Below are 144,179 nucleotides of genomic sequence, written 5' to 3' on the forward strand. Positions count from 1 at the left end.
CTCAGTATCAGTCTCGATACTAGCTTCGGTATCGGGACAACCCTAATTTATAGTAATCTGTAAGGAGCTGCATCAATTTGTGTCTTTTTATATCTGTTTGAAGTTCAGCATTAAACGACCTTGTATTCTTTTCTTTTCTCTTCTGGTGTTTTCCTTTTTATCAGCTAAAAGAACTGTACACGTTACTGAATGAGAATTATGTGGAAGATGACGATAACATGTTCCGATTTGATTATTCACCAGAGTTTTTACAGTGGTGAGTATGAAAAGCATCATCCCTTAGGATTTCTTCTATTTGGTGTATTGGAACAAGACGAGAGATTCCTCCCTACTCTATTGGGAAAAGAAAAATTGTTAAAGTGGAGTTCCACCCAAAAGTGGAACTTCCGCTTAATCCAGTCCTCGCCCCCTTACATGCCACATTTGGCATGTCATTTTCTTGGGGGGCGTCGTATCGCCTTTTAGTGGCCCCTGCCTGTAGGCGATCACCTGGGACCCATGACAGGTCCCAGGCGATCGCCTGTCCAATCAGGGAGTGCTGCGCCGTTTCGCAGTGAGTGCCCGGCCGTGAAGCCAAAAGCTGTCACGGCCGGGTGCCCACAGTTGCAGTGGAGGCGCCGGCGGTGAAGGGGGGGGGGCCGTAACGAAGCTCCCAGCGGCACGTCGCTGGACCGTGGAACAGGTGAGTGTATGTTTATTAAAAGCCAGCAGCTACACTTTTTGTAGCTGCTGACTTTTAATAAACATAAAAAAAAGACTGGAACTTCCCTTTAATGTAGACATCCATCTAAAAATTACAATTATTGCATCTATAGACATCCACGATCTAACACTAACCTATCAAACCCTGTAAAGAAAAAAAATCGGTATACATACCTTTTTATGAAGCTGATCCAAACCGATCTCCAGCGGCAGAGGACACAGCTGACAGCGGCTGTGAAGTGATGTCACTCATAGACTTACTATGGGGCTTCCGTTGTCGGTTGCCTCCTCTGCACCCGCCTCCACAGTGAATCTGCAGCTGACAGCTAGGGCTGGGGGAAAAATCTATTTGAATCGTGAATCGAGTTGCAAGGTCAAATCGATTCAGATTTTAAGAAAATCGATTTTTTTTGATTTTTTTTTTTTCCCCCCAGGATTGTGGATGTCTATAGATGCAGGGATTTTAGTTTTAGGATGGACTTTAAAGGGGTTGTAAAGGAGCACACTGCTCGCTCCCAGCATACATACCGGCAGGGATCGGAAAGTTCCAGATGCACACTTGCAATTGTGAGCTTTCCAAATATGTGACCTAAATGCCCACCACCCGTTATTTAGAAGCTCTTAAAGGGCCAGAAGTGAGCGCAGGAAAGGGCTTAACTGAAGCCCCGATGAAGGGGGAGATTTTTCTCATCCCCAAAATGTGTTGGCTTTTCTTCTTTTTTTTTTTTTTTTTTTTTCTATAAACTAATGAATTTGGACTCTCTCAATCTTTGGCCTGGCACTCCTTCCATTAGTTCATGTTTTTTTCCGGTAGCCCTCTAATGTATACACACGGCTCTGAAACCTTACTTTAGGGTCTTTGTGGTGATTTTTGAGTAATGCCGCTGTTTCGTATTTACCATCAAATGTATGACCAGGTTTTGGCTTGTAGTGTTCAATGCTAATATGAGCTTTGCTTGAGTACTTCTGTTATAAAGAACAATTTCAGCCAATACTTCGGAATTTCTGTATACCGGGAAAGCATTGAGCTTGTAGTTTACAAAAAAGATGATCGAACGGGGGTCCCCATATAACCAGAAGACACAGCATTAGAACAGTTGCGATCTCTGTGTGCATATAAAAAATTAAAGTGGAACAAAAGCCGAAGTCTAAATGTATTCTTTAAGCAGAACTGCACATAGAATCGGAGGTTCCACTCCTCCTCCCCTCCTCTGCCATTATTGTATCATTTTTTTTATTACATTTTTTTTTTTTAGAGAGCAGGTACCTAGTTATGACAGGTATCCACTCCCACTAGGTGAGCCAGGTGGAAGTTCAGCCCCGCCGCCTGCAACCTCCTGGGACACATTACAGGTCCCAGGAGGCTGCGGGACCATTGAGAAAGTGCAGCTCATCTCACGCATTCGCATAAGGGAGCTGGCTGTGAGCCAGCAGGAAGTCACAGCTGGTTTTCCACACTCAAGATGGTAGTGTCTGGGGGTCTGAAGACTGGCAAAGAAGCGGCCCAGTGATGAGAGCATAGATCTCTGGGCCGGTGAGTACCAGTTTATTAAAAGTCAGCATCTACAGTATTTGTAGCTGATGACTTGAAAATGGCTGGAGTTCCTCTTTAAAAATGTTCCCGCCCCCTTTTTCCATCTATCCTGCCTAAGCCGATAAAAATATCTACTTGCCTCTTTTTAGTCCGGCCCGGCCGCGTGATCACGCGGCCCGGCGCCGCGTGATCCTGCGGCCCGGCCGCGTGATCCTGCGGCCCGGCCGCGTGATCCTGCGGCCCGGCCGCGTGATCCTGCGGCTCTAGTTCCCCTGTGTCAGTAAGCTGCTGCCTCAGGGGAGAGGACGGAGTGTTGATGAAGGCTGTGCTTTCAGTGATGTCTTGGCGTCTAAAAAAGGCCTACGGGTGTAAATGTTGGGCTTTTTTGAGTGGGAGGTACAAGAGCACACAACTAGACGGCGTATCTTTACTGCGACGGGCAAGCGTACGTTTGTGAATAGGCGTATCTTGCTGATTTACGCATTCTAGGCGTAAATCAGCGTTCACGCCCCTAGCGGCCGGCGGAACTAGATAGCTAAGATACGACGACGCAGGCAGTCGTATCTTAGCTACATTTAAGTGTATCTCAATTTGAGAATACACTTAAATGTACGACGGCTTATATTCAGAATTATGACAGCGTATCTACTGATACGCCGGCGTAAACGTCTCTGAATCTGGCTATCAGTCTTTTCTTCTACTTTAAAGTTTCTTTTTACTTGGACTGTACTTTTAATTTTCATCACATACAATGATCTGTCCATCATTTTTATTCTAATGATGTCTTTTAAAGGGCACTTCGTCCTCCTGGGTGGTTATCCCAGTGGCACTGCGGAGTCAGAGTGTCTTCCAACAAAAAATTAGTGGGCTTTATAAGCGCCGTTCCCGCCACTATCCGTATTTATGACAGGTAAGTGAAACTATCTAAAAGTTTTTTCAATTCAAAGTGCCCAGATTCATCCTTTTTCTGTCCCAGCTTGCTAGAGGTTTGAAGGTAAACTACACTTCTAAACCTTCTTTCCACTAGAAGTATATTAACCACTTCCATACTGGGCACTTAAACCCCTTCCTGACCAGAGGACTTTTTGCGATTCGGCACTGCGTCGCTTTAACTGACAATTGCGCGGTCGTGCGACGTGGCTCGAAAACAAAATTAACGTCCTTTTTTCCCCACAAATAGAGCTTTCTTTTGGTGGTATTTGATCACCTCTGCGGTTTTTATTTTTTGCGCTATAAACAAAAATAGAGCGACAATTTTGAAAAAAAAAAAAATATTTTTACTTGTTGCTATAATAAATAGCTCAATTTTTTTTTTTTACGTTTTTTTTTTTATCCTCAGTCTAGGCCGATACGTATTCTACATATTTTTAGTAAAAAAAAAAAAAAAAATCGCAATAAGCGACTGGTTTGCGCAAAAGTTATAGCGCCTACAAAATAAGGGACAGAATTATTATTATTATTTTTTTTTTTTTACTAGAAATGGCGGCGATCTGCGATTTTTATTGGGACTGCGACGTTATGGCGGACACATCGGACACTTTTGACACGTTTTTGGCGCCATTCACATTTATACTGCAATCAGTGCTATAAATATGCACTAATTACTGTATAAATTTTTTTTTTACTAGAAATGGCGGCGATCTGCGATTTTTATTGGGACTGCAACGTTATGGCGGACACATCGGACACTTTTGACACATTTTTGGCGCCATTCACATTTATACTGCAATCAGTGCTATAAATATGCACTAATTACTGTATACATTTTTTTTTTTACTAGAAATGGCGGCGATCTGCGATTTTTATTGGGACTGCGACGTTATGGCGGACACATCGGACACTTTTGACACATTTTTGGCGCCATTCACATTTATACTGCAATCAGTGCTATAAATATGCACTAATTACTGTATAAATGTGACTGGCAGGGAAGGGGTTAACACTAGGGGGTGAGGAAGGGGTTAAATGTGTATCCTAATTAGTGTTCTAACTGTGGGGGAGGGGGGGTGACTGGGGGGGTGACCGATCTGTGTCTCTATGTACAAGAGACACAGACCCGTCTCCTCTCTCCCCTGACAGCACCGCTGTCTGCGAGAGCCGGGAATGAGAGATGATCTCATATGTAAACATATGAGATCATCTCTCATTGGCCGCACAGATCGCCTAGGAAACGGCCGCTCCGATTGGCCGTTCACGGCGATCTGTGACTGGCTGTGTCCAAGGGACACGGCCAGCACAGCAGTTCCCCGCTGCGCGCTCGGGAGCGCGCGCGGGGAACGCGAAAAGGGGCGGCCGTAAAAACACGGCCTCCCAGAGATTCAGAGCCACCCGGCGGCCGTATATAGTCGTACGGCCGTCGGGAAGTGGTTAAATCTAGTAACAGTCTGGCCATTACCAAATCCCATCTTGCCATATGATATGTCACGGGGCTTAAAATCTGTCGTAAAAGAGGATATAACCAAATTAATGGGATAAGTTCACCGTTACAAAAAAAAAAAAATAGATGTTGCTGGTAAACAAATATGCATTTATTTCTTATTAGCAGCTTGTAAAGCTTTGCACCTGCGACCAGCAGATTGTGGGTGTAATGCCCGGGTCCTGCAGACTTACCTCCGGTATGGGCAGGCAGTTGCACTGACAAGAAGCTCAATGAACTACCTAGAGAGCTCAACGCCGCCCTGGTAGTTCATTGAGAACTACAAGCTGACAGTTGCAAAGTCTGTAGGTACTTGTAGTTTTCACATTAAAGCAGATGTGCCATGAAAAAAAAAAATTTAAAGCCAGCAGCTACAAATACTGCAGCTGCTGACTTATAATATTAGGACACTTACCTGTGCTGGAGTCCAGCGCCGTCCTCAGCAGAGGACGAGCGATCGCTCGTCACTCTGCTGCCCCCCTGCCAGCCTCAGTGAGGGAACCAGGAAGTGAAGCGCTCCGGCTTCACTACCCGGTTCCCTACGGCGCATGCGCGAGTTGCGCTGTGCCTGCTGATTGGCTCCTGCTGTGCTCTGGGAGCCGAGTGTTCCCAGAGCACAACGGGGGGAGGACGGGATGTGACGTTCTGCCCGAGACTATGTGGCCGAAAGTGGGTGCAAATCAGGGCTGGACTGGGACAAAAATTTGGTCCTGGACTGGGACAAAAATTTGGTCCTGGACTTCATCAAGACTGGCCCACTTTGACAGGTCTCTCCCATGGTAGACAGGTATCTGCACCCCCCTCCCCCCTGAAAGGTGTCAAATGTGACACCGGAGGGGGGGGGGGTGCCGATCAGCGGGAGTTCCACTTTAGGGTGGAGCTCCGCTTTAAACGAACACTGTGAATGAATGATGTGGCTGGGCGGGCATGTTTTTTTATTTATTTTTTTAGATTGTGACATTGGTGGGGGGAGAAGACGGGCCACTTGCTGTCAAAACAGGGGATTGAGGGGGGTGTGGGGGCATCTGTAGCATGTTCTACACTGAATATGGTGGCAACATGTTACAAAAGGTGAACTTATCCTTTAAGCCAATTGCAATGTACATGACCATGTTATAAATGTGTGCGTTTCATTTATTTTTTAAATTTACTCAAGTCCCAAATATGCAAAATAGTTTCAGTGACAAATCTAACAAGTATAATAATTATCGGTGCATAAATCTCTTAGCAGCCCCTAGGAAGAGGAAGGACGTTCTGTGAAATATGCATCCCCAGAATCTGTGACAAGGACTTTTCCTTCTATACTTCTATACTATAGGAAGTGCACCATCTAGTGTTTGAAGGAGACAAATACAGTTCATTAACCCCTTCACACCTATGGCTAAAACAAATCGAAAATGCCTAAGCACAATTTTGCTCATAAAACTGTACATATCACTACTTTGTGCATCCAGGTGGATTATACCTTGTTTTTTCTGGACTAATTGGGCTTTCATTTGGTGGTAAATGGTAATGGATATCTTCTAAAAACCTGAATTTTTTTTTATTATTAAAGGAAAACTTGCCCAAAATAGTTAAAAAAAAAATGTAGCTGTGTATTTCTTGCTGTTACCATATTTTTCCATCAAAGAACAACCCAAGATTAAATTCTCCTGAGGATTGCAGCACTACCACATGTGTATGTTATTTGTATGTATCCGTAGTACAGCTCCAATACAATAGTGCCCATTGCGTTTTTTTTTTTTTAAATCCTACCTAAAACACACTGGCCCAGATTCAGTAAGCAATTGCGCCTGCGTAACCATAGTTACGCAGCGCAATTGCTGACTTGCGCCGGCGTAACAAGTTCTCCTGATTCAGAGAACTCGTTACGCCGACTGCAGCCTAAAATCTGTGTGGCATAAGGCTCTTATGCCACGCAGATTTTAGGCTGCATTCTTGTGTTGACCGCTAGGGGGCGCTCCCATTGTGGTCAGCGTATAGTATGCAAATTGCATACTTACGCCGATTCACAATGTTGCGCGGGCCCTGCGTACGCAAGTTACGGAGTTTCCGTACGGCGTCTTTAGCGTAAGGCTGCCCCTTCTAATAGTAGGGGCAGCCAATTATAAAGTATACCCCCCGTTCCCGCGTCGTGAAATTTGAATTTCACGCCGTTTGCGTAAGTGATACGTGAATGGCGCTGGACGCCATTCACGTTCACTTTGAAGCAAATGACGTCCTTGCGACGTCATTTGCCGCAATGCACGTCGGGCAAGTTTCCCGACGGCGCATGCGCTTTACGATCGGCGCGGGAACGCGCCTAATTTAAATGATTCCCGCCCCCGGCGGGATCATTTACATTGCGCGCGCTTACGCCGGGCAATTTTGCCAGCGCGCCCTCGCAATTTACGGAGCTACTGCTCCGTGAATCGAGGGCAGCGCAAAATCGTTGCCCTGCGCCTCCGCAAATAGAGCGCAGATCTCTTTGAATCCGGGCCACTGATACTAAAAAGAATCCTGTAAAAAATATTGACCCTGACCTTGACCTAAACACTAACTAATTTAACTTGATCTATTTTTATTTTTTTATTTTTTTTCGACACATATATTTACAGAGAAAAAAAAAAAGAAACGTGGGCAAGCTTAACAGTGACTAACCACTGTGATAGCCAATCAGAGGCTATCACAGCGATCAGATGACCATGGAATTGGTCTCGAGGCTCTCCGTGAGAGCCCGGTCTTTGCGTTGGGAGTGCGCCATGCAGCATGCTTCCCTCACAAAGGAAGATACACAAAAAAACAGGCCCACAGAAAAAAGCTCAGTCCTGTGGGGCTCTGCACTCCCAAGTCGCAGGATAAGTCGCACAAGTGTGAAAGGGGCCTTACTCTCGCATCTCAGCAAGACTAGTAGCATAGATTTGTATTAATATTTAAGTATGGATCACTTTGCAAACAAAAAGATGGGCTTGTCTGAATGAATAATGTTTACACTGAGCTCTTCCTAATATATTATTTTGTTCTGTTTGCTTGTCCCAGTTTAAAGAAGATGGTAGAGGTTAATTTTCTTTGTGTCCATAAGAAGCTGCGATCGAAACGCGTTGCTCCTGTTCTCATCCGAGAGATCACCAGAAGAGTCAATCTAGAAGGAATTTTCCAAGCTGTGTACACAGCGGGGGTCGTTTTACCAAAGCCCGTGTCTACATGCAGGTATGAGACTGGTATAGAACTGAATTTATTCTTTCTACCATGACCGATTTTAAGCTTTTTTAAGGGAAGTAGGATAAGCTCAAAGTACATTTCAAAGCATTTGCAAAGTGACCGTGTCTTGTTAAGGTTAAAGTGGTTGTAAACTCTGTTACACCACTGGTAGCTACAGGTAAGCCTATAATAAAGCTTATCTGTAGGCAGGGCCGGCGCAACCACCAGGCGGACCAAGCGGCCGCTTGGGGCGGGCAGGTCCGCAGCCTGGGATGGGGCGGAAAGATGACCTTTTTTTTTTTTTTTATTTACTGTCCGGAGTTGCCGCCGCCCTCCGGCGCCCGGTGTCCAGCTCCAGGGCTCGAGTTGCGGGAACGGCGTCTGTAGAGGAGAAGGGAGGGAGAAAAAGTTTCACTGGCACCGCACTGCCCCGCCCCCTCCCCCGGTGAGCTGTTGCAGAAGAACAATAACATCATTAGCATGTGACAAACCGAGTCTCTGCTGCCTGACTAGTAACTCCCCCCAGCAGGAGATCGTGGCCAGCACTAGCTAAACTTCTCTTCTCTTCTCTCCTGCTGAAGGGAGCATGCTGGCTGCTTGTCATTTTTTTTGTGATGGACGCTGATGAGCTGACCAGCCAATCTGCAGGCACTTGATAGGGCTAGGTGCCTGCAGATTGGCTGGTCAGCTCATCAGCGTCCATCACAAAAAAAATTACAAGCAGCCAGCATGCTCCCTTCAGCAGGAGAGAAGAGAAGAGAAGTTTAGCTAGTGCTGGCCACGATCGGGTTTGTCACATGCTAATGATGTTATTGATGTTAGGAAGCAGCATGGATGGAGGGTAAGTCACAGAAATTGTGTGTGTTACTGTGCCCCCCCCCTGCAGACTTTAATTAAACTACTGTTTAAAGGGAAACCTGGCTGAGGTTGACAGGCTGGCATTGTGAAGATGGATGAGGATGACTCTGGGTGGATAGGAGAGTTACATTGTGGAGATCCTCTTCACAATGTAACTCTCATCCCCACAGAGTCATCCTCATCCATCTTCACAATGCAACACAATCCTCTTCATCCCCACCCAGCACCATCCATCCCTCTCTAACGCATCCCCTGCACCATCTATCCCTTTCCACAACACATCCCCACCCACACCCAGCACCACCCACCCCTCTCCACAACGCATCACAACGCATCACCACCCACGCCAAGCACCATCCATCCCACTCCACAATGCATCCCCACCCACCCCTCTCCACAACGCATCCCCACCCACGCCTAGCACCATCCACCCTCTCCACAACACATGGCTGTGGAGGAGGCGGGTACAGAGAGAGGTGGCTGTGGAGGAGTCGGGTACCACCCACCCCTCTCCACAACGCATCACCACCCACGCCAAGCACCATCCATCCCACTCCACAATGCATCCCCACCCACCCCTCTCCACAACGCATCCCCACCCACCCCTCTCCACAACGCATCCCCACCCACGCCTAGCACCATCCACCCTCTCCACAACACATGGCTGTGGAGGAGGCGGGTACAGAGAGAGGTGGCTGTGGAGGAGGGGGGGTACAGAGAGGTGGCTGTGGAGGAGGGGGGGTACAGAGAGGTGGCTGTAGAGGAGGGGGGTACAGAGAGGTGGCTGTGGAGGAGGGGGGGTACAGAGAGGTGGCTGTGGAGGAGGGGGGGTACAGAGAGGTGGCTGTAGAGGAGGGGGGTACAGAGAGGTGGCTGTAGAGGAGGGGGGTACAGAGAGGTGGCTGTAGAGGAGGGGGGTACAGAGAGGTGGCTGTAGAGGAGGGGGGTACAGAGAGGTGGCTGTAGAGGAGGGGGTACAGAGAGGTGGCGGTAGAGGAGGGGGCACAGAGAAGTAGCTTTATAGCCCTCTCTGTACCCCCCCTCCTCCACAACCACCTCTCTGTACCCCCCTCCTCCACAACCACCTCTCTGTACCCCCCTCCTTAAAATGACTAAGATTGTATTTTTTTTTCTTTTTTAATAATTATGAGGTGGCACTGGTGGGCAGTAATGAGGTGGCACTGATGGACACTAATGGGCTGAACTGGTAGGCAGTGATGAGGTTGCACTGACAGGCTGAACTGGTGGACACTAATGAGGTGGCACTGTTGGACACTGATAGGCTGCACTTTACCTCTCCACCCTAAACAATAACCTCCTCCCCAACCTAGATTTTCTGAGATAATGAAAAAAAAAAAAAAATATCGGCCATCGGCCGCCCCAATTTTGAAATATCGGCATCGGTATCGGCCAGAGAAAAACCCATATCGGTCTACCTCTAGTCTGCACTGTAGGGGTGTCTGCATTGTAGGGGTGTCTGTACTGTGGGGGTCTGCACTGTAGGGGTGTCTGTACTGTGGGAGTCTGCACTATAGGGGGGTCTGTACTGTAGGGGTGTCTGTACTGTGGGGGTCTGCACTATAGGGGTGGGGGTCTGCACTGTAGGGGTGTCTGTACTGTGGGAGTCTGCACTATAGGGGGGTCTGTACTGTAGGGGTGTCTGTACTGTGGGGGTCTGCACTATAGGGGTGGGGGTCTGCACTGTAGAGGTGTCTGTACTGTGTCGGGTTGGGGTCTGCACTGTAAGGGTTTCTGTACTGTGGGGGGCTGCACTATAGGGGTGTCTGTACTGTGGGGTATGGGGGTCTGCACTGTAGGGGTGTCTGTACTGTGGGGGTCTGCACTATAGGGGTGGGGGTCTGCACTGTAGGGGTGTCTGTATGTCGGGTGGGGGTCTGCACTGTAAGGGTGTCTGTACTGTGGGGGTCTGCACTATAGGGGTGTCTGTACTGTGGGGGTCTGCACTGTTGGGGGGTCTGAACTGTTGGGGGTGTCTGTGTAATGGGGTCCAGAGGTGCAGGGTGCTATGTAATGTAAAGGGGTCCAGTGGTGTATGGTGCTGTGTAATGTAAAGGGGTCCAGTATGTTTTACATTTAGTAGTATGGTGTATATTATACTAAGAATTTCTGGTGTGGCGTGGTTACAAAAGCACAAATTAGTGTGTTTTTTTATATAAAAAAATTATTGAAAGAAACATTTTTGCAAGGGAGGTGGGTGGCCGTTGGGGGGGGGGGGGGGTGCCAAAATGGAGCTTCGCTTGTGTAGGCAGAAATCCTTGCACCGGCCCTGTCTGTAGGTACTGTGAACATCTCCTAAACTCGCACAGTTTAGAAGATATTCACTATATGTGCTGCTGCCAACGTCATCGGTGCATGCACACTGAAGAAACGGGCCACTGGTGCCGTTTCGTTCAGGGCCCGTGTCGTGACATCACTCCTGCGCACATGCACGGGAGTGACGTCATCTCGGCTCCGGCCAATTACAGCGCAGGAGCCCGGAAGTATGATGGAAAGATGTCGGCCGTGTGAGTGGAGTGCGGGCGGCACTGCAGGGCATCATTCTAAGGTGAGTATTTCATAATGAGCTAGTATGCTAGGCATACTAGATCATTTTGCCTTTGTCCTGCAGGTTTTTTTTCCCCGGAGGTTTACAATCTCTTTAAAGGAAAAGTTCACCTTTAGGAATATGTTACATGTGCCACCCATTTTTAGGGTGAAGGATGTAACATGTTCCCACTGCAGCAGCCACTAACTGATCCCCGCACTCCCTGTGACAGCAGTACGGGAAGAAGTTCCCCGCATAAAACGCGCGGCTGTGCTGGGCTCCGTTCACACGGCCGAACCATTCATTCAGAGTTCTTCTTTTAATGCCCATACACATGCTTCATTGGGCATCTAATATTTCAGTGCTGAGAGTGCCCTCCCAGCACAGTAACCGAGCTGTCAAAGACTAACTAACGGGACCAGCTCTCGATCTTGTGACCACTGTTACAGCCAATCGGTAACCACATCATCGCTGATCCTTCCAACCCCCCGTGAGCTCAAAACTTTTTAATGGGACTTGCGGGACAGTGGGGAAGTTAATATAAAAACCAGAAATGAATAAATGGCAGCCTATTGGATGTTGGACTGGCTTTGTATCAGCGGGGTGTTTAAGTCACTGGACGGATATGTGGAAGCTTCTGGCATTGTCTGGTAATAAGGTACAGCCCCCCCCCCCCCATTTCTGGTTCGGTTTTATAGATTAGCTTGACAAATAGCGGACCTTGGCTTAGTGTAGAGACGTTGTGCACCGAAGAGGGTCTGTGACTGGGATTCTAAACACACTTTTCAAACAAGAGGGAGACTTGGTATGCGTGAGCCACACTATGATCCTCAGAATGGTTTTCTTTGCCGGCCTTATTCAGAGTGATCTGGAATCAGAGAACATTCTGTGTCTGTCCCCTCTAGTGCTTAAAAAGGGCTGTGCCATTCTTCTGTAGGCATAATGGTGTAAGGAAAATAACTTTGTAAATCATGAAACAAATATTTTGTGCACCCAGAATCGCATTCTGTTTGTGTTTTTATAACACTACGCTGGCAATGTTGAATGCCAGTTTAGCTGTCCAGCTCTCCAAAGACCACCCAGGAGAAGGTATCTTTTGAATCTTTGCTATGCCACATGCCAGTTGAAGTTTTCAGTTGAATGGTCTAGGCCAGGGGTCTCCAAACATTCTAAACAAAGGGCCGGTTTATTGTCCTTCAGACTCTTGGAGGGCCGGACTTTGGCCAGCGGGAGTGAACATTTTCCTGGTATTAGGGGGAGGAATAGTGCCCCATTGCTGGTATCATAGGGAGGAATAGTGCCCCATTAGTGGTGTCGGTGGGAGAAATGGTGCTCCATTATCGGTGTCAGATGGCAGAATAGTGTCTCGTATCATTGGGAGGGATAGAGCTCCAAGGGCCGGATAAAGGCAAGCAAAGGGCCGGATCTGGCCCTCGGGCCACAGTTTGGAGACCACTGGTCTAGGCATTTTTTTTTTTTGCTGCTTGGTATCAGTCATGGGAGCTGCCATGTTGGTTTTAAAATGGTAAATCTTTACCCACACAATGTGATCTATGGCTAACAGGCCTGATGGATGCAGGAGGGTTGTGTGCCTCCTTTTCCTTCTGCCCCAGAAAAAAAATAGTAAGTGTTTTGGACATTCATTCCAGCGCTTCTATAGGATCTTTGTAACACTGAACAATATTTTTTCCATATTTTCTTTGAAGCGTAAATCAATGCAAAAAACATGCAGTACATCTCTGTAGTATTTAGTGCATGTACAGGTCTTCTGCAAGCACAGAAAATGCCCATATATCTGCCAGTCCTGTTGTGGGCTGTCCACTCACAGCATATATGTGGATTTTGTAGTGTCAGCCCTGCCCAATTTTTTTTTGCTAAATTACTCAATTCATACCATATCCTTCCCTTCAAAGCCCAGGCAAATATTGACTTGTGAGGGTCCGGTTTAGTAAAACGGGTGCACTCAGATTTTGGTGCAGCTGTGCATAGTATCCAGTCGGCTTCTAATTTGTTTAATAAGCCCAGGTTCACACGGATAGCGGGAATGAAATCGTGCAAGTTCAGCTGAACTCGCACAATTTCATTTCCACATGTCCGTCCCGAATTCGGGGGCAATTTCAGAGACATCTGTGCGGGGTGCTGCACAGATGTCTATACAAATCGCACCCCGAAGTCGCCAAAAGTAGAACAGAAACTACTTTTGGGAATCGGTTCAGTGCCGCAAAGTCTGCGTTGCACCGATCGCTGCAATGTAAACCTAGGCTTAAAGTGAGTGTAAAGTCCCCCCCCCCCCTTTTTTTTTAAATAACAAACATGTCATACCTACCTGCTCTGTGCAGTGATTTTGCACAGAGCAGCCCGTATCCTCCTCTCGGGTCCCTCCCCGGGGCTCCTGGCTCCTCCCTCCTGTTAAACGCCCCCTGCAGCAAGCAGCTTGCTATTTGGGGCACCCGAGCTGAACCGCAGCCCCACCCCTTTTTCTCCTCATTGGCTCACTGACTTTGACAGCAGCAGGGGCCATGGGTGCATTAAGATAAAAAACAACTTCTGCCTATACAGCTGCTTTAAAGGGGTTGTTAGGCTGCATTCACACCTGAGCGTAGCTTATTTGGTCGTTTTTTCCGGCGTTTTGTCGCGCGTATTCATGCTTATTTACGCGTTTGCATACAGCGTCGTCCGACGTTTTTGTACTTCGACGTTTTATATTTTAGCCAATAGGAAAAATTATCATCTTTTCATCACTTGTTGCTATGTTGGTAGATTTTTTTTTATCTTCTGCCTGGGTGAAATGTTCTATTGATTAAAGCGACAAAACGCCCGTAGCAAACGCTTGTTTTCGCGCTAGTCGCTTGAATCGAGCGTTTTCATTACTTTCTATGGGAAATACAAACGCTCAAAAACGCCCAAACCGCCCGATTCGCGCGACAAAAAAGGGTCCGGAACTTGTTTGAGCTTCAGGCGTCAGGCGTTTTGGAGTGGAGATGTGAACCATCTCCATAGAGAATAATGTATTTTTTCCCCTCTAGCATTTTTGAGCGTCGCGCTTCAGGCGACAAAACGCTCAGGTGTGAATGCAGCCTAAAGGTTTGTTTTTTATTTTCTAAATAGGTTACTTTAAACTAGTACATTGTTGGTTCACTTACCTTTTCCTTCGAGTTCCCTTCTAAATGTATTTTTCTTTGTCTGAATTTCTCACTTCCTGTTCCTCCTCAGTAAGCTGTTCTAAATGACTAACCACTGCTCGGATGATGGTGGAAAGCTTACTGAGGAGGAACAGGAAGTAAGAAATTCAAACAAAGAAAAAAAATTTTAGAAGGGAAATGGAAGGAAAAGGTAAGTGAGCCAACAATGCACTAGCTTAAAGGAACCCATTTAGAAAATAAAAGACGAACCTTTACAACCCCTTTAAGCTTTGGCAATAAAACCTGGAAGCTGATTGGTTTGTGTAGAGCTGCACCAGATTTTGCCCTCTCCAGTTTTAGTAAATGACCTCCTATGAGAGAACACAGGAAGTGTGCACAAGAGACCGGACAGCTCTGAATCTCTAAATGTCCACACCACACGATCATGTATAAATAAGATGTGTGTACCATAAATCCTTCTCCTTTTGACATTGTACATACTGCTAAGACCCCTTTCACACTGGGGCTGTGTCTGCATTGGCACTAAAGCGGCGCTCGTGTTAGCGTCGCTTTTCGGCCGCTAGCGGCGTGCTTTTAACCCCAGAAAAGGGGTTAAAAACTCCCATGTTGCGGCACTTCCAAAGCACTGCCTATTCATTGCAATGGGCAGGGTGTTTAGGGATCGTTGTATACAGCGCTCCCAAACTGCCCCAAAGATGCTGCTTGCAGGACTTTTCGTGTCCCGCAAACGCACCGCCCGGGTGTGAAAGGACCCATTGTAATGAATGGAAAGCAGTTTTTAGGCGCTTTACAGGCGCTATTTCTAGCACTAAAACGCCTGAAAGGGGTCTAAATGATTGGACTACTTTAAAGTGGTCTTATGAGCCATGTAATCTCCGCTAAAGAAGTCTTGATGGCCGATGTTCAGACTGTAAATACTGAGCCTTCCCTCTGCCTGAGATCATGTGACCAATGTGTAATTATGTGACTGACACTGGGCATATCCTGTAGTAGTGGTATCCTCAGGAAAAGTAACTCTGGTGGGGTACAAAAGTCAGAATGGGGATAAGACATGCGGTATTTGGAACATAGGGTGGCTTTGCCCAGATTTGGACAACCTATGGGTCTCCAGGTATTGAGGAGCTTACAGGTACTAGCATACCAGGTGTATAAGCAGGAGAATTACAAGCTAGCTTGGACTAACTGCCTTAAAGGGGTTGGAAACCATTATTTGTTAAAAATAAATAAAAAGTCATACTTTCCTCCACTGTGCAGTTAATTTTGAACAGAGTGGGCCCGCTCCTCCTCTTCTGGGGTCCCTCAGCGGTGCTGGTGGCTCCTCCCCACATCGAGTGTCCACATGGAGAAGCGCTGTTCTTGGTGGATACCTGTGCGGGCGCGCTCCCATGTCCCGTATCTGTGTCCATTCACACCAAATGCAGAACTCGGCCCCGCCCCCGTGTCATTGGGTTTAATTGACAGCAGCAGGAGCCAATGGCTGTGCTGCCATCAATCTATCCAATCAGGAGACACCAGCTAGAGATGCTGTGCTCGTTCCAGGACGGAGGGTGACAGAGTTCAGGTAAGTAAAACGGGAGGCTGGGGGGGGGGGGGGGGGGGGCTGCAGCATTACAGAAGGTTTTTCACCTTAATACAAAGAATGCATTAAAGTGAAAAACAATTCCAACCCCTTTAAGACTGAGAACACTGAGCCCCCGTAACAAATGTTCTCTCTTCTTTTCTCAGGTACTGGCACCGCTCCCTAAACCCTAGAAAACTGGTAGAGGTGAAGTTTTCTCACCTTAGCAGAAATATGACGTTACAGAGGACTATGAAGCTGTACAGACTTCCTGATGTAAGATTTATTATTGTCTGTTATGTCAATCTTTACTGTCATTCCATGTCCTAGTGCAGTCCACTGGGTCATTTCTGTATTTCTGCCTATCTTTCTAATGTTAAGGTCTTTAAAGTGGTATTAAAGCTTCCTTCCTTTTTTTTTTTTTATAACAAACAAGTTATACTTGCTTGCTCTGTGCAAGAGTTTTGCACAGAGCACACTCCGATCCTCCTCCTTTTCAGATCCCCTGCCGGTGTTCCTGGATCCTCCCGCTCTAGCAGTGACCCCAGAGAAAACTGCTTGCCCTGGGGGGCACCGCTGCATGTTCACTACCGGAGCCACTGCCCTTTGCCTCCATAAGATGGATAGAGCCGTGCTTTCCCGACATGTGAAGAATAAGGATGAGCTCCGGCGTGTTCGCATAGACCACGTGCAGAGCCCACCAGGAAGTGAGCACGGCGCTGTGCTAATCACAGCCAGGGAGACATTGTCCCGATGCTCGGCTGCAGGGATCGTGAAATGTCTCCCTGGCTGTTATTAGCGCAGCGCCGTGCATACTTCCTGGCGGGCTCTGCACGTGTTCTATGAGAACACGCCGGAGCTCATCCTTAGTGAAGAAACTCACTACCCTTTAGCACAGTGGTCATCAAGCCTGTCCTCAGGGTCCTCTAACAGGCCAGGTTTGCAAGATAACTGAAATACATCACAGGTGATATCATTTGTTGCTGAGTGATTATAGTATTTGTCTGCATCTCCCCAAAGTAATACATAAAACCTGGCCTGTTAGTGGGCCCTGAGGACAGGGTTGCTGACCACTGCTTTAGCAGACACACGGCAGTGCCATTGTTAAGCATGTGGTTTGGTGCAGCACGTAGGGAAGCCAATTGAAATGAATGTAGGTGTGAACCTAGCCTTAAAAGAGAAGTATGGGGTTTCCAGTGGTCCCTCACAGGCTCTGCACTGAGAACCGAGCGATCAAACCCCACTGATGGCTCAGTTCTCTCAGCTACCTGAGCAGAGAGCTGCAGACTGTCAATCAGCAGCTCTCCGCTCTGCCCCCCCTGCGCTCACTGGAGGGCGGCTCACTTAGAGGCTGAGACGGGTATTGGTCCAGGCACCTGGCGGATCCAGACTTTGTCGGCATGACGCGGTGCCTGGACTGATTCCTGTGACGTCGGCGGAGAGCGGACTTCAAACCGCTCTCTGCTGAAAACGGGCCACAGGAGTGCAAAACAAATTGCACTCCTGTGACCCAGAGGAGAAGCCCAGCCAAACGGGCTCAGGAGTAATGTTTTTTCTGTTTTTTTTACTATTTGCCTGGAGATCTGCTGCAGTTCTGCCATATGTGTGTGTTTTTTTGTTTTTTCCCCCCCTAAAAGTAGAAGATTGTAAACCAGTGTATTACATTTAGCTATTCTCTTTAATCCTCATCTCCTCACAAGCTCATAGAAATAATGTGTTTACCCAGCCATACTGTGCGAGTCTAGTCTGGTCATAGTTCCTATGAGGTCAGCATGCTGGAACGCTGGCCCCGGTTATCTATTTAGTGTCATTGTAAACACAGGGCTTTGCCAATAGATTCTCAGCTGATTTGAGCAGTCGGAGAACAAGTGCCAGCCATTAATTACCGCAAGCCGCTCTAATTAGAACATCCCCCAGAGCTCATCCTGGAATCCATGTGTTCTATCCTGCTGATTGCATTGCTCTTATCACCGCTTTGTTTTCTCTCCTCCCTTCTCATCAGGTAACAAAGACCGCCGGGCTACGGCCGATGGAGAGGAAAGACGCCACCATGGTCCAGCACTTATTGAATCACTATTTAAGTCAGTTTAATCTGTCTCCTGTGATGGATGAAGAGGAGGTGGTGCACTGGTTTCTCCCTCAGGATAATATTATAGATACCTATGTTGTAGAAGTGAGTATTCAATTGGGACTTTTATTAAGAAATATATTAAGAGCTAAGCTGTCAGTTATGGGGTCATTAGAAAAAAAATGAACTCCAGGCAAACAGCTAAAATACACAGATGAAATAAAAGGAAGCTGTTTTATTTCTGTCCATTCAGTCCTGAGATTTACACAGCCCTGCCAAGCAGCAGGACAGGAGACGTGATTTCTTATGCTGAAGTCAAGCAAAACTTGGAGGTCTTGTCCCTCCCCTGCCTGTGACTGGACAGTAAAGGCAGAAGCAGCAGCTTAATGAGCAGCGCATTGATTATCAGTGCAGACCCATCGAGAATGCCCACTTCAGACCACCAGGGGTGCCCATTAGGATGGCACTCTGTGCCCATCACTGATGCCTGCCATGAGCGTGGCCATCAGTGCTGCTCATCAGTGCCCATCAGAACTGCCTCAGCAGTGAAGGAGAAAACCTACTTCTTTACAAAGTTTTGTAACCGGAACGAAGAAAAACTATTTTTTTTCTCAATTTCCTGTCTTTTTTTTTCTTTCTTGTAGTGCATAAAATAAAAACCCCAGTAGTGATCAAATACCACCAAAAGAAAGCTCTATTTGTGTGGGGGGAGGGATGTATAAAAATTTCATTTGGGTACAGCGTTGCATGACCGCGCAATTGTTATTCAAAATGCGACAGCCCTGAAGGCTGAAAATTGGCCTGGACAGGAAGGGGGGAAAGTGCCCAGTATTGAAGTAGTTAATTACTGCATGCATTTAAATATTGATTTCCTTCTTTGAATTGAGTTTAAAGGTTCACCCTAAAAACATGTATATAACATTACATTCTGCATACTTCCGACATGTACAGTATGCTGTTTGTTTTTTGCTGTACATACCGTATTATTGCTATTTTCCACCCGGCTTCCGGGTGCTCACTCCCGCGGGAGTAGGCGTTCCTATGCAGAGGCGCAGTGTCATGTGGGACTTCGCCCAGATGGTTGACGTCCTGAGAAAAACTTCCCCTTGGCGGATAAGGCGCGTCACGAGTTTCCGAAAATAGCCGAACTGCGAGTCGGCTCTATACGGTGCCTGCGCAGTCAGCTCTACACGGCTTCTAGTCGGTGCGCAGTAGCCAGTCGGCTACTTTCGGAAACTCCGGAACCTTTTTTTCATCCATCTATTGACAAATGAAAATTGGATGTAAGTGGATAATCCATTGACATCAACATCCATTTTTTGGAACGGATCAAAGTTCTATTTTTCTTAGATTAAAAAAAAAAAAACAGATTGGATGAAAAACTGATGTAAACTGACAAAAGGTCAATTTTTGCATCCGTTTCTGCATTGGTAGTGGAGGTAAAAAAACTGTTGAAAAACTTCATCCATTTTTTCTTTGAAAAAACATGACTAAACGATCAAATGAACGGTCCAGTTGTGTGAAAGAAGCCTAAGGCCTCTTTCACACTGGACGGATCAGTAATGATCTGCCCTGTGAACCTCCCGCTTGCTCAGTGGGGATCGCTCCGCTGATCCCCGCTGAGCCGGCGGATGACAGGGCAGTCCCCGCACACTGTGCAGGGACCGCCCTGTCAGATCTCCGCTCTCCCACATGGGGGGATCGGATGAACACTGAGCGTCTGTCTGTGTTCACCCGATCCGCTCTGCAGACGAATGGAAAAATAGGGTTGTCCTCCGTCTGCAGAATCGGAGGATTGCGGACCCGGATGAGATTGGGTGTCAGCGGATGTTCATCCACTGACACTCGCACGCAATCTCATTGGGATCAATGTATGTCCCTTTTTCATCCGTACACGGATGGATGAAAAAGCGGATATACGGTCCGCCCGTGTGAAAGAGCCCTAACAGCTGTTTACCGAGCTGTACTCGCCAAGCATTTTCGGTAAATACCGCAGAACAGTTTAGTGAATTGACAGTTTCAGGATTGAATGCGGTATTTAGGGAGAATGTGTCTGGACACTTACATACTGCATGCAATCTGAGCCAGTGGCGGGGCGGGGCCTGAACCAGTGACGGGGCGGGGCCTGAGCCTCGCTCTTTGTTTTATGGACACACAGAGCAGGGCTCAGAAACGAGCATGCATCCTGGCTCCACCCACACTTGGTATGGAGGCACTCCACTGGTGGTGCCAGGAGCTGAGAAAAGGGGAGGACTCTGTGCAAAACTATTGCACAGATCAGGTAAATATAACATGTTTGTTATAATTTTACCTAAAATAAAAGAAGCTTGACAATCACTAATACGGGGAATATATTGTGTAGGATGTTTGAGCTTTAGAAGCACTATTATTTGTATTGCAATGTGGTCAATCCTGTGTATGTGACGCTTGTGCTTTGTCTTCTCTCCAGAGTTCAAATGGTGTATTAACAGACTTCCTGAGTTTTTACACATTACCCTCCACAGTGATGCATCACCCGCTGCATAAAACGCTAAAAGCAGCCTATTCCTTCTACAATGTCCACACAGAGACTGCGCTGCTGGACCTCATGAACGATGCACTCATTATCGCCAAATTAGTAAGTATCACCCCATGGATGAGTATTCTCTGTGAGAGGTAACGCATCTTAGCCTAACACTTATTAGACTGTTCATATAGAATACAATGTGGTGGATGCAGGCGTGTTCTGCCCGTCTTTGTGTGAGATATGCCAGCCCTCTTATACCATTTCTACAGTCAAATAGAAGTACACATGGCAACAAAACCATGGCATGTATAGGATGTTCAGCAAAGTAACTCCCATAAGAACCAAAACTCATCACCACATCTAAAATCCTCTCAAACTGCAGCAAACCCCCAACACCCGTGTACACAGGCCATGGTAGATCTGCACAGAACCCACACCTCATTCCGCCTGAAATTGAGAAGGGGGGGGGGGGGGGGCTTTAAAGAAAAATATATATAAAGAAGTGGGTAGCAATCTGGGGACCTCTGGGCCCTTTAATAAAAAATATAATATATATATATATACACAAATTATTATTTATTTATTTTTATTAAAAAAAAATTACAAAAAAGGGGGGTTGCCATCCGGGACCTCTGGGCCCTTTAATAATAATGATAAAAAAAAGAAACCTCTGGGCCCTTTAATAAAAAAAATATATATATATTAAAAAAAAAAAAACATTTATTAAAAAAGGGGGGGGGGGGTTGCCATCCAGGGCCCTGGGGACCTCTGGCCCCTGTAATAAAAACATAAAAAATATATATATATATATATATATATATATATATATAAAAAAATAAACATTTATAACAAATAAAAAAAGGGGGTTTGCCACATGGGGCCCTGGGGACCTTTTGAGCCCTTTAAAAAAAAAAAATCTATATATAAAAAAAGAAATAAAATATAAAAAAATATATTATTTTTTATAAAAAAAAGAGGGGGGTTGCCATCCGGGGCCCTTTAATAATAATAATAATAATTTTATTTATATATATATATATATATATATATATATATATATATATATATATATATATAAAAATATATTTTTTTTATAAAAAAAGGGGGGGTTGTCATCCGGGGCGCTGGGGATCTCCGGACCCCCCGTACCTCTAAAACAAAAATTGGCCCTTTAATAAAAAATAAAATAAAAATATATTGGAAAAATATATATTTTTTTTATAAAAAATAAATAAAAAAAAGGGGGGGGGTTTCCATCCGGGCCCTGGGGACCTCCGGACCTCTAAAAAAAAAAAAAATTGGCCCTTTAATAAAAAATAAAATAAAAATATAATCAATTTTTTATTTTTTTTTATAAAAAATAAATCAAAAAAAGGGGAGTTGCCATATATATTTTTTTTTTAAAGGGGGTTGCCATCCGGGCCCCTTTACAGATGTACTGCCTGTACTCCTCTGATGGCGGCCCTGGATGTGGGCATTACCTGGTCTGCATGTAACGTAATCCTGCCTAGGAGTTGCCACTCATCCAAATTTTGCCAACCAAGGTATTTTGATATTAGCATAACACTTTCCAAGAGTCGGCCCACTGCTTGCACCAGGGCTGAGTGCTTTTCAGTAGAGAATTGCATAGAGAAGCACAGAGACCCAGAGATGACATTCCTGAGTCTAAAATAAGGTCTGCAATGAAAACACAACCGTTTTAATTAAAAAAAAATCATTTTAGGGGGTTTCAAAAGAAGAAGGCAACATGTAAGCAGATTAAGATTTCTTCAGATTTAAACTAAATGAATTCTCTTCCGGTGTTCTGCAGAAAGGATTTGACGTGTTTAATGCTCTGGATCTGATGGAAAACAAAACTTTCTTGGAAAAGCTGAAGTTTGGCATAGGGGATGGAAACTTGCAATATTACCTGTTCAACTGGAGATGCCCAGCTATGGAATCTGAAAAGGTGAGCAGGCTTTGCTGGACCAGAGGACACAAAAGAGGCGGCAATGGTGCAGAATTGTAATTACCAATGCTGAGAACGTCTGTAGGTGGGAGTAATAAGGCAGTGAGCAGATGAGAAAGGTCATGTATTGGGGTTAAACGGATGATAGAATGCTGCAGTGATAGTGGACAGTCCAGAGCTCAGGGCAAGTGAGGCAGATCTGAGGGAAGGTGAAGCACACTCCAGGAACATGTAGAAAAAACAGAGATAGAGGTGCCTTCTAAGTGTAGACTATAACATTTATTAGACGAAGGTATAAACCACTCACATTTAGGTAAGTAAAATCAGACACGTCAGGTAATCATGCAGAGGTGAGTCCCCATGCATGCTGGTCTGGGCAGCGAGCACTGGTCCGAATCGAGCCCCGTTAGTAAACTCACTTTCGTTTATAACATGGGTCTTCAAACTATGGCCCTCCAGTTGTTCAGGAACTACAATTCCCATCATGCCTAGTCATATCTGTGAATGTCAGTGTATTACAATGCCTCATGGGATGTGTAGTTCCGCAACAGCTGGAGGGCCGTAGTTTGAGGATCCCTGGTTTATAATATCGCTCTCGCCATTCCCATATTCTCCCACTAGATGGCGCCCTATATAAGGCATCCATAACCTTGCAGCCATAGCTTGAGAACGGAGAGCATCTGTCCCGTTATCATTGTGCCTGCTCAGAAACGTGTTACGGGCATTTCCGGTGACGTCGCACGCCCGCACCAGCTGTCCACGTGCGTTCCTGCCCTCCATCTTAGTCCCATCTACACACACAGCCGGCTGGCGGCTTCTGTTTAGAAAACGGCAGAACTCGCCTCTGCAGGACTACCTGATGTGCCTGATTTTTCTTACCAAGGCCCCATACACACTATTAGATTTTCTGCAGATTTTCCAAAACCATGTAGTGCATGGGCCGGCCTGATTGCATACAAATTGAAACTCTTAAGGTTTGACCTCATATTATATGGTTTTGGTAAATCTGAAGACAAAAATCTGCAGAAAATCTAATCATGTGTATGGGGTCTAAGTGTGAGCTGTTTATATCTTTTTGTTTAATAAATGTTGTTCAGTCTACACTTAGAAGGCGCCTCCTATCTCTTTTATTTTTTTGCTGGACCAAATCCTGACTTTCTAAGGCAGGCTTTGATTTTTTTTGTACAGTACATTTCTAGGACTCATCCTCCACATTACACAGCCCTCCAATTTATTCTCTAGGGCCTCTGCTTAAAAAATAAATATGTATTTTCTAAGTAATTTTCTAGCAAAAAATAAATAAAAATTACATGGAGAGAAATGGCAGTAGTTAAAGTGGTTGTATACTCTGTACTACCACTTTTCACTACAGGTAAGTCTATAATAAGGCTTACCTGTAGGTGCCTTGCACAGTTTAGTAGATATTCACTGTATCCACATGTGACCGGCTGCTCCCGCATGCATGTGGCTCCAGCCAATCACTGCACCGGAGCCCGCGAACCTGGAAATAACTCTGGGAGATGTCGCTGGCTACGGTGGTTTACGGAGACCACTGAAACTGCTTCGATCTAAGGTATTTCATAATGAGCTAGTATGCCTTTGTCTTGCAGGTTTTTTTTGTTTTTGTTTTTTTACACAACCACTGGTTGTAAACCCTGGTAAAAAAAAAAAAACTGAAGAACAAGGCATAATGAGCTAGTATGCATAGCATACTAGATCATTATGAATTGCTTACCTTAGATCGAAGCCCCCCCACAGCCGTCCTTGTCTCCCCCCTCCTGCCGGCGACATTTATCCTGGGGGTTACTTCCGGGTATCGCGGCTCCGGCGCTGTGATTGGCTCTAGTGCACATGTGCAGATGACATCGGTGCACATACAGGGGATATCTCCTAAACCATGCAGGTTTAGGAGATATCCTGGGTAGCTACAGGTAAGCCTTATTAACCTTCAAAACTTACACATATTAATAGGTTTTGGCACTCTTAGGATGTCTGACAATCTTTATTAAACAATCCCTTAGGCCATAGTCGGATTTCTGCGGCTGAATGTACAGGTGGATAGGCACAGTTGCAGCTGCTGAGCCTGCACAAAGCAGTGACAAGCTGACAGTGTCCCTGGATGTGATCGCAAATTGAGTGATTACCTGCGATTTAGAACAGATGATCGCTCCTGGAAAAAAAGACGTCTCAATTTATCACTAACGGCAGGCTTCATAATTTATATCTGAATGCTGGCTGACAGCTGCAGCCGCTGTCAGCCCGTCACTGCTCATGTAAAGGCTCAGCGGCCACAACTGTCCACATCCAGCTGCAGGAACATCTTTAAATGTGAATGAGGTCTTATTCTAAATGGTCGGATATTCTGACTCTTGTCTCATTGCAGGTGGGCCTGGTGTTACAGTAAACTTCTGCATCCAAGACCTGCCTCCCGCACGCACCGGAGCTGCTCTTCAGGAAGGACAAAGCACAAAACCGCTGGAGCCGAGGGACCCGAAGAGACGAAGATCAAATAAAGACGTCTGAGCAGCCCGACAGGATTGCATTGCAACCACCACAGAATTCATCCAGCGCTGTCGTCATTCTCTCATGGTGCAAATGCATTATTCAAACAATAAACCGAATGAAAAAAAAGACGCAGAACAAATGTAATAAACTGAAGCACACATTCCTTTATAATTTGGAAACATGTTTTTTTTTTTTCTCCCCCTCCCCCCAAGGACATGAGAGATCGTTTGGTTTTAATTCACCACCATTTTTATAGACAGACCTGCGGAATGCATGTGACATCATCTCTTCAGATTTGATACTGTACATTCAGTGAGGCAGCAGAGCCATCAACAAGCCCCTCCCTCCCAACACCCAACCCCCTTCCCAAAAGAAAACAATTCTGCAAATTATGCCGGACGTTTTTTTTCCGAGCATCTGCAAAGGGGACGATTGACTCTTCTCTTGCTTTGCTTTTTGTTCAGCCTGCGGGGGATCAGGTCACCAACTCTGTGCGCCGGGGGACACTTAAGATAATGACAGTGTTATAATCGGCAGAGCGAAAGTTCCTTATGTTTGTGACAGAAGAATAGCTATGGCCGGTTTGTGCGATGTTTATAGTAAATATAAAGAGAAAATTAAAGGTGCGCTTCCAGTGTTGCCTTAAGTCGTATGTTGAAGTATGTGTAGTGCGCAGTGATGATAGGAGCGCCAATAGCGCGGCGCCACATTAGTGTTTACTATTGGCAGCTTATGCAGAGCTGGTGTGTACAAATGACATCACTAGGCAAAAAGGTAACCTCTTGTGCCAATCGGTATGTCTCCCCATTGGTGAGAAGCCTCTCTAATCTTCGCTAATTACCGTAGCGCAGTCAGGATAGATATACAGTTAGAACTATGGGGCTCTTTTACTTTTTTAACTGGTAGTGCTGCAGCAAGGGTTAAAATTAGCGATGCACCGATACCGAGTATTTTCACAAGGACTCATGAAAATGCTTTTAATACCAAAACCGATACTTTGCAGTGCGATTTGTGTCCATACCAAATGAATGAGCACAAATTGCACTGCAAAGAATCGCATGCAATTTAAAGAGGAATGTGATATGATTCCTGTCCGCATTGTATGCGGTTTTCCCACCGCTCCTGTGTGAACCCAGGCTTCTCATAGTGGTTTATTGTATTATTACAGTTACTTGTATAGCGCTGTCAGTTTATGCAGTGCTTTTCACATATATTATACATTCACATCAGCCTCTACCCTCATGAAGCTTACAATCAAAGGTCCCTAACTCATATTCATACGTACACATAATGGGGACAATTTAAAGAAGAGCCAATTAAAGCGGAGTTCCACCAGTTTCTTTTTTTTTTTTGTGTTTTTTTTTTTGTTTGTTTATTAACCACTTAAGGACCGCCTCCTGCAAAAAGACGTCGGCAGAATGTCACGGCTGGGCACAAGCATGTACAGGTACGTCCTCTTTAAGTGCCCAGCCGTGGGGCGCGCGCCCGCAACCCGGTCCAAAGCTCCGTGACCCGCAACCTGATCGCCGCTGGAGTCCCGCGATCGGTCCCCGGAGCTGAAGAACGGGGAGAGGTGAGTGTAAACACAGCTTCCCCGTTCTTCACTGTGGCGATGTCATTGATCGTGTGTTCCCTGTTATAGGGAAACACAATCAATGACGTCACACGTCCAGCCCCGCCCCCCTACAGTTAGAAACACAAATGAGGTCACACTTAACCCCTTCAGCGCCCCCTAGTGGTTAACTCCCAAACTGCAATTGTCATTTTCACAGTAATCGGTGCATTTTTAATGCCTTTTTTGCTGTGAAAATTACAATGGTCCCAAAAATGTGTCAAAATTGTCCGATGTGTCCGCCATAATGTCGCAGTCACGAAAAAAATAGCTGATCGCCGCCATTAGTAGTAAAAAATAAAATTTTAAAAATGCCATAAAACTATCCCCTATTTTGTAGACGCTATAAATTTTGCGCAAACCAATCGATAAACACTTATTGCGATTTTTTTTTTTTACCAAAAATAGGTAGAAGAATATGTATCGGCCTAAACTGAGGAAAAAAATATATATATATATATTATATATTTTTTGGGAGGGATATTTATTATAGCAAAAAGTAAAAAATATTTTTTTTTTTTTAAATTGTTGCTCTATTTTTGTTTATAGCGCAAAAAATTAAAAACGCAGAGGTGATCAAATACCACCAAAAGAAAGCTCTATTTGTGGGGAAAAAAGGACGTCAATTTTGTTTGGGAGCCACTTCGCACGACCGCGCAATTGTCAGTTAAAGCAACGCAGTGCCGAATCGCAAAAACTGGCCTGGCCCCTTACCTGCCTAAAGGTCTGGGTCTTAAGTGGTTAAAAGTCAGCAGTATACAAAAAGAATAGCTACTGACTTTAATAAATTGACAGCTTTGTGGGTGAGCCTGCACTGCGAATGCGCGACTCGCGCTGTACTCTGCTATTGGCCAACCGATCTTCTGGGACCTGTTGTGTCCCAGAAGATCGCTGGCAGGGAGGGGCAGCCTAGGGTGGGAGGAGTCACCTAGGTGGCCCAAAAAAGGAAGTCTCACAAAAAATAAGGTAAACTCCCCCCCCCCCCCCCCCAAATAAATGACATGCAAAATGTGGAATGTAAGGGAGCAAGGAGTGCTTAAAGGGGTTGTAAAGGTTTGTTTTCTAAATAGGTTCCTTTAAGCTAGTGCATTTTTGGTTCACTTATCTTTTCCTTCAATTTCCCTTCTAAATGTTTTTTTACTTTGTTTGAATTTCTCACTTCCTGTTCCTCCTCAGTAAACTTTCCACCATCATCCGAGCGGTGGAAAGTCATTTAGAACAGCTTACTGAACATCTTACTGAGGAGAAACAGGAAGTGAGAAATTCAGATAAAGGAAAAAAAAACATTTAGAAGGGAAATGGAAGGAAAAGGTAAGTGAACCAACAATGCAAAAGCTTAAAGGAACCTATTTAGAAAATAAAAAACAAACCTTTACAACCCCTTTTAAAGCGGAAGTTTCACTTTTGGGTGGAACTCCGCTTTAACCTACCAGCCAGTCTTAAGCCCCATACACACCTAAAGGTACTCGGGTTTCCTCTGACACTCTAAAGCCCCAAACACTATTAGATTTTCTGCAGATTTACCAAAACCATGTAGTGCAAAGGCACGCCTGATTGCATACAAATTTAAACTTAAGGTTTGACCTCATATTAGATGGTTTTGGTAAATCTGAAGACAAAAATCTGCAGAAAATCTAATAGTGTGTATGGGGCTTTAGAGCAGTGTTTCTCAATTCCAGTCCTCAGGCCCCCCCAACAGGTCAGGTTTTCAGGATTTCCATTATTTTGCACAGGTGATTTGATCAGATTCACTGCCTTAGTAATCACCACAGACTTTTCATCTGAGGGAAATCCTGAAAACCTGACCTGTTGGGGGGGCCTGAGGACTGGAATTGAGAAACACTGCTTTAGAGTGTCAGAGGAAACCCGAGTACCTTTAGGTAACCCATGCAGGTACAGGGAGAACATGCAAAGATTTTAGGCTGGGTTCACACAGGAGCGGTGGGGAAACCCGCATTCTATTCGCACAAGAATCGCACCACATTCCTGTTCAAATCGCATGCGATTCTTTGCATGGATGCAAATCACACCATTAAGCATCGGTACTCAGTATCAGCAAGAGCTTGACCAAAGGTGTCGGTACTCACCAGGGGGGAAAAAAAAAAAAAAACTGGTGTTGGTGCATCCCTAGTTAGTCTTATTGTGTCTCTCTTACACAAAGCCGCGGCCCCTCCCCCCCAACACTGCTCTTGCTGTCGGCATCATAGTGCTGTTGATTACAGCAGTATTTGGGGAAGAAGAATGACCATTGGAGAGTCGATCTGCGGTTTTGTGCATGAGAGAGTGGCCGCCTGACTGTCCCAGGTGCTTGCAGTAGTTGAAAAAAAAATAAACGGGGTGCATACAGGTTTTTTTTTATTACTTTTAACTGCTAAAGTGCAGCCAGGGTGAAAGTACACTGTAGTAACATATCTGGGAAACCCTTACCACTGCTCTCTCCCACAAAGCAGCAGACTAGGAGCAAGGCCTCTTTCACACTGGGCGGATCAATAATGATCCGCCCCGTGTACCTCCGCTTGCTGAGCGGGGATCACTCCAGTGATCCCCACTGAGCCGTCGGATGACAGGGCGGTCCCCGCACACTGTGCAGGGACTGCCCTGTCTTTTCTCCACTCTCCCCTATGGGGGGATCGGATGAACACGGACCGTCTATACGTTCACCCGATCCGCCAGACGGATGGAAAAGTAGGTTTTTCCTCCGTCACACTTTGGTGGATCGGAGCGGGTTGGATGTCAGGGGGCATGTCACCGCTGACATCCGCGGCTCCATAGAGGAGCACGGAGCTCCCGTACAGGTCCGCAAAAAAAACTGACAGACGGACCTGTACGGGCGCTCAGTGTGAAAGGGCCCCAAGGGTGCTGTTGATTAGAGCAATGTTCAGTGGAGTCATGCAGGAGAGCCGGGCCGCTGTGTGTGTGTGTGTGTGTGTGTGTGCGCGCGCGCGGTGCAATAAGAATCTTCTATGTGTGGTCAGCACAGGATATTTCATCCCTTGCGGCAGCACTTGGCAGCCCCATATTTACAGTGCATCTGGAAATAATTCACAGCGCTTCACTTTTTCCACATTTTATGTTACAGCCTTATTCCGAAATGTATTCATTATTTTCTCCTTGAAATTCTACAAACAATACCCGGTAATGACAACGTGAAAGAAGTTTGTTTGAAATTTTTGCAAATTTATAAAAAAAAAGATCCCATGTACATAAGTATTCACAGCCTTTGCCATGACACTCAAAATTGAGCTCAGGTGCATCCTGTGCCCACTGATCATCCTTGAGATGTTTCTACAACTTTTATTGGAGTCCACCTGTGGTAAATTCAGTTGATTGGACATGATTTGGAAAGGCACACTCCTGTCTATCTAAAGATCCCACCGTTAACAGTGCATGTCAGAGCACAAGCCATGAAGTCCATAGAATTGGCTGTAAACCTCCAAAACAGGATTGTATGGAGGCACAGATCTGGGGAAGGGTACAGAAAAATGTCTGCAGCATTGTAGGTCCGAATAAGCACAGGGGCCTCCATCATTTGTAAATAGAAGAAGTTTGGAACCACCAGTTCCAAGAGCGGGCTGCCCAGCCAAACTGAGCGATCGGAGGAAAAGGGCCTTAGTTAGGGAGGTGACCAAGAACCCGATGGTCACTCTGACAGAGCTCCAGTGTTTCTCTGTGGTGAGAGGAGAACCTTCCAAAAGAACAACCATCTCTGCAGCACTCCACCAATCAGGCCTGTGTGGTAGAGTGGCCAGACGGAAGACACTCCTCAGTAAAAGGCACGTGACAGCCGGCCTGGAGTTTGCCAAAAGGCACCTGAAGGACTCTCAGAACCCGAGGAACAACATTTTCTGGTCTGATGAAACAAATATTGAACGCTGTGGCCTGAATGGCAAGCGTCATGTCTGGAGGAAACCAGGCACCGCTCATCACCTGGCCAATACCATCCCTACAGTGAAGCATGGTGGTGGTGGCAGCATCATGCTGTGGGGATGTTTTTCAGCAGAAGGAACTGGGTGACTAGTCAGGATTGAGGGAAAGATGAATGTAGCACAGAATGCTGTACAGAGACATCCTTGATGAAAACCTGCACCAGAGCAGACTGGAGCGAAGGTTCATCTTCCAACAGGATACCAACCCTAAGCACACAGCCAAGATAACAAAGGAGTGGCTATGGAACAACTCTGTGAATGTCCTTGAGTGGCCCAGACTTGAACCCAATTGAACATCTCTGGTGGTCCTGCAAAGAAGAATGGGAGAAACTGCCTAAAAACAGGTGTGCCAAGCTTGTAGCATCATACTCGAAAAGATTTGAGTCTGTAATTGGTGCTGAAGGGGCTTCAACAAAGTATGGAGCAAAGGCTGTGAATCAGGGGTCTCAAACTGGCGGCCCTCCAGCTGTTACAAAACTACAAGTCCCATCATGCCTCTGCCTGTGGGAGTCATGCTTATAATGGTCAGCCTTGCAATACCTCGTGGGACTTGTAGTTTTGCAACAGCTGGGGGGGGGCCCAGTTTGAGACCCTTGCTGTGAATACATATGTACATGTTTTTTTTGTTTTTTTTAAATTTGCAAAGATTTCTAACAAACTTTTTTTCACGTTGTCATTATGGGGTATTGTTTGTAGAATTTTGAGGAAAATAATTTAATCCATTTTGGATTAAAGGGGAGTTCCACCCACAATTTTACTTTTTAAATATAAATACCCCTGTAATACACAAGCTTAATGTATTCTAGTAAAGTTAGTCTGTAAACTAAGGTTCGTTTTGTTAGGTTGTTACAGCATTTAGATAGTTTATAATCTAGAAATAGAACGTGGCCATCTTAAGTGTGGGCATCATGAAGCCAGACTGTATGACTTCCTGGATTTCAGCTTTGCATATCTCGCACATGCTCAGTGCACAAGCAATGTAATAGGTTTCAGTCAGGTTTGCAAGGACTACTGGGAAACATGATGCCTATCCCAGAAACCCTTGCAAATAGCCTAGGCTAATAAGGAGGCGGAAGTAATGAAGGACTACAAAATAAAGGTATTTACAGGCAACAAATTAAATAAAAATTGTCCATTCTGAACACTATGAGATTAGAGCATGCAGCACAGACAAACATAAAAAAATGGGTGGAACTCCACTTTAAGGCTGTAACATAAGAAAATGTGGAAAAAGTGAAGCGCTGTGAATACTTTCCAGATGCACTGTATTACTGAATTGGCAGCCTGATTACATTACAATAATCAATAGAGAGGGTTCAGTGGTGTTGAATTAGTGCTCCAGGCAAATGACAATTTATTCACAAGAAAACAAAATATCTTTACTTATGTGTGCATATGTTTTTGGATATGGTTTTTGAAATAAAAAAAAAAAATCTAGACCTGTTGCAGAAAATTAAACATCCGGCTGCTGTGGATCCCAACCAACATTTAGCTATTACATGCAATGCAGCTTCATACAGAATTAGGCTCCATGCACACTGAAGCTGATAAACTGCAGTTTATTGGTGTTTTGGCTTTTTTTTTTTTTAAAGCCCATAAACTGAACTCTGTTAGCCTATGTACACCTGGGCGTTTTTTTAGTGTTAAAGTGGAGGTTTCATCAAAAAAAACTATTTTGCTTTAAACTGTAGCTTACGACTAAAAAAGAAAAATAATTTATTTTTTTTACTCATCTGGAAATGCCTGTTGCTATGCGGTCCCACGAAATCTGCCTTTGAAACCACCTAGGATTCTGACATCATCTCCCTCTAATGCTCCTGGGAAATGTGTGTCATCATTTCCCAGGATGCAGTGCGCTGTCCAATTATCATTCCCCATCCAAGACTTCCAGGAAGTAAGTGCCTGTAGGCTTCACAATGCCTACAAGCAAAATGACAACGGTGTAGATATAGTTTTATAAACTATCTTTTTTGAATATCTATGCGGATTGGCGGCGGATTTTAAAATAGTAAGTGACCGGATTTATATTATAAAAACGCAGGATGAAAGGACATACATTTAAAAAATGCTAATTGTGGTTGGAACTCCGCTTTAATGAGCTTTGGAGTTTACTGGCTTTTTTCTGAACGCCCGAAATTTGCGTTCAAAGTGACGTTTTTCGGCGGGAAAAAAAACGCTCAAAAACGCTGGTGCCAGCGTTTTTTTAACCATTGAAAAAGTAAAAAAAGAAAAAAGCTACACTCAAAAACGCTGATTAAAGCTATTGCAAAAATGCTAAAAAACTTTGAAAGGCTCCTTGAAAAGCTACTGGCGTTTTTTTTATTGTTTTTATCAGCTTCAGTGTGCATGGAGCTTCCCCATCAACAGTTAGAAAGTTACTCAAAACAGAGGGAAGTTGAATTTAAATTATAACCTTTTGTTGAGGTTCAACTTCTGCACACAGTTAAAAAAAAAAAAAAAACACAACCTGACATTAGGGGGAATTTACTAAAACTAGAACAGAGAGAATCTGTCACAACTATGCATAGTAACTAATCAGCTTCTAGCTTCAGTTAAAGTGTTATTAAACCCCGGACCCTGCATTCACCATATCTGGTCTCCACAGAACATGGGAATGCTAATAATTGTAGTAAATATAAACTGATAAATACCTTTTCCTCGTCAGCAGTATATAAGCAGTCTTGTGACTTGTCTGTGACAGTGTCTGGTTAAAGCTTGTAGGAGGAGTTTTCATTCTACTTTGAGTGTCCTATGAAGCTGCAGGACTCCTAACCCTCTGTGCCAATCACATTCGCCCTCCCAAAAAAAAGAAAACTATAAAAAAAAATACATACTAAACTGAGCATGTGCAGGGTGCCCCCCAAGGCTCTATTCTAGCAGGAGATGCATTGGGGACAGTGGGTGAAGGGGAGGATCAGAGAAGACCGGATCAAAAAGCCTTTTTATACAGTGCAGAAGATTAACCTCTTACCACAGTGATATAACAAGCATGCTTTACTGCATATACAGACTAATATTACTGTTGTGGGTTTAGTAACACTTTAAGCTTTGAAAATAAAAGTTAAAATCCGATCGCTTGTCATGCACATTTGCTCCAGTTTCACGAAATCCCCCTCATTATGTCGTTTTCTGGGAGGCTTCAGAACAATCTGAGTGGAGTTCTTTTTTTTTTTTATATAGTCCACGTTTACCTGAATACCACGCAACAGCGCCCACAGCTTCCCTGGAAAAAGAGCAGCAGACTGATTGCAGTAGACAGCATTTTGTCTTAAATTTTTCTCATGAAGTATTATGTTTTTGCAGTTTAAAGTCTAAATGTTTTTGTACCTTAAAGTGGAAATAAAGTTTATTCTTTTTTTTATTTCAACTTGTACCTACAAGTCAGCCTATAAGGCCTACCTGTAGGTACAAGGAATATCTCCTAAACTTGCAGTTTAGGAGATATTCACACTGCATGCAGCTGGTGACGTTACCCGTGCATGTGCTCTTAAGGGATGGCATACCCATGCTGTGCCTTCAGAGCTCCGTGCCGCAGGAGTGACGTCATCGCAGTTGGATGGCCGGAGCCCCAGAACCCAGAAGGAAGACCGGGTGAAGATGGAGGCCCTGTCAGTGGTGACAACATGCTGCTGGAGGGCTTCATTCTAAGGTAAGCATTTCATAATGTGCTAGTATGTGATTTTTTTTATTTTTAAAAGCTGTCGTTTACTACCACTTTAACGCATGCTCTGCCTTAGATTAAGAAAAAATAGGATTTTTTTCCATCATACTTAAAGAAAAAAGGATTTTACAGGCAAGTACATCATGAGACACAGTCAGGCTAATATTCATTACCTGCTGGGACGTCCCAGAGCAATAGCCTTGAGGGGAGGAGACACCCTGCCAAACAGAACACTGCAGCCGAAAGCCAAATCCTCGGCTGCTCGAACATCCACTTGATAAATTTTATGAACGTATGCCCCGAAGACCAGGTAGCAGCCTTACAAATCTGAACCACAGATACCTTATGGTGAAAAGCCCGGGAGGTTCCTACATCCCTGGTAGAATGAGCTCTCACCCTAAAGGGAGGAGCTTTATGTTTCAGACCGTAGGCCTGAATTACTAATTGACGGAACCAATTGGCAATGGAAGCTGCCTGCCCTTTCTTGTGTCCTTTTGGGAAAAAAATTAATAAAAGAGTCTGATCCGCAGATCTAGACAAATAAACCTTGAGTGCCCAGACAACGTCCAAAGAATGCAGTTGTCTCTCTTCCACTGAACGAGGCTGAGAGAAAAATGCAAAATGATGTCCTCATGTAAATGAAAGGCCACCACTACCTTTGGTAAAAGGATGGAACGGGTCGTAACACTTTGTCGTGGTGAAGGATCAAGTACGGTTCCCTGCATGAAAGGGCCGCCAACTCAGACACCCTTCTAGCCGAGGTGTTGGCCATCAGGAAGGCTTGTTTGCGTGACAGCAAGTCTAATGGAATTTCCTTCATAGGTTCAAATGGTTTTCTGTAACACAGACAACACCAAGTTCAAGTCATAGGTGACCTAATGGAAGCAAGCGAGTTGCCCCCTGCATAAAGATTCAGATTAGTGAATGGGAGGCCAAAAGCCTTTGGAAAAATACTGATAGGGCCGAAACTTGACCTCTGATTGTACTCAAAGCCAATTTGATTTCTACAGCTTACTGTAGAAAAGAGAATTCTCCCAAATCACATATTTCTGAGGATGCCATTTTTTGGCTTTACACCAAGCAATACAAGTCTTCCAGACCTTATGATGGATCTTCCTAGTGACAGCTTTTCTAGCATTTACTAGGGTAGACACTACTGGTCCCAAGAGGCTGCAGTCCTTTAACACTCTGGCTTCAATAGCCATGCCGTCAAATTTAGACTGTAAATTGAGGTGGAATATAGGACCTTAAGACAGTAGATCGGGGCGCTGTGAAAGCGTCCATGGCCCGTCCATTGTTAGTCTCACAATCTCCGGAAACCAAGGCCTTCTGGGCCAGGCTGTTGCCACCAGAATGACTGAAACTCCCTCTTTCCGAATCCTGTGCAACAAAAGTGGTAAGAGAGGGATCGGAGGGAAAGCATAAACCAGGGAGTATCGGCTCCATAGAATTATCAGAGCATCTGCTCCGAATGCCAGAGGATCCTTTGTTCGGGACACAAACTTCTGTAATCTGTTGTTGAACCTGGATGCCAGCAGGTTGACCTCTGGCCATTCCCAATGTTGGCAAATTTCCTGGAACACCCCTGGGTGTAGGGACTATTCTCCCGAGCAGATCTGCTGGTGGCTGATATAATTCCGCCTTCCGGTTCTCTACTTCCAGGATATGGACTGCTGATAGGATCGACACATGTCCCTCTGCCCAGACTATTCTGTAGTTCACCTCCTTCAGAGCTGAACGACTCCTGGTACCGTCTTGGTGGTTTTATATGGGCCACTTCGGTGGCATTGTCAGACTGAACACTAATAGGGTAGTCCTGAAAAACTCCACTGTCCAGAACCGTAGGGCCAGTCATACTGCCCATAATTCCAGGACGTTGATGGACAGGATCTGTTCTGTCCTTGACTATTTCCCTTGAGCTATGAGCCCCTCTAGGGTCACTCCCCAGCCTGAGAGACTGGCATCTGTAGGCAGTACTCTCCAAGTTACCGGGAGAACGGATTTTCCCTTTTGCAGGTTCTGATCCTGCAACCACCAGTTTAGGCTTAACCGTGCCTAAGGATATAAGCACATTGGATAATCCAGGGCTTGTCCTCTCCTATTCCAAGCCAACAAGATGTCTTGTTGAGAGGCCTGGAATGGAACTGGGCATAGGACACCACCTCGAAGGAGGATACCATCCTCCCTAGAAGACTCATACAGAGCCAATGGAGGGTTGTCTTGTGCACCCGATTCTTCAGGGCACAGATCCCTGCGGGTGACAATACTCTTGCTTGGACCGTATCTAGGATCAGACTTAAATACTTTAGACTTTGAGCTGGTCTCAAGGTTGACCTTTTGGTATGTATGATCCAGCCTAAGCTTTCCAAAAAAACGCACTGTATATGTTATGCTTTGTTCTAGAGCCTGTAGTGAGTGATCTCTGAGCAGGTCGCCTGGATACCCGAGCACCAAGATCCCTTGGGCCCTTAAAAGACCCAGTACTGGTGCTAAGACCTTTGTGAACACCCCTGGAGCTGTAGCAAGCCGGAAGGGTAGAGCCACAAACCTAAAATTCAGTTTCTCTACTGCAAGTCGCAGGAACCTCTGATGAGGCTGAAAGATAGGTACGTGTAAATACACATCCTTTATATCGATGGAGGCTAAAAAAAAAAAAAAAAGTATTCCATCTGGAATGAGGCTACAACTGAGTGGACAAACTCCATTTCGAAAGGACTGGATGAGTAGATACTGGGTCAGGGATCTTAGGTCAATGGGCCCTGTGACCCCATTTGGTGTTTTACCAGAAAACGGATTCGCTCCTTCAGTTCCAGGAACCTGTTAAATCACTCCTTGATGCGCTAAATGATGCCTGAAGCAAAAAATCTATTCTTTGGAGGATCAAGGGAACCCTGAATCCTCCAAAACCTCTGGGGGAAAATCCCCATAACTCCAGCTTGTAACCGTGGACTATAATGGAGGTGACCCACTCATCCTGAATTATTGTTCTGCAAAGTAAAGCAGCCTTCCCTCAAAAAGGAGGGCTTGGTGCTGGATTTAGAAGAATCTTGGACCCAGGTCCAGGCCCCTGGCTCTAGTGCCCTGTTGGCAGCAAACTGCCTTGGCGCTGAGACATTTGAGGAAGCTGCCCCTGAAGTTTTAAACAAGGGACGCCTGGTGCTTTTTTTTTACAGGAAGTAGAGAACTCTTCCCTCCAGAAATCCTTTTGGATATAGTTGTCCAAATGATCACCAATAAACATTCCCCCTGAAAAGGGAAACCTACCAATAGATTTCCATAAGGAAGCCGAAAGTACAGCCACCCATGCCGTTTCCTCAGAGCCCTGTGCCGTGACCGGCAGGTCATGACATCATCGCGGCTCTGGCCAGTCACAGAGCTGGGGTCCGCAAACCCAGGTGAAGATGGACGCCGTCTCCAGCGATGACATTGCATCACTGGAATGCTTTGTTTTGAGGCAAGTTTCACATAATGTGCTAGTATGTGATGCATACTAGCACATGCTGTCTGCCTTGCTGGTAGGGGGGGGGGGGGGGGACGGTTTAAAGGAAAAGTCACAATATCAGAATAAAAACATTTGTACACCAAGGACATGAAAATTCTGTGTACGAATGGATAGATTATCCCAGTGTCCTAAGAAGGTAATATAGTCATAAATTGGCAGAATCCCCCAAAAGGATGACTAAATCCTTGGCTGGGACAAGGGAACAAAAAAACAAAACAAAACATTTTTGAAAATATATCAAAGGTGAACGTACATGCCTGTACATAAACAGCATTTACAACACACCTGAAATATCACCACAAACGTCAGATCAGATTCTAGCATCAGACCTTCTGTATAAATCTAAAGTGGTAACCTGTAAAGATTTGTTTTCCCCCTTCTAAATTCCGGCTCCCCTATGTACCAATAAAGCATTAATGTACTTCTTTTGCAAAAAATAAAACAATTTCCATTTATTCTACACACGCTTACCTGACTCTCTTCATGAATGTTTAATAACACTGCTCCATTACTTCTGCCTTACTTCCTGGTCAGACTTTAGGTCATGACACAGGAAGAAGTTGACCAGCTGAGAGTAAATGATGCAGGGTGTGTGCTAATGAGATCAGCCGGTCAACTCCTTCCTGTGTCATGACCCAAAGTCTGTCTAGAAAGTAAGGCAGAAGTAATGGAGCAGTGTATTTAAACATTCATGAAAACAGTGAGGCAAGCGTGTGTAGAATAAATGGAAAGCGGTTTTATTTTTGCAAAATAAGTACATTAATGCTATATTGGTACATAGGGGAGGGGGAGTGAACTTAGCATTTAAAAATAAGTTGTATACCTTCCTCTATGATTTACCGTGCGATAAAAGTTGCATTTTATTCTGTAGGGTCTCTAAAAACAAAAAAAAACAAACACAACACATGCATCGAAAATTACATAGAACCCCCAAATATAATAATACACACACACACACACACACATATATATATATATATATATATATATATATATATATATGATTTTACATGTAGGAGAGAAATGTCAGAATTGGCCTGGTAGGCAAGTGGTTAAAGTGATGGTAAAAGTCGATTAAAAAAAACATATATAAATATATGGACACAGACAAGTCCTAATACACAGAATCAGCAATGGAAGATCTTGACCAAGTGTTGAAGGGAAGAATACAATATAAAACAAATTAAAAATGTGGAATTTTTATTATACAAGCCCAATAAAATATCCCATTTACACTCCAGACAACACCAAACAAGACAGTTAAAATACAGATGTGTAGTGATACAGTATACACAGCTCTACCACACTTCTCAGCCAGGTAAAAGGCACACTTGCTTCCTGGTTTAAATTTTATGATTTCTTGGATCACCTCCCTTCTGGGCACTAAGAATGATTTTAAAATCTAGAAGTCAAAACTTATTTTTTTTGTTGTTGTTTTGTTACTGGGGTTAGAGTGGAGGTGGAGGTGGATTAGAACCCCTGTCAGGTTTTTACTGCCATCTGCACCCCTGTTTGGGAGATTTACTCCAATTTGTCCTTATCGTCATCATGTAAAAGTAAAACTCAAAATTTAGGTTGTCACCAAAACGGCATGGGGGGAAATCTACTAATGGGGACACTAGTTCTGTTGACAACCAGGGATTTCCTCACACTTCCTGTTTGGGGTTTGGGACAGGTAGTGAAAAAGATCACCCCAGTGAGACACAGATGGGCAAAAGTTACTAAAATTAAAACAGACAGGGGTCATAACCCTCCATTCTAAAATGAACAGTTTTGCTTTAGAGCCGGTTCACACTGGGGCGACTCAGCCACCTGACAAGTCGCATCCCATTCTATTCAATGGTTCATGTACGACTTTGGGGGCGGCTCGGGGCGACTTGCATTGACTTCTATACAGAAGTCATTTTGCAGGTCGCCTCTGAAGTCTTCTTCAGGACGCCTTGCCGAGTCGCCCCCGAAGTCGTGCCGCCCCAGTGTGAACCGGCTCTTAAAGTTGCACTTCTGTCAAAAAGCAATATTTGTTTTTTTAAACATTAAAAGTTACTTTTAAACATTAAAAGTTGCATGACAAAGTCGTTCCCCATATTTTCCAATGATAACCATTCATATATGCGTGACTTTAAGTTGCAGCGACTTCAAAGTAGTTCATGCACTACTTTAGTCCTTAAAAGATTCAGATAATTCAGAATATCAATGTGCACGTTTATGGCATATTTTGGCCCAGAAGAAAAAGCCTGCTATTGGAACTGCATACAAGAGGGGAAAATCTAAGGCCAGCTTCACACCTATGTATTTTTAGTAATACACCATGCATGCGTTGCCATTCATTTTGAATGACACCCCAGCACACAAAAAGTACACACCTTTGATACAAACACTAGGATTGTGGTGCATTGGCAGCCCATTCAAATAAATGAGCTGCCTTGAGGTAATGTGTGCATATACAGATGTAAAAGAGGAGCCTTATAGTGTCTAAGTTTTAAACCATCTACAGATACCGTAAAACACATTTGCACCAGGGGGTATAGAGAAAATAATTTGCTTATAAAGGAAATAAAAAGGACCTCATGTTAAAACTAAAACATGTTTCAGAAAGCAGATGTCCAAATGAAAACCTAGCATTCCTATGCTATCAGGCATCCGGGAGATCATCCACATTTCAATATGCAATTTAAGGGAGTCTTTTAAACAGAACATTAGCACATTTAGGTGAGGGTGGCTCAGTGACGGTGCCTCCATTAGGGGCGCTCGGGCACCACCCCCTCTGTGCACTATGGATAGATTTACGCATTGCACAAATCTATCCACTGTAGACACCCCCTATTCAGGTGTCCAGCCCCTTTTCGGGTGCCTGAATTACAGCGGCGGGGGTGTTTTTGAAGCACCTGATTAGAGCTATAGGCTCTAATAGACATCAAAAAAGGTCACCTGCAAGCACATTGCTCGCAGTGCACCCAGGTGTATTAGCAAACCAAATGAATATTTGCCAACACAGAACCAACTCTCAGCCAGTCAGGAAGCCCGGATGTAATTCCCGGGCACCCGATTGGCTGAAGGCACAATCGCTCCCATTGGCGCCAAGGAATATAGGAAGAAGACACGCATGGAGTACACGCAGGAGCCATTGCCACGATACTGTCCCACAGCTCGCCACCTGACACTCTACCACGATGGGGTAACTGCCGAGCGGGCGGGCCACAGTGGCTGCATATTATGGGCACAAAGGCTGCAATTGATGGAGCACAGTTGGCTGAATTTGCAAGGTACAGTGGCTACAATTGATGTTTTTGTTTCAGTATTTTTCAGTTAGTTTGCACCCCCCCCCCCCCCATTTTTGAGCACCAGCCACCACTGCTCCCAACATAATTGTGTGTTGGTGCAATGTGATGCCATTCATACTGAATGACACCCTGCCAATTGACATGCGTTTTAGAACACCACATTGCAGTCACACACTACCATATGTTGTAATGCACCTTTTTTGTACATTAGGCAGCCCATGCAAATGAATGGTCGGTCTTAATGCACCACGTTAACTGGCATAATGTGCATGCGCTAATGCAGCATAATAGTCTGAAGACAGATTTGTATAGAGGACCAGGAAAATACGACCCCCCCCCCCCCCCACTTACCATAAAATATATTTTTTCCTGAAGTGTACTGAGGGACACAGGAACATTAGGACTTCTGGAACACTTGGGTTATATTGCCACTTACAGGAGGTTGTAATACTGTCAAAAAAATGTTAAGTCACCTCCGACTGTCACATTTCATGTCTCCTAAACTTGTACCGTTTAGGGGATATTTACTGTATACTGCGCTGATGACATTGGCGCATGAATCGTTGAAGGAACCGCCACCTGTGCAGTTTCTTCAGTGCCCTGTGCTGTGACCGGCGGCTCCTGCGTGCATATGCGGAAGTGAGGTCACGTGGCTCCGACCAGTCACACAGCTGGGGTCCCTCGGACCCGGAAAGGAAAATAGGCCAAGATGGATGCAGCCTCCAGTGGGGACGAGGGCTTCATTTGCAGGTAAGTTTCACATATTGTGCTAGTATGCCATGCATAAGAGTGACGTTCATCTCGGCCTGGCCAATGACAGTATTTTGTCAATCAAGACCGGAAAGCCGGCTGCCCAAAGATGTCAGCGGACGGCGTTCCAGAATTCTAACACTTGACTTCAGTGAGGAGGTCCAAGATGAACAACTAATGTCCTAGATATCTGAATTTTAGAGCAATTACAGCATAAATCATAAAAAAAAAAAGGAGAAGCGGGGAAAAAAAAGCCTTACAGTTGAGGGAAAAAACAAAACAAAAACAAACGGTACTAATCATGAATCCTTTTTAAAAGGAGGGGGTAGGATATTTGGCAACACATGTAAAAGAGCCAGGCATGAGAATATATTAGAACGCACACTGAACATCAGGACTGGAAGAATGAGGAGCCCTTCTAACCAACACACAGAGTGTGAGAACCACACTGCAAACCTGCAGGGATTATAAAATATAGTAATCATCCATCCTACCCTGGAAGAACAGAATCCTCTGCCAAGGAGAAGGAATACTGTTATTAGCACTAAGGAATATACACCCGATAGAGAATAGGAAAGAGGGAGGAATCCAAGAAGACTTCCTCAGAAGACCACAGCTTGATCACATAAGAGGCTTCATCTTTCAGTAATCAGGTCCCACAAAGATCTTCCATTGAGGATACTTCTTTGTTAAGAAGAAAGGAAGGGGCACTACCATGCTGAACCTTTACTGAAAGTAGGGATCATCAGACAGAGGAATCTGAAAGACAAGATCTTTACTCTAGGAAAGTGTAGGTCACGAATGTCAAACAAACACTGTTCAGTGTGGGGAGTATATCATCCAAATCTGTTGCAGAGGGGAGTTCTCATCTTTCCAGAGATGAATATACAGCCTCTAAACCAGGTGTCTGAAACTGGCGGCCCTCCAGCTGTTGCGAAACTACAAGTCTCATCATGCCTCTGCCTGTGGAAGTCATGCTTGTAACTGTCAGCCTCGCAATGCCTCGAAGTCCATTTGAGATCAGATCAAAAACACCAACAGAGGGATGCCCCGACAACTTGGGATCTGCTCTAGAGAAAACAATAGGATACATATGGAAATCTTACCAAGATGGGAGGATCATCCTCACTCTGGCTAGGTTCCAGCCAGTAGCATCGGAGACTTCTTCATTACAAGAGACCAGCTTGGTGCTTTTTCAAATTCCACAACCTCCAACACAGATTGAAACACTGAAAAGAACAGCGACTGCACAAGAGGTCTTGCCAAAAAGGAATTTTCCAACAATTCCACAAACCCCAAATGGGGTGAATGGGAAACAGCCTGCCACAAGGAAAGATCCATAGGAAGTGGAGTTGTTGGCAAGGATTTGAGCAGGAAAGATTGACTCTTGTAGACAATCCTCAGTATTGCAAAAATCCAGGAAGCCGATTCTCTTTGGGGAATGTTTGCAGAGTGTTCCCACAATGGGGATGCCATAAAAAGGCACTAGGGTGGATGTAGGGGTCAGTGCTGACAACAGGACCAGTACTGCTGGACAGCACTAAAGAATAAAATGAAACAGTAAGGACTGTTCCTTGTTGGCCTTGTAGGTCAGGAGAGGGATGAAACAGAGGAGAATTAAGCATCACAAGAGAAGCAATCACCCATGATGGAGAAGGACTCTTCTGCAAGGAGAGGAAGTGGAATATATTTCTAAGGATAGGCCCTTACTAGAGTAGGAAAAGGTCCTCTGGTGGAAAGAAACCCCCTGGGAAAATACACAATGGAGTGCGGTAATACAAAGAGGGTGTGGTAGGAAAGCTAAAGCAGGTGCCCGATTGAAGAGTCTAGAGTGGAAACCAAAATGGGAAGCCAGAGCATCCAAAATTGTGAGAAGGTATGAAGCCAAGACTCTCAGTAGAATGAACAAACAAGTCCCCACTATCACAAGCAGGGGCATATCTTTAATCAGAAAGTTAAGTAGATGTGACAGAGGGCTTCTCACTTCCAGATCTGCAGCTTGCGTGGTATGTAGATTCTGGTTACCTATAATGAAGGTTGGGGCTTCTCAGTATCATCCACATATCCTCTGCATGGAGGCAGGCACATAGTGCGACCTTCAGTAGCATTCCCTGAAAGGACAAGTGAAACAGACATTCCTTATGCATATCCTCAATATCCAGGCACATAAACAGACATCACCCCATGTCAGTTACAGGCTTAGTTGGTTGAAAAAGACCACCACAGCTGAAGCGCAAGGCACCTCACATTTGTTCTGAAATTTCTAAGACACAAGGGTTTGAACTTTAAGTGATATGAGCCACTGTGACATGGTGTCAGAAACCAGCTGAAGCAAAGTCACTCCAGTTACTTCATACTGACCCAAGTCCAACTGTATGTCAATCCAATCCCTAAGAGTAAGAACTCCATCAACCTGTTTATTGATTCATCTTAACAGGCACATAGCCAGACAACTTAACAATAAATGCCCTTTCAAAATTAAAAAGCCAATTCACATTCACGTGCTGTCTCCTGTTTTAAATACAGTATATTGGGAATGTCATTGCAGCCACAAGACCCCTGAAAGACCCTAAGAGCAGTCATCCTCCCACTGAAGGGTAAAGAGTACTGCAGTGTCAAGAACTTATTGTAAGGGCCAGTTCAAACCAGACGCAATTCCATACAGTTTTGTGTGCATTTCTTCTGCACTAAAAATGTATGCACAGCATTTTTCATGCATTCTAATGGCTCTAGTTCACACCATGCAGTCAGTTTCCGGTGCAGAAACTGATCGGAAACTGACTGCATGGTGTGAACCAGAGCCATTGGAATACATGAAAAACACTGTGCATGCATTTTGTGCAGAAAAAAAAAAAAGCACACGGAACTGCGTCTGGTGTGAACTGGCCCTTAATTTGAATTATATGGAATTTGCTTGACTATAGTCCCTACAGCAGTAGAGAGAGGACTCTGAATCAGATGGCATAAGGCACCTCAAACCCACTTACAGATGGAGGCTTAGTAGGGTCAGAATTAGACTGCTGTAAATTGCCTTGATATGCGTTTATAGCCTCTAAAAACAGATTGAATTTGTTGTCGATTTGTTTGCAAATAATGAAGCAAAGTGGATACATAGGGTCTTGTAAACACCATAGAGCCTCATGCAGTAGAACTATAGAGGACATTGGCAGTCTTTTACACTTGGGGGCTTAGATCTAGGTTACATTTGTTGGTACCTTCTGGGGATACAAATAAATTGCCCCTAAAAGCAATAGTGGTGCATAAGCGGAGGTCATCCGTTGCAGCAGAAGTGTCCTCTGTGTGCCTTTGAAAAGACAAGTTGCACCATGTAGGCCCAAAGTGAGGCAAGACTTCACATACTTACCAATCCAAGCAGCTGGTGCTGAGGGTTGCAAGAAGGCCAGAAGTGAATAAACTGCAGCCCGAGAATCAGAACAAGACCAGATGATCAGAAGCAAGAGCAGCAGCAGAAGCCAGGGGGTCACTAAATGGTGGGTGGCATTCCAGGCTTGAACTGCGTGACAGTCCTGTCCGAACCATGGCCATACAACTTAGCAGCCTGGGTGGACTCTTCACTGTTCTTACCCACCTGCTGCAGCTACTGTTAACCTCACAGTAGGGCAGGAGGCACGTCAGGTCTGCACAGAGGGCAAGAGCTGCTCAACTTTTCAAAGTAACAAGCATGTGATGGGTTGCTTGGAAGGCCTTTTGTCCCAACAACCCATCACTCACTTTTTAACATGAGGAGTAGGGCAGCTCACACCCTCTGCCCTGCTGTATATTAAAAGGTAAGATAGTGAACGGTGAGGGAGAGCTGTAATTACAGGGGGGACATGTTTAACAGGTGATGGCATTGGAAGGGAGACTGACGTAGGGGGGTGCTGTGATGGAAAAAGGGGGACTAAGGACACCGAGGTAAATAGGGTTCTGTCATATGAAGGAGGGTACGGAGGACACAGATGTAATGGCTCCAAGTCACAGAACAAATAAGATTCAGACCTCTGCAGGAAGAACTTTTTATGACAAAGACTTCTGAATTTTAATTCAGTATCCTTGCTGTAAGCAAAATGGCATGAGAAGCATGTGCAACACTCCAAGTGGAAGGAGTCGGCACTCGGTTCTCTCTGCCTTAATTGTTAAGGAGTTAAAAAGGTGGTGGAATTTCACAATGGTGCCCAACAGCACCTATTGTGAGGTAGCCTCTGGTGCTCAAGTCCAACTGGCCTTACTCGCTATGCGAGTCCTTAGATACTGCAATACACTAGAGGCTGTGCCATGGCTCTGGATTTGGAGGGTGCTCTACGGTTACTCAACAGTACACAAAGATCTGGGTAGCACAACAATACAGAGCCAAGTCCCCGAAGATCACAATCCAGGTCAGCCCTGTAATTTTCCAGTCTGGCTGGGCGTGGAAACCGCTTCCACAGCCGTTGCGGAGGATACGTCTAAAACAGTTTTGTTTTTTCTTAGCAGAAAGAAAAGGGGCATCAAATTGCCTAGGACATCATGCAAAAAAAAACAAACAAACACATACAACTGAAACATCATGGTTATACAGGGCTGGCTTAATGTTTTTGTTTGCTTCTCAGACACTTGTAGACAGCAGTAATTGACTGATCAAGAATTCCTAACATTCCTGTATTCTTCAGTGAACAAGAAAGAAAATACATTGTGCAAGACCAATGATAGTAAAGTATGGATGTGGAGCCCTGGTTCATCAATAAATATGTTTTTTTTCCTTTCAGTATCTTTTAGTCACAATCCATACACTTTAATTAGGCGTTACAACAAAAAGACTCTCCCTCATTTAAGAACTGTTCTGCATTGTTCCAGGAGCATCAGATTGAAAAAGACATGGATGAGCGAGTTTGGGGTGGAGGAACTTGACTGGCCTGCACACCGTCCTGAACTCAACCCAAGGGGACACCTTTGGGATGAACTGGAGACTGCGAGCCAGGCCATCATCTAACATCAGTGCCTGACCTCACAAATGCACTTCTGGAAGAATGGTCAAACATTCTCATAGACACTCCTAAACCTTGTGGACAGCCTTCCCAGAAGAGTTGAAGCTGTTGTAGCTGCAAAGGCTGGGCCAACTCAATATTGAACCCTACAGACTAATGCTTGCCATACAGTATACGAAAATTCGGCCAGACAGCTCTTTCGTTTTTCAGCCAGTTAATGGCCACAAAATCGATAATCGTTGAGACGTTTTTGAGCTGAAAAAACGAAGGACACATTTGGAAATTTCCTGCCGAACGAACGATAAATCGGAAGGTTAATGTGATTCCCGTCAGAACTTTCTGCACTAGGTATATGTAAAAAAAACTAACCAAATTTTTTTTTTTTTATGTCCACTGAACGATTTATCGGTCATTACATGATGGCACCATCGTTTGCATTCACGACCGTATGTTCGTTTTTCGAAAAGTTTGTTCGGGCGAGTTTTCGTAGAGTGTATGGCCAGCATCAGACTGGGATGCCATTACAGTTCATGTAAAGGCAGGTGTCCCAATACTTTTTATAACCTAGTGTATATGTCTCATTGGAGTGGTTTTCCTCCCCTACAGGTCTTAAGCTGGCCATAGAACAGTGCTTCTCAACTCCTGTCCTCAGGACCCACCAACAGGCCAGATTCGCAGCATTACCTTGGGGAAGGTGCAGACTAGAATACTGCAATTACTGAGTGGCAAATGATATCACCTGTAATGTATTTCAGTTATCTTGCAAACCTGACCCGTCAGTGGGTCCTGAGGACAGGAGTTGAGAACCACTGCCATGGATGGATTGAAGCCGAGCCAGTTCAGCAGGGACTGCCCGAAGTTCTATCCATCTAGGGGCAGGCATTGTGTACCCAAGCTAATCCATTGAATGACTTGGGTATAACCAGCCTGTAAGATTTTACTTGGCTATAGCCACTAGCAGTAATCATTGTGCTATACTGGCTGGGAATGCTCCCTGCCGGCAGAACACGATAGGAGTGGTTCTCCCATCAACAACGACTCACATTTGGAATTGAAACAACGTTGATGGGGGGGGGGGGGATTATGCAAATTTCTTTCTTTCCACCCCTGGTGGAAAGAAAGGATTTTGCATAATCTATGGGCTGCTTTACAGACACACAAAGTGCAAAGTATCTACAAAATAGGAAAAGTGCCCTTTTAGCTCACTTAACTTAACCAAAAACCAAGGAAAAAAAACATTAAGAAATAAGATGTCACATTTGGCTCTGTCACTTGGCTAGCCATAATTGCAAGTGAATCTGGCAGTCTGGTTGAACTCAGGTTTATCGATCAAACTTGGTACATTTAGCCTGCCAACACATGGTTCAAAGGAAGCAGCCAAGACTCAAACTGTCTATGGCCGTTCTCTGAGGTTTTGAATGGCTCAACACTGAGGCTTATTTTAAACACTACATCTCCTTATGTCTGCCTGCCCACATACTTTTTTTTCCACTGTACAAAAAGACCGTAAATGAGGGAATCCAACAAAAAAAACACAGCTTTAGATTTTAGCCTTTAAAACTTGCCTTCAAACAAGGTGGTTGCAAATACTCACTTAAAAAAAAATCCTGCTGTATGTGCCTCCGATTTAATTTTCAAAGACTAAACCCGAGCAACTTCTATTGCCCTGTCCAATGAGAATTGTTCAGGGCCATTGAAAGCACTGAGGAAATGACTGGAAAGGGTGCAGAGCGGGATGAGATTTGACTTTGAAAGCAGGCACCCAGAAAATTAAACTAAAACCCAGGAGGAGCACAGACACACAAAAAAAAAAAAAAAAAAAAATCAAATCTGGCTAAAAGAAGGCACATTGTGGTACCCCTTTCTGCTTTAGCCCAAACTTGACTCAGCCAAATTTACTAACCTGACAGAGGACTGGGGAAGGGGGTCGGGAGGGAGGTTATAACATTGCTCTATGGCTTCCAGAACATCAGTCCCCCTCCGCAGCTGGGTGCTTGGGCTGGGACCCCATTAAACAAAAAAAAAAGTAGAATTTAAAATGTTGCTTGTCTATATACATTCACTATTAGGTTTACACTTTACCTAAAATCTTAAATTGGGATTTAATGAAAACCTGTTAAAAAAAATTAAATAAAAATTTGTACAGTAGGCTGTCACGACAGAATGCCTTTTCAAAACGCAACTAAATTCAAGTGTATTCGAACCGCTGCAGGGATCGGGTGAAGGTATGGGCAGGGATCGGGTGAAGGTATGGGCCAAATTGAAAATGTCCCCCGTGGGTAGGATAAATTTGATCAAAATTATCTTGATGTAAATACTTTTACAACTTCCCCTTAAACATTTTAGGATAATTACCGTATTTATCGGCGTATACCGCGCATTTTTTTGCCCTGAAAATCAGGGCAAAATCGTGGGTGCGTGATATACGCCAATACCCGCTTTCCTGCGCCGAGTTTGAATACTGCGCCGGCATATACCGAGCGCAGTACATTCGTGTAGTCGGCCAGTCTCGGCTTCTCCCGCGCTCACGTCCTGGACGTACAGGACGTGAGCGCGACAGTAGCCGAGCATGCCCGAGTGTACTGCGCTCGGTATATGCCGGCGCAGTATTCAAACTCGGCGCGGGAAAGCGGGAAACGAGCGAGGACGACGCCGCAGAAGGATGCCGGACCCGACGAAGAGGACACCCGAAGCCGCAGACGGACGCCGGCCCCGACGAGGCCGCCGCGCAAGACACCAAAACTGTAAGTACAAAATCCTTTTTTCCACAGGAATTTCTGGCCAACTTTAGGGGTGTGCGCTATACGCGGGAGCGCGCTATACCCCAATAAAATACGGTAACTCCATTTTTAGGTCCCTTATATGGCTGAATCCACTGTACGGGTAAAACTTGAACAGTTACACTGCCCGAAGGAGACAGAACTTGCTCTCCTTAATCCGTGGCTGTACTATCTGGCCTCCCAACTGCAACACATAGCGAGAGTATGGAGTCCGACAGACATTCAGGTACTCAACTTGAAAGATCCGGTAGCACACCTCTTTAAGGCGCCAACGGGGGGGGTCGAGGGCCTGGAAGCGTTGAGTTTTGCTAAATCCAATAAGCGATTCCCCACTTACAATTTGATGCAGAAGGTGTGGAATAAAGTCAGGGAGCTGCAGCAAGTGGAGGGGTTCACTAGATTTAGTCCTATCTGGGGGAACAGGCGCTACTTGGGAGCTGGAAGGTTACAATATGGAACGGAATGGCAGAAGTACAGCATTATACATACGACCCAAATATTTAGAGATGGTAAACTGCGTGCCTTCTCCGCGCTGCAGGCGGAATTTAATCTGCCGGCATTTATGCGGTTTTACCATTTCCAGCTCCAACATGCGGTGAGGGCACAGTCGAATGGGGACGCCTGGATTCTACCCCCATCTTTAACTACATGAAGGAAGTGACCACATTTAAAGGGTTCATATCGGGCAGTTACTCCATGCTCCTCACCAAATTCCTTCCTGACTAACACTGCAGGGATCATATCCAAGTGTGAGAGAGAAATAGGGGCCTTTGAGGAAGACAAGTGGGAGGAGGCACTTGTAGCGGTCCCCTTGAGTTCCCTGAACGTGGCTCAACAACTGTCCCAACTCTATATCCTGTTACGTGTGCATTACAGACACCGGCTAGGCTGGTGAGAATGGGAGTACGGGAGGATCCCTCCTGTACCAGATGCAAGAGGGACCACGGAGACCTGATCCACATGATGTGGAGGTGTCCCAAGTTACACCTTTATTGGAGGGAGGTAGTGGACACAATTAACCATGTATTTCTGGTTCAGCTGGAGACGCACTCAAAGCCATGCTTACTGGGTATCTTAAACACGGTCCAGGGGGAGGAGCCTGCTAGGATAGGGATATCGAGGACGCTCTTCCATGCTCGGAAACATATTCTGAGGCACTGGAAGTCGGAGAAACCCCTTACACTGCGGGAATGGATTAACCAAATGGGTGATACTATTAGACTAGAGAAATACATTTATCAGCACAGAGGGAGTGTGAAGAAATTTGAAAGCATTTGGGAATGCTGGGTGAATGTCCCCAGGTTAGCTCCGGTTGATCTAATCATGGATCGCCTGATATTGTAAGAGGGAGGAGGATAGGGGGCTCAGGGAAGCGGTAGTGGTGCACGTCACCGTCCGGCGGCAGCGTGGACATTGTAATTCCAAATGTGATGGCTAGTTGTATCCCTAAGAGGTGGGCTGCACAGATGGGTATGCTACTTGACATACTATACGAGATGGTCCAGAAGTTAGGTGTCGGCTATGCATTTATGGTTTGCGGTTGTAAGATCAAGTCGTACCTTGACTAGGTGTACTGTACTGCATTTATGTTATTTTTGTATCTTCCTTTGTTTTTTGTTGTTCTTCAATAAAACCCTATTTGATTTAAAAAAATTCAAGTGTATTCCCTCTGCCCAGAAAGTATTACTGGAACATTATCTAAAGTCTTTAAGGCTTCTTGAGCATGTGTGCAACACAATTGGGTTATTTGCCTCTTCTAGAAAACCCAGGTGCTGTGTGTGGGTACATAGACATTAATGGCTGCACACGACTGTCCTTGGATAATCACTGGCACACATGCAAACAAGCGTATAGTGTACAGGTGTTTGCAAAAAATAGACAATTTTAGATTTGTTGCATAAGTCCATAGGCTATGCTCAGGTTTACATATATTCAAGTATAGCCAGGTATTACAAGTGGCTGTACGCAGCTTGTGCACTTTCTGGGCAGGGGAAATGTGGATTTATGATCCCCTTACAGGGTGTGAAGAAAGATTTGAGAACCTGTGCTAGGATCCAAAAGAAAAAAACATCACACACTAATGCAATCTTGCAATCAACTTCATTGCTCATAGAGCAGCTTGCTGAGCTCAACTGTTACGTTTCAACACAAAGAGCTTATTTATCGAGTTACTCCCTATACAAAATATACTTTTTGAGTAACCGCTTTGTGGTGAAACACAGAAGGCACTTAGGTGCGATGCAACAATGCTAGCTGTGAGCAATAATGTTCATCACAAGATAGCATTACAGTGTGCGGCTCTCTTTGGACATGTGGATACGAGCTGCGATAGAGCCGGTACCCGAGGAGAGGGATGTTGGCTGAACATGTGCCTGTGCAGGGCTAAAAGTTTTGAAATAGTCCTGGCAAGATGGAGAGAATTTACTTGTTAAGGTGATCTTGTAAGAGTATCTAACAAGTTGCCATTAAAGACCAAAAGACTTTAAAAAAAAAAAATTAAAAATCCGCTCTTCTCCATACAAAAGCAATCAATTGTGTGTACTGTTCATTGTACTAATAGAAAAAGCATTTACTTGAAAAGACCAAAATACTCTAAAAATGTACAAACTCAATTTTGGACATTAACAAAAAATCCTCTTAAAACCCATAAAACGTCTCAACAGAAGAACTTGTGGTTGAAAAGCAGCACCAAATAAAGTCATCTTTGGAAGATGGATGTCCCTCTTTGACATCCGTACCATGAGGTAAACTCCCAGACTTGCAAGAGAACCCACAGAACTCAGACTGCACTTCACTGGTCTCAAATAATGATAAAAGTCTTTCTCTGTATGAACCAGATTCATGATCTTCCACAGGAACAGACACCTTGCGTACAGGCATGGCAGAGAGGCCCTCCACAGGCATGGCAGAGAGGCCCTCCACAGGCATGGCAGAGAGGCCCTCCACAGGCATGGCAGAGAGGCCCTCCACAGGCATGGCAGAGAGGCCCTCCACAGGCATGGCAGAGAGGTCCACCTGCTTTCTTGCCTTGCGCTCCAATCTTTTCACCTTTCTGTGCAGTTGGCTGGGGGAGCTTTGCAGACTTTGGTCATGTAATCCATCTGAACGGTTTAATAGACAGGCTGTCTCCAACCCCTTAGGTACAGAGTCCATTACTGGTTTAGTCACATGATTAGCATCCAGAGGTTCACAATACAAAGTTTCCGAAACCAAGGAACCATCCAGTTTCATCTTTTTACTTGGATATTCATATACAGGCTCAGGTGAACATTCTTGGATAGGTGTGGCAGATATCCCCAGTGTTAATTCTTGTGAGGTATGAACAGGACGATGGGTGTTCCCATCACATACGGCTACGGTGTCACCGACATGGGTCAGGGACTTTTCAGAATATGGTAGAAAGGCCGGTGTTCCAGGAGGGATGTCAAAGCTGTCCGATGCACAAGCATGGTTTTCCACAATCTGAACTGGACAAAAAACAGAATCCATAGGTTCAGGGCTCTGGATGTTATTCACAAGACAGTTGTCAGCAGCAGCAAGTGGATCCTCAAACTCAGTCCTCTGTACGGTTTCTGGTGTCAGCCTTCCAGATGAAGGTATTTTTTCGTAAACCTGCTGATACTTTTCTGCAATCTCCTTTTCATGCCAATCAACAGTCACAGTCGGCATCAATACAGAACTAAAAACAAAAAAGTCACGGAGAAAGGAAAATGTTGAGAATCAAGGATATCCATGACAACTGCTAAATCATTCAGTGTAACCAATCAGCTCTTGACTCTTCTCTACAAGCTAGGTCCAAATGAGTTAGGACATTGAGAAGGAGTTAAAAAGGAGTTGTAAAGGAAAATGTTTTTTTCCACCTTAATGCATGTATTAAGGTGAAAAAACATCTGATACTGCCTGCCCGAGCCCCCCTTATACTTACCTGACCCCTAAAAAGTCCCGCGCGCGGTGCCACGATCCTCTTTGCTGCTCAGCCTGGCCACTGATTGGCTAGAGCGGATGGATTGAGAGCAGCGCAGCCATTGGCTGGCGCTGCTGTCAATCACATCCAGTGACGCGGCACGCCAAGTGATACAGTGAGCGGCTATGCTGCATCACGGGAGCGCGCCCGCAATAAGTGACCACCATGCGAGCTCTCGCATGACTGTGGTGACTAATTGCGGGGAGGACCAGAGACAGCCGCCGAGGGACCCCAGAAGACATGGATCGGGGCCACTCTGTGCAAAACGAACTGCACAGTGGGGGTAAGCATGACAGGTTTGTTATTTAAAAATGTAAGCCTCATACACACGGTCTGACTTCAAACAAACTTTTCTGTGGATTTTTTGTTTGAAGGGCGTTGCCGTGAACTTGGTATGCATACACACGGCAGGACTTTTTCAGCAAACTTTCCCAAAATCACAGGTATTTTCAGCTTTTTTTGCCTTTTACGGCCACCCTTTGGTCAACTTCTGCTATTGTTGGTTGATTTTAACATTGGTTCCGAGCATATGCGTTTGTACTTTGGACAAAAGTCCGATGGGCTTCTGTACACACGATAGGACTTTGCACCGTAGGACTTTTGTTGCCGAAAAGTTTATCGGTTTGAGAGCAAACTTTTGTCGGATGACGGTCAGATTTTTTGGAAACCTTGCTCATTTTGAAGTTTGTTGTCAAAAAGTCTGACCGTGTGTATGGGGCTTTACATATTTTATTCAGTTGCGCTTCACTAGGCCAGTCAAATAAGATTGATTCACCATATTTGCCCAGGTTCCAATTCCTCATATATCCCTTCTTTAAAAAATGTTAACAAATTTAGGGACCAAGTTAATTTAAACCAATACCACCAGCGCTGCATGGCTAACAATTCCAACAGCTGTATGCAACACACAGGGGTTGATTTACTAAAACTGGAGAGTGCAAAATTTGGTGCAGCTGTGCATAGAAACCAATCAGCTTCCAGGTTTTATTGTCAAAGCTTGTAGTTTGAAGATGAAGTCAGAAGCCGATTGGCTACCATGCACAGCTGCACCAGATTTTGCACTCTCCAGTTTTAGTAAATCAACCCAAATATGTGCTTAATTTATGTAAATGTAACTCATACTATAAGTGTGAGGGAAGTGCATTACGCACAACTCAATATACATGTCCATTTAAGTGCAACAATACGAGTGTCCATTAGCCACCTCAATACTTTCCATTTTTCAGCGCTGTCACACTTTGAATGACAGTTGCGGTCATGCAACACTGTACCCAAATTTATAACCCCCCCCCCCCCCCCAAAAAAAAACGATGCACAAATACTGTGCGACATAAATAAAACGATCGCCAATTTCCTAGGGTCTCTGCTACAAAAAAAAAAAAAAGGATCACAAGTGTATAATGTTTGGAGGGTTATAAGTAATTTTCTAGCAAAAACTACAGATTGAAACTTGTAAAACAAAGTACCAGAAAAAGCCTGGTCAGAAAGTGGTTAAACCATTTCTAATGAAATCATCAAGACAGTACTGTAAATCTTTGGGAACGTTACCTTTTAGCTTCTTGTCTACACACTGACCAGTCCACAAAGTCAAAATCAAACATGGAGATGAGATTATCCACATCTTGATAATTAGGTCCCTGAGAATAGTTTTTGTGTTGCGGACTTACAACATGCTGCATTAAAGAAATAAAGGAAACATGTATAGGAAATATGAAAACAATTCAGCCATGTCTGCTGGAAAAATAATATTCATAAGGACTTGTTACACTTGTGTGTCAAAAGTCAGCCGAGCAATGGCTTTACCAGCCGTGTCCACTCACCTTAAACTTTATATGCCAGCCAGATGCACACAAGTCAAAAATTATGTCCCATATCACATTCAGTGGGCAGTTTCACCATCAAACAGGACCCATTTAAGTCAACGGGGCTGTGTCGCATAGCTGCAGACTTTCAGGGGTTAAGAAAGGTGTCTGGGGGCAACATATCGCCTCCTAGCCGACTGTCAACCACCCTTTAGCCCAGGTTCACACTGACAGCGGAAATGAAATTGTGCAGCTGAACTCACACAATTTCATTCCCGCACGTCAGTCCCAACTTCGTGGGCGATTTCAGAGACATCTGTGCTGGTTGATGTCAATGGAAATCGCACCCTGAAGTCACCAAAAGGAGGACGCCATTTGGTAGGAAAGTGAAGAACAATTAATTTGGATATTACAGAAAGGTAAACCCTGTACAGGACTAGTTTTATGCAAAAGAACATTGTGAAAGGCAAGACCCATAATATTTCTAACTAATCAGTGTCCACTCGTGCACTAAAGCGAGCTCTAGACTGTGCGATTTCCATTCACTCAATTCCCTCATCAACAACACAGTCAGTGTTGGTGGGGGAATCCCTTCCGCGGAGCTATTGTGTTCTCCCGGCAGGGGGAGTTGTTCCTGCTGGGAGAACAAACAGTGATTTTCTCTAGTGGTTATAGCTGATAAAAGAGAAAACCACACAACACAGCACGAGAGATCCAAACAGGGCTGGTTGTACCCAAGTTGGTCAATGCCACCACAAACCAGGTTTTGGACACCACATTATTGGTAGGGCCAAGGATAATGAAGACAATGCAACATGATCCAGGAATTGGGGGCCACTTTAGAGATAACAGATGGCAAGTGAATTTTCTTTATTAAAAAAATAAATAATCGGAAGGCACGCTTAAAAGGCAAACACCTGCAAAAGCCTTTGAACTTGTGGTTGGCTTTGTAATCAGCATCTTCCAGCAGTAGGCCTCACACATCTGTACAATACTTACAGCTTCAAGATCATCGTATTTCTGTAGGCAACATTCACAGTATCCACGCTTCTTCTCCCTCATTATACAATGTGAATTGTTTCCACCATCTTGCCCGTGCCAAGTCTTGTTTAAACTAAAAAATAAATAAATCAAAACTCCATAAATATACCATGTTCAACATAAGGTAGTTGAAAACCTCTGACATGAAATGTGAGCAAAGCATATCCGTCTATAGTGTGTACTTGTCTTAACCCAGAGCACCAAGTGTGTCATTTCTGCGTTGTCCGGTTCCTCTGCTATCAGCATGTGTCACTTCCGACAAGATTTCCTGACACCAAGAGATAAAAAGGGTGACAGGGGAAGGATCTCCAGCACACAATATATAAAGGAAAAAGATCCAGCACACAAATAGTCCCAGATAGAAATAAGCTAAAGAAGTCAGGGTGTGAAGTCCAAAAAGCTGCAATAGTGACAGCTTCTGCTGACATGCTAGAAGACACTCTTATTTTAGTGCATATGGCTCATTATTAGATACATTTGTTGAGGGGACCCATGTTAGTTCTGTTTAGTAGCTTTGTGCATCATGCTGCTACTATCCTTACTCCACGCTCAACGCAGCCCTGCCTACAGCTCAGCTGTCCATAAATACTACCTCCAACATGGCTCCCACTACGGCCTGATGAAGAAGCACACATGCTACGAATGCGTGCCACACCCACCGCCAGCGACGCTAGCTACACCGATCCAATTCCTGCTGAGGATTTCCGAACAACCCTCCTGGAAGAGCCCAAGCATTACAGAGGATCCATCTGTCTCCAAGTTAGAAGGAACGATAGCTACCTGGCCAGCTGCAGCGAGACTCTTATTGACAGATGAGCGCGAGCGACTAAACCTGCACGTTACTATACTATTGCCGAAGTTAAACACTCATCTGCTACACTTGGATAGCACTGCTTCTTCCCTTCAGCTCCAGCACACAGCCTATGATTGACAGCCTCAGTGCTGTTCCTGTACGCTGTGTGAAGGAGTCCCTTCCCTCCAATCAGTGGTCCTTCATGTCCTCCGGGACAATTAAAAAAATAAAAATAAAATTTAGGTAAATAATTCTCTCCATCCTAAGCAGTGTTAGAGACTAACAAAAAAGTAAACTTTTTGTAAAATATTTCTATTTTAGATTAACAGGCATACTAAAGAAAACAAATACATGGTGGGACTGCTACGGGCAGCAATCTATAGCAACCACCTAATTTTAGCCTATTCAGATGAACAAAAGGCACGATTTCTCATTGGAAGGCCTGAGATACTAATCTTTACATGTCATTACTGCCCTAATTTGACATTATCAATATTAGAGATGCACCGAAATTTCGGCCCGCTAAACATATTGGGCAAAAATGGCCTTATCAGCATTTTACGGCTAAGAGAAAGTGGTGCCCATATTGATTTTACCGCGATTTAGCTGCATTTTTACCACCATTTTACTGTGCTTATGGTGTTTTTCATAGGTTACGGGACTCAAAAACCGCATCAAAAACTTAACATGGGGCCTCACAAATCACATCTAGTTTCATCACTCTCTCCTTCAATAGGTTTATTATTTGCTCCAATTTCAGAATTATCCTTCTCTTCATTACAATTAATCCATATGTTTTCTGTTGCAACACTATGGGCCATTGTATTTAATCAGAAGAATCCCTCATCTTTCTCAAAAATTAAAGACAGCATTAATGCCATCAGAAAGAATATTTCATACGATTTGAGATTCCATGCAAAAAAGGGATGTCTGGTTTTCCATTATGAATACTACATTTTCTATTTTCCCCTTCTGGTATTATCCAACACATTTTAAAGATAAGGATCTGTTATAGAACCAAATTCTATGTTAAAATCTTTTGTTTCTACTATATTATATGTCAAAATATATACAGTTTCTATGTATACTGATATTTTGGTATGCTAAAAAGACAGTCATACTTTATGTTGAATACTAAAATGTTTACACATTTCCAGTTTTACAATATCTCTAAATAAACAGCATGTAAAAAAATTTCAGCACTTTTTTGTGCTGAAGATGCCCCCCATAGCTTATACTCGAGTCATCTTTTTGCTCCTGATCTCCTGGATTTTGGGGACCCAGTACCAGCCGGCCCTAGGTCCTCTGGACCCCAATCTTGGCACACATGTAGCCCCACTCTTCCTCTACAAGTGTGCAAAGTTTGTTGTTCAGAAGACCTACGGCCGGGGAGCATCGATGTTTCAAAGCCGGGGCACCCCTTCCATAGACTCCCATGTCAAGTGCCAATAATGGCCGATAAAGTCATATTTATTTAAATTCATGATATTAATAAAAAAAATTGAATACATATATAGCTGTCATTTTCGGCCAAGTGCATCCTGGATTTTTTGTTTTGGCACCAAAAATTCCATTCAGTGCACCTCTAAATGGATATTATATTTATTAGCATACCCTTGCTTTGTGTCTGTAGCTTTATTAGCGGTTGCAGCTTTCTTTTCCACTGACTGGCACAGCTTGGAAGGCGAAGACTGAAAAGATCGGAAGCATGGAAGCACTAGATATAGCGGTCTGTACTGGCTGGAATAGGACATTTTGATTTTTTAATAAGACATCACATACATTTTATAAAAGAAGAAAGTTACACATACTAAATATTATTGCATTTCCTCATCCCAACAACAGTCCTGTCTTACACAGATTGAATTTTATGTTTGCTCAGCAGAAGAGTGAAGTAAGAATGAGGAAAAGTTTGAAGTTGCACGGATATGAACAAATAAAAAATTAGGAATTTGATGGAATAGATATTGATCCTTCAAGATTCAACGTTCTGGTCTCAAAAAAAAAAATCAAAACAGTAAGGGCCTACTTACACTTAATTAACAGAAATAAAATAGAAACACTTAAAAAAAACGCATAATGTTGCCATCATGCACCAAAACATGCTTTGATATGCAAAAGAAACCACATCAACACGCAAAGAAACACTTGTTCTGAATATTTTAGGTAAGCATCTGCCAAACATAATCAAGCGTGAATGGACTATGAGATATTTTATATTATATAGAAAAGGAGGGAGGAGAAGCGGTGGCCATACTGCTGCTGTAAAAATAAAAAAGCACAGAGTGTATGTATACATATTTTACACATACTCCTGAGCTTTGCTGGCTGTGCATCAAAGCATAGATTTTTATGAATGTGCAAACTGTATTGTTCCTAGATCATATAGCAAATGGGCCAATTAGTGTTTCCGAGCTCAGATATTAGCTTTACCACATACCTGACACCCTGAGTGTTCAGGAGTACTTGGTGGGCAATGTGTAAGCACAAAACCTAAAGCAGACCTTGCACTAAAGAGCAATAGGTTCCTAACTAAAGCCCCCCCAAAATCATGGCATAAAAAAAAAAAAGAAAAAAAGAAAAACTCATCTTACTCCTAGCTTCTGCCTGCAGCAAATGCATACATACCGCCATCCTTTTGGTGAGATCCCGAAAAGAATAAAAAATTCCAAATATCCCAAGATGATGCTCCTGGAGTGTGCTCACGATATTTGGTATCCTTACCTCCTAAATCTCACCAGAAAGATTGTGAGGTCACCCTCTGAAGTATGGAAGCTGGGGCAAAAGTCAGGATATTTACATTTTTTTTTATAGGCTTTAAAATTAAAACTTTTATGCAGCTTTTTGTACCGGCAATGGGGGCACCAATTAAAAAAGTAGATCAGACAAGATTGTGTGTAACCTACCAACTGCGGTCTTCCACCTTGATGTAGGGGCTCTTCAATTTCTGTGCTGAAAAAAAAAAAAAAAAATAACACACAGATGTCACCATTTCTTATTTGAATTCCGGGTTGACACCACCCAAATTTATTTATTCTCTTTACTAACCTCTTGGTTTTCGACGTACTGGTTGTTTAACCTGTTATATAAATACAAATATTGAATAAAATACTGAACATATAATGGAAACAAAATAAAAGAAATGTTTCACAGCATACATACACACACGAATTTCAGCATCGCTTCTCGTCAAAAACATAATGCTACCCCGATAAAAAAAAAAAAGCCCACAAATAAGTTTACAGCATACTTAAAATTGTATTTAGACCACCTATAATTTAGTGGTCCATGCTTGAGGGTAAGAGACCTGGTGTGCTGTGGTGTCGGAATATTATCTCAACAACTGTATACATGTCAAACACACTTCAGGTGTTCCATGAGATTTATGGACTTTAAGCACTGCATTTTAATTTTAAATATTCTGTGAATTGTCACCTACAATTTATGGCAGCTGCTGTCCGCAACCTGAGCGCAGTGAAATTAATTTGGTTTATATTTGCATACATTAAAAACATTAAAACAAAATGACATGTAGTTATTTACCACTGGTTTAGAAGCCGCTTCAGGTTGTTTCCCTTGTTGCAACAATCTCTTTTTCTGTTCTATATAAATTTTTGCTTCTGTCAAGAGAAAAAAATGGATGCAAGTGTATAAAAGTTTAGCCCCGATAACGATGTACACCTTTTCTTACAGATACATTTTAAGCATGCTTCTCTGAACACACACGGTCCTACTGCGGGCACCACTCAGCGGCGTCCAACTGCTGCATATTCCATGTTCTCTGATTTTGCAGCTGCTGGACCTGTGCCTATAGGATGCCTGGAAATGCCTGGATTTGACGACAACGGTCAAAAGTGCTCGAGTGCCTTAGTAACACATCTTAAAAACGTTGTAAAACATGGAACGTCATCCTTACATTCATGCCATTTTGTTGTACTTGATATGCTCCGACCTACTTTAATGTTTATTGAACAGGAACATTAAGGAGATATTTCAAGCACCTTAATCCAGGCTTACAGATAGGTAAAAGTGGTTGTAAATGGTATACAACCACTTTAAGAAAGATGCATTAGCAAAACCAGACACCATTGGCCTATTCTAATTTTTAGGCCTCATTCACACCGGGACTTCTGTAAACGCTTCTCTCCTGACAGAAGAAAAGAAGCTTCAAAAAAAAAAAAATAAAAAAAAAAACTTGCCTTGAAGTGTTTGTAAACCCACATTTTTAAGATGTATCTATAGGTAAGCCTATATAACATGGGTGCTCAACCTGTGGCTCTCCAGCTGTTTCAGAACTACAATTCCCATGAGGCATTGCAAGCTACTGACTGTTACAAGCATGACTCCCAAAGGCAGAGGCATGATGGGACTTGAAGTTCTGTAACAGCTGTAGAGCCACAGGTTGAGCACCCATGCTATATAATAAGGCTTGCCCATCGGTAGTGGAAAGATCTCCTGAACGTGCGCCATTTAGATTTCCTGTACACCGTCGATGTCGCCATCAGTGCTGTGGAGAAACTATCCTCTATGCCGTTTCTTCACCTCGTATGTACCGTGACTGACAGCTTCCCGCGCGTATGCACGGTGCTCAGGTCAGTCACAGAGCTCGAGTCTGCGGCCTCGGAAAGAAGAGGGCAGAAGATGGATGTGGCCACCAGCGGGGACACAGCAGGCTTTGTTTGCAGGTAAGTGGCACATAATTGGCTAGTGTGCGAAGCATACTAGCCCATTATACCCTTACTTTGCGGGGGGAACAAAGATGAAATAAAACCGATCAGGGTATACTTCCTCTTTAAGCCAATTTTTTTGCCATTGTGTTTAGGCACGTGCTTTTATATCATTGGGTAAAGTAGTTATTCCTGCGCTACAGTGGAAACTAAGTGTGCAGAGGGTAAAGGTGCGGCAACTACCGTATGGGCCAACCACTACCCACAGTGAGACATGGAAAAAATAAAAAAATAAAAATCAAGAGATGGTATTGTGCTCCAATAGCATAGAATGGTGCAATTGGTAAAATGTATAAAATAACCAAAATAGTATAATTGAATATATGCTAAGATAAGGTGCATCCGAAAGGTGTAATGAATGTGCAAACAGTGTAGAGAAGGTGACTCAGGTGCATAGATATAATCACAACGTAAAGATAATATATGCAGTCGCAGAGGAAATCGCAGGATGGTGTTATGCTCCAATCAAAATGAATGACTGGACATAACTGATATACAACGATGGATGAACAAAACAGTGAACTGAACAAGAGTGCAAATACATACAAATAGGTGACTGTGTAATGTAAGTAAAATCACATCATATGAATGGTGTAAATAGTGCAACTGCGACTCAGTCCAAGAGGTGAAGAAATTGCAAGGAGCAAGTAGAGTGCTGGGTGCAGAAATAGAATCGCAACGTAAAGATAATATATGTTTTATCAGAGGAAATCGCAGGATGGTGTTATGCTCCCATCAACATGAATGACTGAACATAACTGATATACACCAATGATGGATGATGCAACTGCGACTCAGTCCAAGAGGTAATGCAATTTAATCAAAATAAATTGCAAAGTGAAGTGCTGGGTGCTAAATTACATCAGCAGGTGGCAAGGTGACTTGTTGGTGAATCTTTGGTGTATGGTGACACCCGAAAGTGTGCTAGCATATTACCTTGAGACTGCAAGGTAAGCAGCATTAAATAAAACCAATGGAATCACTCGGGGGTAGAGGGGATAAAACTCCTATCCGTCCTTCCAGTAGTGTGGCACCTAGGGGGTTAAGGCTTCCTTCCAGCCTGGGTGGTCAGCAAGGTAAGACAGCTCCAAAGTGTGTCACCAGGCTGTATATCAGTTATGTCCAGTCATTCATTTTGATTGGAGCATAACACCATCCTGTGATTTCCTCTGCGACTGCATATATTATTATCTTTACTTTTATATCATTGGTCATCAATAATATTCTACACACGGGGGCATTTAGAGACAGAAAAAAAAAAACACCTCATACCTGTAAAACAGTGTATGAGTCCTTAAACACCATCAAGTTCGCTTTGTTTTTCGCAGCTCGTGTAGATTTTTAGTTCTGAACAAAATGTATTGCTTACCATCCACATGCAGAATTCGGACTCCCCAGTTCCAGGCATTAGCCAATATGCTGTTTTTTGAAAGAATTTCCTGTTAAAAGTAGCAGAAATTAATGCACACCGTTCATGATTTTAATACAAGTAGTAGCCTGACAGTACATACATGTTGATGAATCTTTTCAGAGAGGTTTACACAAACAGGAGCACCAATATAACATAAAAGTTATAATCACCATACGGCCCCTTTTCACACATGTTGTCCGATCAGGTCTGCCTGTGTTTTTTTTTTCAGTCCGCTGACATCCGCCGCTATCCGATACCATATTTGCCATCTGTCTGGCATCGGATGAAAAACGGAACAGGCGGATCCATTTTCATCCGATCTTCCATAGAGGGGGACAGTGGGTTCCGACAGGTCCGTCTCCACAGTGAGCCGAGACGGAGATCCCTGTTAAGCAGAGTCTGTCAAGTCAGACGTGCCCTGTGTGAAAGGGGCCCAACAGATCGGTGCCACTTTAAGCCTGCAGTGTCATTATTCCAGGTTTACACTCTAGTCAGGTTCTGGCAGAAAGAGCACATCTGACTCCAAAATGTAATATAGCATACAGATACCGCTGCACATTGAATTCAACTCAAACATAACGTGAGTGAAAAACTGGCTTCAGCTCACATACCGGACCAGAGGGCCATGATCGATGGGCTGGGGCCTGAGCTAAAACCAGTTTTTCCATTCACCTTATATTTAAGGTTAAATATCATGTGCGGCGCTATCTACACGATATGAAAAATTATAGGCCTCATGCACACAAATGTACTAAAATACTCGTATAGAAGCTGGACCTTCACGCCGGAAAAAAGGTGTAAAATAATTGTATCAACTAAAATGTTTATTCTAGCCACCAGAATGCATTTAAACATGTTTATAGGCACGTGCTCTGCAAATGCTGGTTTGGGAAGTTTTATTGCTCTAAATAAAATAAAAAAATTAAAACACCATGTGCAAGAGTGCATTGGATAAAATGAAGCTGCATTCAGAAAAAAATAAAATGCTTCTAAAAAAAATCACCATTTGTTTCTGTCTGTGTGCATGAGGCTATATCCTCAACTTAGCTCCAAAGCTGATATGAGATGCCAAGTTGAGCTGCAAATTATTTTTACTACCATTATCTCCCATGCCTTTTCACTGATCAAATGCTGGACAGCCCAGATTGCTGGCCAATTTGCTTAGTTAGAAACAGTCTCCTCCAAATATTAGCTCTAGCTGCCAAGCAGAGCAATGAGGTGTGGGGCATATTGGAATGTTTACAGAAAGACCCTCCTCCAATTTGGTATTTTAAAGTTTCAGAACAAATGCACTCTGAAAGATATTAGCAGAATTGCATCCATCACTGTAGGCTCCACCCACTGCATTGTGTCATTAGACTAAACCAGAGTTTCTCAACTCCAGTCCTCAAGGTGCCCAACAGGTCACGTTTTCAGAATTTCCCTCAGATGAAATGGCTGTGGTAATTACCAAGGCAGTGAAACTGATCAAATCACCTGTGCAAAATAATGGAAATCCTGAAATGACCTGTTGGGGCGCCTTGAAGACTGGAGTTGAGAAACACTGGACTAGACTTTGCCAGGGGCCTTGTATAGGCTTACTAGTTTTCAACCTCTGTAGGAAAGAACAATAAAAGTAACGATTGCTATTAAAGTATAGAGGATGAATGCAATTGTACACTAGACCAGTATTTAAAGCCGAATAAAAACAAAAATGCTGGCAGGCAGGTTTTTACTGCAAAGATGTAAATGCAGTGACCATCAGGAGGATTTAACTCCAGTGCACATGTGCATGAGCTGTAGCATCAAAGGCCAGCCAATCAAGATGGCCAAAGATGCCACACCGTGAAAAAGCGATGACATCTACATTGATGGAACACAGGGTTTGGGGGTGGGGTTCGGTGAGGGGTCCCTTTGATGGCCAAATCTGCTATAACGTGCAAATATGTTGTGTACCCTTTTGGCTAAAGCTCTGAGCATTAAGTGTGAAGCTGAATGCCGATTTAAGCACCGAGGGTTCCCTTTTCTGTATTCTTACATCACACTGCTTTTGTGATCTCAGATATAGGTTTCTCCCCTTTCAACAGGTAATATTAACCTGCATTACAGTGCATTTTCTATTAAAAAAAGGATGCCGAAAGGCTCAATTCACACATATGCAAATTGAATGAATTTTTAAAAATCGCATACAATTCGCACATGTGAGAATCGGACCGGCTTTCAATAGAGCCAGTTCAAACATGTGCGGGTGGCTACAGGGCAGTTTTACAAAGGGTCATGTGTGATTTCAGGTAAAAATTTGCACCTGACCTGGTGAACAGAACCACATTAAACTCTTGCAATGAAACTGCGGCCGCATATGTGTGAACCGGGCCTAACACAAGCCTAAAAATGTAACAGCTGAACCTAAACCCATCAGCCAATGACTAGAGATCACAGGGTGAAACCAGGAAAATGTAGGAAGTAGTAGGGGGCTAACAACAAGCATTTGGAATTAGGAATGCACGTGTCATATATGCTGCCAGACTGTTCTGATCAGGCAACGTATTGAGATTTCCTGACAAGCTAGTCTGCTCCTGCCAATGCTATACATTTTTACTGACCCAATACTGTGAAGGGCTGTCCATACAAATGTGTGGGAGGGAATGAGAAATGCTTCGACAGAAGTTTTCACTCAAGTTCGATTTACAACAGCTTGGCATTTAGTGAAAAATGCCAGGCTGTAGCTGGTGAATAATTTTAATATAATCATAAAAACGGAGCTGTCCTATCTGACTACTTCAGCGCCTAGCATTTCACTTTGTTGATTCATGGACTTCTGTACGTTATACCTGTGGGGAGTAATTTAGGAACTGTTATAAGTGCTGGCAGAGTGAATCTAGAATAGCAATCGTTCAAATAAGTGATAGACTCACCTGTTGCTTAATAACCTTTTTCAGTAAAGACTTTCCACGGCTGACATCATTCTATAAAATCAAATTTTAAAATATACAATATTAAGAAAAGCACCAAGAAAGGGCTCTAGTCTCAAACTTAAATAATTTTCTCAACAAATGGCAGCCAAACAATTAGAATACCATATATCAGGGGTCTCCAAACTTTCTATAGGGCCAGTTTACTGTCCTTCAGACTTTTGGCGGGGCCGAACTGTGGCCATTAAGAGTAGAAAAAGGTTCCAACATCAGTGGGGGAAAATTTATACCACATCTTTGGTGTCATTTGGAGGAAGTGAAGGGGGGGTGGGGGGCTGTTGGCATCAGTGGATGAATTTGTGCCTCAAGGGCAAGGTAAAAGCAAGAAAAGGGCTGCAGTTTGGATATAAAATGTTGTAGATGTTTAGAATTGTGGAAGTTTTACCTTTAGTGGCAATTAAAAAAAAGCAAAACAGGAAATTACTATGACAATAAAGACGTTTTATTGGAGTGCGGCTGTGCAGATTTTCCCTTTTCATTATCATGTGCTGCTACTTCCACATTGAGGAGGGCGCCACTCAGTTCACCACCTGGAGTGGTTTAATCTCTCCCAGAACAGGAAATGGTTATGGATAAATGGCAATGGCCCACAGTAAGATCTCAGCCTTCAATTTACTGTGGCTCAAACAGCCAAGATGATTTTTCAGGTTCTAAAAAATGAGAGTGCGTGTGTTGCGACTTATCAAAATATCTGCATCATACCTTTTCTGGTTTCTTACTGGAGCCTGCTTCCTGGATTCCTCCCCGACGACTTCCTGGCTGAGCTGAACTACTTCCTGCATTCGCCGCAGGCTCAGGACTCGACAGGGAACACGAATACTTTAAAGACTTTGTGCACTTTGCCTCCTTTTTATTAGTAATCAGATATTTTATTTCTTTGCTGAGAAAACCTTCAACAGTCTGAAGAATGAGAGAAGAGGAAAAAAAATAAAAAATGGGGAGGCGTAAAAACCATTTGCTGCCACATACATAAATGTCTAACCCTGACCCCGTTTCTCCACAGACCTTCCATTAAGATTTATTCATAAACCCAGGCCCTGGAGGTTTAAGCAGAACTTCACTCCAATTCTTTTGTTTTTTAATCCTTACGCTGCTAGTATTGGTAAATAGGAAAGTATATCATTTACTGGCTTTAAACCTTCCCCCCCCCCCCCCCATTTCTTCAGTTACTTCCTGGTTTCCAGGCCTAGTTAAATGTCATACATCCCAGAAGTCTTCAGGGAGGAGGGGTTTTCTCAGCTTAGGGAGATGTTGTTCAAAAAATCAAGCAAAGAGACATGCATGCAGGAGTTTGCTCTGAAATGTCGAGAGACTGAGCCAGGTGCTGTTATATGTATCTGGATGGATCCCGACTATATAAGTCAGGATCCTTCTCGAGCCTGGACTGGCTGAGTGACATCAGCCGACAGAGCGGCTGTCAGCAGAAAACCCTTTTACAGGAGTGTAGAATGAAAAATAGCTTTGGGTATACTTCGCCTTTAAATACATGCATGTGCGTATAAATGTGTATAGTTCATTCCCAGTGTTGCCATAGAAGCATGTGTACAGACACGTTCACACGTAAATGACGGCACTCAAACTTTAAAAAATGTTATACGGCTCTGTGCTCATTGCTGTATTACTGATCTTTGTGCAGCCGTGTTCCACAGACAACAATGCATCTAAGGGCTACATTCACATAGATGTAAACATTTTACTGATCTAAAGCCTCGTACACACGGCACGAATGTTGGAAGGGGATTGTCTGTTGACAGACTGTTGCCCTAAAATCTTACCGTTAGTACGCTCCTTTTGACGATTGTTGTCCAACTTTCTGCCAACAAATGTTGGATGAAAGGCTAGTAAATTTCCAGCGGATAAGGGTTGGTTGTCAGATTGTCAGTACACAAGTCCATCACACAAAATTTGAAAGTACAAACACGCATGCTCGGAAACAATGCACACCAAAAACACAAAACTAGCAGAAGGGGCCCAAAGGGTGATGGTCAAGAGCTGAAATTCCTCGTAGTACGTCACTACGTTTGTTGCACTCAAATTGTGTACCGTTAGACAAGATCCAGGCACACACCCTCAAGACAAAAATCTGACGCTCGGTTGGTCAACAATTGGATTGTGTGTACGAGACTTTATTCTGCATGTTTTTCCTACTACAAAAGTTTGTTAATTGATCAGTAAATGCTTGCATAAAACTGTCCTGTTTGTTTTCCTCAAAAAATCTGCATCTGGCACACATGTATACCGTATGTTCTCAAAAGCAGATTTTTGGATTTTGTTACACAAATATGAATGCAGTGCATGTTTATGTGTGAACGCCTCCATTGAAAACAATGCAGCTGCGTTCAGATCTGTAAAAAAAGTGCAGAAACAGTTATTGCCAAAAATAAAATATATCTGCAATGTAAGCAAACTTACCCCGCCTAAGTCTTTAATATCCTTTTCTAACTTTTCAGATACGAGTTTTGAAGTGATATCCAAGTAGAAGACTCTACCAGCCAAAGGTTTATCTGTGGTGCCCTTTTCCAGGGGTTGTTTTACGGCCGGCCGAGCTGGCTTCATTTTCACACCCCTCCCTTGTGTTGCCCCTTCTGTGTAAAGCAATGTACACACATTTACATGAGCAATTTAGCAGACTAGTATTGGAAAAAATAAAAAATAAATTCTACAAAAGTTAGATTACTGCAATAAACATTTACTCCTGCAATATCTACTTTCCAGCAGAATCTACCACTGTACCCCTAATATGATCTCCTCGTATTAAATATCCACTGACTGGGTGACTGCTCCTGCTTTATTCAAGCAAATGCAAGCACAAGGTCCCAAGCACATAGGATATTTAAAACTTCGCTTTTAGAGGCATTTTTTCCCTTCTGCCTCTAAATGCCCCTAAATGTTATGCATCTATGCACACATATGAGTAAAAAAGGTAGAGGGTGCTGAGAGGGGAAAAAAATAAATAAAACATAATGAAAAAAACTCTGCACCAACGCATTAAAGGTGAAGAAAAATTCCAGCATTAAAACGCTTGACGTGCCCAAAATGACTTTAGCGATTGGACATTAATTCAACCCAATAGCTAGAATTAATACTCTGGCCAATGGAACAAATGCACAAACGCCCGACACACCTTAGCCCCTTAAGGACCGCCTCACGCCGATTTACATCGGCAGAATGGCACGGCTGGACACAATCACATACAGGTACGTTGCCCTTTAAGAGCGCAGCCGTGGGTCCCGAGCTCCCTGACCCGATCACTGCCAGTGCCCTGCGATCGGGTCACAGAGCTGAAGAACGGGGAGAGGCAAGTGTAAACAAAACCTTTCCCGTTCTTCCTAGTGCGAGTGTCACCAATCGTCTAGGGAACGACGATCAGTGACGTCACACGACACGCCCCCCACACAGTAGCAATCACTCCCTTGGAAACACTTAAACCAAACCTTCAGCGCCCCCTACAGATTAACCACTTCACTCCCATTTTCACAGTAATCCGTGCACTTTTATAGCAATGATTGCTGTAAACATTATAATGGTCCCAAAATACTGGGAAAAGTGTCTGCCATAATGTCGCATGTTTTTATTATAGTAAAAAAATATTGAATTTTTTTCAAAATTGTCGCTCTATTTTTGTTCATAGCGCAAAAAATAAAACCACAAATACCACCAAAAGAAAGCTCTATTTGTGGGGAAAAAAATAAAGACGCCAATTTTGTTTGGGAGCCATGTCGCACGACCGCGCAATTGTCAGTTAAATCGACGCAGTGCCGAATTGCAAAAAGTGGCCTCTTCCTTTAGCAACAAAATGGTCCGGGGCTTAAGTGTTTAAAGTGTTTGCAAAACTCTGCTTTTGGAGCATTTTTACCACCGATTTTTCCTCCCTGGAGCATAATCATCCAGGGAGGAAAAAAAAAAAATTTGACGTATGCATGGGGCCCACTTTTGAGTGGAACTCCACTTTAATGATATCATTTAAGAAAGTGGTTGTAAACCCTTACAACACACTATACGTTACAGGCAAGCCTATATTATGGCTTACCTGTAGCTACTTTGGATATCTCCTAAACCTGCATGGTTTAGCAGATATCCCCCTGTGTCTGCATGTGCCAAAGTCATCGGCTCATGTGCATGGAAGCAATGGCACGTTTGTGCCATGGCTTCAGTTAGACGTGTTACCGGTGGAACCCGCGCGCATGCATGGGAGTGACGTCTTTGCAGCTCCGGCCAATCACAGCGCCAGAGCCCTCGATACCTGGAAGTCACTCCAGGAGAGATGTCGCCGGCGGAGGGGGGAGAACAAGGACTGCTGCAGGGGCTTTAATCTCAGGCAAGCAATTCATAATGAGCTAGTATTTCATGAATGTCCCCCCCCCCCCCCCCCCCCGAGGGTTTACAACTACTTTAATGCTGCATGAATGTAAATTTAAGCACAAAACTTTACATGTGTACAGCAATAAATACAGTCTATACAAAGGACTAAAATAACCAGTTACACTTACCGGTAGCTGTATTTCTGGTAAGTCTTACAGGACGGCACCCTGAGAGATGACTGGCTTCTCCTGACAGGAAACACAATCAAAAAAGAGGTTAAAAAACCCCGCCCCTTCCCGTGCTCCTCAGTTTGAGATAAAGTATGAACCCACCAGTGCACGGAAAAAACACCACAAAAAAATATAATACAAACCAATAATGTATCACAAGGGTGGGAAGTAGGCCTGCCGTCCTGTAAGACTTACCAGAAATACAGCTACCGGTAAGTGTAACTGGTTATTTCTCTAGTCGTCTTCCAGGACGGCACCCTGAGAGAGAAGCAAGTAGCTTCAGGCCTACCTTAGGGCGGGACCACTGCTTGCAGGACCTTTCTCCCGAAAACCAAGTCCTGAGGTGACAGTAGGTCGACTCTGTAATGCTTCAGGAACGTGTTCTGACTTGACCACGTCGCTGCTTTGCAAATCTGCTCCACCGAAGCTCCGGCCCTTTCTGCCCAGGAGGTTGCTAGAGACCGTGTGGAGTGTGCTCTAATATTAGGAGCTACCTTACAGGCTTGTACATAAGCTAAGGAAATAGCCTGCCTAATCCATCTTGCAATAGAGGCTCTGGACGCCTGAAGGCCTCTTTTCTGTCCCGAAAAACAAATTAAAAGATGAGTAGAACGTCTAAAGGCCGTGACTCTCTCTAAATAAGTTAATAGACATCGTCTAACATCCAGACAATGAAAGGAAGCTTCTCCTTCATTCTGGGGGTTTGAACAAAAAGAAGGGAGGATTACCTCCTGTGACCTGTGGAACTTTGTCACTACCTTAGGAAGGTAAAGGGGGTCCTGACTTAGAACTACCCTGTCCTCAAATAAACGAAAAAATGGCTCTTTAATAGAGAGCGCCTGCATATCACCTATCCTCTTGGCCGTCGTGATTGCCAAGAGGAAGGCGAATTTAAAGGTGAGTAACCTGATGGGGATAGTGTCAATTGGCTCAAACGGAGCTTTGGTAAGTTGATTCAACACTAAAGAAAGATCCCAGGGTGGAACCCTAGAGATATGAACTGGGGACAACCTGTCTCTGGCTATAAGAAACCTTTTGACCAGGGGGTCCAGGGATAGACGTCTATCCAAAAAATACGACAAGGCTGCCACCTGAACCCTTAGAGTCCTTGTGGCTAACCCCTTGTCTACTCCATCTTGGAGAAATTCTAAGATGACTGAGGTCTCCTGCTGGGAAACCTGTCTCGCTGAGCACCAGCGAGAAAAGATGCCCCAGGTCTTGGCATAAATACGTCTAGTGACTACCTTCCTACTGGCTAGAAGTGTGTCAATAACTCTCTCGGAGCAGCCCTTCTCCCTCAGGCTCCGCCTCTCAAGCACCAGGCCGTCAGTTTGAAGAAGCTGGGCTCTGGGTGATAAATCGGACCCTGATGAAGAAGGTCCGCCCGGACAGGGAGAAGTAGGGGAGGCGACACTGACCCTCGCTCTAGAGCGGGAAACCAGGCCCTCTTGGGCCACCAGGGTGTGACGAGAATGAACTTCCCTACTGCTAGATTTACCTTCTGTAGGACTCTCGGAATCAGGCTCAACGGAGGAAAGGCATAGGCTAGCTGAAACCTCCATATCTGTGCCAATGCATCCACCCCCTCCGAGCCGTTTTCTTGGGAGAGAGAGAAGAACCTCTTCACCTTCCGGTTTGCCCTGCGGGCGAAGAGATCTATCTCTGGGTTGCCAAAGTGCTGGCATATTAGACTGAAAATCTCTGCATTTAGTTCCCATTCCCCCTGGAGAATGGGATGGCGACTTAAATAGTCTGCCTCCAGATTGAGGGTCCCTTTCAGGTGTACCGCCGAGAGCGAGATAACTCTCTGCTCGGCCCAGCCCAGGATCTCTAGGGACAAGTCTAGAAGGGTGCGAGATCTGGTGCCGCCCTGATGGTTGAGGAAGGCCACCGCGGTCGCATTGTCGGAAATGATCTGGACCTCCTGGTCCAAGATTCTGTCCTCGAATGCCTTCAGAGCCTCTCCGACCGCTAATAGCTCGCGGTAATTTGAAGAGGCCCCCTTCTGTCGTTGTCCCCAGGTACCCTGGGCACGGAGATCGTACAGATGTGCGCCCCACCCCCATGAGCTGGCGTCCGTGGTAATCCTGACCGGATTGGTCTGGCCCCACGACAGACCTTGCTGTAGGTTCTGTGGGATGAGCCACCAGTCCAGTGAGAGCTTCACTGGTTCTGGGAGACTGACGCTGAGCTCTAGGGATTCCCTTTTTCCGTCCCAGGAGGAAAGAAGGAAAAATTGGAGGGGTCTGGAGTGGAGCTGAGCCCACGGGACTGCTGGAATACAGGAAGTCATTAGACCTAAGACTCTCATGATGTCCCTGAAGGAGGACTCTGCTCTTTCCAACGTTGATCTGACCACTGACATGAGACCCCGGATCTTGTCGTTGGGTAAAAAGAGCTTCCTTTCCAAGGAATCTATCAGAAAACCTAGATAGACTTTTTGCTGTTCTGGAAGGAGAGAGGATTTCTCCCTGTTGATGATCCACCCCAAGGACTCGAGGGTAGTCATTGCAGTGGTCAGATCCGCAAGAAGGAGATCCCGACTTTGATTGTATAGTATCAAGTCGTCGAGATAGGGGACTATCGCTATCCCTTGTAGGTGCAGGAAGGCGATCGCCTCCGCCAGGACCTTGGTAAAGACCCTTGGACTGGAGGCCAGTCCGAAAGGAAGGGCAGCAAATTGCCAATGCTGCACTCCCTGGGCGGAGGCGATCGCGAACCTGAGGAACCTCTGATGCCCCAAGAAAATCGGGACATGGAGGTACGCGTCTCGTAGATCGATGGTGACCATGAAAACCTCCTTCAGTAGGAGCCTCCTGAGGCTGTAAATACTCTCCATACGAAACTTCTTGTGGAGAAGGGAGGTATTCAGGGGCTTTAGATTTATAATTAAACGAAATTTGCCTGAGGGCTTGGGAACCACAAAGATGTGGGAGTACACTCCCAACCCTCTCTGGTACACAGGGACTGGAACTATGACCCCCTGTTGTGCCAATTCTGCGACATTTTGCAGAAGGCCTGCTGATTTGAGAGGGTCCTTGGGTAAATGAGTCAAAATAAAGTTGGGAGGGGGAGGCTGACGGAACTCTAGTCTGTACCCCTCTCTTACAATCTGGAGAATATGGGGACTTTGAGTAATACTCTCCCACCTGGGAAGGAACTGGGAGAGTCTTCCCCCGACCTTCACGTCATTTGGCGTCTTTGTCGCTGGGTTTGGGATTGGAAAAGAGGATACCTCCCTTTTGCTTTTCCTTCCCAGCACCCCAACGTCTGTTGTAAGGGGGCTTCTTTTCTGAGGGACGGTTCTTACCTCCAAATCCACCCTGGGGGCCTCGAAAAAATCTTTTCTTGTTTTGTCTAGGCTTGGTAGGGAAACGTACCCCTTTTTCTGAGGATCTGGTCAGGGCCTGGTCCAGGCCTGAACCGAAGAGCAGGGAGCCCTCGAAGGGAAGACCACAAAGGCGGTTTTTAGACGCCAGGTCCCCGTTCCACATTTTGACCCACACTGCCCTTCTGGCAGAATTGAGGAGGGCTCCCGTCTTTGCGGTAGAACGGACTGTTTCTACAGAGGCGTCCGCTAGATAGGCTACTGCGCTCCCTATGAGCTGAAGGGATTCTAATATTTCCTTAGAATCTGACCCCTGGGACACATGTTCCAGCAATTTTGAGATCCAGGAATTAGCATTCCTAGCAACACAGGCCGAAGCCAAGGCGGGGCTCAAGGCAGCCGCGTTAGCTTCCCAGGCCCTACGCAAGGAGGTCTCTGCCCGCCGATCCATAGGATCCCTCAAATTGCCTGTGTCCTCGAAGGAGAGGTCCGACTGCTTGGAAACTTGCGCGAGTGGAGCGTCTAATCTAGGAACTTTGAAAAATCTTGATTCCTCCTCCTCCTTAAAGGGGCAACGTCTTTTCCAGGTCTTGTACCTTAAAAGCTTTTTCTCTGGCTCTGCCCATTCCCTAAGGATGATATCCTTCAGGGACTGGTGTACCGGAATTGCTTTGGCCTGAGGTTTAAGCAGGCCCTGGTATAACCTATCCTGTGTAGAAATTATTTCCGCAGGCTGAGGAATCTCCTCAGAGGCGTACACTGCCTCTAGGAGGCCTTCCATATCGTCAGCAGCAAAGACATATCTGCCTGCCCTAGCATCCTCGCCTTCTTCCTCTGCCTGGCCAACAGAGCCATCCTCCTGAGGAGGAATCTCTGAGTCCTCAGAGTCCGACACTAAGGAACCGTGGGATTCCTGACGGACTCTAAAAACCTGTGAAGAGGAACTCTCTTGCGAGGAGGGCCCTGCGATAGGGGGTTCAGGTTCTTTGCTCTTTAAAGACCCCTTGAATTCTTTGAGTGTAGAGAGCATCTCAGATTGGACCTCTAGAAACCCTTTAAGAATTTCAGAGGTCTCCTTCCCTGCTAATTTAACAATGCATTTGGCACAAAAGGGTTTGGAATAATCTGAGGGTAGCTTGCCACTACAGTAGCCACATTTTTTGGAGCGACTAGTGTCCTTAGCCGATCGACTAGCACCCCCCTGGGCAACACATTCCTCCCCTAAGGAAAAAGGAAGAGTACACAGGCATGTTTGTAATAACTAAGGAACAATTACAAAGTCCCAGCCCATCATACCTGTAATCAGGAGCACTCACCCCCTGTGGCCTCCTCCGCAGCCAGGGCCATAGCAGACCGAACCTCTCGCTCCATCGCGTGAGGATGAAGGCGCCGCTCTCTCTTGGCTGCTGCCGTGTGTACACGGGTGTCTCCGGTGCTGTGGGGAAGCCGAGACTGGCGTGCTGGTGCTGGAGCGCGCCATCTTTCACTTGAGCCGACCCGGAAGTGACACGCGTACGCGTGACGTCATCGCCCTGCGCCGCCGGCTCTGAGGGACGCCGGATTTGGCGCCGAATTTCGAAAAAACGGCAATGATGCCTCCAGGACGGCCCAGTTACAGCCCCAGCCGCACAGAAAGACCCCCATCACCGGAGAGAGCGTGACCCTCAAACCTCCAAGGTAAGGGGAAAGCTCAGGGAGAGAGTGGATTCGCCCCTGGAGCTCCAGGATAGCCACCTATCCCCAGGAGACTCCAGTACTCAGGGGGGTTTCTTCATCTCACATGGTGAGGCCCTCCTGAGCATAAAAGGGACCCCCTAGGAAGGAAAACAATTTGCCAAACCCAAAGGCTACCCAGTGCCTGCGGTTTAGTTCCCAGGGGGAGACCACCAGCCCCAGGCCTTAGGTCAGGAAAAAAATAAACGTTTCGCTGTGGGGAAACACAATCAAGAACTGAGGAGCACGGGAAGGGGCGGGGTTTTTTAACCTCTTTTTTGATTGTGTTTCCTGTCAGGAGAAGCCAGTCATCTCTCAGGGTGCCGTCCTGGAAGACGACTAGAGAAAGCAAAGTTTTCTTCTTTTGAATCACAGCTCCAGATTATGGATCTCTGAGCAGCTGTGTATATGAGCCCATAGAAGCAATCTACAAATGGAAGTCAGGAAAATAACGATCAGGGCACTTGCAGTTTTATAGAAAGTATTCTCTCAATCCCTAGATGAACACATTTTGTCTGCTTTTTACAATTCTATGCTGGTAGAGCTGTAAATTTGTAAAAAGTAAATTATAGTGTAGCGTATACTTAATTTAAAGCGGAGCTCCACCCAAGAAATGAAACTCAGGGGATACCTAGTTTTGAGGGGTGGGTGATCCGAGAGGAAGTTCTCCTGTCCCCCTCCCTGCAGTCTTCTGGGCCATGTCACAGAAGACTGCCGGTCCATTCAGGCACAGTGGGCACTTGGCTGTGAAGCTGCAAGCCGTCACAGCCGGGTGCCCACCATTGAAAGGATGGCACCGGGGAGAGAACACTAGAAGGGATAGGTTGGAGTCCGTTTATTAAAAGTCAGCAGCTACCATTTTTGTAGGCGCAAACTTTTAATAATTATTATTCCTGTAAGGTACATTGTACAATTTATTTTAGACTAACCATCAGCTAAGGAGTACAAGGGTGTACCAGATTGGATGCAAATTGAGAATATCGTTTAGGTTTGTTCTCATAGACTGTACAATTTCTGTAATTTTCTCTAGAAAGGGGCATTTTTCCAACATGTAATTCCACTTACTGCTTCGCTGCATCTTGGGTTGCAAATTCACATTATTTGTTTTCGGTGCTGCAGGGGATAACTGTATAAAATAGGAAAAAAAACTAATGTAGCGATTCACAATTTATGTGTACACAGACATTTTACATAACCTTTTTCAAAAAAACTACAACTGCCTGAACACAGCGATCCCCCACAATGTAAGCTGAGCATGTGCAGGCAATCACTCCTAGGGAACACATTTAACCCTTTAATCGCCCCTGATGGTAACCCCTTCCATGCCAGTGTCGTTAATACAGTGACAGTGCTCTTTTTTTTTTTTTAAAAGCACTGATCACCGAATTAGTGTTACTGGTCCCCAAAAAGTGTCAGGTTGCCCCATTTGTACGCCGCAATATCACGGTTCCACCATAAGTTGCCAATGGCCACCATTACTACTAAAAAATAAAACAAGTAAAAGTATCCCATAGTTTGTAGACGCTATAACCTTTGCGCAAACCAATCAATATCCGCTTATTAGAATTTTTTTTTACCAAAAACATGTTAGTCTAAAATTGATTAGAGCGACAATTAATCGTTTACAAAAAAAAAATAAAAAATTGCGATCTTGATTCAACTCCCCTCACAATCTATTTCAGAGTTTCCCCAATTCTTTCATGCAACAAGTAGAGACTTCTCTGCTCACTTTGGCAGTCTGCCAAGTTTTTAACAACATTGCCTGTGCTAGTACATAAGTAGAAACATTGTAACTCTTTGTACTTGAATCAAAAGGGATAAACTTCTGTGTGTAAATGCAGGAAGTTTAACCACTTAAAGTCTAAACCTTTTACTGACACTTGTTTCTTACCAAGTTAAAAATCTGTATTTTTTGCTAGAAAATTACTTGGAACCCCAAACCATATATATATATATATATATATATATATATATATATATATATATATATATATATATATATATATATATATATATATATATATATATATATATATATATATATATATATATATATATATATATATATATATATATATATATATATATATATATATATATATATATATATATAAATTTAAGCAGAGGCCCTTGGGAATAATATGGCGATTGTTGCAATATTTTATGTCACACTTTATTTGCACAGTGGTCTTTCAAAGGCAATTTTTGGGGGGAAAATACACTTTAATGAATAAAAAAAATAAATGCACATTGGTGATTTTCATTTAAGCCAGAATCGTGCAGCTCTAAAATTGATGAATAAATTTGATTTATTTTTGTATTGAATGTTTTATAGCAGAAATTTTAAAAAAAGTTTTTTTTTTGTATAACGTTTGTATAAAATACCACCAAAAGAAAGCAATTTGTGGGGAAAAACAACAAACTTCTTTGGGGTACAGACTGAGTCGAACGACGGCGCAATTGTCAGGTAAAGTAACGCAGTGCTGTATCACAAAAAATGGCTTCAGAGCTGAAGCGGTTAAAGTAAATAGAAAAACAACAAAAACACCACATTTCTTAATTCTCTCATGGCCTAGTCACTTGTATTTAAAGCGGAGTTGCGCTAAGGGAATTAGTAAGTGATGCCTTGTGGATTCACAGCCTGGTTCCCTGCTGTCTTCATGGAACCTGTGTGTCTCCCAGAAGATAGGGGGGGGGGGGCGACGACAGAGGAGGCCATGGATGTGGCGTATATATCCGCAGATACTGCGGCCATCTATGCCCAGAACTGCGAGCAAAATCCCCTCCCCCCTGAAAAAGGGGCCAAAAATGGAACTCCACTTTAACAATTGTTCAAAATTAGAACGGAAACATTTAGCAGCAGCAATAATAGTGTGAGCTCCACCTCAGGGCTACTGGTTATCAGAGTGTCACCACCCACTGCCATCCCAACAATAACTGGCTTTCCACCTGCCTCATTCAGCTGTTACTGGGAATTGCCGGCTGACAGGTTTATGTCAACAAAGGGGCGGGGACAGTGTTATCCAATTCAATACCAGACCTGTTCCGACACTGCTCTCCTACATGTAAAATTCAAAATGTTTTGTGCTAGAAAATTATTAGAACACACACACACACACACACACACACACACCCCTATATATATTCCCCCAGCAGAGACCCTATAGAATAAAATGGTGGGTGTTGCAATTTATGTCACATGGTATTTGTGCAGTGATTTTTTTTCAAATGCAATACTTTGGGGAAGAAAAAACAAACACAAACACACACACACACACACACACACACACACACACATCCCTTTAGTGAATTTTAAAGTGGTTGCAACCCCTTACAACACACTTGCACCTACAGGCAAGCCAAGATTAAGGCTTACCTGTAAGTGCAACAAAAATCTCCTAAACCTTCACAGTTTAGGAGATAATTACAATTCCCCGTACAAGGATTTCTTCTGCGCATGCACCAACGTATTTGGCGCATTCACACTTTAGAAAGCCCACGCCGTGCCGTTCCAAGTGAAAGGTCATGCCGTGACTGGCGGCTCCCGCACACAACCCGGAAGGAATATTGACGCTTCCAGCCGGTGACGGGGAGAAAAAAAAAAAAATGGGGACATCGCAGGGTTCAGGTAAGTGACACATAATGGGCTACTGTGTGATGCATAGTAGCTCATTATGCTTTACCTTTGCAGGAAACAAAGGAAGTAAAACCCATGAGGGTTTACTTCCTCTTTAATGCACAAAAAACACAATGTAATATCCAATTGTTATATAATTTTTTTTTTACATATACACATATATATATATATATATATATATATATATATATATATATATATATATATATATATATATATATATATATATATATATATATATATATATATATATACACATATACACACACACACACACACACACATATATATATATATTATTATTACACAGAGTAGCAATAAAGGTCTAGCGCTAGAATTATTGCTCTTGCGCCAACGTTTGCGGCGATAAGTCACGTGTGGTGCGATTTTTGTTTACATACGTGTGCACGACCTACATACACCATCTCACGTGAGTACACCTCTCACATTTTTGTAAATAGTTTATTATATAATTTCATGTGACAACACTGAAGAAATTACACTTTGCTACAATGTTGTGTAGTGAGTGTACAGCTTGTATAACAGAGTACATTTGCTGTCCCCTCAAAATAACAACACACAGCCAATAATGTCTAAAACACTGGCAACAAAAGAGAGTACACTCCTAAGTGAAAATGTCCAAATTGGGCCCAAAGTGTCAATATTCTGTGTGGCCACCATTATTTTCCAGCACTGCCTTAACCCTCTTGATCACCAGAGCTTTACAGATTGCCATTGGAGTCCTCTTCCACTCCTCCATGGCGACATCACGGAGCTGGTGGATGTTAGAGACCTTGCGCTCCTCCACCTTCTGTTTGAGGATGCCCCACAGATGTTCAATAGGGTTTAGGTCTGGAGACATGCTTGGCCAGTCCATCACCTTTAGCAAGGCAGTTGTTGTCTTGGAGGTGTGTTTGAGGTCATTATGTTGGAATACTGCCCTGAGGATCATGCTCTGCTTCAGTATGTCACAGTACATGTTGGCATTCATGGTTGCCTCAATGATCTGTAGCTCCCCAGTGCCGGCAGCACTCATGCAGCCCCAGACATGACACTCCCACCACCATGCTTGACTGTAGGCAAGTGACACTTGTCTTTGTACTCCTCACCTGGTTCCCGCCAAACACACATGCCTGACACCATCTGAACCAAATAAGTTTATCTTGGTCTCATCAGACCACAGGACAGGATTCCAGTAATCCATGTCCTTGGTCTGTATTTCTTCCGCAAACCGTTTGCGGACTTTCTTGTGCATCATCTTTAGAAGAGGCTTCCAGTGGGGCTGCATAGGTGCTGCCGGCACTGGGGAGCTACAGTTCATTGAGGGACGTCAAGCATACTAGTTCATTACAAAGTACTTACCTGAGATCGAAGCCCCCGCAGCCGTCCTCGTTCACCTCCATGATACCCAAAGTGATTTCCGGGTATCGCGGCTCCAGCGCTGTGACTGGCTGGAGCCACGATAACGTCACTCCCGCGCGGGAGCTGGCCACTAACGGCATGTCCCATTCATTAACAGCACACTAAGTGCGCCATAGACATCGGTGCAGACTTTTCTGCAAATATCTCCAAAAAGGTTTAGGACATATTTGTTGCCTTAAAGTGGAGGTTCCCCCTAAAAAAAAATTCTAACAATACATTGAGAAGACTGATTACACTGCGGGTATGCTGGTTTTTTTTTTTTTTTTTTTTTCATACATACCTCGATATCGCCGTTTCATCCCATGGCTTCCGGCTATGATTCTGGTGGGGCTGGGCGTTCCTAGTGGATTGACATTCCTCCAACCGGCACATACTGCGCGTCACGACTTTCCGACAGAAGCCGAACATCATTGCGCAGGCGCCGTATAGAGTCGGCTCTATACGGCGCCTGCGCAGCAACGTTTGGCTTCTTTTGGAAAGTCGTGACGTCAAGTATGCGTCGGTCGGAGGAACGTCAATCAACTAGGAATGCCCAGCCCCACCAGAATCATACCCGGAAGCCATGGGATGAAACGGCGATATCGAGGTATGTACGAAAAAAAAAATAAAAAAAAAAAACACACAGCATACCCGCAGTGTAATCAGTCTTCTCAATGTATTGTTAGAATTTTTTTTTAGGGGGAACCTCCACTTTAATCTAGACTTACCTGTAGGTATAAGTGGTCTGTAAGGGTTTACAACCACTTTAAGAGGTTTAGGATGCCAGGGGGCGGGACGCAGGATCACGTGACCGCCGTGGTTGGATGTCACATGGCCCTAAAAGCTTTTAGTTTTGCGCCAGTAACTGTAGCGGGATCGCTTTCGGTACGGCTGTATTGGCTGCAATTCAAGCAAAATACGTGACCTCTCGGTGCCAAGGACAAGGCGCTGGGAGGCGCATATTTTTACGTGCAGCCGGTGCCAAGGGGTTAATAATTAAATTATTTTTTGTTCGAGATTGGGGGTTTACATATTATCTTATCCAATATATTTTAAGGTTAGGAGGTTAATGCATTACATATCAATTTATTTTATTATTTAGGTATGGTGATCTTTAGTTATTTGTGGGTTTTACATTTATTTTTATTATTACCATATTTTTTTTTGTTGATAAATGCCATATCCACAGAATACAGGAAGACCATGTACCAGGGATGCTGCAACCCCCACACAGGAGCCTGAGCTTTCCAGCACAGCCAATCACATTCCTTCCTCACCAGACATATAGGATGAAAAACAAAGCAGCAGACAGGGGGGGAGGGGGTCAGTCATTGCCATGGAAACAACCACATCACTGAGTACAGGAAGGAGAGGGGACTGAAGAGAATGAGAAAGTGTTGTCACCTCCAGAGCCCCCGGGGGGTGTCTTCAGGGTGTGGCGCACTACAAGCCCCAGCATGCTCCCCCAGTCTATGTATAGCACAGGATAGTAGGCCCTGCTTGCTGACGCCACAAGGAGGGGAGGGGGGGGGTCCCTCCCCCCAGTTCAGGGATGTGCCCACTCCTTCTTCGGTGCACCAACTCACCGGCTTTCCGCTCAGAGCCGCCTTCCCCCGGCTTTCCGTCACTTCCCGGCGCTGCGCCAGTTCTCCGCGTCCGCCGCTCACCCCGAGGTTTGATTTCCCGCCTTCTTCCTCACAGACCCCGCCCACCGAACCCGAGAAACGCAGCGCGGCGTCCGGAACTGCAGATTCCGCACAGAGCTCTGACACCCAGATAATGAATAAAATATATATAGATAATAATAATGATAGCTACAGATTCCACACAGAGCCCTGACACCCAGATAATGAATAAAATATATATAGATAATAATAATAATATCTACAGATTCCACACAGAGCTCTGACACCCAGATAATGAATAAAATATATATAGATAATAATAATAATAGCTACAGATTCCACACAGAGCCCTGACACCCAGATAATAATATAGATAGATAGATAATAATGATATCTACAGATTCCACACAGAGCCCTGACACCCACATAATGAATTATATATATATAATATTATTATTATTATTATTATTATTATTATTTCTACAGATTTCACACAGAGCTCTGACACCCAGATAATGGGAAAAAATCAATACAATTTTTATATTATATATATATATATATATATATATATATATATATATATATATATATATATATACACATACACACATACCAATTATGTCTAAAGATTTCACACAGAACTGTGACACTGATAGCCAGATAACGAAATAAGTGATAAATAAATACAAATTATTTCTAAAGATTCCATACACAGCCATGGCACTCATACACACATATATACACAGTAAAACCTTGGTTTGAGAGCGTTTTGCAAGACAAACAAAATATTTTAATACATTTTGACTTGATATACAAGCGATGTCTTGATATACAAGTAGCGTTATGTCACAACTGAGTATAAAAGAGAAGGGAGGCGCCTCTAGCACCTCTAAGTGTAGCAATATGGTTACATTTAATGAAAGTACAACATTTAGCAACATATTGCTACACTTGTTATACTCCTCTCTTCTCTTTTATACTCTAAAACTCCTGCTGGATTTTGCTTCTAATCCCCTTGGGGAGGCTTCCATTTGTGGATAGACATTTTATGGTTACACAACCTATCACATTGCTGCTATAATCTTTATATATGGACTATAAACTGAAGGACCTATGAATTAATGATTGTGGAACAAATCATTTGAGTTTCCATTATTTCTTATGGGGAAATTTGCTTTGATATACAAGTGCTTTCGATAACAAGCATGCTTCTGGAATTAATTATGCTCGCAATCCAAGGTTTTACTTTATATCCATACAGTATCTCACAATAATGAGTACACCCCTCCATGGGCGTCCGCTCCATAGGGCAAGGGGGGGGGGGCAATTGACCCCCCCTGGAAAATCGAGAAGGTGTTGAAGAGTTTTGCGGCCACGGGCTGTCTGAGCGGTCCCGGGTTGGATGTCACACAGGCACAGCGAGCATGCCGCCCCCCCTCCAGTGTTTATGTGGACACAGGGGGAGGGAACCTGCTGTGCCTGTGCTGCGCTGATGGCTGATCTGAGGTACTGAATGGGATGGGTTTGTGATGAATGGGGGTCCATCTGAGCTGAAGGGGGGGTATGTGCTGAAGGGGGGTCTGTGCTTAAAGGGGGTCCATCTGTGCTGAAGGGGGGTCTGTGCTTAATGGGGGGGGTATTTGCTGAAGGGGGTCCATCTGTGCTGAATGGAGGGGTCTGTGCTGAAGGGGGGTCCGTCTGTGCAGAATGAGGGGTCTGTGCTAAAGGGGGGTCCATCTGTGCTGAATGGAAGGGGTATATGCAGAATGAGGGGTCTGTGCTGAAGGGGGGTCCATCTGTGCTGAATGGAGGGGTCTGTGCTGAAGGGGGGGGTCTGTGCTGAAGGTGGGGTCCATCTGTGGTGAAGGGGGTTCTGTACATTCTCTAGGCTATATTTAATGGGCATGGAGTGAAGCTGAATTATCTCGAAAGCTATTTCACACTGCCAGCTGGCCACGTTATCGGTAAAGTGGCGCTTTACCATCGTTTTAGCTGCGCTATTCGGCCGCTTTTAACCCCCGCTAGCGTTTGAAGAAAGGGTTCAATGCGACTGTGTATCGCCGCTGCCGAAGCGCCCCTCTCTGAAAAAATTTCAGCGGACGCCCATTCCCCCCCCTTACATTTTTGAAAATATTTTATTATATCTTTTCATGTGACAACACTGAAGAAATGACACTTTGCTACAATGTAAAGTAGTGAGTGTACAGCTTGTATAAGGGCCCTTTCAGATGTGCGGACCGTATGTCCGCTTTTTCATCCATCCGTTTGCGGATGAAAAAGGGAAATACATTGGTCCCTATGTGATTGCGGGTGTCAGCGGATAAACATCCGCTGACACCCGTAATCACCCGCCTCCGCAAGATCCGATTTTGCAGACGGAAGAATGTCCTATTTTTTCTTCCGTCTGCGGATCGGATCGGATGAACACGGACACGCGGTCCGTGTTCATCCAATCCCCCCATAGGGGAGAGCAGAGAAAAGACAAGGCGGTCCCTGCACAGTGTGCGGAGACCGCCCTGTCATCCGACGGCTCAGCGGGGAAATACGGAGCGATCCCTGCTGAGCTTACGGACACACGGAGGCGGATCATTACTGATCCGCCCCGTGTGAAAGGGCCCTAACAGTGTAAATTTGCTGTCCCCTCAAAATAACTGAACGCACAGCCATTAATGTCTAAACCGCTGGAAACAAAAGCGAGTACACCCCTAAGTGAAAATGTATAATACTGTATAAAGTTGCACACACACAAAAAAAAAAACGACATCTCTACTATGCAAAATAAAAATAAAATAAGAAAGTAAGAATAAAATTAAACAAAATATAACCCCACTCTGCGCTTCAAAAATGAGAATTACTAACACATTCAAATCCCCCCCCCCCCCAAAAAGCAGCTGTATATAAAAGCATGTCAATAATTATATACACTATATTACCAAAAGTATTGGGACATCTGTCTTTACACGCACAGGAATTTTAATGGCATCCCAGTCAGGCACTGTCTGATATTAGAAGAGAAGGCCTGGCTCGCAGCCTCCACTCTTATACATCTCAAAGGTGTTCTGTCGGGTTGAAGTCAGGCCAGTCAAGTTCCTCCACCCCAAAATCGCTCATCCATGTCTTGATGGACCTTGCTTTGTGCACTGGTGCTCAGTCATGTGGGAACAGGAAGGGGCCATCCCCAAACTGTTCCCACAAAGTTGGGAGCATGAAATTGTCCAAAATGTCTTGGTATGCTGACGCCTTAAGAGATCCTATCACTGGAAGAAGCCCAACCCTTGAAAAACAATCCCACACCATAATACCCCCTCCACCAAATGATTTGGACCAGTGCACAAAGCAAGGTCCATAAAGACATGGATGAGCGAGTTTGGGGTGGAGAAACTTGACTGTCCTGCACAGAGTCCGGACCTCAACCCAAAATAACACCTTTGAAATGAATTAGACTGGAGACTGCGAGCCAGGTCTGCCCGTCAGAGCCTGACCTCACAAATGTGCTTCTGGAAGAATGCTCAAACATTCCTATAGACACACTCCTAAACCTTGTGGACAGCCTTCCCAGAAGAGTTGAAGCTGTTATGGCCTCAAGGGGTGGGCCAACTCAATATTGAACCCTATGGACTAAAACCGGGATGCCATTAAAGTTCATGTGCGTGTAAGGACAGGTGTCCCAATACTTTTGGTAATATAGTGTAATAATCTCTTATTTTATACAGCACTCTATGACCACAAGTGTATGAAAATATATCTAAAAATAAAAATCTACTAGACACATGGAAGAGAAATGCACAGGTGGCCCCATAAAACTGACTAATCCTCTTGTCACGCATTGTCACATGCTCGCCAACGTTCATATACCTGCACAGGTGCATTTTTTAGTTACTGAATTGAAAGCTTTTGTAAATGTTTTTGACACTCAGCAATAATAACTCTCATGTTTATATTCTCCAGCTGACTTTTAAGCCTCATTTACACAGGCAATGAGGCCTGATTACCATGGATGGGCCAATTGTGTATGCTGACTTGAGTCGCACTCGCCAGGCACTGTGTGCAGACAGCCCATTCAAGTCTATGGAGGATACACGGACACAGCCGCTCGTCCTAATATTTTTTGTTAAAAAAAAAAAAAAAACGCAATAAGCGTATATTGATTGGTTTGCGCAAAAGTTATTGCGTCTACAAAATAGGGGATAGATTTATGGCATTTTTTTTTATTTTTTTTTTTACTACTTTTTTTTAATTGCGGGGATCAGTGATTTTTAGCGGGACTGCGACATTGCGGCGGACTGATCAGACACCTAACTGAGATTTTTGACATTTATTTGGAAACCAGTGACATTATTACAGGAATCAGTGCTAAAAATATGCACTGACATTGTACTAATGACACTGGCAGGGAAGGGGTTAACATCAGGGGCGACCAAGGGGTTAAATGTGTTCCCTGTTTGTGTTTTCTAACTGTATGGGGGACTGTGTGACTGGGGAAACACATAGCAGAAAGACAGGATCTATGGGCCAGATTCACGTAGCCCGGGCGCAGCGTAACTTAACCGATTTTGGTTACACCGCCGCAAATTTTCTGGCTAAGTGCCGATCCACAAAGCACTTACCTGGAAATTTGCGGCGTTGTATCCTAAATCTGTCCGGCGCAAGGCGGGCCAATTCAAATGTGGCGGGTACCATTTAAATTAGGCGCGCTCCCGCGCCGGACATACTGCGCGTGCTCCCGACGCAAATTTACCGACGTGCTTTGCGCGAAATTACGACGCGCCGACGTTTTGTGAATCGCGACTTGAAAAAAAGACTTGCGCCGGGAAAAAAAAAAAATTAAAAAAAAATTCAAAAGCGACGCGGGAAAGACGGGTATACTTTTACATGGTGTACTAATTTTACACTTTGTAAAAGGTGCCCTATCTTTGCGACGACAAACTAACACTTGCGGCGACGTAACGACGGGAAAAAGTTTCGTGGATCGCCCTAACTGCTAATTTGCATACCCGACGCTGGTTTACGACGCAAACTCCCCCCAGCGGCGGCCGCGGTACTGCATCCTAAGATCCGACAGTGTAAAACAATTACACCTGTCGGATCTTAGGAATATCTATGCGTAACTGATTCTATGAATCAGTCGCATAGATAGAAACAAGGATACGACGGCGTATGAGCAGATACGCCGTCGTATCCCTTTTGTGAATCTGGCCCTCAGTGATCTCCCCTGTCAGAACGGAGATCTGCCTTGTTTACACAGGAAGATCCACGTTCTGTCTAGGGTGACCACAATTCCAAACTACCATTCCCTTCACAAAAATCAGCTTGCGCTGTAACGAATCACAGCACAGTGATTGGACACAAGAGGCGGAATTTATGATTTCTCCAATCACACGCAGGGGGCGGGATTGTGCTCCTCCAGGAATTCCCGGCCAGGACAAGTACTGTCAGTGAGTAAAGCGGTGAGGTGGCGGCCTTTTTTGGGGGCATCAGATTGGCCTAGGGGGGTGTCTGTGTCAGTTTCATTCCGGGACACTGTATTGTCCTGAAATAAATGTGCCCGGGACAGATCTGCAAAATGCGCAACTGTCCCGGGCAATCCGGGACACATGGTCACCCTAGTTCTGTCACTGCGGGGAACAAATCGTGGGTGGCCGGCTAACATCTGCTGATTTGCTCCCCCGTAGGCCAATGGGATCGCGTGTGCTCCCACAAAAGCAAGTTCCCTTGCCGACGTACAGCTATGCCGATTTGCGGGAATGAGCCACCTTGCCACAGTATAATGATGGTGGCTGGTCGGGAAGCATTTAATTGTTCTGATTATAAAATTCTAAAAAAAGATTCAAATATTACTATCACTGTTAGGCCTCGTTTAGACTAAAGGTGTCGTTAAAAATGCGTGGTTGAGCCGTGCCAGCATCCCCCCAACCGCCCCTCCTTAAAGGGGTTGTAAAGGTTCATGTTTTTTCACCTTAATGCATCCTATGCATTAAGGTGAAAAAACATCTGAGAGTTACGGCCCCCCCAGCCCCCCCGTTTTACTTACCTGAGCCCGTTCACCTGCTGCGCTCGCCCCTGATGTCCTCTTCTTCACTCAGTCTGGCCGTTGATTGGCTAGAGTGGATGGATTAATAGCAGTGCAGCCACTGGCTCCTGCTGCTGTCAATCACATCCAATGATGCGGCGCGCCGGGGGGCGGTGCTAAGTGATAAAGTGAGCGGCTATAGCCGCCGGCTGTATCACGGGAGCACGCCCGCAAGAACTAACCCCCATGGGAGAAAGCTCCCATGAAGGGGGTTAGTTCTTGCAGGGAGGAGCTGAGACAGCCGCTGAGGGACCCCAGAAGACCAGCTTCGGGGCCACTCTGTGAAAAATGAGCTGAACAGTGGAGGTAAGTATAACATGTTTGTTATTTAAAAAAAAATATATATATATCCTTTACACCCCCTTTAAAGCGCTTGTAAACCACATAAACAATTTATTTTTTCCAAACCTGCAAGGCAAAAGGCATAATCAGCTAGTATGCACCGCATACTAGCTGATTATGAAATACTTACCTTGGAACAAGGTGAAGAACACTTACCTGGTCCACGCCGAGCGAGATGTCATCTTGCTCCGGCGTGTCTTGCGGGTATCGCCGCTCCAGCGCTGTGATTGGCTGGAGTGGCGATGACGTGCGCGGGGGAGATTTAAAATCGGCAAGGGTCGGCGGCTGCCGGTCCTTTCGCCGTGGATTCCCTCCTGCGCATTGCGAGGGGAATATCTCCTAAACCGTACAGGTTTAGGAGATATTCTTTATACCTACAGGTAAGCCTTATTATAGGCTTACCTGTAGGTAAAAGTCAAAAAGTGGGTTTACAACCACTTTAAGCTGCAATGGCAGCTGACATGGGTGTTTACATGACGCAGTTGCGACGCTTCACTCTGACTCCGCATCTGTGGCAAAAACGATCCAACATATCGCAATTGGCAGGCGGCAAGTTTACCGATCGCTGCCCATTTACCGATCGCGGCCCATTTAAAGTGAATGAGGAAGTGCAGCAAACACCCTGCAACCACATGCAATGTACGCAATTACGGTGCGTTTGTTCAGCAAAAATGGGGTTAAAACAGATGGTGAGGAGGCATCACATCACCTCTTCACTGCCTGTTAATTGCCTCTGACAAGCGATCAGAACGTGAAATCGCTCTTCAGAGGAGCAGTGGGTTTAGAAGCAAGTTTATTTTAGATAGGGAAGATATGGGAATAAAGGAAGGTATATACTGTATCCTGAAAGTATATGTAGATGGTCTATATATATATATATATATATATATATATATATATATATATATAATATATATATGTATATATATATATATATATATATATATATATATATATATATATATATATATATATATATACTGTATCCTGAAAGTATATATATATATATATATATATATATATATATATATATATATATATATATACACACCTGTTTTTCCCTGTAATACTTATATATAAACCAATAAAATAATATCGAATCAAAACCTGGCCTTACATTTGTCAGTGACTTGCATCATGCCTGATCACTATTTATTATTATTTTGATTATCAGAAGAATGATGACACCATCTGACATCTCTAGGAATGTGCTTCTATGAATATACAACCAGTGCACCGCCTTTGGTGTCAAGGCACAGCCAATCAATGAGGTTTCTGTAGAGGACGCCAACTAGGGTCATGTGACAGCATACTGTGATGTGAGGAGCAGCCATTTTTGATGTGGGCACATTCTGGGTTTGTTTTTGAATGGTGTAGAAAGAGAATAGTGACGCTTTTTAATATAGAAACATGTCAATAACATTGTCAGCAAAAAAAATAGCTAATGCAATGGTAAAGGTTCCCATTTTTAACATGGCTGCCCCAGCTTCCTGGCTCCTCCTTTATAGTCAGAGTAGGAAGGAGTTGTGTAATACTCCTGGCAGCATGTTCTGGTCTGCAGCTGACACACACATGCTATAAGCATGCTTTCCTGCATTGACATACAGGGATGATGGTCTGTGCTTCTCCCTGTCCTACACTGACACTGCCAAGACCCCTGCACTCCCCAGGAGGGACCTGATCATTGGCTGCACTCTAGGACAAGCTCAACACAGACAGGACAAGGTGCAGGGAACAAGAGGTCAAAGGTACGGTGACACTAGTGGACATTGTAATGCTGGGACATTGTGCGTCTGTGGAGTGTGAAACCTCTGGCTGAACACAGAGCTGCCAACATGTGGGGCTCATTCACACACAGTGCAAACGTCATATACACTGACCATCTGCATCGCTGTGTATGTTTGCATGCATTGTTTATGCACACTGTATTGTGTTTTTTTTTCTTTTGTTTATTCAAATACATAACTTTTTTTTTTTATTTGGCTAAGAGTCACCAAACCCGTTACAATCTGCTTTAGATTTACTAAAACTATGTAATGTGAGGACCTAATTAATTAACCCAATGAGGCAGACCTTTGTACTACATAGTTGGTGTTGGATCTAAAGGAGATTGTACAATCAGATTGTAGTGTGTGTGTGAGGAGCTTAACACATGCTGCAGCAGGCCACAATACACTGCAATAAGATGCTGTCTGTCTCATTTTTATTTAATTTTGTGTTCCTCATTGCACAGCGACACACTGATAAAATCGAGAACAGGGCTTCTTGCATGGAGTGTGAACAAGCCCATACACCTTTTCTTTTCCCACCAGAGGCATGTTTGTTCAGAGCCAGTGTATATAAAGTAGATCATCACAGAGTTGCCAGCTGCCCTTGGCATTCAAGGACAATGTCTATAGTGAAAGATCTGTGACGGGAAATTCTTGTTCTTGCAAGGGCCCTTAGTTTTTGATGCGAGTAGCTGTTCACAAATAATGAAAATACAAATCTCTGCACATAAAAGTGTATTTAAAGTGGTTGTAAGCCTCAGACATGAAATCTGAACAAAGCATATCCCTCTATAGCATGTACTTGTCTTAACCACTTAAGACCCGGACCAAAATGCAGCTAAAGGACCAGGCCCCTTTTTGCGATTTGGCACTGCGTCGCTTTAACTGACAATTGCGGGGTCGTGCGACGTGGCTCCCAAATAAAATTGATGTTCGTTTTTTTTAATTTTTTTTCCCACAAATAGAGCTTTCTTTTGGTGGTATTTGATCACCTCTGCGTTTTTTTTTTTTTTTTTTTTTTTTTTTTTTGTGCTATAAACAAGAATAGAGCGACGATTTTGAAAAAAAATGAATATTTTTTACTTTTTGCTGTAATAAATATCCCCCAAAAATATATAAAAAAAAAAAAAAAGTTTTTTTTCCATCGTTTTAAGGCTATACGTATTCTTCTACATATTTTTTGTAAAAAAAAATCGCATTAAGCATTTATTGATTGGTTTGCGCAAAAGTTATAGCGTTTACAAAATATGGGGTATTTTTATGGCATTTTTATAATTTTTTTTTTTTTTACTAGTAATGGCGGCGATAAGCGATTTTTTTTTTTTTGACACATTATTGGGACCATTGGCATTTTTATAGCGATCAGTGCTATAAAAATGCATTGGATTACTATAAAAATGCCACTGGCAGTGAAGGGGTTAACACTAGGGGGCGGGGAAGGGGTTAAGTATGTCCCTGGGTGTGTTCTTACTGTAGGGGGAGTGGCCTCACTAGGGGAAATCACTGATCTTCTGTTCATACATTGTTCATACGTTGTATGAACAGAGGATCAGCATTTTCCACCCTGACAGGACCGGGAGCTGTGTGTTTACACACACAGCTCCCGGTCCCCGCTCTGTAACTAGCGCGCCCCTAGTGGCCTGCGAGAGAGCCAACGTAGAGCTACGGGCTCTCGCGCAGGAGAGCCAACCTGCCGCCGTCATTCTACGGCAAGTAGTTAAGGCCTGCAGAGTGTGATGGAGGAGTCGGAGATTTGAAACCCTTGCCCAATACTGTGTAGAACTGACTTCTTCATGAATTCTTGTTCCATCTTTTTTTTTTTTTTCTTCTTCTTCTGCAGAAACATGAAGGAACAGGATGAACCGGTGCTTGCATCCACCAACATTACACCTCTACAGCAGATCATGGCCTCTTCAGCTGGAGCTTTGCTTACATCTCTTTTAGGTAAGAGCCAAGTGTTCTGTTAGGTATTCTGTATATGTGCAGGTTTAAACCCCTTTCACACTGGGTCGGTTTGAATGCGTTGTAACGCTAAAAATAGCGCCAGAAACAGCCGCTGCAGTCTCAAGTGTGAAAGCCCAGAGTGCTTTCACACTGGAGCAGTGCGCTAGCAGGATTGTTAAAAAATTCCTAGTAGCAGCATCTTTGGAGCGGTGAAAGAGCGGTGTGTATACCGCTTCTCTACCGCACCTGCCCATTGATTTCAATCGGGCGCTTTGCGGTGGTTTTGAACCCTTCCTCGGCCGCTAACGGGAGGTAAAATCACCTCGCTAGCAGCCGAATAGCGCCGCAAATCCGACAGTAAAGTGCCGCTAAAAATAGCCAACAACTACTAAATGGATTTACAACATAAAAACTGTGTTGTACACTGCTGTTTAGTCTGGATACCTTCCCCAAAATGTGGTCATCGTGGATAGGGTCAAATTCACCTTTTTCCGTTGGGGATAGGAAACTTGGAAACTGCTATTCAGATCCTCATCCATCAAGCTTCTACAGTATGAGGGAGGGGTATTAGCAGGCAATGTTCCTAGAAAGGACAATAAAAAAGGTGTTTTGGATTTCTCCTTCACTTTGGACCTCACATGCACACAACTCTAAGGGGTCTCTATACAGCTGTGCTCATAAGTTTACATACCCTGTCAGAATTTATGATTTTTTTTTTTTTGCCATTTTTCAGAGAATATGAAGGATAACACAAAAACCTTTCTTTCACTCATGGTTAGTGTTTTTTCTGAAGCCATTTATTATCAATCGACTGTGTTTTACTCCTTTTTTTTTTTTTTTTTTTTTTTTTTTTTGTATATATGACAACAGAATCTACCCAAATGACCCTGATCAAAACTTCACATACCCTGGTGATTTTGGCCTAATAACATGCACACAAGTTGACACAAAGGGGTTTGAATGGCTATTAAAGGTAAAAGGTCAATGAGTTTCTGGACTCCTGGCAGACCCTTGCATCTTTCATCCAGTGCTGCACTGACATTTCTGGATTCTGAGTTATGGGGAAAGCAAAAGCATTGTCAAAAGATCTGCGGGAAAAGGTAGTTGAACTGTATAAAACCGGAAAGGGATATAAAAAGATATCCAAGAAATTGAGAATGCCAATCAGCAGTGTTCAAACTCTAATCAAGAAGTGGACAATGAGTGGTTCTGTTGAAACCAAACCACGGTTAGGTAGACCAAATAAAATTTCAGACACAACTGCCAGGAAAACTGTTCGGGATGCAAAGAAAAACCCACAAGTTACTTCAGGTGAAATACAGAACTCTCTGAAAACATGTGGTGTGGTTTCAAGATGCACAATAAGGAGGCACTCGAAGAAAGATGGGCTGCATGGTAGAGAAGCCAGTGTCACAAAGCAAATGTCACAAAGTATCCTGCTTACAATACGCCAAACGGCACAAAGACATTTGGAGTGATGAGTTATCAAAAAATACTGGAGAAACATTTGCATTTATTAGCCAGGAAGCTGCGCATGGGACGTACTTGGACATTCCAACATGACAATGATCCAAAACACAAGGCCAAGTCGACTTGTCATTGGCTACAGCAGAATAAAGTGAAGGTTCTGGAGTGGCCATCTCAGTCTCCTGACCTCCATATCATTGAGCCATTCTGGGGAGATCTCAAGCGTGCCGTTCATGCAAGACAACCCAAGAATTTACAGAAACTGGAGGCTTTTTGTCAAGAGGAAAGGGCAGCTTTACCATCTGAGAAGATAGAGTCTCATCCACAAATACCACAAAGGACTTCAACCTGTCATTGATGTTAAAGGGGGCGATACACGGTATTAAGGCTGCATTCACATCTAGGCGGACAAAATCGCGGCGTTTTGTCCCGCGAATTGCGGCGACAAATAGCGGCGTTTTGTACCGCGATTTGCGGCGAAACAAAACGCCGCGATTGTCCGCCTAGATGTGCCCCTAGATTGTCCCCCTATGGAGATGGTTCCCATCTCCTATGCCGAAAGCCGCCTGAAAAAAAGGTCCGGGACTTTTTTCAGGCGTGGAGATGTGAACCATCTCCATAGAGGGCAATGTTAAATCATCCCTCTGGCATGTCGGGGCGGCAGCGGGCGTCACACTACAGGCGACAAAACGCCTAGGTGTGAATGGGCTCTAAGAACTGTGGTAAGCTTTTGATCAGGGTCATTTGGGTAGTGTCTGTTGTCATTATGATTTAAAAAGAGTAAACACAGTTGGCTGATAATAAATGGCTTCAGACAAACACTCACCACGAGTGAAAGAAAAGTGTTTGTGTTTATATTCTCTGAAAAATTGACAAGTAATCATAAATTCTGCCAGGGTGTGTAAACTTATGAGCACAACTGTAAATAAATAAATAAATAAATAAATAAAATTGCATACCCTTAAAGGGTTTTATTTACCTTTACCAGAATTTTCCTATGCAGATAAGTGGTGTCTTTAGATAAAAACAAACTGTGCAGCTCTGCCTAAGGCTAGGTTCACACTATCGCTGCATGCGGCTCACAGCAGGGGTCCGATGTGTCCCCGTTCATCATTTTCAGGTCTGATTTCAGCCTGAATTTTTGGCTGAATTCAGACCTAAAACGGACCAAAAGACGCACAGGGCTCCTGTGCAAATCCGCACCAGAGCCGCAGGGAGAGATATGTGAACTGATTCCATCGAGAGCCGGTCAAAATCTCCTGCTATTGCAAATTGGATGTGGTAAATCCGCATCCGATATGCAATAGTGTAAACCTACCCTAAAGATGAATAATGTCCTTGGTAAAGGTGTAGGCCATTTTATGTACCTCATGAAGCCCATCTGGAATTCTCTCCCAAGACGTTGCTAAGTGAGGCCTAGTTGTTACTGGTCACCTCCTCCATTCGGGGAGAGAGTATGTGAGGGTATTTAAATCATAGAAAGGGCTCACTCCTGTGATGTTGGAGGTGAGTAGTAATGACTAGGCCTCGCTTGCCAACATCCTGGGAGTATTCCAGTCAGGCTATAGGTAAGTAGGAAAGGTATGTAACTAGCCTACACCTATAACGATGGCATTATTCAAGTTTAGTCAGGGCTGCACAGTTTGTTTTAATCTACAAACGTCCCTTACCTGCATAGGCAACGTTTTTTTTGTAAAGATGCACACACCATTTAAGTGTCCCGACGTGGGGAACTGCTGGTTTATTTAATAATATACCGTATTTATCAGCGTATAACACGCACCCTAACTTTAGGCGGGAAGTTTCAGGAAAGAACTTTCCACAGCCCCCTGCATATAACACGCAGGCACAGTTTACCCTCTATTTTCAGGGTAAAATAGTGAGTGTTATACGCCAATAAATACAGTAGCTACTAGTGTATTCCATAATATATGCTCATAATCTTCTTTTGGTTGTGTTTGCTCATGCAGTGACGCCTCTGGATGTTGTCAAGATTCGACTTCAGGCTCAAAGCAAACCCTTTACCAAAGGTAAGTTCTGTGCATCACAAGAGTAATAAAATTCACTACTAAAAAAATAGGAAAACTCTAACAATCAGCTTTGTTAATATTCTCCCTTTTTGGTCTGTTGAATATCTAGCAGAAAGTGCTCTGTTAGACCCCCTTTCACACTGGGGCTTTTTTCAGGTGCTTTTGGGCTAAAAAAAAACAAACGCCTAAAAATGGCTCCCCCTGCAGTCTGTGTGAAAGCCCAAGGGCTTTCACACTGAGGCGATGTGCTGGCAGGCCGTCTTTGGCGCAGTGAATGAGCGGGGTATACCCCGCTCCTCCACTGCTCCTGCCCATTGAAACTAATGGGCAGCGTGGCCGAACCGCCGGCAAAGAGGCGCTTTGCGGGTGGTTTTAACCCTTTTTTGGCCACTAGCAGGGGTTAAAGGTGCACCGCTAGCACCCAAATACTTCCGCAAAAACGGCGGTAACGTGATGCTAAAAATGGCGCCGCTTTACTGTCGCCCACACTTTAGTGTGAAAGCAGCCTTATATCTAACGAGTGCAAGCAAAAATATGTAAGTGTGCATAGCCATGTCAAATAACAGAGCCCTGAAAATGTGTGAATCCTATGTCATACAGTACACAGTATACAGTGAACGAAAAAAGTATTTGATCCCCTGCTGATTTTGTATGTTTGCCCACTGACAAAGAAATGATCAGTCTATAATTTTAATTAGTAGGTTTATTTTAACAGTGAGAGACAGAATAACAAATATCTAGAAAAAAAAGCATTTAAAAAAAGTTTTAAATGTATTTGTATATTAACCACTTGCTTACTGGGCACATATACCCCCCTCCTGCCCAGGTGAAATTTCAGCTTCCGGCACTGCGTCGCTTTAACTGACAATTGCGCAGTCATGCGACATGTGTCTCCCAAACAAAATTGACGCCCCTTTTTTCCCCCCAAATAGAGCTTTCTTTTGGTGGTATTTGATCACCTCTGCGGTTTTTATTTTTTGCGCTATAAACAAAAAAAGCAACAATTTTGAAAAAATAATTCAATATTTTTTACTTGTTATAATAAATAGCCCAATTTAAAAAAAAAAAATCTCAGTTTAGGTCGATACGTATTCTTCTACAGATTTTTGGTTAAAAAAAAAAAAAAAAATCGCAATAAGCGCTTACAAAATATGGGACAGAATTTATTATTTTTTTTTACTAGTAATGGCGGCGATCTGCGATTATTTTTTTATTGGGACTGCGACATTATGGCGGACACTTTTGACACATTTTTGGCGCCATTCACATTTATACAGCGATCAGTGCTATAAATATGCACTAATTACTGTATAAATGTGACGGGCATGGAAGGGGTTAACACTAGGGGGTGAGGAAGGGGTTAAATGTGTACCTGTATTGTGTTCTAACTGTGGGGGGAGGGGGGTGACTGGGGAAGGTGACCGATGCTGTGTCCCTATGTACAAGGGACACAGATCGGTCTCCTCTCTCCCCTGACAGGACATGGAGCTCTGTGTTTACACACAGAGCTCCATGTCCCTGCTCTGTCATTGCCGATCGCGGGTACCTGGCGGACATCGTGACCTCCAGGCACGCGCATCGGCATCTCGGGAGCGCGCGCCGCCGCCTGCCGGATCTAACAGATATCTATGTGTAACTGATTCTAAGAATCAGGCGCATAGATACGGCTGCACAACGCAGAGATACGACGGCGTATCTGGAGATACGCCGTCGTATCTCCACTGAGAATCTGGGCCTCGGTGCGCCCAAAGGGGCGTTTTTTGAAAGTTTCCCTTATGACAGATATTTTCTCTAAGTATGAAGCCATTGCCATTGATGTAAAGCACCTCTGAAAGGTGAAGGCAATCCCAAAAACATGACCTGTTTTGAAGCAAAAATTAGGATTACGTTTGGGAACCCCTGGTGTAGAGAAATAAAGCACAGGTGGATGTGATGATACTCATTTAGAGTCCAGTGAGCAGACATTTGCTGCAGTAGACAATAGCGGTATAACTATGGTCTCTATGCCCTGAGACAGAGGATGTGTTATTTGTAGGACCAGCTAAAAACATATGTACATTCTCTGGCAGGTCAGACAGTCCACATACTGTATGTGTGTTTTAGATAGGACTGCTATTCTGTTTCAATGTTGTGTCTTTGTGTTGTTGTTATTAGGGAAGTGCTTTGTATATTGCAATGGTCTTATGGATCATCTCTGTGTATGTCAGAATGGAAACGGCAAAGCCTGGTATAAAGCACCACCCGGCCGAATCACAGGAACAGTGGTAAGGACCATGTTATAGTATAAGTATACTTTTATACTACCAAAGCCAAACCGCCGCCCTCCCATTATCCCCCAGTAAATTTCTCAGACCAGTGGCCTGACCCAGTGCAGGAGTCGCAGCCTATAGCAGACGCGCTGTTCCTTTCCCCCTACCAATCTGTCTGGGCCATGCTGTGTTGCACATGTGACTTTTTTTCATAGGCCCTTTGGCTGCATTCACACTTGCGCGTAGGTCGTTCAGTCGTTTGTCCCGGCGTTTTTTCGCGTGTATTCATGCTTATTTGCGCGTTTGCATACAGCGTCGTCCGACGTTTTTGTACTTCGACGTTTCTTATTTTAGCCAATGGGAGAAATTATCATCTTTTCATCACTTGTTGCTATGTTGGTAGATTTTTTTTTTTTTTTATCTTCTGCCTGGGTGAAATGTTCTATTGATTAAAGCGACAAAACATCCGTAGCAAACGCTCGTTGTCGCGCTAGTTGCTTGAATCGAGCGTTTCCATTACTTTCTATGGGAAATCGAAACGCTCAAAAATGCCCAAACCGCCCGATTCGCGTGACAAAAAAGGGTCCGGAACTTGTTTGAACTTCAGTCGTTCGGCGTCAGGCGTTTTGGAGTGGAGATGTGAACCATCTCCATAGGGAATAATATATTTTTTCCCCTCTAGCGTTTTTGAGCGTCGCGCTTCAGGTGACAAAACGCTCAGGTGTGAATGCAGCCTCTTGGAAGAACTAAAGACCTGTCTACTTGCCATCCTGCATGCAGACCGCCTACTTAAAGCGGGAGTTCACCCGAAAAACATTTTTTAACATTAGATTGAGGCTCATTTTGTCTAGGGGAATCGGGTGTTTGTTTTTTAAATCGAAGCAGTACTTACCGTTTTAGAGACAGATCTTCTCCGCCGCTTCCGGGTATGGTCTTCGGGACTGGGCGTTCCTACTTGATTGACAGGCTTCCGACGATCACATACATCGCGTCACGAGTAGCCGAAAGAAGCCGAACGTCGGTGCAGCTCTATACGGCGCCTGCGCACCGACGTTCGGCTACTTTCAGAAAATCGTGACGCGATGTATGCAACCGTCGGAAGCCTGTCAATCAAATAGGAACACCCAGTCCCGCAGCCCATACCCGGAAGCGGCGGAGAAGATCTATCTCTAAAACGGTAAGTACTGCTTCGATTTAAAAAAAAAAAACCCGGTTCCCCTTGACAAAACGAGCCTCAATCTAATGTTAAAAATTAAGTTTTTGGGTGAACCTCCACTTTAAAACCGCCAAAATATTAAATATTTTAAAAGCCGAGCGCTCCGAAAATAAAATGTTTTAGTTTAATTTTTTTTTATGTCACATTTTTTTTAAGTCACATGATCTTTATCAAGTGTAAATAAAAATGTACTATAAAGTTACTTTTAGGACACGCATGCAACATAAAACCCATTTTTGGTAAAATATAAAAGATAAGGTGACGTCGAGTAAATGGATACCTAGCATGTCAAGCTTTAGGCTGCATTCACACCTGAGCGTTTTCAGCTCATAAAATGCCTGAAAAAAAACGCCTGAAAAACGCCCAACTAGTAAAATCCCATTCATTTTTATGGTACCTATTCACATCTGAGCGTTTTGTCACCTGAAGAAAAACGCCTTGAGCTCAAAAAAGAACATGAGCTTCTTTGGGGCAGATTACAGGCGTTTTTTCTGCTTTTTACATTGGTGACCCTTTGACCTGTACAAAATTGCGGCAAAAATGCAGTAAAAATCATGGTAAAAGCGCTCGGGTGTAAATGCAGCCTTGAAATTGCGCGCACTTGTTAAACAGCAACTTTGGTACCTTAAATTTTCCATAGGTGACCCTTTAAAAGACCTTACAGGTCATCAGTTTAGACTAGAGCTGCACGATTAATCGTCAAGAATCATTATGGCGATCTTTTTCCCGTTGCGATTCTTGACACAGGGTTTCACATCTTTGACATGAAAATAATTTTCTCTATGCAAAGAATTTCCTTTCTGCTCTCAGCCAAAAGTCAAAGTTTGGGCAATCTGCCAAGTCTGGGCAGCCTGCCAAGTTTTGAAAACATTCTTTATCAGTAGAAAGTTAAGTCTAAACATTGTATCACATTGACTTCTGTATGTAAATTAGGAACGTTTAACCACTTAAACACCAAGGCCCAGATTCACGAAGAGCGGCGTATCTTTGAGCGGGCGTAGCACATCTCATATGCGCTACACCAACGTAACATAGAGAGGCAAGAACAGTATTCACAAAGCACTTGCTCCCTAAGTTACGGCGGCGTAGCGTAAATGGGCCAGAGTAAGCCCGCCAAATTCAAAGTAGGCAGGTAGTGGGCGTGATGTATTACAATGAAGCATGTAAATGAAGGGCTGAACGAACAGCGCATGCGCGTGCATGCTCAGAATCACGTTGCATATACTCCCTAAGATACGACGGCTCAATGCCTTCGATGTGAACGTAACCTACGCCCAGCCCCATTCACGTACGACTTGCGCAAACAACGTAAAATCTGACGGCTGTTCCGACGTCCATACCTAACATGACTTACCCCTGCTTTATGTGGGTTAACTTTACGCCGGATGTACGCCTTACGTAAACGGCGTAGATTACTGCGACGGGCGTAAGTATGTTCGTGAATCGGCGTATCTAGGTCATTTACATATTCGACGCGTAAATCAATGGAAGCGCCCCTTGCGGCCAGCGTAAATATGCGCCCAAGATACAACGGCGTAGGAGACTTACGTCGGTCGTATGAAGCCCAAATTCAGGCGTATCTTGTTTGCTGAATAAGGCGCATAGATACAACGGCGCATCCGTGGACTTACGCGGCATATTAGAAGATACGTCAGCGTAAGTCCTTTCTGAATCCCGGCCCACACCTTTTTCTGACAGCTCTTTTCAAGTTAAAATCATTATTTTTTTTGCTAGAAAATGACTTGGAACCCCCAAACATTATATCATTTTTTAGTAGAGACCTTAGAAAATAAAATGGCGGTTGTTGCAATATTTTATATTGCACTGTATTTGCGCAGCAGTCGTTTTAAATGCAATTTTTTTGGAAAAAATTACTTAGATGAATTAAAAAAAAAAAAAAATAGCCAGTAAAGTTAGCCCATTTTTTTTTTTTTTGTATAAATGTAAAAGATTTTACGCAGTGAGAATCGTGATCTTCATTCTAAGCAAAAAAATTGGGATTCTCATTTTGGCCAGAATCGTGCAGCTCTAGTTTAGAGTTAACCATGAATAATGGGCCTAGAATTTTAAATATAATACATAAAGTGCAAGCAACATTTGTGTACATTGGTGCCCCTAGGAGCTGGTTCACACAGGGGCAACATGACTTCCAGCACGACTTTGGGAGGCAACTTGGACAGGACTTGAGTATGAATTTCCCAGCCACAGCGCCCAGGGAAAGCAGCAGCCAAACCTAGAAGTGATGTAATATACCTTGTTTCTGTAGGTAGGGGAGATCAGCAAACAGACATTCGCTGGTCTCCCTCCCTTCTACCTGGAGGCACCTGCCATGCCGGTCTTGGGTCCACAGATGGGAGTGTGGAAGACCTAGTGGGGGCAAACGCAGGGTGGGGGGACACAAATGTACAAGGAGTGTGTGAAAGAGATCGGGAGGCTGAACAGCTTACAATCTACATCTGTCATATTTACACACCCCTACAGAAGCCAGGAGTGTGTGTCAAATCCCAGCTGCTAGAGACATATGCATACGATGGTGGCAGATGTTATAAAGAATAAAAAAAACATGGTGAAAATAGTATTTTTGGAAAAAATGGCACCTGACACAGTGCGTTGGCAAATATTATGTTGTCCAGTTAGGGTTTGCATCTGTTTTAAAGGGGTTCTAAAGCCAAAAGTGGAACACACATTTGGCATGTAATTTTTTTGGGGGGGGAGTGGGGGCTTCAGGAGGAGTGGGACTTCAGTGACGCTCACGCATGCGCAGTGGGTGCCCGGCTGTGAAGCCGAAAGCTGTCACGGCTGGGTGCCCACACTTGGAATGAAGATGCCGGAGAGGAGCGGAGCCCCGGCTGGCGTGTCGCTGGAACGTGGAGCAGGTGAGTGTATGTTTATTAAAAGCCAGCAGCTACACTTTTTGTAGCTGCTGACTTTTAATAAACATAAAAAATGGCTGGAACACCCCTTTAATGCATTCTATGCATTAAGATAAAAAGCCTTCTGTGTGTATCAGCCCCCCTAATACTTACTTGAGCCCCATCTCTATCCAGCGATGATGTCTTCGAGTCCCTCGGCCGTCTGTGACTCTACCGCATGACTGGCTGAGACACCGCAGTGGTGCCATTAGCTTGCGCTGCTGTCAATCAAACTTAGTCAGCCAATGAGGAGAGAAAGGGGGTGGGGGTGGGGTTGGATCATGGCTCCATGTCTTGATGGTCACAGGTAGCTGTGACTTGGCTTGGGTGCCCCCATAGCAAACATTTAGATTGCATTGGTCTTCTTTCTGCAGGATGCATTTGTCCAGATTGCTAGAAATGAAGGAGTGCGATCCCTCTGGAGTGGACTTCCTCCAACACTGTAAGTCCAGCATCATTCATATCGCTTGTTTGCTTTGTGCTGCCAAAAAAACTTAACTGTAATATATCTACCACTCGGGTGAAGTGGTTAAAGTGGTTGTAAATCCAAGAAACCTGCCCCCCCCCCCCCCCCAAAAAAAACCTGGAAGACAAAGGCATAATGAGCTAGTTTGCATAGCCTACTAGCTCATTATGAATTACTTGCCTTACATTGAAGCCCCCGCAGCGGTCCTCGTACCCCCCTCCGGCCAGCGACATCGCTACCAGAGTTACTTCCGGGTATCGCGGGCTCCGGCGCCCTGATTGGCCAGAACCGCAATGACGTCACTCCCGCACGGGAGCCACTGGTAACGGCACACTCACTGAAGCAACGGCGTGTACGTGCCATTCCTTCAGTGTGCATGTGCAGATCACATCGGCAAATGCAGATACAGGGGATATTAACAGTGCAGGTTTAGGAGATATCCGGGGTAGCTACAGGTAATGCTGAATATAGGCTTACCTGTAGCAAAATGTGGTTGTAAAGGGTTTTGCTACAGGCACTAATGAGGCGGCATGATTATGCAGCACCGATGGGCACTGATTAGTGGCATTTATATGCAGCACTGATAGGTGGTACTGATGAGAAGACACTGACCGACATCGCTGATGTGCACTAAAAGGCATCATTAATGGACACTGATTGGCATCGCTAATGAGGCTGCACTGACAGGCTCTAATGAGCCGGCATGATTATGCAGCACCAATGGGCACTGAGGTGGCACTGATATGCAGCACTGGTGGGCACTGATAGGTGGCACTGATATCCAGCACTTATAGGCACTGATGAGACACTGACAGGCATCGCAGATGAGCACCCACAGTCATCATTACTGGGCACTGATTGGCATCACTGGGCATCACAGGTGGGCACTGGTAGGCATCGCTGATGGGGCTGCACAGTGCCGATCCCCTCTGTCAGGAAAGTCGATTATTGTCTCTCCTTTATCCACTCGCTGTCAGCGTGACTAGAGGAATGCCGATAACCAGCACTTCGTAGTTACAGTATGATCAGCTGTGATTGGACACGGCTAATGGGCTCTTTACCGAGATCAGATATGTGGTATGTCGAAGCGACACACCGCACCATCGATCGTCGTGCGCCACCATGGGGCTCGCACTAGCAGTAAATCCTGAAGAACATCATATGACGCCCGGTCGGGATAACTGATCCACTACCCGGCCATCATTTTTCTATTGGTCGGGTGGGATCTGGGTAAAGCTGGAAATGGGCGAATATGTTTTTCTAAAGCTCAGTAAAGCTGGGTGTGGTCAGTTTGAAACCTGTCTCTGCCATGTAGGCTGTCGCTGCCAGACCATAAACCACGCTGAGGCAGTTTTCCCCAAACTTTGTCCCTTTTATGACCTGTTTTTGATCTAAAAAGAAAATGTTTGATTCAGTGGTTGTGTTCCATAGATGACCTTTATAACACAACATGTGCTGTTGATTAGGTTATATAAGAGTCATTAAACAAACAGGATTTCAAAGGTGAAACTCAAAGCTGTTTTGTCCTTTGGACACATTCTGTTTTTTCTTTTTTTCGGATTCCTCAGACAAACATTTCGCTCTTTTGCCTTGCAGTATGAACTACCGTATTTATCGGCGTATAACACGCACAGGCGTTTAACACGCACCCTAACTTTAAGAGGGAAGATTCAAGAAAAAAACTTCCAAAGCACCCTGCGTATAACACGCAGGCACAGTTTACCCTCTATTTTCAGGGTAAAAAAGTGTTATACGCCAATAAATACAGTATATTGTTTATGTAACATGTATTGTTTACAGCATAACCGCAGTCTGTCAGCTAAATACAATGTTGAAATTACATATTCTATGGAGACTTTTTAGTTATTGCAACAAGGAGTTAAATCTCTCGCTGAAAAGCCATTAGAGTAGTCCATGTAGTCCAAGCCTAAATCTGTTTGACCAGTCTTGTGGTTCACTGATCTCTGCTACAGTCAGGAATTATGGGGCCCCTTACACAGCTTCAGGCTTGGGCCCCGTGGATCAGAGAAAGGGGGGGGGGGATTGGGTGCTGCCGCCGTCGTCTGAAATTGAGAAGCGGGAGCTGCTGAAAATTGAGAAGCGGGGGGGGGCTGCCTTTACAAAAAAAAAAAAGAAATAAAGAAAAAAAATATATATATAAAAAAAGGGGTGTTAGCCACCTGGGGACCTCTGGGCCCTTTGATAAAACAATTTTTTATGAAAAGAAATGACAGAAAAAGGGGGTTGCCATCCGGGACCTCTGGGCCCTTTAATAAAAATAAAAAAAATAAACCTCTGGCCCCTTTTTTAAAAAATAAAAAAAATATATATAAAAAATAAATAAAAATAAACATGTATATAAAAAAAGGGGAGGGGTTGCCATCCAGGGCCCTGGGGACCTCTGGGCCCTTTAATAAAAAAATAAAATAAAAAATATATATATAAACAAAAATAAAAAAATAAACATTTATAAAAAAATAAATAAAAAAAGGGGGTTTGCCACATGGGGCCCTGGGGACCTCTGGGCCCTTTATTAAAAAAATAAAATAAACATTTATAAAAAAAAAGGGGTTTGCCACATGGGGCCCACTGATCATTTTTTATATATATATATATATATATATATATATATATATATATATATATATATAAAAAAAGGTTCTCCGGACCTCTAAAAAAAAAAAATGGCCCTTTAAATAAAAAATAAAATAAAAATATATTTTAAAAAAAATTCAATTATCCTTCCTGCCTAGACCGTCTGAACAAAATAACCAACCCACTCCTGCTCCAGATACATACTAACCTACTTTTCTCCATCAGATAAATCAAAAGAGCAGTTTTAAAGTTTAGTTCCTTTGCTGGCTGCCCAGTTATCCATTAGTGCAGACTATAGGATCTTGTCTTTTTATGGATGGGGGATTCACGTTGATGCTGACCTTTTTTATTAATGGGCTCCTATGGTCATTTCTAATGTCTGTGTCTTTTTCACAGAGTAATGGCCATACCGGCTACAGCCATCTACTTCACCTGTTACGACCAACTGCGAGACTTGCTTATTCCTCGCATGAATAATGCTGAAACCGCGTGCCTCATCGCTGGAGCCACTGCCAGATGTAAGGATTGTGGTCTATTTTTAACAATGATCTATCTCGTATATAGAAGAGAATATTTGAAAGTAAAACCCTAACTGAATAACCTGTACGCTTTATGTATTTTTAACAGTTGCAATTGTTTTCTATTAATACAATACTTTCATCTTTGTCATACATTGTTGCACTTCTAATCTTCTGCAGCCTTTTTGCAGCCACTGTGCTTTAAAAAAAAACGTGCACTTCAACGACCTCTCCATGTCATGCTTTGCCTAATGCATTATTGTGTGTGTGTGTGTGTGTGTGTGTGTGTATATATACAGTATACACACTGTAGTGTGTGTTATATAATATGTTAATAAGAAAATATATATATATATATATATATATATATATATATATATATATATATATATATTTATATATATTTATATATTATTATTATTATTATTATTATTTTTATATAGTTGTTGCTCGTGTTGCTCATAAAAAGCCATGTTTTATTTTGCAGTGGGCTCAGTAACTTTAATAAGTCCATTGGAACTGATCAGGACCAAGATGCAATTCCGACCTCTGTCCTACAGAGAGCTGACGCAGTGCATCCGGACGTCTGTGACCAATGAGGGCTGGCTGTCTCTCTGGAAAGGATGGGGCCCCACTGTGCTGAGAGATGTCCCATTCTCTGGTGGGTTCCTTATCGATAACTCCCTATGCTACCTAAGGAAGAGTAAACATATATTTGTTAAATTTTGACATTGCCATCATAGTAAAGTAGTACTAATGCTTAGAAACAGTAATGGGGGAACTCTCTGTGACGCCTTTCCTCCTACACAACCACCTAGCTGTTGCCAGTCTGTTCCCCAACCAACATTATAATTATTATTGTTTGGCATTGTGGCTCATCGTTCTCCCAGCACCTACCATCCTCTGAATGAGCAGTATGATTTATCCCTAAATTCTGGCCTTAAATCTGAACTTCTAGTATATTTACCATACCGTGTTTCCCCAAAAATAAGACCTACCCTGAAAATAAGACCTAGCGTTATTTTCCAGGAGGGCTGCAATATAAACCCTACCCCAAAAATAAGCCCTAGTTAAAATGTTTGTAACATCCTATAATCGACTCTATTACATAATTATATAATGTACAATGTGTGTGTTTCTGTAATATAATTGTGGGGAAGAGAGCTCCGGCAGGTCACAGAAGCGCAGAGCTGCACTATAACAAAGGTATTGGGCACAATTATATTACAGAAACGCACACATTATACATTATATACTACTGTAATAGAGTGGATTATAGGATTTTACAAGCATTTTAACTCTGTTTACACTGGGGATTCTTGTCAGGCAGGGAGAGAGAGGGGGGGAAAGACAGCACATTACATGGTAAGACCTACCCCGAAAATAAGCACTACCGTGTCTTTTGTTGCCAAAATTAATATAAGACCCAGGCTTATTTTCGGGGAAACACGGTATATGATAGACTGACTGAATGAAAATGTGTGTCTGTTTTATTTTTTTATTTTTTTATCTGAGCCCTATGTTTTTTGGGGTGGACAGCAGCGTACAGAGTAGTGTCTATTCTGCCTTCATTCCTGAGAGTTTATTCATGTACACCGCTATGGCCTTGATGTTCTCAATACTACTGCTCTTTGTATTTGTAATATTTTACCACCATTCACTACTGATCACATGTCCTGATCACTGCTATAGAAAGGCGATGGTCACTTGATACCAGTCTCTGACCATATTGCTATGTCTTGGTATAGCTGATACAAGGGTCTGATTATGCCCCTATGTACTGATATATTTTATACAAGGCTCTGACAAAATTCCTGTGTATTTGTGTATCTGATACCAGACTATGTTTTCATGTACCAGTGTATCTGATACAAAGCTTTTACCATATCCCTATGAACTGGTATATCTGATATAAGGCTCTGAGCATATCCCTATATACTGCTATATATGATGCAATGCTCTGATTATAACCTTATGTGCTGATATATCTGATACAAGGCTCTGATCATATCCCTATATACCAGGGGTCTCAAACTGGTGGCCCTCCAGCTGTTTGCGAAACTACAAGTTGCATGAGGCACTGCAGGGCTGACCATTACAATTATGACTCCCAAAGGCAGAGGCATGATGGGACTTGTAGTTTTGCAACAGCTGGAGGGCCACTAGTTTGAGACCCCTGCTATATGCTGCTGAAAATGATACAAGGCTCTGATCATATCCCTATATACTGCTATGTATTATACAAGGCTCTGATCATATCCCTATATACTGCTATGTATTATACAAGGCTCTGATCATATCCCTATATACTGCTATGTATTATACAAGGATCTGATTACATTCCTATATAATGCTATATCTGATACAAGGCTCTGATCCTATCCCTATATACTGCTATATTCTGATACACGGATCTGATTACATTCCTATATAATGCTATATCTGATATAAGGCTCTGATCATATCCCTATATACTGCTATATTCTGATACACGGATCTGATTACATTCCCATATACTGGTATATCTGATACAAGGATCTGATCATATCCCTATATACTGCTATTTCATCTGATATAAGGATCATCTGATCATATCCCTATATACTGCTATATCATCTGATACAAGGATCTGAGCATATACCTATATACTGCTATATCTGATACATAGCTGTGACTGTACCTCTGTGTACTAGTATATCTGATACAAGTATCTTCCCATATCCCTCTGTACTGTCTGTAGCTGTGTACTAATATAAAGGATACAAATCTATAACCATATACATGTTTGCTGTTTCCAGCAATGTACTGGTACAACTATGAGCTTGGCAAGAAGTGGCTGTGTCAGAGATACAACAAGCTAGAGCCAACGTTTACTATGAGTTTTACAGCCGGCGCCATGTCTGGTTCGGTAAGTTTCACAGTTCTGAAAGATTGCAGCAAGGTATTAATATTCATACCCCTGTATTTGTCCTCCCCTCCATAACAACATATGTGGCTGAAAACTTCTAACTGTCTCAGAAGTTTAGTCGAGTCTCTACTCCAATTCACCCGTCCTGTATGGGGCACTGTCCTGTATGGGGCACTGTCCTGTATGGGGCACTGTCCTGTATGGGGCACTGTCCTGTATGGGGCACTGTCCTGTATGGGGCGCTCATACTGGTTGATGGAAGAGTTACTTACCCAAGTCTGTCCCGTGTATTTCAGATCGCTGCTCTTGTAACTTTACCGTTTGATGTTGTGAAGACAAGAAGACAGGTAGAACTTGGGGAGCTAGAGTCATTAAGAAGTAAGTCTGTCTTCTGCTATTCTGAAAGTAGAGTCTGCAACATAATATATTAATGTAAGTTGAATTTCTCACCTATAGCTTTGAAAGGGTATTGTGGGAAAAAAAAGTGACCTGTGCATGTGTTAATGCGTTGGGAAAAAAAAAATCTTTATTGGGACAAATACAGCATAGTAGAACATATTAAAGAAAACCGTACATGACATACTTCCGATAAGACCCATACATCGGGATAAAGAAGTACCGGGCTGATGAAAAGGAAAAAATATTAAAGGGATTGGACAAAAACACACACATACATGTAGAATCGCAAAACACATTGCAAATGTTTCCATATATTACACAACCTTGACGTAGGCTAGAGCCTACAGTCGCTCATGTTCTTTGAAAAGAGCTGGACGCTAAAGGGGTATTCTAAAGTAACTAACCGGAATTCACACTTGCAGGTGTGAAGCAATGATAATGACTTTATTGAAGATTCTTGTACTTTCTGCGGCGGCATCACGTAAGCTATTTACACTACGCCGCTGCAACTTACTGGAGCAAGTGCCGTATTCCTCAAGCACTTGCTCCGTAGTTTGCGGCGGCGTATCCCCGCGTAATTCCAAGGGGGCGGCTTGTATTTAAATTAAGCGCGCCCCCGTGCCGTTCGAACTGCGCATGCGCCGGGCTTAAAATAGCCCAGTGCGCATGCTCCAGTTCTCGACGGAAAACGTCAATGACGCCGACGTGTGCGTCATTGACGTAAAGTCGTATTCAAGAACGACTTAGGAAAACGACGTACCCGACGGGAAAAGACGACGCGGACCCGACGCCATACTTGGGACTGGCGTAAGGTTACCCCTCATATAGCAGACGACGGTTACGCGACGCAATTTCGTTCGGGAATCGGCGTATCAGGCTCATTTGCATAAACGAATGAGACCTGAACGTAAACGCCACCTACCGGCCGGCGGCGAATTACATTTAAGATCCGACAGTGTAAGTGACTTACACATGTCGGATCTTCAGCGTATCTATGCGAAAATGATTCTAGGAATCACTCGCACAGATAGGCGGGTCAAAAAAGAGAGATACGACGAAGTTTCCCGAGATACTCCATCGTAACTCTTCTGAGAATATGGCCCCTGGTAGAGATTAACGCGTTTCATGAATCAAAATTCGCTTTATCTCTTTACCGATCAGCTACCGTTGTTTATATGATGGCAGGTTGGCATAGCTACACAAACCATCGTAGGTGTACATTGGGCACTTTTAAGGTATATAGGGCGCGCACGTGATGTCTGACGGCCACCTGAGATCGCTCCTCAGAGAGCCAGAACGGGCATCTGTGTATGTAAACAAACAGATCCCTGTTCTGACAGGGGAGTAGAGAGAGATCTGCTGTTCCTAGTGATCAGGAAAAGCGATTTCTCTCCTCCTCCAGTCAGTCCCTTCCCCCACAGTTGGAAACGCCTCCCTAGGGAACACTTAACCCCTTGATCACCCCCTAGTGTTACCCCCTTCCATACCAGTGGCATTTATACAGTAATCAGTGGCTATTTTTAGCTGTGATCTCTGTATAAATGTCACTGCTCCCCAAAAAAATCCGATCTGTCTGCCGCAATGTCACAGTCCCGCTAAAAATTGACGATCATCGCCATTACTAGTAAAAAAATGTTATAATAAAAATGCCAAAAAATCTATCCCCTATTTTGTAGACACTAGAACTTTTGCGCAAACCAATCAAACGCTTGTGATTTTTTTTTTTTTTTTTTAGAAAAATATGTATAATACGTATCGGCCTAAACTGAGGAAAAATAATATTTTTTTTATGTATTTTTGGGGATATTTATTATAGCAAAAAATTAAAACGTATACATTTTTTTTTTTTTTTTTTTTTTAATTGTCGCTCTATTTTTGTGTTTTAGTGCAAAAAAATAAAACCACAGAGGTCTATTCCTGTTCTGTTGAGAAAACCAAACTTTTTGGGGTTTCCGCTGCCTTTTGTGGTTACCAGAACAAATGGAGTGAATCTCCCTAGTGGAAACTTGGACGGCAGTAAAAACCTGACAGGGGTTCTAATCTTTCCATGCTCTATCCAAGACAAAAACTGTTTAGGGCTTAGGCACACTTTATGACGGGCATTTCCTTCTTTTTTTTTTTTTTTTTTTTTAGGCTCTGTGTGACTTCTCCCCTTACTTTTTTTCTTTCTAGATTCTCCAAAAAGATCCTCATCAACCTGGAAGATCATGTATAGGATTATATCTGAGAATGGATTCCAGGGGCTGTTTGCTGGTGAGTTTGAGTATTGTAAATGCCTCACCATTACTGTTCCAATCCTGTTTTTATATGGCTTCATATTGAAAGGGTTTATTTAATATTTTCCTCTATAAATCAGCACAGTGGTCCCTCCCTCCTATACTGGTCTGGTTTATCATACAGTGGGGGAATTCATTATTTGATCCCCTACAGATTTTGTAGGTTTGCCCACTTACAAAGACATGAAGGGTCTATAATTTTTATCAAGAGTTGTATTTTAAATGATGGAGAACTAAAATCCAGAAAAAAAAAAAACATTAAACAAATGCTATAAATTAAGTTGCAGTTCAGTGAGTAAAATAAGTATTTGATCCCTAAGCAAAACATGACTTAGTACTTAGTGGAGAAACCCTTGTTGGAAAGCACCCTTGTGGTTACCAGGTTTGCACTCCTCTCGGATTTTGGTCCACTCTTCTCTACAGGTCTGGAGACTGGCTAGGCCACTCCACAACTTTAATGTGCTTCTTCTTGAGCCACTCCTTTATTGCCTTGGCGGTATGTTTTGGGTCATTGTCATGTTGAAAGACCCATCCACAACCCATCTTCAGTGTTCTACCGGAGGGAAGAAGGTTCTCATCCAAGATTTCGCAATACATGGCCCCATCTATTGGCCCCTCAGTGTGGCAAAGTCGGCCTGTACCTTTTATCAGAGAAACGGCCCCAAACCATAATGTTTTCGCCTCCGTGTTCTTGGGGTCATAGTCGGCCTTTTTCTTCCTCCAAACATGGCGAGTCGAGTTGATGCCAAAGAGCTCAATTTTGGTCTCATCTGACCACAGCACTTTCACCCAATTCTTCTCTGAATCAGTTAGATGTTCATCGGCATGACTGTACATGTGTCTCCTTCAGGAGGGGGACTCGCTGTGTTTGAAGGAAGAAGCTGCTAAGCTATTTAAACCACCATAACACACGAGAAACACTAATATCAGAGTATGATGAAAAAATTTACCAGCAGCAGAGTGTTGTACCGTGTTGTCCATTAACAAAAGTAAAAGTTTGGATTTAAAGGATAAGTTCACTTTAAAAAAATTAAATAAATGCACATTTTTTTTGCAGGTAAAGCATTGAACCAGTGATCAGCCTAGGGTGACCACATTTCCAAACTGCCATTCAGGGACACCGCCCTCCTTCACAAAAATTTGCAATTTTTAAAGGCTTATATGCAAGTAATTGGCCATAATAGGGGGTATGGGGGGTTCGGGTACTGCCTTGGGGGACATGTATCAATGCAAAAAATGTTTTTAACATTTTTCAGGAGCAGTGATTCTAATTATGCTGCAAGTGCAACAAATAAAAATGAATAATTCCTCTAAATATAGTGCCTGGGGGGTACCCTTAGTCTGCCTGTAAAGTGGTGCATGTGTACCATGTATGGAACATGCAGCAGCAAAAATGAAATTTCTAAAAACGCAAGTCAAATTACATTTAAACTGACTCACGGTTGCAATTGCATGCATCCGGCTATTGAACAAAAAAAGCACAAAAAACATAGTGTCCCCTCCTCCTAGTCCATAACAGACCCCTTGGGCTCTGCCCCGCCACCCCAAAGCACCTTGTCCCCATCTTACCCTGGCTGGTGGTTGTGATGGCATGTAGGCAGGGGGATTATCAGAATCTGAAAGACCCCAGAGGACCCAAAGGGTCTGGAATGGACTAGGGGAGGGGGGGACCAGCTTTTACTGCACTCTGGTTGGGCGCAGTGCATTGCAGGGCATTTGGTGAGGCGAACACCCTGGGCTGGGAAACAGACAGTTTCCACCTGTCGGCTCATCAGGTGGCTGTGTCAGTTTCATTCTGGGACACTGTATTGTGCTGGATTGAAGGTGCCCGGGACAGAACTGCAAAATGCGGGACTGTCCCGGGCAATCCGGGACACGTGGTCACCCTAGATCAGCCATGCAGGTCTTCTGCAGATCATCAGTATATCTGTGTGACCTTACATCCCGTACGAACAAGCAGATCAATTAACCGCTTGCCCGCCGTATTTTTATGGAGTCAGGTCGTCTCGGCTGTGCAAAATCACGTAATATAACGTGATTTTGCATTGCGGCCACTAGGGGCGCGTGCCCCCTGCTCGCCCCTGGTGCTGATGCGAGTGCCCGGCAGGCGCGATCACCACCGGGCTCCCGGTTCTTTCAGGGGGAGAAATTACTGATCGTATGTTCCTACAATGTATGAACAGCGATCTGTCATTACATCACACTAAATCCAAACTTCTAACAATGTGGAGATCTATCGCCACTGACACAACATTCTTGTCCAATTTTTAGTGACTGACTTTTTTTTCTTTATATTCTTTGCAGGCCTTATTCCTCGTCTGATCAAAATCGCTCCGGCGTGTGCCATAATGATTAGCACTTATGAATTTGGGAAGGCTTTTTTCCGCAAGTTAAACAATGAACGACAGCTGAAAGCGTTGTGATGAAGTTTTGCATTTTTTACGCTTTTCTCGGTCCACGCATTAGGTGCAAAGCATCTCTCCAGTGTACTTTTTTTTTTTTTTTCCCAATAAGAATAAAGGTAATGAGAAGAGTACATTAACCCAGAACAACCAATCGGAAGTAATCTTTCACTAAGTTGCCAACAGTGGAACTCCAGTTGCTATGTGTTCCTGCATTTTGTATTATCATGTTTGCCCCCTTCAGTGTTTTATTGCCTAACTCCAGTGGTGTTAAAAACAATTTAAGTAGTAGAAGAGCCTTGCAGCAATTGGATTGGGGGAACTATGGGCATCTTATTTCCAGTTTAAGTGCATTTGAATTTTTTGGGTGTTAAATTTCTGTAAAGTGTCTCTAAATAAAGCCAAACCTTTTGAATAGAGTGGGAGAGGGTTAGAGCCTCTGTCAGGTCTTTGTTGCAGATCCTTGCCCCCACAGGGGAAATTCACCCTCTCTGTTAGTCCTGGTGTCACCAACATTAACCTCTTGGCACCGAGAGAAGGCAAATGCTGTGTTTCCCTGAAAATAAGACCTACCCTGAAAATAAGACCTAGTGTTATTTTCCAGGAGAGCTGCAATATAAGCCCTACCCCGAAAATAAGTCCTAGTTTAAAATACTTGTAAAATCCTATAATCCACTCTATTACAGTATTATATAATGTACAATATGTGTGTGTGTTTCTATAATATAATTGCGGGGAAGAGCGCTCCGGCGGGTCACAGAAGAATTATATTACAGAAACACACATTGTTCATTATATACACTTCTGTAATAGAGTGGATTATAGGATTTTACAAGCATTTCAACACAACACATTACACGGTAAGACCTACCCCGAAAATAAGCCCTACTGTGTCTTTTGTTGCCAAAATTAATATAAGACCCAGGCTTATCAAACACTGCCTCTCTGCAGATGGGCTTTGACGCCGAGCGGACGCGTATTTGCGTTCTAGAATGTAAATATAGCTTTGCCGAGAGCTGCGTGCTCCCGGCACAGTTACCAGCTGCTAATGGAAAGCTCCCGATCACTACTTGCGATCGGGAACTTTGCGATCATGTGACAGCCAATCACAGCGGTTACATGATCATAAACCCTGCCTGCTTCCTGGCATCTGAAACCCCTTAATGGGCTGGGAGGTGCCGGTGCCAAGGGGGTTGAAACGTGAAGAGAAATCCTAAATGTGGTGTTTGTCACCCCAACTGGAATAGAAGGGAAATCATCCAATGGGAACGCTTAGACAGTGACCACTGGCTATACATTATACAATTTTCCTTTTTAGGTTTGACCTTGTATTCTATGGCCTTTGGTAAATCTAAACAACACTTTAAATTTGTATCCAATCAGGCAGACCCTGGTACTACAAAGTAGTGGTTGTAAACCTCAGAGATTAAGGCTGCATTTACACCTCCGCGACAAGATACGCCGCGTACGCGGCGTATTTTGCCGTGAGTGTGTAACTTTTTTTTTTTTTTTTTTTTTTAACAAAGCCTTCCCATTGCTTTGTATGGCCGAACACCAATGCCGCCTGAAAAAAGGGTCCGGGACTTTTTTTCAGGCGGCAGGCGTAAGGCGTCTATGAGATGTGAACCATCTCCATAGACAGCAATGGGAATTCTCCCCTCCAGCGGCACGAGCATCCGGCGTCGGGTGTTTTGTCGCGGAGGTGTGAATGGGCTCTTAGTATGAACAAAGCATATCCCTCTATACGTGTACTGGTCTCAAACCAGAGCACTAAGTGACATTTTTCTCTGCTGTAAGCATAAGTCACTTCTGACACCAAGAGAAAAATTGGTGACCGGAGAGTGCACAGCCTGTGATTGACGGCCTCAGCTCTGTTCCTGTGTTCAGTATGAAGGGGGGTCTGTCCCTTTCCTCCAATCAGCTCTCAGACCTCTCACCACTGATGTAACTTCAGCTCCCCGCCCCCTGGTTTTTAGAGCTGAGAGATCTTGTATAAATGATGCGCTTTGAATAGATGTAGGAAAAAGATAAACAGATAGATAAACAGGTACAGTGGAGCCTTGGATTTCAAGCTTAATCCGTTCCAGGAGAATGTTTGTAATACAAATCACTCGCATGTCAAGGCCAGTTTCCCCATAGAAATCAATGGAAACAAAAATAGTTTGTTCCGCATTGACTTATATGGCATGCGGTACCGCATGTGGCCCGAGGTGGGGGGGCACCGGAGAGCCTTGGAAACACTCAAGACAGCTTGGCTGAACTCGGAATCCTTCTGAAAGGCTCTGGAACAGAGTGTTTCCGGCACCCCTGGCCAAATGCGGTACTGCACACCGCAGAGGCTTAAATCTTGCTTGTTTTTGCAAGACAACACTCGCAAACCGAGTCAGAATTAAAAAAAATTTAAAATAAATGCTCGTATTGCGAAACGCTCATTAACCACCTTACTCGCAATCCGAGGTTTCACTGTACAACGTACGTAGGAGGATTTGTTTCATCTCTGTGTATCATTGGAGGTCAGTCACTTCACTAGGTATATAAGGCTTTACTTTACAACCACTTTAAGGTAAATTTAAAGGAGATTGTACAAGAAAATTGTATAATGTATGGCCAGCATTAGATGGGACTTTCCCTCACTTTGGAGAGATTTCCTCTTCTCATCTGTTGTGTCTGTAGGACAGGTAATGGACAATAATCTCCCCAGGGGGACACAGATCACAAAAAACAAACCTGACGGGCCTCGACTATTTCCTACTTTATTCAAAATAAACCTTTTTTTTTGTCTTTTTTAAAGTGCAACCCACATTAATAAAATTTAGTTTATTTATAATTATATTTTTAACTGTAAATAGTGTTGCAAGAGAATTCAGATCTAAAACTTTAAAAAAAAGAAAACTTGTTTTAAACAATTAAAGTTTATTTTTTCACAGTCCTAAGTCCGTATTTGATTATTTTGTGCTACAAAATATTTTTTTATGGATGCATGTGTCTAATTTTATTACAGTAAACCTGAAATAATTTTAAGTGAACTAACAGTCATAAATTTAAAATAGTACCGTCATCCAAAGTCTAATAAGATAGCAAGAGGACTCGGGGAACCCCAAGGACCCAAGAGAACCACAGGACAGAGTGGGCAGGGAGGACTATTTCGGTACAAGATGAGTGGGTGAACTCAGAAAAGAGCAGTTATATAAAAAAAAAAAATTAGATCAATTTATTAACCACTTGATTACTGGGCACATAAACCCCCTTCGTGCCCAGGCGAAATTTCAGCTTCCGGCACTGCGTTGCTTTAACTGACATTTGCGCGGTCGTGCGACGTGGCTACCAAACAAAATTTACGTCCTTTTTTCCCCACAAATAGAGCTTTATTTTGGTGGTATTTGATCACCTCTGCGATTTTTATTTTTTGCGCTATAAACAAAAAAAGAGCGACAATTTAAAAAAAATATATATATTTTTTACTTGTTGCTATTAATAAATATCCTATTTTAAAAAAAAAAACTTTTTTTTTCTCAGTTAAGGCCGATACGTATTTTTCGAAGTATTTTTGTAAAAAAAAAAAAAAAATCGCAATAAGCGACTGGTTTGCGCAAAAGTTATAGCGCCTACAAAATAGGGGACAGAATTATGATTTTTTTTTTTATCATTATCTTTTTTTTTTTTTTACTAGTAATGGCGGCGATCTGCGATTTTTATTGGGACTGCGATATTGCGGCAGACATATCGAACACTTTTGACACAAATTTGGGACCATTCACATTTATACAGCGACAGTGCTATAAAAATGCACTAATTACTGTATAAATGTGACTGGCAGGGAAGGGGTTAACACTAGGGGGTGAGGAAGGGGTTAAATGTATTTCCTGGGTGTGTTCTAACTGTGTGGGGGGAGGGGGGTGACTGGGGGAGGTGACCGATGCTGTGTCCCTATGTACAAGGGACACAGATCGGTCTCCTCTCCTCTGACAGCACGTGGAGCTCTGTGTTTACACACAGAGCTCCACGTCCCTGCTGTCACCTGCTGTGTCACTGCCGATCGCGTGTACCCGGCGGACATCGCGGTCACCAGGTACACGCATCGGCTCTTCAGCGATGCGCCGGGACAGTGTTTACCCGCGCGCGCGGGTAATGCACTTAAAATGACGTCCAAAGACGTCCACTTGGCACTTGAGAGCCGCGCTGTGGACGTCTTTTGTCTATAGCGCGGGTCTCAAGTGGTTAATATAGCAACACACAGGAAACAAAAAATAAAAAACATCAGACATAAAAGACAATTAAAACAGTACACCTATCGTGACAACCGATCAAGTCACTGAAGGTGCAGTCCCCTGGTAGGGGATCCAGGTGAGTGTTGGAGTCACGGTACGGGGGGGGGTCTCTCTACTAGTTTTGCGATATATAAAATCGCTTCGTCGGGAGAAAATCTGAAAGTTGATATACAGACATCAAACATAAATGCATTGAAAATATATAAAATCCGTTGCATGTGGAACATCCACCAAGCATATATTATAATATTTCCGTGGTTGTTTTTGGCGCTTGAGCTGACGGGACACCTGCTCCTAGGTAGGCGACGCGACTCCTAATCCCCAATATGTATTGTAAATACCTGTTTCCGTTGGTGGATGTTCCACATGCAACGGATTTTTTATATTTTTCAATGTATTTATGTTTGATGTCTGTATATCCACTTCCAGATTTTCTCCTGACGAAGCGATTTTATATCGCGAAACTAGTAGAGAGACCCCCCGTACCGTGACTCCAACACTCACCTGTATCCCCTACCAGAGGACTGCACCTGCAGTGATTTGATCGGTTGTCACCATATGTGTACTGTTTTAATTGTCTTTTACTGTATGTCTGATGTTTTTTATTTTTTGGCTGCTGTTTGTTACTATATTAATAAATTTATCTATTTTTTAGATATAACTGCTCTTTTCTGAGTTCACCCACTCCTCTTGTACCGAAATAGTCCTCCCTGCCCACTCTGTTCTGTGGTTCTCTTGGGTCCTTGGGGTTCCCTGAGTCCTCTTGCTATCTTATTACAGTAAACCTGTCGCAAACTCGGGCGATTCAGACAAAGCATCTGATGAATAAAATACATAAAAATAGATTTACCTTCAATGAAAACCTCATGTAATCCTAGTCAGTAGAGCCGCATTTATAAGTAACGATTGTGTAGGTTTCCTGGAAATGTTTTGCTTGGTTCCATCCTTTATGAAATCCTTAAAGTGTTACTAAAGCCACAATAGTAAAATCAGTCTGTATATGCAGTAAAGCATGCTTGTTATTTACTGTGGAACCTAAAGGGTTAATCCTCTGTATTGTGTAAAAAGGCTTTTTGATCCTGTCTTCTCTGATTGTCCCCAATCCATCTGCTGACTGAACAGAGCCACTGGGACACACTCTGCACATGCTCAGTTTGGTGTGTATTGTATTTTTTTTTTTCTTGGGAGGGTGCATGTGATCAGCACAGGGCCAATTGGCACTATCCAGACAGAGGGTCAGGGGACCTGCAGCCTTATAGGACAGTCAGAGTAGAATGAAAACTCCTACAAGCTACACTGATAGAAGTCACAAGACTGCTATATACTGCTGATGAGAAAAGGTATTTAGCAGTTTATATTTACTTAGGCCTCGTACACACGATAGGTTAACCAGAGGACAACGGTCTGATGGACCGATGTCTTAGGCCTCGTACAGACAGGCGGACTGTCCGCTCAAACCGGTCCGCCGGACCGTTTTGAGCGGACAAGTCCACCCGGAGATTTCTGTCTGATGGTTGTACACACCATCAGACAGAAATTCCCGCGTACACGATACGCGGGGACGTGGCGACGTGCGCGGCCCTGGAAGTTCAAAGCTTCCACGAATGCGTCGAATCACTTCGACGCATGCGAGGGATGGCGGCCGATCGGACATGTACGATGAGTCTGTACAGACGACCGAACATGTCTGACGGACAGGCTTCCAGCGGACATGTTTCTTAGCATGCTAAGAAACATTTTGTCCGCTGCAAAACGGTCGGCTGGACAAATGTCCGCTGGAAATCTGTCCGGTCGGCCGTACACACGACCGAACATGTCTGCTGAAAAGCTGTATTTGTTGGGAAAAGAAGGGACGCCAATTTTGTTTGGGAGCCACGTCGCACAATTGTCAGTTAAAGCGACGCAGTGCCGAATCGCAAAAAGGGGCAGGGTCATTAACCTGCATATTGGTCCGGGTTAATGCCATGGTAATCTATGACATCACATATGGGGCTTCCTTGTATGTATCATGTAATGATGATCTGTGTGTGACCTGCAGGATTTTGTATCGATATCTGGGCTTCCCATGTGATGTTGGGCAAATAAGTACAGAGGCTTTTTTTTTTTTTTTATATTGGTTATAAAAGTGCCTTAGGCTTCACATTACAATCTGACCGCACAGTCTCTATACAATCAACCTTGGCGCTACCAAAACTGTCATATGAGGAATTGCCTAAACTATCCCATAATCTGTATCCAATCGGACAGGATCTTGCACTACATACTTGTAGGTATATCCAAAGTACACTAAATTACCAACAGTATTGGGACGCCTGCCTTTACACACATGAACTTTTAAACCTTCGTGTTTTTTCACCTTAATGCCCCATTCATTCTTTCACATACACAGATCAGTCGTCCTGTTCCCTTTGCAGAGAAACGGCCCCAAAGCATGATGTTGCCACCCCCATGCTTCACAGTAGGTATGGTGTTCTTTGGTTGCAACTCAGCATTCTCTCTCCTCCAAACACGACGAGTTGTGTTTCTACCAAACAGTTCTACTTTGGTTTCATATGACCATATGACATTCTCCCAATCCTCTTCTGGATCATCCAAATGCTCTCTAGCAAACCTCAGACGGGCCCGGACATGTACTTAAGCAGGGGGACACGTCTGGCACTGTAGGATCTGAGTCCCTGGCGGCGTAGTGTGTTACTGATGGTAGCCTTTGTTACGTTGGTCCCAGCTCTCTGCAGGTCATTCACTAGGTCCCCCCGTGTGATTCTGGGATTTTTGCTCACCGTTCTTGTGATCATTTTGACCTCACAGGGTGAGATCTTGTGTGGAGCCCCAGATCGAGGGAGATTATCAGTGGTCTTGTATGTCTTTCATTTTCCAATTATTGCTCCCACAGTTGATTTCCTCACACCAAGCTGCTTGCCTATTGCAGATTCAGTCTTCCCAGCCTGGTGCAGGTCTACAATTATGTTTCTGGTGTCCTTCGACAGCTCTTTGGTCTTCACCATAGTGGAGTTTGGAGTGTGATTGTTTGAGGTTGTGGACGGGTGTCTTTTATACTAATAACAAGTTCAAACAGGTGCCATTAATACAGGTAATGAGTGGAGGACAGAGGAGCCTCTTAAAGAATAAGATACAGGTCTGCGAGAGCCAGAAATCTTGCTTGTTTGTAGAGGAGACCAAATACTTATTTTCCACCATAATTTGCAAATAAATTATTTCCGAATCAGACAATGTGATTGTCTGGATTTGTTTCCACATTTTTAGGTAGATTCAGTAAGAGTTAGGCCGGCTTATCAGTAGATAAGCCGACTTAACTCAGAATCTACGCCGACTTATGTTTAAGCGTATGCTCAAACAGAGATACGCTTAAACATATCTAAGATACGACGGCTTGCGCTGTCCTATCTTAGATTGCAATATTTTGGATGGCCGCTAGGTGGCGCTTCCATTGCGGTTGGCGTAGAATATGTAAATGAGGAGATACGCCTATTCACGAACGTACGCCTGGCCGACGCAGTACTTTTACGCCGTTTATGTTAGAGATAGGCCGCCTAAAGTTAGAGCTTAGCCCTACATGGAATAGTAATGTCAAGTATGGCCGCCGTTCCCGTGTCGAAATTCGAATTTACGTTGTTTGCGTAAGTCGTCCGCGAATAGTGATTTACGTCGTTTACGTCCACGTCGAAATCAATAGGCCTGTACGGCTTACTTAGCCACAATGCACACTGGGAAATGTAGGCGCCCGGCGCATGCACATTAAAAAAAAAAACGTAAAAAAAAGTGAGGTCAAGCCTCATTACCATAAAACACGCCCCCCTCCAACACATTTGAATTTGGCGCCCTTACGCCCGCCCGCTTTAGGCTACGCCGCCGTATATTAGCAGGCAAGTACATTGAGAATCATGTACTTGCCTAGCTAACTTACGGCGGCGTAGCCTAAACACGCTAAGCTACGCCGCCGCAAGTTTAAGCCTTTCTCTGTGAATCTACCTATTTGTCTCTCATAGTTGAGGTATACCTATGATGACAATTGCAGGCCTCTCTCATCTTTTTAAGTGGGAGAACTTGCACAATTGGTGGCTGACTAAATCACTTTATAAATCGTGTATAATAATATTAATGAAGGCCCAACATCACATGTGGGCATTACCAAGGGTGGTCGGCGTGTAAATGAAGACTGCTTAGAACACCCACTCCTCCAGACTGCCACCTGCAGGCAATTTCAAAAACAGGAATATTTTGTTAAAAAAAATGTCCTTAGTAAGTTGAATGGCATGGTGGTGGCAAGGCTAGGACAAGGGGCGGGCAGGAGGGTGCTCTGGGCACAGAGAAGCAAGAGTGCATAGAATGAATGCAGGATGGTACACCCATTCTACAGCATGTATTAACAATGGGGGAAGGGGGCACAATCCTGGATCCTTGCCCTGGGCACTAGACAACCCTGTCCCGGCACTGGGGAGCATCTAGTGCAGTGGTTCTCAACCTTCCTAGTGCCGTGACCCCTTGATAACATTTCCCAGGTTGTGGGGACCCCTAACAGTAAAATTATTTTCGTAGCGTGGGTTGTGAGCACCCAAGGCAAAACAAGTAATTTGCGCCCCTAACTCATTAACATTTAGAGCTCCCTAAGTTCCTTCCACTTGTACAATATTAAAACCCCTTTGTGGTGTCTCGTAGCAGTGACACCTTTGCCAAAATCAGGAGATGGGGTCTCCTCCAGCCCCTCCCACTTCACATTTATCACCAGTAAGCTGACCTCTAGTCTCTGCCCCCCAGTCATGCCATGAACTGAATGGGCGCCTGCGAAGAGCCTGAGTGGGAAAAAAGGCTGGGAGAGCGGTGCAGGCTTTTGGAACAGCCCAGGATTCGGTGACCCCTGGCAAATAATCATTCGACCCCCAGGTTGAGAACCACTGATCTAGTGGAATCGAGCGCCTGATCTATATGCTTGTGCCAAGTCAGTGACTTCAATACTACTGAAGCTTTTGGATCAGGTAATCGGCATTCTTCAATGACATAAGCAGTGGTGGCTCAGATATTTCTCTCACACAGATTCCTAGTGTTAAGCTGATTCCTCCTTCGTCTAGCTAGCACACAGAATTGTTGCTTCCATTGTGTGTGAGAGACAGGTACTCTTTAGGATGTTTAAATTAACTGGATTGGAAAAGTCAAGAAAGCAACCTTCTATTGTATTTCTTTGTCAGCCTCAGAACTAATAAAGTTTTTTTTTGTTCTACTCGCTCAGTGGTGCCTTTTATGTAAAGTGTGAATGATGATCTGTTTTATTTCATATTCCGGATATGTGCCTGCTGTATCATGTACTTGTGTTTGAAAAGTCTCCTGTTGTCTTTGTATTTCTCCCTTTTGTATGAAATGCCTGGTGATCCTGCCAGTCCCTCTGCTTTCCTACTAAAAAAACTGACCACACTAGGCATGAGAGCACATTCATCCAAGTATGGTCAGTTTTCTGGCTGTGCTGGGAAAACAGCCTGCTTGTCCTCCAGTGACCAGACTTGTGTTGGCACACTCCCCTGCACAGCCATTCACTGGCAGGATCAGTGTGCTGATGTTTCTCTGTCCTCACCTCTCTAAGCCCCTTTATGCAGCTGAGAACGGAGATTGTGTGACCACATAAAAAAAATAAAAAATAAAGTTATTGTGTCTTTTTCTATATATACAGAAATGTTTTCCTTTTCATTTCTATGTTTTTTTTTTTTTTACAAGGTAAGGGTTCACATATACTTTAACCACTTCCCTACCCGCCCATTGTCATATGCTGTCCACAAATGGGATCTCCCATCCTGGGTGGACGTCATATGACGTCCTGGGCTTCCCGGCCGTCTAGGGGGCGTGCGTGGGACCCGGAGGCTGTGATGTCCGCCGGGCACCCGCAATCACGGCAGGACCATGGATCTGTGTGTGTGTGTGTGTGTGTGTGTGTGTAAACACACAGATCCATGTCCTGTCAGCGGTGAGGAGACCAATGCTGTGTTCCCAGTACAGAGGAACACAGATCAGTCTCCTCCCCTTGTGAGTCCCCTCCCCCTACAGTTAGAATCGCACACTAGGGAACATATTAACCCCTTCAGCGCCCCCAGTGTTAACCCCTTCCCTGCCAGTCACATTTACACAGTAATCTGTGAAGTTTTATAGCACTAATCGCTGTATAAATGTGAATGGTCCCAAAAATGTATCAAAAGTGTCCGATATGTCTGTCGCAATGTCACGGTCCCAATAAGAAAAATCACAGATCGCCACCATTACTAGTTAAAAAAAAATGCAATAAAACTATCCCTTATTTTGTAGACGTTATGGGCCAGATTCACATAGGTTAGCGGATCTAAAGATCCGCTAACCTATGTGATTTAAGATCCGCCGCCGCAAGTTTTTGAGGCAAGTGGTTAATTCACAAAGCACTTACCTCAAAACTTGCGGCTAGGGGAGTGTAGTATTTAAATCAGGCACGTCCCTGCGCCAATTTAACTGCGCATGCACCATCCGCAAATTTTCCCGGCATGCATTGCTCGCTAGGACGTCATTGGTTTTGGCGTGAGCGTAACTTGCATCCAGCGCTTTTGTGAATCGACTTACGCAAACAACGTAAAATTTTAAAATTCAACGCTGGAACGACGGCCATACTTAACATTGGCTGCGCCTCATAGACCCAGGGGTAACTATACGCCGGAAAAAGCCGAACGCAAATGACGTAAAAAAAAACGCCAGACGGTCGTTCGTTTCGGAATCGGCGTAACACCTCATTTGCATAATCGTCGCATAAAAAATAGGGAAGCGCCACCTAGCGGCCGGCCTGGAATTGCAGCCTAAGATCCGACGGTGTAACACAGTTCACCGGGCGCATAGATACGACCGGCATAACTCAGAGATACGGCGGTGTATCAGGAGATACACCATCGTATCTCTTAGTGAATCTGGCCCCATGACTTTTGCGCAAACCAATCAATATACGCTTATTGCGTTTTTTTTTTTTTTTACCAAAAATATGTAGAAGAATACGTATAAACCTGAACTAAGGAAATTTTTTTTTTTTTATAGATTGTTTTGGTGGATATTTATTATATAGCAAAATGTAAAAAATATTGCATTTTTTTTTTTTTTTAAATTGTCGCTCTATTTTTGTTTATAGCGTAAAAAATAAAAAACCACAGAGGTGATCAAATACCACCAAAAGAAAGCTCTATTTGTGGGAAGAAATTACGTCAATTTTGTTTGGGATCCATGTCGCACGACCGCGCAATTGTCGGTTAAAGCGACGCAGTGCCGAATCGCAAAAAGTGCTCTGGTAAGGAAGGGGGTAAATTCTTCTGGGGCTGAAGTGGTTAAATAGCACAGCACGCATACTTGACACAATCAAATTTAATGTAGAGATAAAGGTGTTGTGTTTTTTTTTTTCCCCATTTTGGATAGAGTAAGGGATGAATAAAACCCGTCACATAAAATGTTGCCATCTGTGTCCCATTAGGGATATATCAATTCACTTCCTGTCCCATAGACAAAACAGGAAGTGAGAGGAAATCCCTGGATGTCACCAAAATTATTTTTCCCATTGAAAGATTGGCCCTTTATTACGGTTCAGGTGACCAATGACTCAATTTATTTTTGTCCTGTTCTAATCCCTCTCCACTCTATACAAAACAGAAAAAAATGATTTGCCTTTAATTCTACTTTAAACTTGAGGTATTGGTGCTTCACGCAGTAAGGAAATTGCCCACAAGATGGCAGCACAACCATTTTAAAAGAGAAAGTACAATGTCATTTTAGTGTACACATATTTCAAGTTATCTTTGCAGTTAAAGTGCTAGTAAAGACTTTTCTGTAATTTATAACTACAAGTAAGTCTATTACAGTATATCGCAGTACATGTTGGCATTCATGGTTCCCTCAATGAACTGTAGCTCCCCAGTGTCAGCAGCACTCATGCAGCCCCAGACCATGACACTCCCACCACCATGCTTGACTGTAGGCAAGAAACACTTGTCTTTGTGCTCCTCACCTGGTTGCCGCCACACACACCTGACACCATCTGACACCAAATACGTTTATCTTGGTCTCATCAGACCACAGGACATGATTCCAGTAATTCATGTTCTTAGTCTGCTTGTCTTCAGCAAACTGTTTATGGGCTTTCTTGTGCATCATCTTTAGAAGAGGCTTCCTTCTGGGACGACAGCCATGCAGACCAATTTGATGCAGTGTGCGGCGTATGGTCTGAGACCGACAGGCTGAACCCCCACCCCTACAACCTCTGTAGCAATGCTAGCAGCATTTATATGTCTATTTCCCAAAGACAACCTCTGGATATGACGCTGAGCACGTGCACTCAACTTCTTTGGTGGACCATAGTGAGGTCTGTTCTAAGTGGAACCTGTCCTGTTAAACCGCTGTATGGTCTTGGCCACCGTGCTGCAGCTCAATTTCAGAGTCTTGGCAATCTTCTTATAGCCTAGGCCAGTGATGGTGAACCTCGGCACCCCAGATGTTTTGGAACTACATTTTCCATGATGCTCATGCACTCTGGAGTGTAGTTGAGCATCATGGGAAATGTAGTTCCAAAACATCTGGGGTGCCAAGGTTCGCCATCACTGGCCTAGGCCAACTTTATGTAGAGCCACAATTCTTTTTTTTTTCAGATCCTCAGAGAGTTCATTGCCATGAGGTGCCATGTTAAACTTCCAGTGACCAGTGTGAGAGTGATAAATTTAACACACCTGCTCCCCATTCACACCTGAGACCTTGTAACACTAATGAGTCACATGATGCCAGGGAGGGAAAATGGCTAATTGAGTCCAATTTGGACATTTTCACTTAGGGGTGTATTCACTTTTGTTACCAGCGGTTTAGACATGAATGGCTGTGTGTCGAGTTATTTTGAAGGGACAGCAAATGTACACTGTTATACAAGCTGTACACTCACTACTTTACATTGTAGCAAAGTGTCATTTCTATAGTGTTGTCACATAAAAAGATATAATAAAATATTTACAAAAAATGTGAGGGGTGTACTCATTTTTGTTATATATATATATATATAAAAAAAACAAAAATTAGTACACCCCTCACATTTTTTGTAAATATGTTATCTTTATTAAAAAAAAAAGAATAAATAAATATATATATATATATATATATATATATATATATATATATATATATATATATACACACACACACACACACAAGCTCACAAAAACTAGTACACCCCTCACATTTTTGTAAATATTTTATTATATTTTTATCATATATATATATATATATATATATATATATATATATATATACACACACACACAGCATCTCACAAAAATTAGTACACTGTCACATTTTTGTAAATATTTTATCTTTATTATATTTTTATAATAATATAAAAAATATATATATATTATATTTTTATTTTATATATATATATATATATATATATATATATATAATACAAATATAATAAAGATAAAATATTTACAAAAATGTGACCGTGTACTAATTTTTGTGAGATGCTGTGTGTGTGTGTATATATATATATATATATATATATATATATATATATATATGATAAAAATATAATAAAATATTTACAAAAATGTGAGGGGTGTACTAGTTGTTGTGAGCTTGTGTGTGTATATATAATATATATATATTTATTTATTCTTTTTTTTTTAATAAAGATAACATATTTACAAAAAATGTGAGGGGTGTGTACTCATTTTTGGGAGATACTGTGTGTGTGTAAATATATATATATTTGTTTTTTATATTATTATAATAATAATATAATAAAGATAAAATATTTACAAAAATGTGAGGGGTGTACTAGTTTTTGTGAGATACTGTGTGTGTGTGTGTGTGTGTATATATATATATATATATATATATATTTTTTTTTTAATAACGATAAAATATGACGGAAGTACTAATTTTTGTGAGATAGTGTGTGTGTGTGTGTGTGTATATATATTTTTTATTATTAAAAATATAATAAAATATTTACAAAAATGTGAGGGGTGTACTCACTTTTGTGAGATACTATAGTTGAAGTTAAATCCAAAGGAAATCATACAACAAAAGTTGTATCGTGTGTATGGGGCTTTAGGCTTAGTAAGCTGCAATACATTGCATTCTGGTCTTTGGCTTCAGCACAAAGGCTTGTCAGAATAACACAACAGTGCGACGAATGTAAGACATTTTCTTCCAACAATCAATAAATCCCTGCGGCGCATTTGTTGTTGATTCAAGTTTTTATTTCTCGGTTCTTTTCAATGGATGGATTTTCCTGGCACATACAAAAATAGAAAAGAAGGCCCCGGCACACCGCCGTGCGGCCCAGCAATGGCACAGAAAACGTGAAGCTTCCAACAGAAACGTTACAATGCCTGAACAAGCAACTTGTGCCACATCGCCATATAAAAAAAGGACGTATACATAAACATAGGGCAGTCCAGCGTGGTTGTAATTAAAGGAGAACTCCACAACAGGGCGGTCAACGAGCAAGGCGAATACCTTGTCATCAATCTGATCCTTTAAGCCAGGAAGCATTTTTTTTTTATTGTTTTTGGTGCTGAAATTTAAAAAAATAAAATGAATAATTTACTTTTCTCTTCTGTTGTGTAATGAGAGATGGTCCCAGCAGAGGGAGGAGGGGGGAATAAATATTTACATCGCTAACATATTTTTCCCTTTGGAAAAGCAGCAGGAGGAGTGTGGAAAACGGGGATTTAAAGTGGAGCTCTCCTTTAAACTGGCAGAGCGGTGACACAGAAATCAGACATTTATCAGACGATAAACCTACCTACCATTCCACCCCTGGATACAATATACTTCCCTTAATACTAATCACATATACAGAGAGCTGGTGCTCAGGCCATCGCAAAAATATACTATATGCAGATTTAGGTTTACCTCTTCCTGAAAACCTATTTTTTTTTTCCATGAAAAGCAAATGTAAGACATTTTAAATGTGAATAATGAATGCCCTAAAGGTGTATCTAAACCAAAAATGTAACATATTGTGGCTTACTAGTTCTTGGTGTGGTGGCTGCATTTGTCTTTTTTTTTTTTTCTTCAAGCTTCTTTTGCTTTAGTTTCACCTGCTAATCCGGCAAATAACACACTTCCTGTCCTTGGGTGGCTACACTCACTTCTCCACTGTATCGGTGGAGGGAGCCATGGTTGTCACCCAAGGTTGCTCTACTGATATGGACCTCCAAACATGTCCCCATCTCTCCATATTCATTACATAGGGGGCAGGGAATTTGGTAGTTTACAGAAGACAGCTAGGAAGGTACTGGGCTAGATTAAGGTAGGGGCGCGCATTGTTACGGCGGCGCAGCGTATTTACGCTACGCCGCCGTAAGTTAGAAAGGCAAGTGCTGTATTCACAAAGCACTTGCCTCCTAAGTTACGGCGGCGTAGCGTAAATGGGGCCGGCGTAAGCGCGCGTAATTCAAATGAGGGGGCGTGTTTTATGTTAATTCTTGGTGACCCGACGTTATTGACGTTTTTCCCGAGTTGCGGCAGCGTAGCGTAAATCGGCCGGCGTAAGCCCGCCTAATTCAAATTTGGATCAGATGGCGTGTTTTATGTAAATCTACCGTGACCCGACGTGATTGACGTTTTTCCCGGCATGCGCCATCCGTGGAATTTCCCAGTGTGCATTGCTCCAAAGTACGCTGCAAGGACATCATTGGTTTCGACGTGAACGTAAATTACGTCCAGCCCTATTCGCGAATGACTTACGCAAACGACGTAAAAATTCAAAATTTGACGCGGGAACGACGTCCATACTTAACATTGCGTGCGCCTCCTAATAGCAGGAGCAACCTTACGCCGAAAAAGCCTAATGTAAATGACGTAAAAAAATAGCGCCGGGCGTACGTAAATTTGTGAAACGGCGTATCTAGGTCATTTGCATATTCTACGCCGAAAACGACGGAAGCGCCACCTAGCGGCCAGCGTAAATATGCACCCTAAGATACGACGGTGTAAGAGACTTACGCCAGTCACATCTTAGGCTAATGTCGGCGTATCTTGCTTTCTGAATACAGAAAGAAGATACGCCGGCGCAGCTTTGAATTTACGCGGCGTATCTATAGATACGCCGGCGTAATTCAATGCTGAATCTAGCCCATTGTGTGCAGCAGGAAGTGACAAGCACGATGCATTTCGTTGCAGGATCAGCGGGTATGTTCTGTAATTGCTGCAGCTGTTCTTAGCTTGGGAAAAACAAAAACAAATGCAGCCACCACATCTAAGGACTAGAAGTTGCAATACATTTCATTTTTTGTTTTTAGGTTTAGTTATCCTTTAGGGCCCTTTCACACTGGTGTGTTTTTGCCGCATTTTTGCCACGTTTTTGCGGTAAAAATAGTGCTATTAAAACGCTCCCCATGCCCCTCCATTGAAATTAATTAAAATTGCGATTTTAACACTCCGTTTTTACCGCGGTTTTTAATTCATTTTAATGGAGGGGGCATGGGGAGCGTTTTAATAGCGCTATTTTTACCGCGAAAACGCACCAGTGTGAAAGGGCCCTTAAAGTGGTAGTAAAGCGTCATCCTCTGTAAAAGAAATGTTTGGGATATTGTAACTTTCTTTGTTTGAAACCTGAATAAATGTTAAAATAAATAAATAAAGTTTTAGTAAAGTGGGTGACTACAAAATGCAGTGACAGGAAGGGTTTTTATGACAGCAGCTCAGACCCCCATTTACAGCCCACCCCCCTGTGCTGATGTCACTCCTGTGCGCATGCGCAGGAGTGACGTCACCTCGGCCATTCAAGCAGCACGAACATACGAAACCCAGAAGCTAGTCTGGGTGAAGATGGAAGCGGCATGGACCAGAGGGAGCCGTGATAGCGCAGCGCTGGAGGGCTCCGTTTGTAGGTAGGTCTGTCATAATGGACTAGTATTTAATGCACACTAGTCTGTTATGACTTAAACCTTTCACTTATGTAAAAGACTTTAATACCGCTTTAAAGCCCAATTAAACTTTCAGTTTTAATCATATGGGAAATATAGTGGACTAGTGGTTAGCACTTCTGCCTTACAGCACTGGGGCCCTTGGTTTGAATCCCAACCCGGACACTATCTACATGGAGTTTGTATTCTCTCCCTGTGCTTGCATGGGCTTCCTCCTACACTCCAAACACATGTTGGTGGGTTCGGTGGATGCGGTCTAAATTGGCCCTAGTATACATGTGAGATAAGGACCCGAGATGGCAAGCTCCTCGAGGGCAGGGATCGATGTGAATGTACAGTCTCTGTAAAGTGCTGTGTACATCGATGGCCTGTAATAAATATATAATAAATTAGATTAAGCAAAGCAGCAAGGGGCCATAAATGTAAAGCACTGAATATGGAAAAGACCACCCCGCGATCAGATCTCCACACCACCAAAGATGTATATTTCATGAAAAAATCCTTTAATACAAATAATCACTGAGCTGAACTGACCGGGATCAATTCATAGCTGTTCCTAAAGTGATACTATGGGTTCAGTTTTTAAAAAAAAATAACAAACCTGTCATACTTACCTCCACTGTGCAGTTTGTTTTGCACAGAGTGGCCCTGATCCTCCTCTTCTGGGGTCCCTCTACGGCTCTCATGGCTCCTCCCCGCAATAAATAACCCCCTATGGGAAGCTCTCTCCTGAGGGCGTTACCTTGCGGGTGCGTTCCCGTGTAATGCACTCGACATAGCCGCTGAGTGTATGACTCGGCCCCCGGCAGCCACGTCATTGGATTTGATTGACAGCAGCGGGAGCCAATGGCTGCGCTGCTATCAATCTATCAAATGAAGAGCAGAGAAGCCATGGTGAGAGCGACGCGGGATCACGCCCACGGAAATTCTGAGCTCAGGTAAGTAAAACGGGGAGGGGCTGGGGGGCCTGACACGGGGAGGGGCTGGGGGGCCTGACACGGGGAGGGGCTGGGGGGGCCTGACACGGGGAGGGGCTGGGGGGGCCTGACACGGGGAGGGGCTGGGGGCCTGACACGGGGAGGGGCTGGGGGGGCCTGACACTGGGAGGGGCTGGGGGGGCCTGACACGGGGGGGGCCTGACATGGGGTGGCCTGACACGGGGAGGGGCTGGGGGGGCCTGACACGGGGAGGGGCTGGGGGGGCCTGACACGGGGAGGGGCTGGGGGGCCTGACAGGGGGAGGGGCTGGGGGGGCCTGACACGTGGAGGGGCTGGGGGGGCCTGACACGGGGAGGGCCTGTGGGGGCCCGACACGGGGAGGGGCTGGGGGGGCCTGACACGGGGAGGGGCTGGGGGGGCCTGACACGGCAAGGTGTTTTTTCATGGGGGTTTACAATCCCTTTAATGAGGACCTTTACCCCCTAAACAAATAAAAATCATGCTGCAGCATCACTTGGTGCATATTTGAGATCTATACACATAGGGCCAGATCCACGTAGCGTATCGTAATTTTTGGCAGGCGTAGCGTATTAACGCTACGCCGTCGCAACTTTGAGAGGCAAGTGCTGTATTCACAAAGCACTTGCCTCTAAAGTAACGGAGGCGTAGCGTAAATATGCCAGCGTAAGGGCGCGGAATTCAAATGTTAAAGATGTGGGCGTGTTTTATGTTAATTTTACTTGACCCGACGTAAATGACGTTTTTTCTGAACGGCGCATGCGCCGTCCGTGGGGGTATCCCAGTGCGCATGCTCGAAATTAACCTGCAACAAGCCAATGCTTACGACGTGAACGTCATTCTACGCAAAGCCTTTTCGCGAACGACTTACGCAAACGACGTAAAATTTTCAAATTTCGACGCGGGAACGGCATCCATACTTAACATTGGCTACGTCTCATATAGCAGGGGTAACTATACGCCGAAAAAAGCCTTACGGAAATGACGTAAAAAAATGCGCCGGCCGGACGTACCTTTGTGGATCGCCGTATCTAGCTAATTTGCATACTCGACGCGGAAATCGACGGAAACGCCACCTAGCAGCCAGCGTAAATATGCACCTTAGATCCGACGGCGTACTAATAGCTTCCTTTACCTTAGTGCAGTCCTCCTGTAGTCCAAGGGAGGGGGCGAGCACAACACTCCACACCAGGGAGAAAGCCTTGCATTACTGTGTGGAGTTACAGACAGAAGAACAGGAAGTGAGGATTTCTCAGAAGAAATAAGGACATTTAAAAGCAAAATGGAAGGATGAGGTAAGTGAAGGAGAACTGCACTAAGGTAAAGGAAGATATTTAGGAAAACAAAATTGTACCTTTACAACCCCTTTAAAGGAACCTATTTAGAAAATAAAAAACGAACCTTTACAACCCCTTTAACTGTAAAACTTTAAACAGCTTTTACATAATAAGAAAAGGAGGATTGTGGGACTTTTAAGGCGCACAAGAAACCAAAATGTAGAAAAATAGAAATGTTATAAAGTTAAAATGTATGATTGAATGCACAGAACAATTCATATATTGGATCATTGAAATATACAAACAAAAGGTGCACATCTAATTAATCTCTACATGTTTCGCCATTTTGTGGCTTCTTCAGGAGTTCTTTAACTACTTGCCGACCAGCCGCCACAGTTATACGGCGGCAGGTCGGCTCGGCTGCGCGAGATCACGTAGGTATAAGTCATCTCGCTATGCAGCCAAAAGGGTGCGTGCCCGGCGGTCGCGATCACCGCCGGGCACCCGCGATCGCTCGTTACAGAGCGAGAACCGGGAGCTGTGTGTGTAAACACACAGCTCCCGGTCCTGTCAGGGGGAGAAATGCCTGATTGTCTGTTCATACAATGTATGAACAGCGATCTGTCATTTCCCCAAGTCAGTCCCACCCCCCCTACAGTTAGAACATACCCAGGGAACATAATTAACCCCTTCCTCGCCCCTAGTGTTAACCCCTTCACTGCCAGTGGCATTTCTATAGTAATCCAATGCATTTTTATAACACTGATCGCTATAAAAATGACAATGGTCCCAAAAATGTGTCAAAAGTGTCCCCCATAAGGTCTCAGTACCGATAAAAATCGCCGATCGCCGCCACTACTAGTAAAAAAAAAATATTAATAAAAATGCCATAAAACTATGCCCTATTTTGTAGACGCTATAACTTATGCGCAAACCAATCAATTAACGCTTATTGCGATTTTTTTTACGAAAAATATGTAGAAGAATACGTATCGGCCTAAACTGAGGAAAAAAAAAGTTTTTTTATATATTTTTGGGGGATATTTATTACAGCAAAAAGTAAAAAATATTATTTTTTTTTTCAAAATTGTCGCTCTATTTTTGTTTATAGCGCAAAAACGAAAAACTGCAGAGGTGATCAAATACCACCAAAATAAATCTCTATTTGTGGGGAAAAAAGGACGCCAATTTTGTTTGGGAGCCACATCGCACGACCGCGCAATTGTCAGTTAAAGCGACGCAGTGCCGAATCGCAAAAAGTGGCCCGGTCATTGACCAGCAATATGGTCCGGGGCTGAAGTGGTTAACAGGCACAGTATATAAGTGATCATCTTATATACTGTGCCTGCTGTTAAATAACTCCTGAAAAAGCCACCAAATGGTGAAACATGTAGAGATTTATCAGATGTGCACCTTTGTTTGTATATTTCAATGATCCAATATATGAATTGTTCTATGTCTTCAATCATACATTTTAACTTTATTACATTTCTATTTTTCTACATTATGGTTTCTTGTGCGCCTTAAAAGTCCCACAATCCTCCTTTTCTTATTATGTATCTACTATAAGGATGTGGCGCTATACAATGATTTTTCAATAGCCAAGCCCAAAAATTCTTTAGACAGCTTTTGTTTTGTTGTAGCTGGAATGTATTTAGAAGATTTAAACTGAATGTTCAAGTGGGCTTTAAGGGGAGATGCCATAGATTACCCCTCTGAAAACATATTTTACCTTATTACTATGGGGTTGACTTCTATGACGTCCTCCCCCATCCAATGAGAGTGCCCTTTCTGGTCACTGAGGCACTCTTCGGACAAGATCAGCTTAGGCCCCGAAGACAAGAAAGTCAACCCCTTCTTATTACAGTGAAACCATTTCAGAGTGGTGCCCAAGGAGGGCGTTCTCATTGATAATGGCGATAGTGGGCACTTTCTGGCGTCTGCTCTTAGGAGTTTTACATTCAAACATTTTACATGGGGGGATTTCCAGGAAAACTGTACATTTTCTTTATCTTTGTGGTCCCCCTTTAACACGGTTAGGGTAATGTCACATTAGCAATGTTTACGTTGGTAAAGGATCTTCAATGACAGTACTCACCTGCTTCTATGGTGCATCTAACTCGTTGGCAGAATCTTGCTCACCAGTGAGAAAGCGATGTCATAGCAATAGACGAGAGTACTGTCTTAGCAATGCTGTCAATGGCAAATTATTGCCAGCTAGAGTGACACGGCCCTAAGACAGAGGGGTCCCCCTTCCTGCAGGTCTTACCATGTTTCCCCAAAAATAAGACCTACCCCGAAAATAAGGCCTACTGCGATTTTCGGGAAGGGCTGCAATATAAGCCCTACCCCGAAAATAAGCCCTAGTGTAGAGTGCTTGGGCCAGATCCACAAAGAAGTTACGCTGGCGTATCTATTGATAAGCCGCGTAACTTCTAGTTTGCTCCGGCGTATCTTTGTTTTGTATCCACAAAACAAGATACGCCTGAAGCTGGGCTAGATCCGACTGGCGTACGTCTTAGTACGCTGTCGGATCTAAGGTGCATATTTACGCTGGCCGCTAGGTGGTGTTTCTGTCGATTTCCACGTCGAGTATGCAAATTAGCTGGATACGGCGATCCACGAACGTACGTTCGGCCGGCGCATTTTTTTACGTCGTTTCCGTAAGGCTTTTTTCGGCGTATAGTTACCCCTGCTATATGAGGCGTATCCTATGTTAAGTATGGACATCGAATTTTGAAAATTTTACGTTGTTTGCGAATATGGCTTTGCGTAGAAAGACGTTCACGTCGTAAGCATTGGCTTGTTGCGGGTTAATTTCGAGCATGCGCACTGGGATACCCCCACGGACGGCGCATGCGCCGTAAAAAAAAAACGTCATTTACGTCGGGTCAAGTAAAATTAACATAAAACACGCCCACATCTTTAACATTTGAATTCCGCGCCCTTACGCCGGCAGATTTACGATACGCCGCCATAACTTTAGAGGCAAGTGCTTTGTGAATACAGCGCTTGCCTCTCCAAGTTGCGGCGGCGTAACGTTACTACGATACGCTATGCCGGACTAAAATTACGATCTGCTATGTGGATCTGGCCCCTTGTGTGTATACACTACTCTGTTGCAGTAGTGTATAGTCTCCATGGGTCTTCAAACTATGGCCCTCCATTTGTTCAGGAATTACAATTACCAATATGCCTGGTCATGTCTGTGAATGTCAGAGTTTTACAAAGCCTCATGGGATGTGTAGCTCCGCAACAGCTGGAGGGCCGTAGTTTGAGGATCCCTGTAGACTGTGTGTGTCTACTATGTGATACAATTGTGCCAAGTTCGGAATAGCGCCGCTCTGCGATCAGCTGATCTCCTGCTGCTCTCCTCCCAGCTGTCAGCGGGGGATTTCGCCGCCCCACCCCTACAGTGCTCGGAGCAGGGAGGAGAGGTTCATGGGCTAAGGAGGTGGCGAGCTGAACTCTTATCTTCCCTTCTCCAAGATGTCAGCAGGGGTTCTCGGGCCCCCCTTCCTCTACAGACCTCCGTCGGGTCACAGGCACTATACTATAAGAAGGTATGTGGCACTACATCTCAGCATGCAGCATTTTTGCATTGTGATTCCAACATTCTACAAGCACTTTTACACAGGGGATTCGTGACAGGCAGGGAGGGAGAGAGACAGCACATGGCATGATAAGACCTATCCTGAAAATAAGCCCTACTGTGTCTTTTGTTGCCGAAATTAATATAAGGCTTAGTTTCGGGGGAAACACGGTAGCTACTGTTAATACAGAGAGACGGCAATAACAGATTTCACTCACAGGGCCACCTGTTGATTACATTTGGCATAGCAGAACAGACATCTGTCCGCCAGACTCTGCAAATACCAGCAGGATTGGGGTCCCAAAAAAGGGCTGTAGGGATCCCTATCAAATAGGCTTTTTTTATTTTGTTGGAAATCCCCCCCTTTTTTTAGCAGGGCTCTAGTTCCAACACCTGCCCCCCCCCTTTAACAAAAGCATGTTAAGATCGGTACATCCAGAATCATCATTCGATCAGTAAACAGCAATCCTGGCCTATAAAGCTGTCTGAAGGAAGAAGGGATCATGTAGCCAATAACCAATCAGATTCTCGTTTTAGCTTTTTCCATATTGCACAGGAAAATTAACAACACAATCTGATTGGTTACTACGAGGGAAACGAAGGTCCTTCCTTCAAACACTTAGGCTGCATTCACACTATAACGCGGCGTACGCGGCGTATTTTGCCGCGATTTGTAAACTTTTTTTTTTCCACAAAACATTTTACATTGATGTCTATGCTGAACGCCGAAAGCTGCCTGAAAAAAAGGGTCGGGGACTTGTTTTCAGGGGCGGCAGGCGTACGGCGTGAGATGTGAACCATCTCATAGACATCAATGTAAATTCGCCTCTCCAGCGGCACGAGCGTCGCGCTTCAGGCGTATATACGCCTAAGTGTGAATGGGCTCTAAGAAAAGAAAATCCGGCTGTAGTTTGCGAGAGGCAAGAATATGTGAAGACAGCAGGAATGTCTAATGGGGCGTTATCGACATTTTTTGGCTTATTTAGTAGTAACATCCATGGTGTGGAGTGACCTTCAGAAACCAATCTGGATCAGTTTTCACCGTTCTCTGCCCATACCAAGAATGAATGCTGATTTCTGATTGGCTGCTGATGATTACTACACACCACTTCTGTGTACCATTGGTCTTGTGTATCAAAAGTATCAAAGTAAGAAAAACCATCCAGGATGCCCATACAATCAATCGTACCTTCCATTTAAATAAAGACCTCCTGGAAAAAATATGAATTATTGTAAACAGATATCAGGCCTGATTCACACGGAGGGCCGATCTGTACTAATATCAGGCCTGATTCACACGGAGTGCCGATCTATACATCATCTGAATGGCCTTCTTCATGCATGTGGGATGCCAAGGTGTGCAGGCCTGTTCAGATCAATGATAGGCGTCCGGTTGCACAATGATGGGGCACAGGCCTCCAATCACATCCCAGACTGTACATGTGTGTGGGTCTGATGCACCAATCAGTGGTTCTGTGTTGTGATCCATGTATTGGACCAGTCGGGGATCTGCCTAGAGATCCATGCAGCCGCCCGTCTGTCATTGATTTAAACAGGATGCTTGCGCTGAACACCTGGGCACCTCAGGCGGGTGAAGATGGCATTTGGTACAGGTATACAGGTCAGTATGTCTGTGAATGAGGCGTCAGGTTCAAGTCACAAAGTAAACACGTCCAGGATAAAGTTCCTAAAAAATTAAAAAAAAAAGAGGTAGCCCAAGAAGGTTTTAAAATTACAGTCACATAAGTAACATGAGGATTTTTAAAACAGTGGTCTCCAAACTGAAGCTTTTGGGATGGATGTGGCCCTTTGCTTGTCTTTATGTGGCCCTTAGGGCTCTATTACCCCCACTGACACCAACAATGGGGCACTATTCCTCTGACACTAACAATGGGGCACTGTCCCCCCCACTGACACCAACAATGGGACACTATTCCTCTGACACCAACAATGGGGCACTATTCCCCCCACTGACACCAACAATGGGGCACTATTCCTCTGACACCAACAATGGGGCACGGTTCCCCCCCATTGACACGAACAATGGGGCACTGTTCCTCCCACTGACACCAACAATGGGGATTATTCTTCCTACTAATACCAATGATATTCCTCCCACTTGCACCAACAACAGGGCACTATTCCTCTCACTAATACCGATGGTGGGGCACTATTCCTCCAACTAATACCAATGATGGGGCACTATTATTTCCACTAATACTAATGATGAGGCAGTATTATTCCAACTGACACCAATGATGGGGCACTATTCCTCCTGTTGACTCCAAAGATGGGGCACTATTTATTTTACTATTTCTCTCACAGATAACAACAAATGGTGCACTAATCCTCCCACTAATATCAACAAGTGGGCATTCTGCTTTCCACTGACACCAACAATGAGGCACTATTCCTCCTACTAAAACCAATGACAGGGCACTATTCCTCTCACAGATACCAATGATGCGGCACTAATCCTCCCACTAATATCAACAGTGGGGCCCTAGTCCTCCAACTAATACCAATGATGAAGCACTTCAAATCCAACTGATACCAATGATGGGGCACCATTCCTTCCACTGACACCAACAATGGGGCACTATTCCTCCTACTAAAACCAATGACAGGGCACTATTCCTCTCACAGATACCAATGCACGAATCCTCCCACTAATATCAATAATGGGGCCCTAGTCCTCCAACTAATACCAATGATGAAGCACTTCTAGTCCAACTGATACCAATGATGGGGCACCATTCCTTCCACTGATATCAACAATGGAGATTATTCTCCCCACTGATACTAATGCCTCCTGCTGCCCACAGGCATTATGTAATTATTTTACCCCCCCCCCCCCCATGACCACCAAGTATGAAACATTTTCTACTCCCACAGGCCATAATCAGGCCCTCCTAAAGTTTGAAGAACAGTAAACTGGTTCGTTACTTGAGAAAGTTTGAAGACCCCTGTTTTTATGGGTGGGGAAACATTTAGATAAAGTCCCTTTATCCTTTTTCCAACCCCCCCCCCCATAGCAGATGTAGACCCCTCCAATGTACTTCTGTGGTGCACTTTAAGCTTGTACAATTTAGGGCCAGTAAACACTGGTGTGACGCCAAGCATCTCGACGCGTTTCGTGGATCTCACTAGGGCCCACTCATCAGGACTCCTGGGGGGAGATTCAGATAGAGATATGACGGCGTATCTCCTGATACGCCGTCATATCTCTGAGATCCGACGGTCGGATCTATGCGCCTGATTCATCAGGTTCCGCATAGATCTCCCTTAGATCCGACAGGTGTAAGTGACTTACACCGTCGGATCTTAGGCTGAAATCTCCCGCCGGCCGCTAGGTGGCGCTTCCATTTGTATACGCAAAGAATATGCAAATGAGGAGATCCGCCGATTCAGAAACGAACGCCCGCCCGTCGTTTTTTTTTACGTGGTTTGCGTTTGGCTTTTTACGGCGTATAGTTACCCCTGCTATATGCGGCGTATCCTATGTTAAGTATGGCCGTCGTTCCCACGCCGAGTTTTGAATTTTTATGTTGTTTGCGTAAGCCGGTCGCGAATACGGATGGACGTAATTTACGTTCACGACGAAACCAATGACGTCCTAGCGACGTCATTGGGAGCAATGCACGCCGGGAAAATTCGCGGACGGCGTAGGGACGCGTCTGATTTAAATACTTCACTCCCCCTAGCCGCGGAATTTGAATTCCGTCGGGGGATTTACGATCCGCCGGCGCAATGTTTGGAGGTAAGTGCTTTCTGAATACAGCACTAGCCTCTCAAACTTGCGCCGGCAGGTCGTAAATCAGATAGATTACGCGGATCTAAAGATCCGCTAATCTATCTGAATCTACCCCCTGGTGAGTGGACCCTACCTAGATCCACGAAACTCGTAGAGATCCATAGATGCTACAATACATTTATCCATTTACGGATCAATTGTGCATTTTATTGTGATATCTTCATGACTATTATATACATACAGTGGAACCTCGGATTACGAGCATAATCCGTATCAGGAGAATGCTCGTAATCCAAAGCACTCGCATATCAAAGCGAGTTTCCCTATAGAAGTCAATAGAAATGAAAATAATTTGTTCCGCATTGACTTCTATGGCATACAATACTGCATGTGGCCAGAGGTGTGGGTGGGGCGCCGGAGAGCCTCGGTAATACTCGGGACAGCTCAGCTGAACTTGGAAACCCTCGCAGAGGCTCGGGAACTGAGTATTTCCGAATGACTCTGATCGGCTCCAGCGCCCCCCGCACCTCAGGCCAAATGCAGTACTGCACACCACTGTGGCTTGAATCCTGCTCCATTTGCGAGACAACACTCAGGATTTAAAAAAAAAATGCTCGTATTGCGAAATGCTCGTTAACCTCGTTACTCCCAATTCGAGGTTTCACTGTATATTGTTTTATTTTATTATATATGTATCTTCTTACTACTAATGTTTATATATTACATATGTTTTGACTTTTTTTTTTTATATCATGAATTTATAATAAATTATCAATCGTATCCTTGTTGTGCCCAGTCTGTGACCCACCTCATTCAAAGTCCCACATGACCCCTTTTTTTGTCTTTATATGTATAACCCGGGATGGAGGTGTGCCATGCTGTATGTATATTTTTTCTTGTTTCTCATATTTTAATAAACCACCCAGTGCCAAACAATTAACCATGATGTCACCACCCAGTGCCAAACAATTAATCATGATGTCACCACCCAGTGCCAAACAATTAACCATGATGTCACCACCCAGTGCCAAACAATTAATCATGATGTCACCACCCAGTGCCAAACAATTAACCATGATGTCACCACCCAGTGCCAAACAATTAATCATGATGTCACCACCCAGTGCCAAACAATTAACCATGATGTCACCACCCAGTGCCAAACAATTAATCATGATGTCACCACCCAGTGCCAAACAATTAACCATGATGTCACCACCCAGTGCCAAACAATTAACCATGATGTCACCACCCAGTGCCAAACAATTAACCATGATGTCACCACCCAGTGCCAAACAATTAACCATGATGTCACCACCCAGTGCCAAACAATTAACCATGATGTCACCACCCAGTGCCAAACAATTAACCATGATGTCACCACCCAGTGCCAAACAATTAACCATGATGTCACCACCCAGTGGCAAACAATTAACCATGATGTCACTGTGGGCAGGCCCCGGTGCATTATAGAGATCTGTTTGTAAAAAGATTTCTAGTCCACATTTTATGGGACAGAAAAAGTAAAAGGTTGAGTTGGCAACCCCCCGTGGGACTACCGTTTACAACGTTTGACTCGTAACCATGAGGAGAACTTTAGTGACTCGCACACATGTTTTGATACACAAGGCCCGATGTTAATAAATAAAGCTTTCTTTCACAGCCATTGTAACACGGAATGTAGTTGCATATGACACAATATAAGCTTGTCCTTCAATAATGGCTTCTTCAAGATGGAGTCAGGCCTGGGCTTGTCATCTCTGTGGTGGGGCTGGCGAGACATTCACTGGATTTTAGACTTGCGAGGGATTTGTAACTGGCCACTGAGGTGAGGGAGCCGCACAGGCCTAATAATGAGGGCGTCGCTTCTTTACCTGGCGAAAGAAAGAGGGAACAGAGATGAGCCATCAAACAATGAAGGATACAAGGAAACTGACGTTTATTTACATTTATTTAAAGCGGAAGTGTATTGTACACATACAGGCCCGGATTCACGTAGAACGTATCCTATTTATGTTACGCCTCCGCAACTTTTACAGGCAAGTGCCGTATTCTCAAACGAAAGTTGCGGCAGCGTAGCGTAAATAGGCCGGCGTAAGCCCGCCTAATTCAAATGTGGTAGATGTGGGCGTGTGTTATGTAAATTTTATGTGACCCCACGTAAATGCCGCTTTTTTACGAACGGCGCATGCGCCGTCCGTGAAAGTATTCCAGTGCGCATGCTCCAAATTAACCCGCAAGAAGCCAATGCTTTCAAAGTGAATGTAAATGACGCCCAGCCCTATTCGCGAACGACTTACGCAAACGATGTAAAATTTTCAAAATTCGACGCGGGAACATCCATACTTAACTACTAGCCGACCAGCCGCCGTCATTCTCTCAGGTCGGCTCTCCTGGGCGAGAGCCCGTCATATTACGTCGGCTCTTCGAGCGGCCACTAGGGGTGCGTGCGCGCCGCCCCCCGCTCGCCCCCGACTCCCGTGCGTGTGCCCGGCGGGCTCGATCGCCGCCGGGCACCCGCGATCGCTCGTTACAGAGCGGGGACCGGGAGCTGTGTGTGTAAACACACAGCTCCCGGTCCTGTCAGGGGGGGAAATGCTGATCCTCTGTTCATACAATGTATGAACAGAGGATCAGTGTTTCCCCTAGTGAGGCCACACCCCCCCCCACAGTAAGAACACACCCAGGGACATACTTAACCCCTTCCCCGCCCCCTAGTGTTAACCCCTTCACTGCCAGTGGCATTTTTATAGTAATCCAATGCATTTTTATAGCACTGATCGCTATAAAAATGCCAATGGTCCCAAAAATGTGTCAAAAGTGTCCGCCATAATGTCGCAGTACCGAAAAAAAATCGCTGATCGCCGCCATTACTAGTAAAAAAAATATATTACTAAAAATGCCATAAAAATACCCCCTATTTTGTAAACGCTATAACTTTTGCGCAAACCAATCAATAAACACTTATTGGGATTTTTTTTTAACGAAAAATATGTAGAAGAATACGTATCGGCCGAAACTGAGGAAATTTTTTTTTTTTTTATATATTTTTGGGGGATATTTATTACAGCAAAAAGTAAAAAATATTATTTTTTTTCAAAATTGACGCTCTATTTTTGTTTATAGCGCAAAAAATAAAAACCGCAGAGGTGATTAAATACCACCAAAATAAAGCTCTATTTGTGGGAAAAAAAGGACGCCAATTTTGTTTGGGAGCCACGTCGCACGACCGCGCAATTGTCAGTTAAAGCGGCGCAGTCCCGAATCGCAAAAAGTGCTCTGGTCTTTGGGCAGCAATATGGTCCGGGGGTTAAGTGGTTAACATTGGTACGCTGCATGTACGCCTCATATAGCAGGGGTAACTTTACGCCGGGAAAAGCCTAACGTAAACGGCGTATCTGTACTGCGTCGGCCGGGCGTACGTTCGAGAATTCGCGTATCTAGCCGATTTACATATTTCTAGGCGTAAATCAGCGTAC

At 43.9% G+C, this 144,179-nt stretch overlaps 5 protein-coding genes across 7 annotated transcripts in view; 2 read left to right on the plus strand and 3 right to left on the minus strand.

Annotated features, from left to right (window-relative positions):
* NMT2 (N-myristoyltransferase 2) overlaps positions 1-25,609 on the plus strand; it is a 96,764-nt gene extending 71,155 nt beyond the window's left edge. The window contains exons 5-12 of the mRNA XM_040352413.1: positions 165-256; positions 3,030-3,146; positions 7,671-7,841; positions 16,104-16,212; positions 17,939-18,109; positions 20,454-20,621; positions 22,321-22,458; positions 24,842-25,609. Coding sequence (XP_040208347.1) covers positions 165-256; positions 3,030-3,146; positions 7,671-7,841; positions 16,104-16,212; positions 17,939-18,109; positions 20,454-20,621; positions 22,321-22,458; positions 24,842-24,862 — 987 coding nt within the window. The 3' untranslated portion in view covers positions 24,863-25,609. The remainder of the gene's footprint in view (positions 1-164; positions 257-3,029; positions 3,147-7,670; positions 7,842-16,103; positions 16,213-17,938; positions 18,110-20,453; positions 20,622-22,320; positions 22,459-24,841) is intronic.
* A 26,362-nt stretch (positions 25,610-51,971) lies between these two features.
* Positions 51,972-82,488, minus strand: DBF4 (DBF4 zinc finger). 2 transcript variants are annotated; one of them, XM_040352414.1, is made up of 13 exons: positions 82,326-82,488; positions 76,767-76,827; positions 68,541-68,713; positions 66,831-67,028; positions 66,072-66,122; positions 63,136-63,205; positions 60,583-60,659; positions 60,088-60,118; positions 59,946-59,991; positions 58,654-58,779; positions 56,205-56,319; positions 54,952-55,076; positions 51,972-53,118 (listed from the first exon to the last, which is right to left on the minus strand). In XM_040352414.1, exons 2-13 carry the CDS (start codon positions 76,777-76,779, stop codon positions 52,077-52,079), a joined length of 2,067 nt encoding a protein of 688 aa, XP_040208348.1. In that variant the 5' UTR covers positions 76,780-76,827; positions 82,326-82,488; the 3' UTR covers positions 51,972-52,076. The 2 variants fall into 2 exon arrangements, with proteins under 2 accessions (XP_040208348.1, XP_040208349.1); XM_040352415.1 differs by lacking the exon at positions 58,654-58,779.
* On the minus strand, positions 73,833-75,386 carry LOC120939949. Its single transcript, XM_040352416.1, has 2 exons — positions 75,305-75,386; positions 73,833-75,209 (listed from the first exon to the last, which is right to left on the minus strand). Exons 1-2 carry the CDS (start codon positions 75,357-75,359, stop codon positions 73,849-73,851), a joined length of 1,416 nt encoding a protein of 471 aa, XP_040208350.1. The 5' UTR covers positions 75,360-75,386; the 3' UTR covers positions 73,833-73,848.
* Positions 82,489-90,283: 7,795 nt separating the features above from the next.
* Positions 90,284-114,346, plus strand: SLC25A40 (solute carrier family 25 member 40). The gene is made up of 11 exons (XM_040352417.1): positions 90,284-90,524; positions 92,386-92,489; positions 95,927-95,986; positions 98,141-98,250; positions 102,738-102,805; positions 105,821-105,942; positions 106,430-106,603; positions 108,741-108,850; positions 109,147-109,228; positions 111,422-111,502; positions 113,830-114,346. The coding sequence occupies exons 2-11, from the start codon at positions 92,390-92,392 to the stop codon at positions 113,946-113,948; spliced, it is 1,026 nt and encodes a 341-aa protein (XP_040208351.1). The 5' UTR covers positions 90,284-90,524; positions 92,386-92,389; the 3' UTR covers positions 113,949-114,346.
* Positions 114,347-142,315: 27,969 nt separating this feature from the next.
* The window catches only part of RUNDC3B (RUN domain containing 3B), a 307,618-nt gene continuing 305,754 nt past the window's right edge, over positions 142,316-144,179 (minus strand). For both annotated transcript variants that reach the window (XM_040352420.1, XM_040352418.1), the window contains one exon: positions 142,316-142,574. In XM_040352420.1, coding sequence (XP_040208354.1) covers positions 142,429-142,574 — 146 coding nt within the window. In that variant the 3' untranslated portion in view covers positions 142,316-142,428. The remainder of the gene's footprint in view (positions 142,575-144,179) is intronic.

This window comes from Rana temporaria, chromosome 5, assembly GCF_905171775.1.
Source record: "Rana temporaria chromosome 5, aRanTem1.1, whole genome shotgun sequence".
Taxonomy (NCBI): Eukaryota; Metazoa; Chordata; class Amphibia; order Anura; family Ranidae; genus Rana; species Rana temporaria.

Coding starts and splice junctions, on each gene's coding strand:
- DBF4 (XM_040352414.1), bottom strand. Junction 66,123..66,830: donor CCAGTAAGAAACCAGAAAAG/GTATGATGCAGA, acceptor TTGATTTTATAG/AATGATGTCAGCCGTGGAAA. Junction 60,660..63,135: donor CCGAATTCTGCATGTGGATG/GTAAGCAATACA, acceptor TTCTCTTGACAG/AAGCAAAAATTTATATAGAA.
- SLC25A40 (XM_040352417.1), top strand. CDS start 92,390: ATGAAGGAACAGGATGAACCGGTGCTTGCATCCACCAACATTACACCT. Junction 95,987..98,140: donor AAGCAAACCCTTTACCAAAG/GTAAGTTCTGTG, acceptor TGTTGTTATTAG/GGAAGTGCTTTGTATATTGC. Junction 102,806..105,820: donor AGTGGACTTCCTCCAACACT/GTAAGTCCAGCA, acceptor TCTTTTTCACAG/AGTAATGGCCATACCGGCTA.
- LOC120939949 (XM_040352416.1), bottom strand. CDS start 75,359: ATGGAGCGAGAGGTTCGGTCTGCTATGGCCCTGGCTGCGGAGGAGGCC. Junction 75,210..75,304: donor TGCGGAGGAGGCCACAGGGG/GTGAGTGCTCCT, acceptor CTTTTTCCTTAG/GGGAGGAATGTGTTGCCCAG.